This window comes from Perognathus longimembris, chromosome 3, assembly GCF_023159225.1.
Source record: "Perognathus longimembris pacificus isolate PPM17 chromosome 3, ASM2315922v1, whole genome shotgun sequence".
NCBI classification, from domain to species: domain Eukaryota; kingdom Metazoa; phylum Chordata; class Mammalia; order Rodentia; family Heteromyidae; genus Perognathus; species Perognathus longimembris.
The window spans coordinates 19,741,527-19,885,705 of record NC_063163.1 but is presented as its reverse complement, the minus strand read 5'-3'; the positions used below and the strand labels follow the sequence as shown (position 1 = coordinate 19,885,705).

The 144,179-nt window shown below is 36.7% G+C and overlaps 1 protein-coding gene and 1 long non-coding RNA gene across 12 annotated transcripts; one reads left to right on the top strand and one right to left on the bottom strand.

Annotated features, from left to right (window-relative positions):
- Positions 1-59,382: 59,382 nt before the first annotated feature.
- Rbm26 (RNA binding motif protein 26) lies at positions 59,383-129,428 on the bottom strand. 11 transcript variants are annotated; one of them, XM_048341188.1, is made up of 24 exons: positions 128,826-129,428; positions 112,292-112,410; positions 111,743-111,879; positions 108,183-108,271; positions 107,363-107,580; positions 104,939-105,199; positions 103,980-104,219; positions 103,416-103,586; positions 102,650-102,805; positions 100,208-100,319; positions 99,436-99,595; positions 98,024-98,188; positions 97,249-97,380; positions 95,520-95,591; positions 86,274-86,399; positions 85,960-86,034; positions 84,048-84,215; positions 82,178-82,282; positions 76,727-76,927; positions 72,638-72,724; positions 69,151-69,264; positions 66,653-67,785; positions 65,990-66,048; positions 59,383-62,169 (listed from the first exon to the last, which is right to left on the bottom strand). In XM_048341188.1, exons 1-22 carry the CDS (start codon positions 128,894-128,896, stop codon positions 67,696-67,698), a joined length of 3,069 nt encoding a protein of 1,022 aa, XP_048197145.1. In that variant the 5' UTR covers positions 128,897-129,428; the 3' UTR covers positions 59,383-62,169; positions 65,990-66,048; positions 66,653-67,695. The 11 variants fall into 11 exon arrangements, with proteins under 11 accessions (XP_048197145.1, XP_048197147.1, XP_048197146.1 ...); XM_048341190.1 differs by having other exon boundaries at positions 59,383-62,166; XM_048341189.1 differs by having other exon boundaries at positions 65,990-66,045.
- Positions 64,234-82,165, top strand: LOC125348182. The gene is made up of 3 exons (XR_007210316.1): positions 64,234-64,245; positions 69,492-69,494; positions 81,885-82,165. It is a non-coding gene; the product is annotated as an uncharacterized LOC125348182 (long non-coding RNA).
- Positions 129,429-144,179: the final 14,751 nt, after the last annotated feature.

Sequence of the window (144,179 nt, the reverse complement as noted above, 5' to 3'; positions counted from 1 at the left end):
CAGACCCCTACAACTCCATAGCCTCCTCCCTGCAGTTTGCACCAAGGCAAGAGTTCCTCTTCCTTATTCTTGTTCACTCGCATTGTCACAACTTTTTCAAATTTTCCTGAAAACAATGTATCACGGGTCCTGATAATAACCAGCATGGAGAATGCTCTGCTTCTGAGACACAAGTACTGAGATCTTCTCAAGCAATGTTTTGTGGAAGGAACAATGGAATCACTTAATGGAAATGAAGATTCTTTGACCTGCTTTGAGAAAAATAGATGTATCAGCATGTGATACACTCAGGGCTGGACATTTAAAATAGATACTAAATATTGTTTCGATAGACTGGACAGCTGGTCACTCCTTGAGATCACTCGCCTTTCATGTGCTCTTTACCATGTAAACCTAGGACTATAGCTAGCAGACAACAAATTTGAGAACCTGTTTCTCTGCGACTACTTCTAAGACTTTCATAATCACACTTATAAGAAACTCATTTCAACTTTGTGATATGACTTTCACTCTACTCAGGTTTACAACTTCAAAATGTTAATAAAACTTGATAAGTGCAGAAGTCAAAATCAAGTACAAGAAGTGTCATGTAAGCAATAGACTGCATTTTCTTCATTTAAATCATATATATCTACTCACTCACTCTATAACTGAATCCTAACCAAATGAATTTGTAATATATTCCAGTCTAGTTTTATTAGGATTTGTGTCGTATCTGCAAATGTGAAAACAAAGAAAATATACTACCACATCAACCTCTATTATTCATGTGTATAAAGTTCTGTGTATCTGCCTACATGACTAAGAAGATTCATTAGGAAGTCGATTGTAATAACAAGAAAAGGTTATTTGAGTCAAATCAAAACAATGAATGGGCTAGAGAAAAATTGTAAAGTGTTTGTTTTATGCTTTACTCCTGTGACACATAAAACATTATCTTCTTCTCTAAGCGATTATGAATATTTCTACTCTGTCATACAGCATAAAATAGAGATTTAGAATCATTTATGTCAGTGAAGTTATACAAGTCTCTTCGTACTTCAGAGAAGGAATATTTTGGGTCACCTCAATTACAGAAAACTCACAGGTTTTATTTGCAATTGTATTCAGATAGGTGAAAATATGAGAGTTGTTTTAACCATTTTCTCATCAAGCAATTTATGAGATTCATACTTTCGGTTATTAGCAGCAGCTGCTTACATCCTAAAGAACATTCTAGAAGGCTAGATTACTCTCTACACATTCATATCTTTCTTATCCAGTTGGGTGGTACAATCTGCAAGAGTCAGTTGTATACATACACAACCATGCCTGTGACTTGTTTTTATTACATTATTTAATTTGGTTAAGTATGACATAAACCTGGGAAATATGAGTCCTAAAACAAATAGATGTTTCTTTGAAAACTAAAATTCGTATATTGCAGAAACTTGCTAATGGAAAGTTGCTTTTAAAACTGTTCTCAAATTATAGAGAAGTATATAACAAAGAGACACATAGTAAAATTATAAGAGAATTTTGTCCTCTCCCAAATTGCTTTCCTGGGGTCTTTAACTTTTTGTTGTACTTTAAAGAGTCCCCAAGTGAAATCCTCAAGGCTCTGATATGATGCACACCATATAGTCAATCACCACACTGGCGGCTCCAGTGAGCGCCACACTCAAAAACCACAGTCCTCAGTCCCATATTATTATGGTCTAATGAGTTCCCATGTTTGCATATCTATGTACAGAGATTTTTAATTTTTTTAACAAAAGCAACCATTAAGGCCTTCAGTCGATTTTTAATAGTTTCCTATAATTTCTCAATTATAGCTGTTGAAAACAATGCAAAATAGCCTAGTACATTGTTCAAAAACACTTCTCCTTTAAAAATTACTGACATTAATTAATTGCATAGAAGGGCTTGCATACATGTGTATGATTTACTTTGATCAAAATCACCCCCTACACACACACTGCTTTTCCTTAGCTGCCTCTTTCTCTCCCCGCATCTTTTGAAGAGCTTTTAGCCGATTTCATTTTGCTATTTTCGTGTATACATGTAAGGTATATCTACAATATTCATTTCCACTCTCCTGCCAGTTTTTCCCACAAACAGTTCACTTATACACTCATACCATACTGGGAAAACATTAACGCAGAATTCCAAATTTCTCAGTCTTCCGCAATCATAAACTCAAAAGTAACAACTGGGGAAATGGATGTTTCCTAAATCCTTTGCCCACTCTGAGTGAGTCTTATCCACATGGAAATTTGGAGAAGACCACCCAGTAGGATGGAGAATAGAGTCCTGCAAGCCATTGCTGTGCCCAGCACGTGCCCAGCTGCCAGGGGACACAGTGTGTCTCAGCATTCTCCACAGGCAAACTGCAATTTACACGTTCACAAACCGGAAATGACCCTGATTTCCTCACATCTCTGTCACCATTTGTCATTGTCCAAGTTAGTTCTTCGCCACCCAGATGGATTGTGAAATCCTATTTGATTCTCCGTTTAATTTACCAGTTGCTTTCTAGGTAAACATACTTATAAAGTGGAGCCATAAATAATTGGCCATTTGAGTCGTTTACTTCTTTCCTAGTAAATTGTTTTCCCCATGTATCTATATGTATATACTATATGCTACAAAGTTTAATATCAAAAAGCTTAATGAAATAAAAATTAGGAATCCTTTACCCATCATCACACTCCTGAAGTTTTCTCCTGAAAAATCAATCATTTTATATACTTTTAGCTGGTTTTCATATTTATCTCCCTATTTCTAAATAATATGATATTATTATCATTGATTTCCTATGTTGAAAGTAAAAGTTTAGCATTCTTACACCATTATCTCATCCTCACAATAAAATTATAACACAATTTCTTCTTAAAAATATTATAATTCAGAATGTTATAATTATATAAATATCGATCACTGCTTAGATCATTTACTACTATTATTGTGCTTCTTTTTTTAACATTACTACTTTCATTTTTCCTGGAATAAATAATTGCCCCATTTCCTCTCATTGATTCTCCCTAGACTTCTCTCAGTAATGTTTTTGTATGTGACAATATCTAATTGTCTTCTTCTCCTTTGTGAACTCCTTTGTACTTCTGCTCTGAGTGGGACTATGCATTCTCTTAGCTGGGCCACAGTTTTCTCTCAGGAGCCTGCTGCAAACTGTCTCTACCCTGGAAAGGAACCCTAGGAGCTTTTGCTCACTGAAGATCTTGTTTCCTGGATTTCATCCTCCTTCTCAGTTTATTTTCTTACCATAGTGCAGTACACCCTGCACTACTTTCATTAGATGTTTTGGCACATACTAAGTCTGAAAATATTTATTATATTACCATACATGTTGGTATACAATCCCAAGTAGAAATTATTTTTTCTCATATTTTGATTCTTTTTATCTACCTTCCAATGTTGTTGAAGAGTTTAATGTAATTCTTCTTCACTGCCTTCCATATGTAGCATAGTTTTCCCCTCTCTAGAAACTTGGATTCTTCTCTATTCCCAGTGTTTCCATAATATTTTCCATAATAATATTTGTGTCCTTTTGCTTTTATATGGTCTCATTGTATACTCGTCTGGCCTCAAACTTGTAATCCTCAAGCCTCCATCTTCCCTGTGCTGAGATTACAAGTATGCCCCATGATGCTTCATTCTTTTTCTTTTGCTTTCTTTTCTGTTTTTATTTTTTGTAATTCATTTGTTCTTGATGTCTACCATTAGAAGGGTAGTACAGGGCCATTTCAGCCTAGATATTAAAAATTCCTTCATTCTGGAAAATTCTTTTCTGTTACTTGCTTTATCATTTTCTGCTCTGCATTAGCTTAATGCATGTGCACAGTGTTTGTGTGCTCTTGCTCTCTCACGTTCTGTCTCCCTCTTTCTCTAGAATTTCTGCTAATCTTATGCTTAAACTCAGAATGATCCAGTTTTCATAATCCTTTTATTTATTTGTATTTTCTTTCTTTACATATTAGTTTTGCTTCCCACAATTTTTTTCTTTTGTTTTCAATGTGACAAATGTTTTGTTTTATTTTTATTGTAAAGGTGTTACCGTTAATATATGTCAGGTAACGAGTATATTTCTTTTTGAACCGTGTTACCACTTCCCTCATTTTCTCCCAATTTTTTCCCTCCTGACCTCCTTTCCTCACACATTGTAAAGTTCACTTCCAATATAGTGTCTAGTATCACTGTTGTATTGGTTCACTCTTTGCCCTACCATTTCTATGATTCCCCTCCCCTTCCCCAAATCATATAGTCTTATATACAAGAGAAAGGGTACAGAAATCAAAAACTATGGCAACAAGGAGCAAAACAAAGGGGGAAAAAAGAAAGAAAAAAGAAATAACTGAAAATAGTACACTAAAAGAACCTCATTTCCATTTCTTGGAGTTTCATTTCAATAAACATTATTTTATATGGTCATGTGCACATAGGTATTGGGCCATTATGACCCTCTGCTAAGAACATCCTAGACATAGTCTACTTATTACAAATGAGGGAAGCTATGCAGCCTGTGTTTTGGGGGGTCTGGCTTACCTCACTTAATATAATTTTTTCCAAATCTTTCCACTGCTTTATGAATGGGACAATGTCATTCATTCTGATGGACACATAGAATTCCATTGTGAATATATACCACATTTTCTTGATCCATTCATCCACTAAGGAACATCTTGGTTGAACATGGTTGTGCTGGTAGCTTTAGTGTGTCCTTTGTGGTCATTTGGATACATGCCAGGAGTGGAATTGCCAGGTCATAGGGGAACTCTATGTTTGGTCTTATGAGTAGCATCCATACTGCTTTCTAGAGTGATTGAACAAGTTTACATTGTCACCAATCTCAGTGTTGTTTTGATTTCCATTTTCTTTATGGTCAGAGATGTTGGACATTTCTTTGTGTGTCTATTGGCCATTCTTATTTCTCCTTTGGCAAAGCCTCTCTTTAAATCTTTAGCCCAATTATTAATGGGATTGTTGTTTCTTTGACGATTTGTTTTAGGGGGATTTAATTTTTTGAGCTCTAAGTATATTTTAGACATGAGGCCCTTGTCTGATATATAGCTAGTAAAGATCTCTCAATCTGTGAGCTATTAATCTCGCTAGCTATTAATCTTGCTATCTATCTCCCTTGCCATGGAGAAACTCTGCAGTTTAACACAGTCCCATTTGTCCAGGCTTTCTTTGACTTGTTTCTGGATCTTTACTTAGGAAGTTTTGACCGGTGCCAAGAAGCCCTGGTGATTTCCCTATTCCTTCCTGTAATATTTTCAAGATATCTGTTCTTATACTGTGGTCTTTGACTCATTTGGAATTGATCACAGAATTTTTTCTACATGTTATTTTCCAAAGACTTTGACATATATATTCCAGACATATAAAGTGAATGCCAATGTCATTTCAGGATCCCAAGACAGAATATCATTGACTAGGTCACTTTAACAACAAAAATTTGTTTCTCATAATTCTAAGAAGTGGGAAATTCAAGATCAAAATGCTTCTATATCCAATATATATGGTGAGGATTCACTCTAGGTTTGTCATTGACTCTATTGTATTCTTGTATCCTCATATGGTGAAGGCAGAGGGAGGGAGGGAGGGGGGGAAGGAAGGAAGGGAATGATGATGAGAGAAATCAGAAGAAAGAAGTCTTGTACTTTTTCCTTCAAAGGCATTAATTCTACTCATGAAGGCCCCACCCTCACGACCTAATATCCACCTAAAGGCCCCAACTCTCAGTACTCACATTGTAAGCTAAGATTTCAACATACAAATATTTTGAACACACAAATATTTACCATACATTTGTGTATTTCTAAAAGATCTTCTCTATTCCTTGTTCTTTTTATAGCATCTTGCTCTTGTTTCATGAATATTACATAACTTTACTCATTTTTCTCATGCTTTTTTGCATACTACATTGCATCTGTCTTTGCAATATACACTGAGGCTTGATTTTGCATCACAATTAAAAATGGATTATTAAACAGGTGTTTTGAAGCTTTGTGAAGCAGGCTAAGACTCACTGTAGGGTTGTGTTGTAGAGTAGCTTTATTTTGAGGAAAGGTAAAAATTCATGTCTGTATTTTATTTGTTACTATTGTTCCTGTTCTACAAAGGTATAAACATCCACCTTCCTGGATTTTGGACACCAACCAAGAGGAGTGGGAAAATCTGTCTTTCAATTTAAAGGGTAACATTTAATTTTACTTTCCTGCTTCCAGTAAGGAGTCAGCACAATCCTCTGTTGTATATGAGACCAAATCCTCTCTGAACAGTGTTGGGGAAATAAACCTCATGTCTCCTGACAGGGTCTGAATAAGGGTCATGTGGGATCAAACTGGTCACCAGGAGTCCAAGTGGTCCTTGCTCCTTGTACGGACTTTAAACCAAATCTTCTGTTCCCCACTGCATTCCCTCAGCTCTCTCAGTCAGGTTCCCTCTCCTTACTTAGCTTTTCTGAGGTTTGTGGAAAGAATCACTGCCTTTCACTGGGCAGCCGCTTTTCAGTTTCATAGGATTTTGTTTTCTCCTCCCTCCTAAATTATGAGTCTCTCACCCACTGGCTTTTTATCTTCCAAATATGTGAGGTTATTTCTTGTCCTTAGCCATTTCCTCACTTTGTCTAAGGCTCTTACAGAAAAGAGCACAGATCAATACTAGGTTATACCTGTCACTTTCAAGGAGCAATTCAATGTAAGTATCTTCTTTCATTGTATAATTTTGTCTTCAGGGTTTATCTCCTCTCATAAAGTGAATATAAGAACAATAATAATAATCTTCTTTGTGGTGTTCTTGTGAGTCTGGCACTTGATAGACTAGAATGAATTCTGGTTGCTAATGCAAATACAAATTCTAAGATAGAGACAGAGAGGAAATCCATAAACAGCTGTGTTATGAGATGGTGAGAACAATGTTGTTCTCTATTATGGAGAACTGTGGCTAAGTATGTATCATGGAATGGGTGAATGAATATGCAAACCCAGATCACCAACAGATTCTTAAATGCAACAAGATGGATTGAATATTTAAATGCTTCAGAGAGTGCTATTTATGATGTCTTTTCCCAAAGGACTGAAAAGTCGTCATTTGAAGTGAAAAGTGCCAATGATCATCTAGATTTTTCTCTCTAAATGAAAGTATCTATCTACTTTGCCAGCTCACAAAGCTGCATTGTCTCAAAGAATTTAGGTTGGAGAGTATATGTAACACAAAGAAGGAAGTAAGGAGTAGCCATCGGAATGCTGATGGGGCATTATGTTAATAACATCAACATTATGTTGATAACATCAGGTTTGTCCTTTCCTGAGGGGTATTGTGATCATCTTCCTACCTTCAGAAAATGTCCAAGTACTTTCCAGGCATGTTCACAGAGACAATTCCACTGAATCCTTAAAATAATCTTTTCAAACATTAGACTCTACCGTATTTTTCAGATAAGGAATTATGAGAAGGCTGTTAATTGTTAGAGTCAGAACTTGAATCTAGATCCCCAATGCCAAGAGATACATCTGATTGACCACCCATGCAGACCCACCACTGACCATCTCTCATAATAAAACCTATTCAGGCCTACACTTGGGCAAGAGGCTAACATGAAGACCCCTCCCAGCCTAGAGGACTGTTGGCAGATGTCTTGTGACATATGCCTATACATTCTGTCAGCCCCTTGGGGCATCAGAACATTCTGTGACCAAAAAGACATGTTATACAAGGATTTATACTAACTACAAAGAACCGTTCTTTTCCTTTTGTTTTGTTCTTTACTGAACAGCTGGTATCTTTCAGCCAAGTGTCAGTATTACATTTAAGACATAGTACATCATTAAAATAAAGCTTAGGGCTAATAATTATGTCTTGTTCAGGTGTTTTATGACCGAAGACTCTGACTTTCCCTAAAGGTTTCCAACACACTCTTTTCAAAATTGCTTCTCTTGGGGCATTTGTTACATTGTGGATGTGTCCCACAACAATTAAATAGCAACTTAACCCTCCATGTCCAGATCTTTCTTTTTTTTTTTTTTTTTTTTAGATGAGATCCTGGAACTCAAGCTACTGCTGCCTTCAAGATGGTATTTATGAAGTCCTCTGTCAGCTGCATGCACAGAGATTCCTCAAAGTAGAAAGTCAGCTCCTGCCTTCACTTCCATATTGATTCCACCAGGAAGATAGCCATTCTTCCCCTCCTTGCTTCCACAATAGTTATTACTAAGCTATTATTAAGGCACATGAACATTAAACTAGACGACAGGGACAGAGCTGGGTTAGACTGATGTTTGACCCTATTCTCTCATTACTATAGTGTGGATGTTGAATTACCCTACCCCCCCCCCAAAAAAAAGATACCCATGTGTTAAAGGGTTGGTCCTTGGGTGTTGCTATCTGGAGAGAAAAGGGGGTCTTAAGAGAGGTCCTGAGTTAGTGAGGGAGGGATCCTAGGGGAGAATGTGAGATCCTGTTCTCTCTCCTTTTCTCTTGTCTGCTGTTAGCCTATGAGGCAGATAGATGCTTGCTCTGTCTCACACTCTCACCATAATGTGCCACTCTCCCCAAAAGGCCGGTGGTAATGGTACCCCTCAGTGTAGGAATGAATCTTCCAGAATCATGGGGCAAATAAATCCGCTCCCTTTATTAGTTAATTGCCTCCAGTATCTCACTACAATAATGGAAGGCTAATATATTAATGTACTTATAGCCAGGCACCAGTAACTCATGCCTACAATCCTAGCTACTCAGGAGGCTGAGATCTGAGGATCACAGTTCAAAGCCAGCCAGAGCAAAAAAGTACCCATGAGACTCTTATCTCCAATTAAGCACTCAAAAACTGGAAGTGATGCTGTGGCTCAAAGTGGTAGAACATTATCCTTGAGCACAAATCGCTCAGGGACAGAGCCCAGGCCCCGAGTTCAAGCTCCACAATATATATATAGTTATAGAGATAGATAGATAGATAGATAGATAGATAGATAGATAGATAGATAGATAATGATATAAATATATTAGGTGAAAATCAAACAAAAACCAACTATATAAAATTATTTGGTAACTTACAAAGAGGTAGTAACTTAGAGCTGACAAAAGCATTTTCAGATGGATTACTTCATTTAATACTCCCCTTGAGCTGGTGAATCCTAGCACTTGGTGTTGGTAGAGGCTCCTGCAAAACTGTCTTCAGCCATTTCCTCTCATGGGTTGGCATCCAATATGGTTATGTACAAAGCAAACAGACTATGGTGAGACCACTTCTCGAGGCAAAGGCTACAGAAGTGGTGGATTTATCTTATGGCAGTGAGAAACTCCAAATCAGCCTTCCTCATACATTTATTGAAAGCAGGTCTATGAAAGTATTCCTTCACAGATTATTAATTAGGTGCAACTTCTTAGCTTTCCTACTGTGTGGTTGTGACAGAAAACATTTTTGACCCAATCATTCAAATCATTGTCCCTTACAGATATTGCTCTGTTCTATTTACTCTAGCTAAATATTCCATCATAGGTAGCTGAACTACTCTGGTTTCGTGGTTTTTTATTAGAAATAAATGCCTTGGGGTAGACAGCTAAATCCCAGAATTGCATACAGTGAGTGACCCCTTCCTTTCTCAAATGATACTTTTGATGCATTTTTATGTAATTTAGGACTATTAAGGAATTTTGAACTTGGCATTTATTATTTTATCAAATATTGCCAGCCTCTTTTCAGGGCAGACATTTTCCTATGGGTTAAGAACCTGCAGTCTAGTACAAATTTCAGTCTCCAATGAACACACATTTCTCTCCACTCACGGCAGTAGTAGTGCATTCTTATAATCCCAGCTACTTGGGAGGGGAAGGAAGGAAGATTATGGCCTAGGCAAAAGCAAAACCCTACCTGAAACAAAAGGACCTGTGTAGCATGGCCCAGGTGGTAGAGCAGCTTTTCCTAGCAAGCAGTTGGTCCTGGTTTCATCACATTATCACCAAAAACAAAAAATAAATAAATCAGAAAATGAATTACATAGGATTGAATTTAAGTTTTTAGAAAAAAAGGGAACAGAATCCATTCATATTTGTTCAATACATAGTGTATAACTTAACAACCACACAATTCATATTTTTAGAAGGAAGATTGAAACAGGTAGGCAGAAAGAATGAGAGAGGAGAAAGGAGGTGAGACAAACTAACTTGGAGTTCCAGAGAACAGGAGAAGCAGGAAAAGGTAGGGATGTAGTTAGAAAGACCAGTTTAATGATAAGTTCCGTTCGGTTGTGGGCTAGGAGATAAATGTGAAAACTGAAGATGGAGTCAGACTCAGGGAGCACTGACCTTTACAATTTCTTTCCAAGGTCTGCCTGTGGATTATACTAGGGAGGGTACTTAAGTCCCAGGATTGTGAACTCCAAATTTCCAGCCTGCCTTGTATGTCTGGAGAGAACAAGGCCTGGAAGGATCCCAGGAAAAGAAGAATCCTTATGAGGAGAACCCAGGACATTTTTCTAGTGTCAAAGGGAGATAATCTAGGTAGCTGTACCCATTCACCTAAGAGGAAGGCCAGAGACCCAGAGTTCTGTGCCCTTCAGGAAATAGGGATTCATAAGGGGTCCTCATGGCCAATACTAATTTAAGAGCAAGAGAGCCACTATAAAAATGTTAAGCCAATCTAAAAGTAGTGCTTCCGAGGAATGCATTTGCAGTATGGGCACCAACATTTATGATGACAAGAGTGAAGAGTGTCTCCTGCCAAGACGCCCCTCTTCCCCTCAGTGGGCAGCAGCCACCATGGAGAAGCAGGGATATGTCTTCCACGCAAGCCTCCCTTTGTGGCTCTCTGCACCAGAAATGGCACTGTTGGTGAGAGACATGGACAGAATAGTGTATACAGGCACCTAGGAAAAAACATTATCACAGCAAGTCGAATCAGGAGAGAAGGAAAATACTGGACATGTCTGTGAGTGCAACTAGAAAACATGAGATACTCCCTGAGGAACTGCTAGAAAGAAATTGTTCATGGGCTGTAGGTCCCTCTAAATGCACCAAAACAGACTAACTTGAGACTTACTCTCATACATACATGTGTGTATATACATGTATACATATATATATACATGCATACATACATATATATAAACATAGACATAGAGACAGAGATAAATACTACCTTGTGGCTATTATCCTGAATTCTTTAGCTTCTGATCTGTAAAAAGTGGATTATACAAGCACAAGAAATAAATTTCTCCTAACAGGACCTATTACCTGAAATCTGAGCTCTCCCTGATACTGACACCAGCAGGCCTCAGAAAAAAAAAGATGTCCCCTGCTTGTTGCAGCTGGTATCAGATAGTATAAAGACATAGCCAGCCCCAAAGAGTAGGGGGGGGGGAAATGAGCTGCAATCAGTCAGGGGAATAGAGACATTTTCCTTGAGGCAAGTCACAAGATACTCTGCAAAGAATTCAGTTGTTTAAATAAACCCATCCTCATTTCAAAGTCTCCACTGGCAGAATTCTATCATTTGAACCAATGATGTGTTGGGTTTTTTTATAAATACAAACTAGAAAAAGGTATTTTTATGGTCTTAATTTTTTTTTTTTTTTGTCAGTTGTTCGGCTAGAACTCAGGGCCTGGGCATTGTCCTTGTGCTCTTACTCAAGGCTAGTGCTCTACCACATTGAGCCACAGCCCCACTTCTGGGTTTTGAGTGGTCAATTGGAGATAAGAGTCTCACAGGGACTTTTCTGCCCCAGCTGGCTTTGAACTGTGATTCTCAGATCTCTGTCTCCTGAGTTGCTAGGATTACAGGCATGAGCCAACAACACCTGGCTGTGTCTTGCTTTTTAAAACAACAACAAAAGATAAAAATATGAGCAATATGTAATTTGATTTCCAAGAGAAAGCTCAATTCTGTGGGATTTAGGCTTACCAGGGATATAAGTTAAATGCATGTAACTGGAAGACAATGGGAACAACCAACACACCTTAGGATATGGAATCAGAAAAGAAGGCTTTGTCCTAACGTGGCCTTAAGACTTTGCCATGGAATAAAAGAAATCTAGTTTGCTGAATGATATTTATAAATGTTTATATTTTTGAAACCCAGTGGTCATTTGATCCAAAATTATATCTACTATATGTTATTGCATTTGGTAGGTTTTAGTCTTATAAAACAATGATTTGCTTCGTTTGTTAAAAAAAAATAATATTAATTTGCTTCAAGGTATCTCAACAATTACTTAAGAAGTTCAAGATAGTAATACTGCATCTATTTTCTTTTTCAGAAACCTGACTCAATTTGAAACACTAATAGAACGAACTAGAAATTGATGATAATAGGACATCTGGACAGAAAGAAACAAGAATCTCTAGCTAAAGCTAGAGAAATTCTGTATGTGGAAAAACTTTATGATGTCCTCAAGAGCATCAGTCTCCTGGGATGAGCTGACCCCACAGAGGCTCTCCTGCTATTGGCCCGTCCTTCTGGCTGCAAATAAATGCTGTTTTCTGGAGACTGACTTTTCTGGCCACCATCCCAGAAGTATTGATCATTGCCCTGCTCCACCTCAGAGCGGCGCCAGAGTGAATCGAAAACCCAAAAGCTCTCATGCTGATTGTGCTCAAGTCCCTGTGGTCCTGCCTAGTCATCCCTAGCAAGAAATTCCAATGTCCTTAGAAGGGTTGAAAGAATGACCCCAATCCTAATCTGGGTGCTGTGTAGCTTCGCTTCCTCCAGAAGACAATGGAGCTACTCTGACAAAAGTCCTGTGAGATTGCCACTCACGAAGACATCCATGGGGCCAACCCTGGGCTGAGTTTCTACATTCCCTTCCATGAAAGTGGAAAGCTATCAGGTTTAGGTTAACTTAGAAAAATGTAAATAATAGGCCATTTCTTGTATATTAATTATTTGAAAACTTTAGTCAGAGTGGAAGGCAGAGAGAGAATGTTAAAATAAGTTACCTAACTTCATAGAAAATCGGTTGCTCTGCTCCTCTGTCTTCTTCTAACACAATTTAATACAGTATTTGTTTTGCTGAATCACAACCTGTGTAGTCTTTCAGAGGTTTTCTGGGGATTTTTTGATGCCATATTTTGTAGCTCAGGATGGTTAGCTTCACTGTCTTTCAAGGGCTCCATCTGTCACCCCGAGGAAATACACTTGTGCTTTTGACCAAACCACAATTTTAAAAAGAAAAATAACTCTCTGGGAATCCTTCTCTTGCCTTTTTCTTCCTCCATCTTTTTTTGTCAGTCCTGGGGCTTGAACTCAGGCTCTGGGCACTGTTCCATAAGACAGACAGACATTTGCTCATGGCTAGCACTCTACCACTTGAGCCACAGCACCACTTCTGGCTTTTTCTATACATGTGGTGCTGAGGAATCAAAACCAGGGCTTCATGTATACGAGGCAAGAACTCTACCACTAGGCCATATTCCAAGCCCAGACTTTGCAGTTTTTGATGGGATTGTCAAATAGTTCTATTCAACTTATTTCAAACTGAAATGCTTTGGGTAGAAAATAAAAGTGATAAAATGATATCTATCTGTCTGTCTGTCTGTCTTCTGGGACAGCGCCCAGAGCCTGAGTTCAAGCCCCAGGACTTGCAAAAAAAAAAAAAAAAAAAAAGAATTGCAAAGTCAAAGAATTGCAAAGTCAACATATGATCAATAAAAGCATATCTAAGACTACTATGTAACTGAAATTATTTTAGCACCTGTTTCAAGCTCATAGTTTCCCAAGATGGAATACTAAATCATCTAGTTGCACTATTGGATGATGTGTGATGGGAGAATGTCCTCTGTGTCACCTGGCCATTCCTTAAGGACAGTCTAGGCCCACCCAACACTCAGCCACAGAAATGAAATCATAGGATGCACAGCCAGAGGTGGTGAAACTGGTTTTTTGGCCTCTCTAAAGTCCTAAAAGGTATGAGGATAGGATCCCATAGTGAACCTTCGCCTTCTTCCTGGGGAGGCTTCAAAGGCATAAGAACTCAGAGTCTGACCAGGAGTTGCTATAGAAGCCCATAGAGAGACGAAGTCATATGTGCAGGTTTCCAGATCCTCACCAAGCAACTCCTTCCTCAGATAGCAGCAGACATTTGGTGAGACAACGCACAATGGATGCTGACTCCAAACAGAGCAGGCAAAGGCGAGGCCAAGGATACTGCAGGAAATTCCAGGCCTGTTTCCCTGTCAGAAAACACATTACAAACTGGGTACAGAAGGCAAAGGACAGCCAGTCCACCAAAAAGAGTTACTTAAACTGCATAAAACAGAGGTTTGAAATGAATTAGATCTTTAGTTTATTTTTCTTTTTCACTTCTAAATTTAATTTTTTCTAGGTTTATCTGAGTGCAAAACATGTAGATTTGGAATCCTCCTACACAAGTGAAGTGTGTGTGTGTGTGTGTGTGTGTGTGTGTGTGTGTGGTTTGTGTGTGTGTGCATGCATTTATAATCACTTCTGATTTCATCTTCTGGAGAGATTAATCAGCTAGTTCTTCTCTTTTCTGGAAGGTACTAGTTCAAATTAGACAATTTCTCACAGTTGTCACTCAGGGATTAGAGGCTGTAGGAGCTGGGGGGAGGCGAGGCGTCTTTGGACAGTACAATAGAGTGTAGATAAAAGGCGGAAAGAACTCCGTGATATTCAAAATGGGAGACAGGCATTAAGAGTTACTGTGTCTACATTTCCCAGTGTCAGGCTTGTTGAATATTAACAAAGCCTGTCTTTTTTACTTATCACTTGTTATAAGTGTGACACTGGGCAGCGAGGAAACAATTCAATAATGTTTGCAAACACTAAACAATAAAAGCTTTCAGGTGCAGCCTCCAGGCCCAGACACCTATAGGGATTACTCTATGTACTGTGTTGGTTTTTGCTAGAACACAAGAAGTACCTTACACCCAAGAGTCTTCCAGGAGTTTAGAAACTTCAGATCCTATACATCCCTGTCTCAAGTGTAATATTACATGCCCTCTGCCCAATCTCTCCCTTGTGCTCTTGTGCTCTGATGACAATGTGGGAAATATGAGAGACGTGTGCTAATCTGTTTGGGGAATAAGGGAAAGGTATTGGAGAAAAAAGAATGCATTCCCTAGGAAGCGATTTGAGTTCTGCTAAACAGAAAAATGTACAAACTAACTCCTAATTCACTCTGAAGTGGTGCATTTTCAATTCCCTTGTAAAACACAGAGGCACAAAATTGGAATGTGTATACCAGCCAGAGCTCTCTTCTGAGTGCTTAAGACAGAGTAAAACTTACCCAGCAACTACATACTCCAAATCATAGTTCACAAGACATATGGTTTCTGCCTGCTGCTGCTTCTTTTCAAAAGAAAACATATTATTGTGCTTTATTCACAAAAACTAAACTACTACTATAATGTATTTTCAGTAACCCATGTTCTATTCCACATGCCAATCCATCTCTATCTTCACCATCTTCACCATTAGCTATACTGAGAATCTCAAGACTATCTTTGCCTCCTTCTCCTTGACCCCACTACTTGGCAATTCTTCCTCCACTGTCTCCTCTTCTGTTTGTTTCTATTTTCAGACAATGGATCTATTAAGCTCTCACCCAGTTATTCCTAATCTTTAGTCACCTCCTCAGTCTTTGGCTTCACAACACATCCTATAGAGGGATTAAATAACTCCATGAACTGTCACTAATTTCTTTTTTTTGGCCAGTCCTAGGCCGTGAACTCAGGGCCTGAGCACTGTCCCTGGCTTCTTTTTTGCTCAAGGCTAGCACTCTGCCACTTGAGCCACAGTGCCCCTTCTGGCCGTTTTCTGTATATGTGGTGCTGAGGAATCGAACCCAGAGCCTCATGTATATGAAGCAAGCACTCTTGCCACTAGGCCATATTACCAGCCCGACTAATGTCTTATACTACATGTTTCTCACCCTATGACTTCAAGAACAAGTTCTGTACAGTGACATCAGATGAACAGTAGTTACTTAATCACTTTCCTACTTGCTGGTCTTTGCACATCATCTTTCTTTTTAGAATGTTCTTTGAGACTGAGATCAGTCAGTAAGATCATGGTTGCAGGGTAGCCGGGACAAAAGTTAGCAAGACATTATCTCAAACAATAATAGTCTAGGCATTACAGTGTGTGTCTATTATCTCAGCTACATAGGAACTATAAATGGAAAGATTGCTGTCAAGGCTGGCCTATGCCTAAGTTTAAGACTCTGTTCAAGAGATAACAAGAAGGCTTAGGGTTTGCAGGTCTTGTGGTAGAGCACTTATCTGGAAAAGGTCTTGAAGTCAAACCCTAATCCCACCAAAACTAAACAGTGTATTAACTGAAATGTGGTAGAATGAACTGTAATATATGATTCCTTAGAAAGAAAAAGTTGGAGCCCAACAAAATAAGAACCAGGAAATGGATACCTACAAGAGACAGGATGGGGCTAATGGGACAGAGATGGATGAATGAAGACGATAATTGGGGGGGGGGAATATAATAAAAAATATTCTTGTATAGACTACAAAACTTTAAAAAGGGAAGGAATGGGTTGGGCAGGATGGGTGAGAATGTTGTCAAGGGTAACACTAATCAAGATATATTATATTCATAAACTGCTTTGTTAAATGCCAATTCCTTTGTCCAACTACTTAAAGCTAATATGTTTTAAGGACAAAGAGAAAAAAGAAAAAGGAAATTTTGGAAAAATGTCTCTCTTCCCAACATTTTTATTACTTTCTGTAACTAATAATACTACCACGTTCTGCCCTATTCTGGCGATACTTTGGTTCTATAGCCATTATGCTCACATAGAAAGTCCAAATATTTTGCAGTAGTCATATCAGCATACTAAAAAAGAGATTAGAATAGGCAATAGAAATAAATGCCATGAATAAACACTTTGCTTTGGGGGCAGTTGTAAAGTAGAGAGCTAATATAGATTAACAAACAGGCTTGCAGATAATTAAGAATATAACTTTGGTGATGCCAAAATGCTTTCTAGTGGTCTAAATCATTTGCCAAACTTTCTTCCTGGGTGATCAGAGCATAGACTTGGGTCTTCATTTACCATGCTTCCTAACCCCTCCTACATCTGCATATGCTGGCCATCCCTTCTGTCTGGAATGATGTTATCCACTTTTGCCAGTTGCCAAACATCCAAGGCTCATTATCAACTCAAATGCTGTGTGATGTCATCTCTTATATGCACTAGAAAATTATTTATTCCTTCCTCTATGTTGCAAATATTTTTCCTATCATTATTTTAGCGGTTCCCACTTCCCTTGCCAAGTGATCTCTTTTTTTCTATACACATCAATCTTCTGCTTCAGAAAACTCTTTCTCAAGAAGCTACAAATGTCAACTTTATTGTTAGTTCCAGCAACTTCTTAAATATCCCACTTAAGAGAATATCAAGCTGTCCACCCATGTAATCAAATGACTGTCTACTTCCCCAGATCCTTAAAAACTCTTGACATCAATAATCATAAGTTCTTTTTATCTTTGTCCAATCTCAACAGTCATCTTGTTGCTACACCCACAACACCTGGAATCCTCCCACTCTTCCAATTCCCTTACTCCTGAACTGTGAGGCTGATGTTATAGACTTCCCAACCTTACCTCGGCCACCCAACACTAGGACACTGCCAAGTTCTTGTTTCTCCTCTGCAATGAAAACAAATTTAGTCCTTTTTCTTATCAACAAGTTGTTTCCATGATTTTATTTTTTTGAGTATCAGCTTGTCATCATCAGCAAAACAAGATGCACCACACCCTAGCTACATACCAGACATTTGCTAAGCTCTTTTAAATATCTAATAAGCTTAGTCCAACTCCTACATAAATAGAGTCTTTAAACAAGCAAATGAAATAGGACGTGATTTAACATACCTTCCAAAGAGGAGATTTTAGATGATCTTTCTTCACACAGATCGTGGGAACCAAATGAGCCTAAGTGAAAAGTTGCTCCTGGTGAGTCCCTTGGCAGCCATCTGCCTTCACTGTGGCATTGAACTCCTTGAAGATGCTCCCAACTATGAAATCAGTGTGCTGCTTCTTTTGATATTAAGGGGAGAGAACCACAGAGAAAGTATTAGCTGAGAAATAAGCAAGACAATGTTAGGTCTATGAACAAAATAAAGACAGGGAGTCTTTAAGGAAGAAAAATGCCTGCATTTTTGTCTTTCACCTGCAAATAAAGAACAAAAGATACTATCTTGGAGAACTGAAAGAAAGGAACGGGGTGGCTGAGCTTCCCAACTAAAATAACATAGGCTATATATTGAATTTTACTTTTGCAACACCACACTTTTGACTTTGTGGCACCACCAGTAAAAAATCATTTTCTAGCAGCACACCTGAACAACCTGTGCTTTGGCTTAATTCACTTTTCCTGCTAAGAGCCAAGAGCCAAGGTAGCCTTGTCTAAGGAGAATGAACGGCAGAGTGCTCCATTGGAGGAGGCCACATGCTAAATTAATCATGTTCCAGCTAGAATTTGCAATTCTTTGAAAGATGTTCAAGATGATATGAAAAATTTAGAGGTAAGAGGGAAAGGAGGAGAGAGGTTGTGAAGCAGAAAGCTTAAAGGGCACTTTAAATGTAAAAGATGCATTATAGTTTCTTACACATGAATAAGATAGCTTCGCTTACCCAGAATGCCACAAATAAAGACTGTGTTCTCAAAGATGGGATGGGAGCTGGTTTCTAGAACATAGGCATTTCAGATTTGATGGTTATTTTTCATGATTCATATAGATGTGAAACTCATTCATCTTAAATTAGCATAGTTCATCAAAATCACTTGCAGGTAGAGGATCAGTACAGGATGATAAACTCCAATTCAGGGGACCCAAGTCCTAACTTATAAATGAGTTTAGGCAGTATTTTGTTTTTTTTTTTTTTTACTCTTCTATGTTTCTGCTATTATCAAACTAGTCTTCTTTCTGGATTTCCAGGACCTTCATTTTGTGTGGTGGATATCACCCACTGATTTTCTGCATAGAGGTAGCCAGATATGATCTAGACTACAATTTTTTTCCTTCAAAAGCTAAAAAATTGTCTTAACCCATCTTAAAGCCATGAAAGGTTTTTCAGAACAGATTCTCTAGAGTTCCTTCTGGACTTACAGTTTGAAAACATAATTAAAAAATAAGTACCTTAAATAAAATAAAAGAAATTCATCATGAATGCAATGCAACTTAATATTACTGTCCCTGAAAGTTGTAAACTTAAAAAAAAAAAAAGTTGTCTGTGTTCTTCTCCTCGTGGTACTTAGGTAATATTCTTCCCAAACAATTCTGTCATATCTCATTTTCAATCCCAAGTATATTTGCTGCAATTTCCTTTTTTGTGGTAAGAAATACCATTTGTGACACTGTAGAAGAGGAGGCCACAGGAAATTCCATATTTAGTAAAGCATGAGGCCTCTACCTTCGGGTGCAGATGGGTTGTCAAGTGTGGCCCTGACTCATTTGAGATAATAACAGGTTGAATGAGCCCTGTAGGTAAAGCCTTCACCCGGAACCCCTACTATCCGAGTCTAGCCACTCAAGTCTTCTAGTACATTTTCTTTCTCCTACCTGACAGTTTAGTCTAATCTTTTTTCCCACTCTCCAAAGAAACATTCTTGCCCTAAATTCCATTGTTAATCCCCGGCCTTAAAGTGGGAATTAAAATCTCATTCCTGGTGAACTGTTAATAACAAGTGATAAGCAGCCTGCATACAATTCATGTCCACTTTCAGAAGCTCAATGAGTCCTTGCTTGTGGTAAAACATTTTCCTCTTATCATCAATTAATATTTGATAGGCTGTCAGTCTTCATATTACTTCCATCCCAGACGATTCCTGTTTTGAACTCTTTCTTTCCATCCCCCTCCTCTGCTTGGAGTAAGGGCTTCCCCACCCCTGTGGAGATGTGAATTGCACATGGTGAGCTACTCTTAATAAAGCTCATCTTCTCCTGCCATTCAAGACAGCCACAAGCAGTCACGTAGAAGTAGCTCTCCAAAATCACCATCTGAATGAGATGCCTTCATTGCAATAATGCTCCTCAGTCAACCCAACTTTTATACAAGTTGCTCTCCCATCTCTCTGCCCATTCCATGACACCCCAAGGTCTAACTTGGGCTCAGACTTCGAGTCTCACGTCAACTTTATTGCTTCAGGGAGACCTGGGCTCAGTTTGTGCCCTCCAGTTAATGTTCCCTTAGCACCTGGTACTTCTTTCATGACAGCCAGCACACTTAGCCTGGCCTGTTATACCCACCACCACTTATTGAATTAGACTTCTTCATCAGGGAAGTAAGACCCCTGGGCCATCTAGTTCCGTGTTATTTTACCAGTGGATAGCTGTGCTGCTTAGCACATGAATGGATAATGGCATGAATAGTATTTGATTTGTTCTTAATGTCTGTTACAATATCTATTGGAGTAACTGAAACATAATTAGCATTCAGTAAAATGCTCGTGGATTAAATGAAAGAATAAGAACCCTAATGATGTCAGCTGAATGTATCCCTACCCCAAATCAGCTGGGAAAATTTTTCCTTCCATGGTTTTCACATGATCTCTCAGTGGGCTTCTTGTTTGGCTCAGATGAAAGCTCAAAAAGAACAGAATACAGGAAAGAAAGGAAAAAAAAAAACAAAAGCAATATGCAATGGAGACTAAACTACCACACTCAAAAGTAATATTCTTTCTTTTTCCCTTTCAACTCTCCTTCTGTTGAACCCACCCATCCCCACAGGAAAAGATCACTGGAAGCATACTCGTAAAAAAGAGTCACCACTATACAATTTTACTTTCTTTTTCTTAGCAAGAAATATGCTATTTAAATTCTCACTCATGAATATGTAGCTAATATTTACTAATGGGAAACCTAAAAGGAAGAAAGCTAAAGCTTTTTGAGGCAAATCCATTGAAATTAAGGTCATATGTAAGAAATTTGTTTAATTTTTTTTTCTGAGCCACATCCAAAACTCCAGAGGGCATATTAAATAATGAAAGTGTAAACTATTGGGATTTGGTGCTGGTTAGTATGTTGGCAGAGTACATACTTCCCTGTGTGGTTTAAAAAAAAAAATAAAGAATTTTCTCTTCGTCTTTTATCTAGTAGTCTCCAAAATTAAAACAGTTTTTTTTTTCTTTGTGGAGTAATATAAGCTAACCAAATTATACTCTAATATTTTCATTCAACGACTTGGAAAGACATGAAAATGCTTGCTTGGGGAGTTGCCTATATAGAAAGAGAAAGAAAGGAAGATTTTTAAAAGAGAGAGAGATAAAACAAAGAATTCCAAGGATTGTCACAATCTGATCTGCATAAATAAAAGATAATGGCTTCAGTGAGCTGGCCTGCCTTTCCATGGAGTGATCGGTCTGTGGAGAGTCATGTCTGAGAGGCTGCAGGTCATTATGGCAGAATAAAGCCTATTTCTCATTTATATTAAAGAATCTTGCCTGTTAAGGGCTTGATTTGGATCTCAGACATAAATGCACACAGGGCTGCACACCTTGTTAAGTCAATTGCTACATATGCATTCTCTCCCTAATACACATACAGAGTTTATCATTCACAACTCAACCATTACCCCAAATGTTCTTTTCTTGATTTAGAAAAAAATAACGTTTAGGTAGATCAGAAGTACTCAAATTGAGAGGATTGAATCATAAAATTTTCTCTTGACATAAAAATATTTTTAATCAAATGTGACATCGAAGACACTAATTTCCCTTCTCTTAAGCAAGATTTGCTGCATCAAGAAAAGAAGGCAAAACTGTTTCCGTGCTGTCATGAATGTTTGATTCATTTTATTATCTGGTTCCAGGCAAGATGGATTAGTCCAAGATAGTATCCAAAAATAGAATGAATGTTTTCACATTAAAAAAAAAAAAGGTCACACAATGCAACAAAGGCTGATTAGGGGAAAAAAAAAAAGGGTTCAATATGGAACATAAAATCAGGGAACGTAAGCACCTTGGATCCAAAGAGCAATTAGAGGTGTGGTTGCAAAGCGTCCTTGGCTGGGGCCAGCCTCTGAAGAGGAATGTGGCTTTGGTGAACTCTCACTCACTGCAGGTTGAGAACTGCTGTGTCACTTCACACAAGCAAACTCAAGTCCTACTGAATTGATTTGCCTCAACAATTAACTAAAAACAAAATTCTTCAGACAGGGTTAACTTACAAGGTAATAAATCAAAAGAAAGCAAGTTCTGGATAAGAGATTGAGACGCTGGCCCTGTTCTACACAGCACCACCTCTGCATCTCTTTGTGGCTCTCTTACCTTCTTTGTTGTTGTTTAATTTATTTTATTTATATGGTACTAAGGAATTGAACCTAGGGATTCATGTATGCTAAGCAAGTACTCTACCGGTAAGTCTTGGCCTCTTTGATTCTTGACTTACCTTATATTTTCTAATCCAGAGGCAGAGATTTTTGCAAATCAATGAAAAGTAGTTCAATGATAAATGACAAGGACAGAGGAACAATTCAGGGAGAGGCTGGGACTGGGTGGTACAGTGTTTTGCGTTTTCTTTTCTTGGGGGTGGGGGGGGTTCAGTTGGTCATGGGGCTTGAACTCAGGGCCTGGGTGCTGTCCCTGAGGTCTTTTGCTTAAGGCTAGCACTCTACCACTTTGAGCCACAGCTCCACTTCCAGTTTTCTCGTAGTTAATTAGTGATAAGAGCTTCACCTGGACTTTCTTACCCCAGCTGGCTTTGAATCTCGATCCTCAGATCTCAGCCTCCTGAGAAGCTAGGATTGCAGGCATGAGCCACCAGCGCCCAGCTTGGTAAGGTGTTTTTTCAAACAAAATTCTAGGCAATATAGGACCACCCAAATGAGTAGATGCTGTAGTGACCTGTAACAAGAAGCTCCAAAAGTATATGAATAAAAGGCTCCTTTTGCAGAATGTTGATAAAGCTCTGACCTGCAGGCCTAGGAAAGATTTTTAAACTTACCTATGAGCAGGGACAATGTAGGACAGAGTTCTCAATTGGAATTCTATTGTCCCTTAGTAAGGGTTCCAGAAATTGGTTGGGTGTTGTTAGAATAATTGGGAACACTTTCTGGTACCTACAGGCAGATGTCAGGGTTCCTTCATGTCTCGCAATGCACAGCTAGCCCTGTACAAGGAACAATTATTTTATGTTCATAAAACTTTTGCACATCATCTCACTAATGAAGATATGTTTATAATTATATAGTTTTGTTTTACAAGTGTGCACACAGTATTATTTGTCTAGATTTAGTATGCATCACTTTCCATGATGGCGCTTGCAAAGCCCAGCAATGGACTATCTATCATATATGATATCCTGCCTTTTTTTTTTTTTTTTGTAACTGTGCTCAAAACTGGGTACAGGGCTGGGGATATAGCCTAGTGGCAAGAGTGCCTGCCTCGGATACACGAGGCCCTAGGTTCGATTCCCCAGCACCACATATACAGAAAACGGCCAGAAGCGGCGCTGTGGCTCAAGTGGCAGAGTGCTAGCCTTGAGCGGGAAGAAGCCAGGGACGGTGCTCGGGCCCTGAGTCCAAGGCCCAGGACTGGCCAAAAAAAAAAACAACTGGGTACAAGTGGCTTGTGTCTGTAAAACTATTTGCGAGGTTGACATTAAGAGGATTCAACTCTGAGATCCAATCAAGCAATGAGATTCCTTTTCAACTAGTAGCTGGGCGTCATGATGCATGCCTATGTGTGTAGGCTGAGATGATTTTCCTTCCAGTCCAAACCAGGTAGAAAAGTTTGTGAAATATAATCTCTAAGAAAGAAGTGGCCACACACACACCTGTCCCCATCTCCCCCCAAAAAGTTAGCAAAGCAGAATAGACAATAGGTAGTAGGCAAAGATGGTGGCCTTTCCTTCCAAAGAGAAGGTGTGGAAGGAAACCAGACATTCTCAGATAAAGTTGGTGAGGAAACTAGATGGCAAGGAATAGACCTAAGTCAGCCTCTACCTACCAAGTTTCAGTCTTTCCCTCAGGCCAAAAATTCCCACCTTACTCAACCATACATCAGCCAGCAAATTGAAAACCAAAGACACATTTGCTGCACTATGTCTGGCATTTATATTCTCTTGAGTATGCTTCTTTCCTTTACATCAGAATTTGGTCACCCTGAACTTGGAGTAAAGGAACTAGACCAGTATTACATTTATCATGAAACTATTAAAAACAAGAATAAGTATGCCATCTACTGGTGTGGAAAGCAGCAAGTCTCTAACACACCCACAGTTGGTTTACAAGGGGAAAGATTAAGCACAAACATGTTTTATTGTTTTGTTATGAAACACAGAAAATGGTTGAAAATGGAAAGTTAAATCTGAGTAGTAATAAGAGAATTAAGGTAAACAAGTTAAGTTCTTTTTTAACTAGTAAAGCATCTTCCTATCTTAATTTTATATTTCTTGCTATATGCTCCATCTGTAGTCCAAACATTGTTATCTGGAAATTTTCAAGTTAGAGATATTCAGTCTGAATTTGGTCACATTCCTGCTCCTCCAGAGTCTTTAAAAATATAAGGAGCATCGTGCCACTTTCCTCCACACAAACCTCAAAAGCTTTCATGTCTCCCTCAGAGTAAGTCAAGTTCTTGTATAGCTAGCAAGAACCCCAATGATCAGTCCCCTCCCATCCCCTTTATCCTGTGGTTCTTCTCCATCTTCATCTCCTACTTCTTTCTGCTCCTCCCCTGCTATACACACATGCTGCCTCCCTGCTTTCAGCCACAATGGTGTTCTTGTACATTTTAAGATGTACAGGATCGCGCTGCTGCTTCCTAGAACTCTCTACCTTTGGATTTTTTCCATGACTCTGCTCCCTTGCTGCTCTCATGGCTTTAGTCAAACAACCCTTTCTCCAACCTCTCTTTCCAAAAGCGTAAGCTATCCCTAAAGTTACCTTTCTTTTTGTCCATGCTATTTTCCTCCAAATCCTCAGTTAACCGAGGCAATGCATATTTTGGTTACCAGCCCTGTCTGTTGTTAGTGCCCCCACTTCGTAACCCGTTATTGTCTGCAATACACAGAATATTATACCAGGGGATTTGCATATATGTACTACTGTACACATTATTTTATATAATGACTCTCTAAAATAGCCATCCTTAGTCGTTTGTAATAGTAAGGAACCAGACCAAAGAAAGCTAAGCAACCTACCCAAGACCACTCGGATGGGGATGAACAGGAGTTAAAATTCAGTTTTGTCCATTTCCAAGATCCATTCTTTATTACCACTTGACACAAGACCTTCTATGATCAGACAGTCAGACCCTCCAGATAACACCCTAATCAAGGTCTCTATCACATTCATTCATTTTGTATATAAACACTTGTTTCTTCAAGTTGTCCTTATTGAAAATGACCTTGAAAGAGAAGAAATCTCAAGGTAGTAAATTAATGCTTTGTGAGAGGAATTCGATGATAGAGAATCCATGCCCCAAGGATGGCATGTAATGTACAATTCAGAGTACATACAGTAAAAATTAAGGATTTCAGAATCAATGGCCCAGAAAACACTTTTCACCAACTCTTCATCTTCCCTAGAGCAACTGAGAACTAATTCAGTGAAAAACTGTGCATGTCTTGCTACTTTTTCAATTACAGAATTTATCATATGACATAGTTAAAGCTTTACTGTTTTCACTAAACTGTAAACCTCTTGAGTCTGAGAGATATAGCTTATTCATTTTTAAATCCCTAATGCTTACCACAGTTTTTGATACATTGTAAGAGTGTCATAAATATTTGTTGACTTAGTTAATAAAGTGAATGGATGAATGAGTGAAGCTACAAGGCCTGGAGGAGGTGAGAAAGGTAACTCTACTAAGTATCATTAAAGAGCCTTTAATCTTTTCTCCTAACTTGAAACACAGACAGAACTACCTTAAATAACACTAATGCAATGAGATTTTAAAGTGATTACTGCATATCACAATAACTAATGTTCCAATTTAGAGCTGTGGGTGATTGGTTCAATATGAACAGCGGTGAATGCTGAGAAAAGTACTTGAAATCCAGTAGCTCATTGGTTAAATATTGGTTTAATTTAAATGTGAATCTTAATCCATGCATACCTCCCCTCCCTGTGAAACTCCTTTTTAGTTCTCTCTATTGTATGACAGTATTTGTATCCATGTCTGTGTACCATATTACACCATAAATTCTTGAGATCAGGAACATTGCTGCTTCTTACACTGAAAGAAGCGTAGTGGGTATTCTCACAGTATTTATAAAACCTAATTGTTCCATTTTCTGTCTCCCCATTCATCCTCCATCCACTCCCAGAGAGCATGGGCTTTTTCTAAGAAGAATCAGATGTAATTACTAGTTCAGGCACTATCAGATTAGAGGAAAACAGACTACCAGTCAGTCTATCATACATCCTACCACCCATGACAATCTCAGGGATATGAGAAAATAATATCATTACTAATTATAATAACGTCAGGCTAATTAATATTAACATGTGCTATTACTATACAATTCATCAGCACTAGTATTCGTGTATTTATACACAGGAGTATATAAATATGTATACATGGATATACATTATATATTAGCTCCCACATACAAACATCATTATGTGCAATGGTTGTGCTCCATTTTCTGGTGAGACAAACTGAAGTGCAGAGGCACCTAGCAAATCTCCTAGGGCCATCTCTTAATATAAAGCAAGGCCTGATTTCACTCAGCAGTTCTACAGATCTTTGATTTTTACCATTATTTTCATGGCTGTACTTTATTCCACATTTATCTTTTGGTTGTTATGTTTTTCCTGTGCTCTGTTTCTCTTTCATTCTTCCACTCAGTCCTCAACTACAGGATCTCATCTTTCTCTGGGGACCTGCACCACTTTGTAGGAGTTGAGGGGGTTGATTCCTTGATTGCTCTGCACTGTTCTATCACTTATAGTAATAATTACAGAAGTAAAAGTGTAATAAAGTGGAAGGTTTTAACCCATATTTTATGAGTCACAAATGGGCTCTAAAAAGCTACTATTTTACTATTTCCTTTAGAGATACTTAATAGGTAATGTCAGTAGTAAAGTTTAGTGCCCAACCAGCGCTTAATATTACCTGTCTTTTGAATTATCAACCCTCTAAAGGAAGAAAAATGAAAGGACCTTCGTATATGTGTGTCCATCCACTCTGATGTCATCCAGGTGAAAATCAAAAGGCAAAGGAGTAGGCATGACAATGCATCAACTACACCGATTGAGCAACAAGAAAAAGCAGTAAAAAGAACCCAAATGAGGATATTATCCAGAAGATTAAAATTGTATGTGGCTGTGCATATAGCATCTACCACCTGGAAGAAATGACCCTAAATCGTAGACACAGCATGAAACAGCTATTGCCGAGTTGGTTAGCTTCACAGTAGCTCATATAACCTGACCTCTTCTGACACAGTTCAACACTTACACATTTTTCATTCCTCTCTAATAAACTAACCATCTCTTCACCCTGCTTCAGCTACATTTCCAGTGACTCCTGTTATAAGAAGCGGAGTACCAAAAGCTGCTGCTGAATTCTTTCCTGCCTTCTTTGCATTTGCTACAAAAGAAAAGCCATCCATATCTAGGCATTCTTGGAAGCAGTGTGTCCACTCCTAAGTCTACTTTCAGCAAAACCTACTTCAGGTCTTTTGTTCTTTGTCTGTGTCTTCTGCCCTTTGCTGCTACAAAGGCAGGATCTACATGGGCTCCATGCAGTTGCTCGCAGATGGCAGCACCTCACCTCAACAATGCTGGTGCCAGCAAAGGATCACTATGGCCTGGTGGATTCTTGGTCTTGCTGAAGAAAGAAATTAAGGACAGACACACACAGGAGTTTCACAAAATAAGTTTTGGAAGTGCATCAATCGATGTTTATTAAAAGCAAATCTACACTCCCAGGAAGTAAGAGAGGGCACAGCCTGACTAGAGATCCAGTTCCCTGAACTGGCAAAGGTCAAGACTTGCGTAATCATTGCTTATGATTCTGCTAAGACAATATACTTCATTGTGGGGCTCTGCTGGAGCAGAGGATGGGCTTTCAGGTTCATTCAGAACCATAGCTTTAATGACATGTTAATGAGATCTTTCTTTCACCTTTATACAGACTTCCTGTAGACTTCCTGCAGAAAGAGAACAAAAAGCCACAGGAAAGAGGATTCACAGGACTAAGAGAATGGCAGGAAATATCATTAGGCCACAAAGTCAAGGTGTGATTAGGCCTTAGGGTCAGAATGGAACACCAAAAGCTCTCATCTGTTACTCCCTTGGCTGCTGTGGGGCCTGTGTCTCACTTCCTGCCCTACAGCTGGTCTTTAAATGACAGCTGGGGATGCCACCTACACAGGCATGATAGGAGAAAAGAGAAAACTCAACAAATCACACATACTTGCTTGTGCTTTCTTTGAAGACAGCCATGAAGACAGCCATTGCAGCCAGTTAGTCACATCTTTAATATGGGATTGAGTGCACACTCACCTGTAGCAGTGAAGTAAAGAGAACTTGTCTAAATTAGAAGAACCTAACAGTCCCCGAACCACTGACAGAAAGAAAGCACACATTAGTCTCTCCCGAGCCTCCATGACTTTATAAAAGAGGGATAATCATGTTGATTTGCCTCACTGGATACCTGTACAAATTAAAGGCATCATATGGACAAATCTTTATTTTAAAGTGTCTCTCTAATTTAAAAATGTTACATGATTACAAAAGTGTGTTATTTATTACTTTTATTATTGGAAAAATTTTGGGTGGAGATGATAAATGAGTTCCATGATTTTTTTGTTTGTTTGTTTGTTTTGGTTTTTTGCTAGTCCTGGGCCTTGAACTTGGGGCCTGAGCACTGTCCCTGGCTTCCTTTTTGCTCAAGGCTAGCACTGTGCCACTTGAGCCACAGTGCCACTTCTGGCCATTTTCTATCTGAGGAATCGAACCTAGGACTTCATGTATATGAGGCAAGCACTCTTGCCACTAGACCAAATTCCCAGCCCTCTTTGATGTTTTTCAAAAGATACTTCTCATACTAGGTAAAAGAAAAATATTTTGTACATAGTAACAATGGTTGATTTCCTTGACATCATTCCCCTTACTTGTCAATGTATTTCAAAAATAGCTTTTTAGCCTAATGTTGCCCTTCATGCTTCCATTTGAGAACCAGTTCATTCCCAGTTCTCCCACATTCTCCTGGCTCTCTTCTGCAACATAAACAAATGTTTCAGCTCTCTCAGCCTCCATTTTCTCTCCTTCCAAAGGAGCGTAATATGGATAATAACCACTCCAGCAACAGTACCTGCCTTGTATGTACCCTTGCAATGGAGATGAGGCCCGGCTGCTCTCTCCGTGGCTATGTTCAGTGTGCTCTTTGAGAAGAGACGCTGTGGAACTGGAAATGTTTGTTTCAGATCATCCTTGAGTACCTCACAACAGAAAGCCTGAGAAAGCACTGAATCATCCCAGGAAGGACTTTGGGATTAGGTTAGCTTGTCCCCTGCACTACTTCTTTCACCTGCTTTTGACCAAAAGGTACAAAGAGTAAGGGCTTCCAGGAGAAATTTACTACTTGAAGATCTCCTGAGTATTTCCCTCCACTATAGGGAAGACTCCACTGGGGTGGGTTGTGGGGTTGTAAGTGATTGCACAGACTCAAGTCCTAAGCCACTCTGGGGAGGAAGAGACATGACTTATAATTAGTGCCAAGACTAGACACCTGTCTGCTCCCAACGCATGAAAATCTGCAGGCTTTACCCCATCCTATCCGGCAGTTCAGGAAAGAGCAGTGAGCACCTCTGTGTTGAAAAGCTCAAGTCAATGACTCCCCAGTTGACCCCTGTCCAAGTTTTGAGTTGGTGCAAAAATTTCCATTTTTCTGGTTTTATCTCTTTTATAATGGCTGGGATATGTTATCTAGATCTTTGTACTGCACAGATTAATGTAGTCTCTAAACACAAGTCAAAACCATTCTCTGATCCCAAAAGGGGCTATACTACTTTAAAGAACTCCTCTTCACCAGTTCTGCCCCCTCCCCTCGCCCCCCAAGGGAATCCAGCTGACAGGCCTGAGTTATTTCCGATGGTTGAGATACAAAACCTGATGCACACGTTTGTTTGTTATATAGACTCACAGGTGTTCACACATATCTTTCGCCCCTTTCAAAATTTAGAAGGAATAAAAACACGAGCCTTGAGTAAATCGTACCAGATCTATTGTCTGTCTGCTGTGTTCTTTGTTGAGACAAGTCTCTTTCCCATGTCTCCTTCTTTTCCTAGTCTATTTTATTCTTTTTGAAGAGGCCAGTAGAAATCTCCTCAGTCTGTACTCCAAGGACCTTGTATGCTTGTTGTAGAACCTGAGAAAGGAATCTGAAAATGAGCCCTCTTTGGGGACCTTAGAAGCTCCAAACCATAGCAAACTCCACCGAGGGAAGCAAAATACAAGGAAGTTGACCGATATTTCACTTCTTCCCTCTGAGGAAGACTGCAAAAGAAACTTGTTTACACCTAAGTCAATACATCCAGGAAAGAAAAAAAAAAACACTCTTCAGCTTTCTAGGAAGGCTTCACATGGGGTTACAAAACAAAAGGATGCATGCAACAAATTATTTACCAAATAAAACAGCATTCAGCCAGAAAGTAAACCAACAACTCCAGTGGTATTGCAGTTTCTCTGGCAACTGTATTGTACAATATCAATCACATTCCTTTATAATTTTAATTTTTAAATGGGGTCATAAATTTACGTAGTATAAAAATATCACCATGTTTAACATCTCCTATTTGTCCTGACATTTTTATTATTCCAACATAAAGCAGTTTGTATGTAAATTGCCATATGCTCTTAAGTTAAACCAATAGAATTCAGTCTGTGAAAAACTCATCATCTTGTTGTAAATGTGGATAACAATCCATTGCACAAACAGGCCCAAGAAAAAGAAAAGCACCACATGGAAATATCAAGAAAACATTGCCCAATTCAACTAGGTCATGAGTTGTATTCTGTGCATAGCTTTGATTATGTACCAGTAATGAGCATGTTCTCTCTTTTAAATAAAGAACACTAAGTAATGAAGCATTGTTCTTTATTAGAAAATTTAGCAAACAAACATAAGCTATTTTTAGTCAGCTTTCCAGTTCCATAAAAAATACCTGAGATAAGCAAGTTATAGAGAGTAGAGGGGTTTCTGCTGCACACAGCTCTGAAGGGTTTGGTCTGTGGTTGATTGGTCCCATTGCTTAGAAACCTGGAGTGAGGCAAGACTTCACGGAAACAGCATATGACAAAACCTCAGACAGGCTGAAATCGCTCTGTTCCCTCAAGGGCACACCCCCAATGATGGAAGACTGCCACTAGGCCTCACCCCTTAAAGGATTCCTCATTTCTTAACAAGAATCACAGATTTGAGATCAAGCCATTAACATATGAGCCATTGGGACATACTTATCCATAGCTGGCTACCTGGATCTGGTAGCAGAAGTGACATAATTCATTGTGCTTCCTAGTTTCTAAAACACACTTATACACACACACACACACATATACATACATATGCACACAAACATGTGCATAAAGTTCAAGGCACCAGATAGGTCCTACGATATCTATCACAGTTCCTATTTTAAAAAGAAATTCTGTCAGATGAATTTAATTCTAATTTATTCACTATCCCTTTCACACACACAAATGACCACGACAGAGTTTAACTTCACAAAGACGTTTGTAGAAAAGATCATATTAGCTATATTTTAGGTCATTTAATTGTCTACTTATTATATACTTTATTCCATTATTCAGCATCCTAAACTACATTTAAATAAATTGAATAGGGCAGTAGAACAAATTGCATAACATTAAATTTTTATATATTTAAGAGATCTGTGGGAGAGTGGCTATTTAGGACGAGGCAAGAGGACAAAGGAAGCAGTGGTAGATAAAGAAACAATTACATAATCCCAGGAGAAAGCTACTTCGCAGAATACAGGGTCATTTATTCAAGGCTTACGAACATCTCCTAAGTACTAGGCCCTCTCATAGACAATTGTGATATAAAGATGAACGAGACACAATGTCTTTCCTCTTATGAAACATATATTCTGCCTGTAAAGAATGAAAATTTACCTATCAAATAGTTGTGCAGTGTCCAGGGGAGATACTGAAGAAAAGAAAGCAGAGCCATGTGGTCATGCGAACCATGATCTGATTCCCTGTCTTACAACTTCATTCTGGCTGCTGTGAGGAAGATCTCCTACAGGAAAGCAAGTATGGAGGCAAGACTAATTAAGATGCTTTTGTCTTCCACAAGACAAGACAAAAGAACAGCTCAAAGTAGAGTGTTAGTTATGAAAATGTTAAGAGGCTATTTATTTTGCTAAACCTAAGGTAAAGGAAACAAAATTTGTTAACTGCCTAGATGCAGAGTATAAAAGAAAGATGTCAAGGATGAGTTCAAGGTCTGGAGGTTAAGAAATACTGCATGGACTAGCATATAAGAGACTAAAACAGGAGGATGGAGAACTCAAAGCCATTTTCACGTACATAGTACAGCTGACATAGCTCAGTGGTTTAACATTTATTTAGCATGTAAAAAGTCCTTGATCTACAAAAGAGCAAGTAACAATAATGATAGTAACAATAATAATGATATTGGGTGATGGAGAAACAATCTTCATAAATGAGACAATGAGTGAGGAATAGTTAGGAAGAGGAAAAATCAGGTGTCCGATTGTATGTCCTATTTTAGGAACTTGTTAAGCAACTGAATGAAGATGTGGAGATAGATGGCTGTTAATATATAATGTTACGGCTGGGAACATGGCCTAGTAGCAAGAGTGCTTGACTTGTATACATGAAGCCCTGGGTTCGATTCGCCAGCACCACATATACAGAAAATGGCCAGAAGTGGCACTGTGGCTCAAGTGACAGAGTGCTAGCCTTGAGCAAAAAGAAGCCAGGGACAGTGCTCAGGCCCTGAGTCCAAGGCCCAGGACTGGAAAAAAAAATTATATATATATATATATATATATATATATATATATATACACATATATATACATATATAGTTGAGCAAAAAGTTCAAACTGAAAAGCCATGAGAAAACAAGATAATACATAAACATTAAAGCATCAAGAATGAATATATCAGCTGAGAAACCAAAATAGAGTATCCTGGGGCTGGGAATATGGCCTAGTGGCAAGAGTGCTTGCCTCCCATACATGAAGCCCTAGGTTCGATTCCCCAGCACCACATATTTAGAAAAGGCCAGAAGTGGTGCTGTGGCTCAAGTTGGCAGAGTGCTAGCCTTGAGCAAAAAGAAGCCAGGGACAGTGCTCAGGCCCTGAGTTCAAGCCCCAGGACTAGCAAAAAAAAAAAAAGAGTATCCCAAAACTGTTGGGCATTCTAATATACAGAGCGACGATGCTTAGTTTTGATTGCCAATTTGCTTGGATAAAGACATACACAGGAGATGCATAAAGTACACTTTTGGGTGCATCGCTAAGGGCTTTCATGAGATGTTTAGGTCCCAAGTACTCTGGCCTAATAAATAGATGAATCCTTTGATAGATTCCAGATATAATGGCATTATTGAGAAGCAGTAAAAAGTAGGAGAGGGAACCAGATTGAAGGAAGAGGGTCACTAAAGGTGTCTTTAGGGATGTAACTTTCCATGGTCTCTTCCTGTATTCCCATTTTCTCTGCCTCCTTGACACTAAGATGTGACCTGCTCTGCTCCTCAAGGCTGGGCCTTCCATGATGGGCCGACTTGTCTAAACTGTGAGCCAAAGAAATAAAACTACAGGTCCTTTGCATAGAATACCACTTCCTTAAATCTAAAAACAACAACCAAAATGCCTCTGTGTCTTAGAATTAATGAAAACAACCTACATTTAGATGGAAAACCCTTGACAGCTTATGTCAGAAAGATTAAAAACTCATCCTTCTATTGCATCCTCCTTGGATTATATGGAGGTTTTGTTTTGCTTTTTTGTTCAGGATGCTCAACAGCACTGAAAATTGATAACAAATGAAGTCAGCCTAATTTACAGGCTCAGAGTTAACTGACACCACATTAAACAGATGATCAACCATCAAAATTACTACAGCAGTGTTTATTTTCCACATCATATTTTGTAGTCTTTGAAATGTCAAAGATGCACTCCCACTGAGCAACAAATGTGGATATACATATGCAAGGCTGTCATCAGACCAGAGAAGACTGAAGGCATTTTTATAAAGACTCATTACAGCCTTTATCCTCCCTAAAATTCTGATTAAACAGGACTGACAGGCTGTTGGCTTTCAGGGAGCTGGAGTTATTGATTAGTGACCCAGGAATTGGAGCTTTTGAATATTTGACCCAATAGATTTGGGATTAGAAAATATGGGGCTTTCAAATGCAAGCCATTCGGCTGTACTATGTTCAAGTGAAGGGTGTAGGCTTGCTTCTGACTTTATACAGGTTGAGAAGTGTCCCTGAAAGCACTGTGCTCCTTTTTATTTCATTAAAGAGCTAAAAGCTGGCTAGACTTGTTGGTATGTGCCTGTAATTGCTGACAATCCCAATACTCAGAAGGCTGAGTCAGGAAGATCTTCCAACTTTGTGTTCTAGGCCACCTAAGAAAACCAGTGAAACTCTCAAACAAACAAGAAAAAATGAAACAAAGAAAAGCCACAAACATGCTTGTTTGTCTTTGCTTTCTAGCTTTGCCAGACTCAACCTCAGCCATGCCCAAGCCATCACATTCTTGTGTCAGGTGACTTGGCAACTGATCTCCTTCATCTACCATATCCTGCTTCCAGTAACAAAATGTTGAGAAATTGTGACCAATGACTCTCTTTCCTTCACACTGTTAGATCCTTTGTCCTTCCACCAACCGGTGTGAGAGCAGTAAAATCTCTTTAAGGGGCTCATGGTCTACCAGTGGCAACAAAGGCAGCACAGAGAAAGGTCAGATATAGAATGAAGACTGGAAAAGAAGGAAGCAGCAGAGAGAAGGGAGGAGCTTGCACAGGCTCTATCTGGCAGTATTGGAACAAAGCTTTGATGGTTAAGGGGCTGGGAGTACTGAGTGTGCAGACACCCAGAATAACATTCAGTTGACAACACAGCTTCTGAACAGCACAGATTGCCTAGAAAGGCCTGAGTTTTGAGACCCTTTAAGTGGGATTCATGTCATTCAGGCCGGAATTAAGATAGGAAATTATGTTCTATGCTAAGCTGAGGAGCTTGGGGTTTTATCTTGTCAGTTTAGAGAAAACCATTTCTATGAGTGGGAAAGCTTGCAATTGAATCCAGGGGTTTGCCCATGCTAGACACACAGCCTACCACTGAGTTACATATCCAGCCACTCAGAACTTTTAAGTAATGAAACAGAAGTTTCTAGGTTAATCTGTTTCTTCATGTTTCACCATCTATTCAACTAAAACACTGTCAAGGCACTTTTCTCTATTTTATAGGTTAGGGAAGAAGTTGCTAGCCAACACAAATTTCTCTACTGGCCTTGGATCTAGAGCCCATAAAAGGAGAGAACACTTCTATTCTATATATTTATACCCCCCTCAAATTCCTCCTGGGCCTAAACAAATGACCTTTAAGTGCAAGTTAAATCCATTCTTAGAATTTCCCAAAGTAATCTTTAGGCTCATATTTTCTACAAAAAGCATTCATCCAAGAAAATGCTCAGGAGCTTGTTTTATGGGATTTATTCCTTCATTTTTAAGTTCAGATGTGTACAATTTTTTTAAATTAAGTATATTTGGATTTTTTTCCTTGAGTTTATGCAGCAAGACAATGCTTCCATTTCTTTGCACTCTACATCTGCCACAGTTCCTCTACTCTGAGCTACCTCATAAAAATAAGTAAAAACCATTCCTATAAATGGACTGGGTCTATGGCCTAGTGGCAGAGTGCTTGCCTCGTATACATGAAGCCCTGGGTTCAATTCCTCAGCACCACATATATAGAAAAAACAGAAGTGGCGCTGTGGCTCAAGTGACAGAGTGCTAGCCTTGAGCAAAAAAGAAGCCATGGACAGTGCTCAGGCCCTGAGTTCAATCCCCAGGACTAGCCAAAAAAAAAAAAAAAAGATGATCCTTTTAAGAAACATAATAGGTCTTCAATAAAGTGGACAAGTCCCTAGGCATGAGCTAATTCGAATCCACAAAACCAACCAGCATGAGAGCGAGCCTTTGCGGAGCTGCAATCAGAGATAGCTCTTCTAATAAACACTATTTTTACCATTTTATCCATGGTAGAATGAGATTCTGAGAAGGTAAGGTATTTGTCTATTGCACGGCTTTTAAACCATGAAACCAGAGCTAGCTCCTAGATGGTTTTGTCTCTTTGGCTTCCCTCTTTATTAGATGGTCTCTAGGATCTGCTGAAACTAAGGAGTGGAGCTGGTAAGAACTCACAGATGAATAGAGACTTTTTCTTCCTGGAGACAGTAGGTGTGAGTGGAGACAGAGAAGACAAACTCTAGTTTAGGAAATAGGCAATAAAAAGTAAATTCCATGCTTTATCTCACCTCCCTTCCTATTGCCCTCCCTCCCTTCTTTCTTTCCTCTCTCTCTCCTTCCCTTCATTCCTTCCTTCCTCTTTTCCTTCCTTTATTTCTACCTTCCTTCTTTCCATCCTTCCTTCCATCTTTTTTTTCTTGCTGCATCCTAGTACTATCACCAGGGTACCACATCTTTTTTACCTAAATCACTGACTATGGAAAAATCCACTGTTCTTATGTATTCTGTCAGAACCCTTGCCTTCTCCCCATGTTGCATCCAGAAAGATTTTATAGGGATAATTTAGCTATATTTTATGAACTACAATGACTTAGAGAAGCCTAGCTCCTCCTTACATTAGGGAGCTTTCCCAGGGCCAATGTTAGAAGTATCAAATTATGAATTATAGACCTTTGATGGCTGAAGTATAATAATTAGATTACATAGAAATTTGCTTAACTGTGGACTGAACAGAACCAAATAGCTGGTAATAGCAACCAGAGTAAATAATATCCTTCTTATTATTTACATTTGGTTTTCCTATAAACTGCCTACTGGGTTGTATGGAAGTAAGAGGCTAGCAAAAATACTGAATCCCCATCCATCAGTATTAATCTCACACTTTACCATGGCTCCATCCATTTATCTTTCCGACACAAATTAGAAATTCAAGAGTTTTAACAAATGAGCCTGCAAATGTAAACTTATTAGGCCATATATTTTTACTACACACTGTGCAGTGCCCTCCACAAAGCTGTCCCTTCAGAGAGCATTTTCCTATTTTGTGTTATTGATGGCAGCTAACTAATCACATTTTTAATGTTGTCTTTGGGGAGGGCTGTTTGAGTGAATGTGCAAGCTAAACTACCCAGAATAAATCTACCTTATTAAATGCTTGAAATTATGTGTCTTTTACGATAAAGAAACTCCGGAGCATTGTTACATTTGCTAACCTTCTTTTTGCAGGAATCAAAAGACTGGGATTAATTAAAATAATACATCAAAACTGGGGTGTTGTACAGAATGTGTCTATGTGTGAGGAAAGGCCAAGAAAAATTGGTTAATTGGTCTCTTCATCCCTATTCACTCCTCTCCATCTAAATAGCTTTAAGTGCTGTTTTCTGAAACAGAACTACAATAACATGAGCTGGGAGAGGAATTGTTTTGTTGGTAGACAATGGCTGGTCCCCACTGGTACCCCTACCCTAGGAAATTCTTGCTGGTTTATGCAAGCACCTCCCTGATTAACAAAGGACTCCTACAAAAATGATATCTGCATCTAGATGCTCTAAAACACAACCAAAGTATAAATACACTTGGAACTCAGCATTGTCTTTCATCTTACAAAAAAGATGCACATTTGAGGCCTACACCTCGGAATACTGTCATCATTCATGAGTATCTAAAGAAAACATCTGGCAGGTAAATGCTTCCCTCAGCCCATTCCTCTTTTCCTTCTATGATGGAGCGTCTCCCTCAACATTGTGTACAATCATTTCATTATTCTGAGGTGGTTTAATTACTGACGGGTCTTTTATTATCAAGCTCAAGTGCTAATCTGAGCCCTGATTACAATCTGCTTTCTACTTCTTTGTAAGTTTCTTTCATACTCTCCTAAGCAAATGCGAACATGACCACAATTCTGCCTTGTCACATAAATTTCAAGGATGAGGAATGATATGTAAGCTTGAATAGAGGGAGATGGTGATCATTCTGGAACTTGAGTTCCCAATGGCACATGGGACACAGAATTTAGAATATGCATTAGGACATAATAAGATGCAATTGGAATTTACCTAAAGAAAAACAAGGGCCTGGAAAGTAGAATAATAAAGACAAAAATCAATTACTTGAAAATTATTTTCTTACTGCTTGTTTCTCTTGCTGGAGATGTGAAACTGACATTGAAACACAATAAGCCCACGCTTTTCATAGAAATTGAAGTAACAAGCATTTCAAATCTATGGAAGAGATGGCTTCAGTGTTCCCCTGAACTCAGAATTCTCCTCTTATTTAGATTGGAAGAGAAAAATAAACTTCATTAGTACTTAACTAAAGTGTAATGGCTGATAAATTGTCCTTAATGTTTTAAAACTAGGCAACTATGTGGAGTTTGCCTAGAATTTATTTCTTGACAGTACAGATAACTCTTATCTTTCTCAGTAAGACACAGGGTCCACCAATTAAAGGATGCACTGGCTCTCTTGAAGTGCATTTCCTCTTTATCTTGAATTAACTGTTAGATCTAGCAAAGGTACGTGAAGGAATGACAAATTAAAAGAAAGTCATGGACAGAAAAAGTAAAGCTCACTAGAAAAACCTTTTGCATCAGAATTCAGTCTGAAAAATGCAAGAAGGTGTTTATTTAGTCAGTCAGCAAACATTGATAAAGCACCTGCTAGAAGCTAGGTCCTGTGCAAGGTTCTAGAAAGACAAAGATAATAGTCCTACCTCCCTAAGAGTTATTGGAAAAGACATCCCTGCAGGCAGGTAATAAACAAGGTAGGCACTGATAGGGAAGCAGAGCAATAGTTTAAGAGCTTAACTAATCACTGTAGAAATTCACCTGCCTCTCAGTATTATACCTGCACTTAGAATCTAAGTTACACTTGCATTATGGAGAGGGTCAATTTACTGTTAGTGTTCATGGATCAGTAGTCACATTTTAAATAGTGACATTGTTGTCTTCATTGTAAGACAGACAAAATTCTGTATCACACAGAAATGTCTAAAAAGGTGGAAAGAGGACTATACGTGTGTGTGTGTATGTGTCTCAAATAGATTGCCTAACAAATTTGAAGCTCTGAGTTCAAACTCCATTACTACCAAAACTTAAAAAATAATTTAAAATTTGGAAACAAATAAATATTAATTTGAAATAGTCCACTCTAAGAGATATCCATCCTGAAAGAGAATCCTGCAATCAATCCTTGAAATTTAAAAATATATGTAATAGTAACAATCTTCTTATGTATTTACCACATAATCCTAGATTTTCAAAGACTAGGTTTGAATAACAAAGACGGTGATAGTCCAAAGGCAATAAACATTGTCATCTGAGGACTCGAGGTCCTGTGCTGGAGGGGAACAGAACAAAAACCATTAAAATCCTTAATCCCTTTTGCTTCAGGATAGGGTCCAAGCTCCTCCAACTCTCAAGGCTCTGGTCTCTAATTAATCTCCTAGTGCCTGGTTGAATAACATAAGATAGTAGAGACTCCCCCAGCCTGCCTCCTGAGTAGCTACATGGAACAGACACTGCATTCTCACAGCCCCGCCCAGCCATACTGGATGCACAATGTGAGTCACGTTGTTTTCCTTCAATTCCTAGATTCTGGGGCTATTTGTCCCAGGAGCACAGTCTCACCCTGACTCAACCCCTCAGTCAGGGTGTAGTGCCATCTTCAGTCAGGGTATAGTGCTGTCTAGAACAATATTTTCCATTCTTGAGCATTCAAATGCCATCTGCACTCATTTTTCCCTATCAGTCAATATAATTTTACCTACCTAAATACATGTATTTGAAAATAATACCACATATCAGTATTGTAAATGGAAAGCCAGCATCAGTTCCAATAAGCAGGAAAAAGTCATGCCTTTATATATGAATATGTATATATATGAATGTATGTGTATGTTGATATATACATAAATCAATAAATATATCAAATAAACATAAATCAATTTACATAGATATATAAATCAATCTGTTAACTGGTTGTTCATGTTCCTCTTTAAACACAATGTGGGCAGGTTGGATCTGCTTCCCACTCACCAACCAATCAAGAGGTGGCATCTTTGCAAACTGCCATTGCTCCCAACATCTCTATCATGTTTCTCAGTTAGAAATTTTACCATAGCTAAAGGATCTGAAGTTGGAAGGGTTGGTGAATCACACAAAGAAAAAGGCCGGTTTGACTCTCGGACACCACAGATCCAGACACCCTGCCTGTGTGTTACCTCTCATCGTTCCTGGCCTCACTGGGAATCCACTTTATAGGTTTTAAGCATGCAGTTTCTAAAGACAGACCAGTAGGGGCGAGAACCTTGGGCTGATGGTGAACGATGGACTCCCGAAATCTCTCACTCTTGCAGGTCTGCTCTGGGTCTGGACGTGAGGCCACACTCCATATCATGATTTGCCCTTCAGTCTTTAGGCACTTCCACAGTCACATGTCTATCCAAGACTCATCCCTGTGGAAAAAAAGAAAAGGTGTGTGGAGTCATGATAAACAAAGCCTCTTCACTTACTCACCTTGAATAGTAGTTACTTTTCACATTGCTGTGACAAAATATCTAACAGAAACATCTCAAGGGAGAAAGAATCTATTTTGGGCTGGTAGTTTCATAGAGTGTCGTCATAGTTGTAAGATTCTGTTGATCCTGGGCCTGGGGCGACACAGAATATCCATGGCATCAAGAGCATTAGGACCAGCTACTTCCCCCAGGGAAGACAGGAAACAGGATGGTAGGAAGGGTATAAGAATAAGGTCCCCAACCGAGCATTGGCGATATAGTGGTGAGCATAGCTACCTTCCAAGAATAAGGCCCCCAACCACCACCCCCCATGACCTACTCCTCCAGCTGAATCTTGTTTAAGATATGCTTAACAGCTGCTTTTGCTGGAACCATGAATTAACTAACATCAGGAGAAAAGTGTGGCATTTCTACCTTCATTTTTGTATTGTCTTTGTTCTAAGCCATTCTCTCTGCAGTCACTTTGCAATCTATAAAGAATTTCAATCACTTGTGGAATCAGAAAAGGACAGGAGTTATCACAAATCAATAGTATCTTTACGGACATGGAAACTACTCAGAAGGAGCAATAGAGCTTTCCCAGGACATACCAGCCACCAGGCAATGAAAGCTTGTTAACCTGACCGGTCAGTGGTTGGTCAGCAATGACAGAAATAACAGCCCTTCTCCAGAACTCATTCTACAATAAGGATGGAAAGAATGCTTAACCAGGCCATACTTTGATCAAGACTGTTGGATTGGGCTGGGAATATGGCCTAGTGGCAAGAGCGCTTGCCTCTTATACATGAAGCCCTTGGTTCGATTCCCCAGCACCACATATACAGAAAATGGCCAGAAGTGGCGCTGTGACTCAAGTGGCAGAGTGCTAGCCTTGAGCAAAAAGAAGCCAGGGACAGTGCTCAGGCCCTGAGTCCAAGGCCCAGGACTGGCAAAAAAAAGACTGTTGGATAGTTATGTATAATATTTCTTTCTATACACCCCTCATTTTTCCCCTGTACTCTCCACCCACCAAGACATACAAAGTAGGGAGGGAGGGGAGATGGTGCTGTCTTCCTATGGCATGTCCGTGCCATGTAATGAATCTCCTCTCTCTGCCCTTTACTGTCTGTCATAGAAAGGTGGGTGGCCAGACACAGTGTGAGGAACTCCAAGAGTTTGAGCTTAAGATCCCCAAACTCTCAATTTCAGGCTTACTTCCTCAAGTTGCCAGATCCTTCCAGAATAATACTACCAATAGGGAGATATTTCACGTTCAGACCATAATAACTTGGCCAAAGACCAATTACATAGTGTGTTCATCCTTAAGCTCAACAGGTGGGGAAAGATAGCCAACTCATCTTGCAAAAGACAAGAGAAGCAGACATTGAAGAAAAACGCTGTAATGTCTGTAACAATTGTATATAATCTAGTCACTGGGTCTTGGCAGTTATAATTTTCCAGGCTTCTTAATTTGTTTGTTTGTTTGTTTTTAAAAAGTAAAGCTATCATTGCATCACAAATCCCATAGAACACTTAACAATAGTTCACAAGTGCTGTCATAAAAGAAAAATCCAATAAAACAATTTGGAGATTTATGGTGACTTTTTAAACTCTGATACCATCCTATAAGGGCAAAAAAATATATATATATGGGTTTCCACATCACGCACGTCTGTATCTAAAGAAGTAAAAAGAAAAAAAATATTATCTCCGCTGATTAGTCTGTAAGCCCACATGACTTACAGAGGAAGGAATCAACAGGAAAACAGCTTTTGTGTAGGAAAGCCGTGTCTACATTTCACTGCCTCTTCTTGAAAAATCACACCTTTCTGGTTATCACGCTTGAGCAAGGTATCTTGGTAGCTTTCTTTCTCTTTCCGTATCAAACTATTGAAGAAAGTTCTGCTCTCTCACTCCTGTTCATCATTATCCAACTCCCTCTTCCATATGTCATTCCTAATCGGTGTCCAAATCTTTACCTCTAATCTCACTCCCCACAGCTACCACATCCCTGTACATCTTAATTCATATTTTAAAACTCACTCCCAAGCCAGTTATCTCTTTTATTTTAATTAATATTTTGCTTGTTTGAAGTAGTAGTGAACAGTGATATGTTCTTTTTTTTTTTTTTTTTTGGCCAGTCCTGGGCCTTGGACTCCGGGCCTGAGCACTGTCCCTGGCTTCTTCCCGCTCAAGGCTAGCACTCTGCCACTTGAGCCACAGCGCCGCTTCTGGCCGTTTTCTGTATATGTGGTGCTGGGGAATGGAACCTAGGGCCTCGTGTATCCGAGGCAGGCACTCTTGCCACTAGGCTATATCCCCAGCCCCAGATATGTTCATTTTTATACCCAAATTTTTTCTGTCCTCAAGGCCTACTAATTCTTTTAAGGACATGTTCTTTTGTGATTCCTTTTTTCAAATTACTCACCACCATTTCTTGGTGTGATGCTTAGAACCTCATATCCAGATCATCAAAATGATCTAACCCTTTTCCCAGGTGTTGTTGTTGTTTTTTCATTTTCCAGTTCCAGCCTGGCAATGATACCATAATCCTAAAATGTTGCTTTTATCATTTTATTATGCTAGCCATATTAGCCACTGCAAACAGAATTTTTGAGCCAAGTCTGATCTAATGTAGCACATAAATTAATTCCTTTAAAGGCCAATAATTACTACAAGAAGACTGTGTGTTTATCATGGCCATTATATAGAAGTCTAAAGAAAGTCACAAATATAACCACTATCACATAGCTTCTGCAGATATGATACAGGATTCACACCAGTGCAATTTAGTTCCAAAGCTCAAACTACCAGCCACTGTGCAAATGCTATCATATAATTATAAAATCATTAAACCAATGCAAAAGTAAAACATGAATAAGCAACACAAAGCTTTATTGATGAGAAATTATCATAGTTTGGAAATAGAATACAAGTAGGATAGACAATATATTGTATTTCTTAATAAGCTTTATAAGGCCATCTATGTTTTAATAAGTTTATATTGCAGTAATAATCTTATTCAATCTTGTGATTTTTGTGGGAAAAAAACTACCTCCTAAGTGATATTTACTATTATTGTCCATATGTAACTGATTGAGATTTACATATACAGACACATGGAGATAAAATAAGAAACTATAACAAAAATAATGAAGTATAAACACAATATGGTAGGAGCTAAATTACATCCTCAAAAAGAAAATTTTCAGCTCCTTACATGCATCATCTATGTTTAGAGTGAGCGATTCACTCTATGATTTAGCTGCTTCAAGCCAAAATAAGATAGTTTAAGGTATTTGTAAATAGTCCAATTCTCAAGTTAGATTGAATTTATTAGCATTGGAGAGTGGGTGTAGAAGAGGAAGACACTCTTTTTTTCTTAAGGATCTGGCTGTATAAAATAGTTATACACTATATATACATATATGTATACATCCAAATAATTTCCGTTAATTGACTTCAGATGATCAACTGAAAATAAATCCCGAAAGACTAGTGCAAGAAAGGATTCCAAAGCCAACATTTGCAAACCACAAACTGCCACTGTCTTGTTGCATTTCATTTTTCCCCACTTTCTGGATTTGCCAGTTCTCAAGGGTGATTTGAGACATACTCAGCTTTAAAAATGCTCCATATTTAATGTCATCTTCTTGAGGCTTGAACATTACATACCAAAAATATCAGGAATAAGTTAGTGCAGCAAAACAATCAGAGGTATTGTTTAAACCAAAGAGACATTTTCTCCTGTGATTTCTGAAAAATGAGTTTTAACTGTAGACATAGCACAGGTATTGTTGTAATAAGCATCAAAAAATTACCAACCTAGTGCCTGTGAAAAAGAAAACAGTTCAAGTGTCTTTGTAAGAAATGCTGACCTACATTGTTCATATTACACACATGAAATTTCAAAACATTCATATTACAGACCATTTAAACAGAGCTCCTGTGATTGAGTGTTTTAAGCAAAGGAATTTTCTCCATTGCTTCTAATACTATTTTAAATAGAATCATTTGAAACCTTGATTAAAAATGTATACCAGTATGTCAGGTCAGGTATTAAGGAATAGGAATATGCTTTTTAAAAACCCGTTATACAGTTTTTGTTATTTAAGGGGCAGAAAGCAAGAAACAAAATAGCACATAAGTTTTAAAATCACATAATGCTTATGACAATAATCATCCTTAATTTTCTCCTACCAAAAGGTTATACAAAGAAATGAAAGTATGAAATGGAAGAGCTCATGGAGGCAGGCACCAGCCTTAGGAACACCAATTTAAGAAGTGCAATTGTGGTTGTCTTTTCCTTGGTTTTTAATTATGTGTTTGTTTGCCATGGTGGCCTAATTTAGTCCAGAAGATGAGGCAACATTAAAAGCTGGTAGGAGAGGTAAGTAATCCCCAGGGTGGGCTGCTTGTGCTCAAGAGTTTAAAAGCTACACAGACCGAGGCAGGAGTCAAGGCACATTTGAGAAGGGGGTCCACATGACAAACTATGGAAGGTGAGCAAATCAAATTTTTCACAATTAGTTGAACAACAACTGTGACAGGTCTAGCGCTTAGCATTTTCATTTGTGTGCTCAAATTTGGTTATCTGTCCTCTTTTATGCAAATGCGATGTGACAGGAGAAGCTGGGAGCTCTGGAGTAGGCCAATCACTCACAACAGGGGCGAGGACTGCTGGGCTGGGAGGCCAGGATTAAATGGACTGAACACTGATGGATAAATGACATGAGCTGTGCTGAAAGCCTCATGAACTGATTTAAAACTTCTAAGGGAGGATGCTAAGAATATAATTATGCTTTATGACCCAGCCTAAACTGTCAAAGAATAAAAAGATAAAAGAAGAATATAAAATGTACCAAATGAATATTATCAGCATTCATAATTTAACTAAACCCAATATGTTTATCCTATATCAGAACATAGGTAAGATTGTAAGGCTGTGTCCTTCTACCATCAGCCTTACGGCTGAAAATAAAGAAAGCTTAAAAATTTACAAGTGAAGCAAATGGAAAGGAATTTAAGGCACTGAAGGCTTCTTGAGGGGGTTCTCTCTCCAGCAGGACAGGGGGCCCTTCTGCAAAGTTGGCACACGCCAGTGTATCTGCTGAACTTCGGTGACTTTGCTAAGAGGTTCAGGTACAGGTCACCAGCTCTTAGGACTCTCAAAATGATGTTTCTGATTTTATAAGACACTCATCCTCAGTTCACCACAATTTCTGTCTACAATTCTACAAAGTGCAAGGGACTAAAACACACCCGAACCAAATATCCTCTTAAGTAAATATAGGAATATTTATATGAAAAAGTAAAGTGTGGATCTGCCCAAAGAAAGAGTCTGGTACAGCCATTAATAAGGAAAATGTGTCTTTTGCTAGAAAACTGAAGATCATCATGTTAGGTACAGTAAGCCAGTCCCACAGAGATAAGAATTGCCCATTTTCTCTAATTTGTGGAAAATAAAACCTAAGCAAGACAAGACAAACAAATAGAACACTACTAGGGAAGTGAAAGGGAAAAGAAAGTGGAGAAGAATATAAAGGGTAAGAGAGAAAAACAGTATATTTTAAAAATATTATGTTCATGTATGGAAATGTCATGATGAGACCCCTTATAGTGTTCAACAAGAAATGTACTCACTACCTTATGTATGTCACTGTAACCCCTCTGTACAACACCTTGACAATGAAATGAAATTTTAAAAAGAAACCCCTTTACCATGCACAAGCTATTATATGCAAATCATAGAAATACCATTTTCCTGTGTAAGAGACTTGCCTCTAATCTGCCAACTTATAAGAAACAAACACCTTTTCAAGAACAAAATAATATTCTAAATAAAATCTTTATTACTTTAGTTTTGTGATATTGTTTCAAAGTACAATTAATAAGGTTAAACAAAATTATTTCATTGATTTCAGAATTACTACCTCCTTTTATTTTTTGCAGTACTGGGGCTTGATCTCACTATCTTATGCTTGCTAGACAAGTTCTTTCCCAGTTTCCCAGCCTTTCTTGCTCTGGTTGATTTTTCATATAAGGTCTTGCCTACATTTCCCCCCCCCCCAACCCCAGACTGGCCTCAGATGGTCATCTTCCTCCCTCTGCTTCTTGCATATCTGGGAAAATGCATATACCGTTACATGTGGCTTGTTTAGGAGATAGAATCCCAGCCTGGCCTTGAACAGTGATTTTCCTCTCTCCACCTCCCCTATAGCTGGTACTACAGGCATGTGCTATACAGTACCTTGATAAGCTAGGAGTTGGATCCACTACCATGCACACATATTCACATTAAGAATTGTACCGGCCTAATGTAATTAACACTTAATATTGGTTACTGTTTTTCTTTTCTTCTTCCTCTTCTTCAACTGCATGAGTCCATTTATCTGAAATTCTAGTGTAGACAAAACTGTTCTAAAACCAGAGCAGTGGTTGTTCCTGAACCTCAATAGTTTACAATGGCTCACTGGGAGGAGGAGGAGTGTGAATCTCATCCTTCCAACAAGGCCCCAGGTCTAGCCTTTTCCTTCTCCAGAGACCAACATAATCTACATAGTAAGAGTCACTTTTTTTTTCCTCACTTACAGTGTCTTCTGTTGCTTTTCACACATTGTAACTATGGCATTTCCAATCATTAGTACATCATCAGCCTGCCACTCCCTGGCTTCCTCATGACCTTTGTGCTGGTGACAGGCTCCTCTTACAGCTCTTGCACTCACTGGGCCCCCACATAAATTTAACACTTCATTTCTGTGCTCCAGCATGAGATTCTGTTTTCATTTCTATGTTCTGGAGAAGCTAGGTCTTCCCCTGAAAGGTCAGCCTTTCTAAACCCTCACACAATTTCAAGAAGAAGGCCCTTCTCAGCCAGAGTGCCCTCCTCCTTGCCCTCCCAGCCTGAGCCTCACATTTGGGTCATCTCCCTTCCCAAGTTTCCCCTGAGCTGATCATCCAGCCACGCTTCCATCTGAAATGGGCCATCTCCCATTTCTAGGCCCGCTTCATTTGGCCAGTTTCTTAGGTGGCAGAATAATCACTAACAATCAAGTTTCTATTTTAACCAAAATAACTCCCCCAAATGCAAATAATTTGTAGAAAGAAATTCTATTTTCAGTAGTGTCAAAATGCTTTAACTATCCTCTGAGGACATATTTTTATTCATTCTTGAACCCTCATCTCAGATGTTACCTCCTCTGAGGATCCAAAGAAAATTCTCAGAGAAAACTTAAGTCATTTCATTTTCTGCACTTCACAAGACCATTATAGTATTTAGTACGTTGTATTATAATTACCATCTGGATGTCTGGCTTCCCCACTGGGCCATGAACTCCACAAGAGCAAGGACTATGTCTTATTCACCTTTCAATCCCCCATTTCAATTTAATTCAGCAAATATTCAATGCCCTGCACTGTGTCAATTTCAAAGTTAGCACTTAATAAATATTTCATGAGATAATGAAAGAGTGAAGGAAGATAAATTTATATTATCTTCAAATACTTCTTTAAAAAAAGTTCTGGTAGAAACTCACTTTTGCATTCCTTCGAATAAAAAGTGTTTTCCAAAACTTTTGGATCAGAAAAGTTTAAAGTTTGCCTTTTTCAGTTTATGATTGTACATTTAAATTTAAGTGAGAACTAACTTGAGTTATATGGTATAGCACAAGTAATGTTGGAGACAATCAAGTCTACGGGGCCAGCTAACATAGCACAGGTAACTCATTTTCCTCTTCCTGTCCCTATAGCAGACAGTACTAAACTCTCCCCCCATGAAGCCCTGACTCAGCCTTGGAATGGCCAAGCCATGACTCAGTCTTAGAACTATCAACTTAGCACTGACATAGCTGCTTTCTGAAGTCCGTGATCAAGATTTAACCTTGCTTGTTGCCATTACTGAGAGGTTAAATAGCTTTGCTTAGGTCACAGAGTTCATTTCTTTTAGAGCCTGAACTAAAACCCAAGTTACCTAAGACTCTCCATTACAATACACTTTAATTTTATAGCTGGTTATTAATGTGTGTGTATATAACATTTCTATGAATATTCATTCCTTTTAATCTCTTCATTTCTTTTACACTAAAGAAAAACAATATGCACATATCTCTGTGTATCATATAAAATACATGTTATATATTATGTATTTTTAAAATAAACAATGAAGTACTTCTGAAAATGTGACATAAAAAATAATAAAAACATAAAAGAATGCAATGAAAACCAGACACAGATTACTTAACTTAGGTATCTTCCCTATACTTTTTTAGCATAACTGAAAAAAATGGAATATAAGACAAAACTGATGATTTACTTTTTTCAATGGGTTTTTGAGGTTGCAATTTTGACTTTCACTGTGTGAATTCAAATCAACCTTCTTCACTGAGGGGCACTGCCACCATGCAAAGGGGACTCAGGAAATCGCACAACTATCTTAGTGACCTTTTATTTCCTGTTCAAATGCCACAGATGTCTATGTTTATTGCACACCACTGTCATGTGTAAAGGAATATATGTAAAAGAAAACAAGAGATACATTAAGTAAGAGTAAGCTTGCTGTTTTCTTTCTCAAAGCATGAGCTTAAAATTCTCTGAAGGGATAGATTTGTTTCTTCCAACTGGGCCAGCAGGAGTAAAAGAAAGAAACAGAGAAAGTTGAAATAAAATCTTAGACTTCTTAGCCTCCTTTTCTTTGAGAAGAAACTGAAAGATACCCTCAAAGAATCAACACCCAGGATACCTCATTACCAGAAAGAGAGAGGCAAATGAGAACAGGAGTAAAGAAAAAGCAACTCACTGCCTGAGAACAGATAAAAGAACACAAGCAAAGGTCCTGGACACAGAAATACTCACAGGTTAGCCAGATGAGGCAAAGAAAGAAAGTAAACTATAAGAAACTAATGATAGCCTTTGGGGACATACATCTAAATTTTGCCACTTCTGGCTGTTTCTTGGGCTACATGTGTCCATTGTGTCCCTGTATGCTTTACATAGAAACTCTCAGGATTGTGGCCCCTGGATGTGTATCTCTTTAGAGGTTAAGGTTATCAGAGAAATGCATTAACAATCCTATTTTGCCAACAATCCTCAGGAGAAATAATGATCACAACTATGGCATTTATTTAAGCAGTGTATCTTATATCCAATCTTTGTAAACTTGATTCTATAATATCAGGACAAGGTTCTTAAAACCTAGTCTTGGCTTTTGCCATTTAGCATACTCTCATCACTGTTTTTAATTCCTTCCACAGCATGCCCTGAAACATTTATCAGCTAGAAACAAATTCCTTGACAAACTTAATATCTCTCCTACTGTTACTCTTCCTTCAGTCTCTATAATATACACATAAAATTTCCTCAATCTGTAAAATAGTCTCCACTATCTAAAAAAGAAACAATTTCCAATTTCCTTTGACCCAGCAGACTTTGAAACTAAATGATACCTTCACTTCACTGTCCACTGAGTTTTCTTCAGCCTGTCTTCCACATTATTCCATATTAGTCTGTGTTCCTCTACGAAAATATGTATGCCTTTATACATTGCTGGACCCATAGGTCCCTGATACTTGATTCTATTTGACTTCTTAATCAAGACCTCATTTGTGAAGTTCTCTTCTTCCTTGGATTTTTTTTTAACAGGACCTTACTTAGTTCTTCTCTTTTCTTTAACTCATCCATCTACTTCAGGGGTACCTCCTCCTTCACCTCTTTCAAATATTGGGACTGGTCAGGATTCTGTCCTTAGCACTGTATGTGATCCCTGAAGAATCCCAGCAATAGATAGAGTCCCCAGACCTGTGTCTGCAACCTAGCCTTTCTCCTTTGCTTCAAATACCAGATATCTGCTGCAGCACTTGTCCACCTGGATGTCTCACAGGGCTATAAAGATCAACATGTCCGAAATGAATTCAACTCATTCTCTTGCCCAACAAGCCTCCTCCCAACCCTACATGTCTGATCACAGGGCTCACACAACTATGAAACCATCAGTTTTGTTGCCCACCCCAGACACTTAAGCATTTCCTAGCCACCTTACATGCTCCCTGCCTCCAGTACAAACTCCTCTCCATTGCCACAACCATTTTTAATCATTTTTCCCAAGTGTCACAATATTTGATACAAATATATAAAATTAGGGCATGAACATGCCTTAACAAATCAGGTAGATTTAAATACTATAACAAAATTCAATTCAAGTTCTCACTACTTGCAACCTTGTTAAAAAAGCTATTTGCCGTGTTTTCAAAACCAAATGTTTCTTTTTGTGTTTTTAACCTTCAATACTTGGTGCAATAGAAGCTGCAAAGATGTGCCACTTTATCTATGAAATGGAGTTTTGTATATCAATAAATTCTAGTTGAAAAACAAACAAAAAACAGCTGCAAGTACAGTCTCCATGCCTCTCCACACTCAATCCATTCACCTTTCATTCTGTTCTTTTCCCTAAAATTTGAAGACCTTTCTAGGGCTGCTAGTGCCATAGGATGAAATTCAAAATTCCTACCATGCTTTGAACTTCATTTCTTTTCACACTCCTGTTTTAGTTTGTTCTATTATCCTTAAAACACTTTTTATTGTAATCACTTCATGTTCCTTGTCATTCCTGCGATATTTCCTTGTGCAAGTAAATATTTCTACTCCTAAATAAGAAATTAAGATAGTCGATAGAAAAGAGAGAAGAGCTTATGGAAGGAATGGCAAGATATTTATATATCTTGAGAAGTTTAGGCAGGAAATAGGAGCTGTGTTCATTTGGCTCCAGGAACAAAGGCTGATAGGATGAGTCAAATTTCCTCAGACCATAGTGTTGCTTTAGTGTTCAGAGTATAGGGTCTAGACAGGTGTACTGAACAAAGCAGTGTTCTTGTGAAGGCCACTATGATTGTCAGGAAAAACCAATAATAAAGGCTTCTGTTGAGTCTGGTATAGAAGAATGTGAGGATATAGTTTAGACTTTATAGGAGATGGTCAAAGTATAACCAGGGAAGATAGTGAAAGGGTGATCAGAGGTTATACAGGTGACAACTACTAAGTAAATTATACTCCAAACGGAAAACAGAATTGAAGTCATCTTACTTCCACTGTCAGATCTATAAACCAGAATAAAACTTCCCGCTCTTTGCTTCAGGTATGATGGATTTGGCTTTCTTCTCCTATCTAAAATCAGTTGAGTTGTGGATCCTTTCTCATCCTATTATTCCGTGCACCTTAAACTATCATTATTACCTACTGGCTTTTTTGTTGGGGGAGTGACTGAAATTCAGGATCTCAAACTCTTACTTGTTTTTTTTCACTCAAGGATGGCACTCTACCACCCGAGTGGTTAATTGGAGTTCAGAGTTTCACAGACTTTTTCTCCTTGTGCTGGCTTTGAACCATGATTCTCAGATCTAGACCTCTGGAGCAGCTAGAATTACAGGCATGAGCCATTGGAGTCTTGCTCTGAGGTTTTATGAACAGTATTTTCTGTAGATGTTTAAACATAACTAAGTCTCTCACCTCTCTTTATCCCATTTACCTTGCAAACTACTGTATCATCTCCTAAAAAAAAAAAATTCAAAGTAAGCCAGGTACATTAGTGCAAACCTGTAGTCTTGGCTACTTTAAAAGGTCTAGGAAAGCCAGGCACCTGTGGCTCATGCCAGTAATCCTAGCTACTCAGGAAGATGAGATCTGAAGATCGTGGCTCAAAGCCAGCCTGAGCAGGAAAGTCTGTGAGACTCTCATCTCCAATTTACTACCAGAAAACCGCAAGTGGTATTGTAGCTCAAGTGGTAGTATGCTAGCCTTGAGCTTAAGAGCTTAGGGACAGTACCGAGGCCCAGAGTCCAAGCTCCACAACTGGAGAACAAAAAAGGTCTTGGCAGGGGAATTTTCTGAGCCTTAGAGTTTCAAGATCATCCCTGGGCAATATAGTATGACTTCATCCAAAAGAAGTTGTATTCATCATTTTAAAAACAAACAGGGTGGATGCAATTGTATATACCTGTAGTCCAGGCTACCTAGGAGGCTGAGGCAGAAGGGTCCCTTGCACTTAGGAGCTTATAAAAAATAAAATAAAAACCTACCTTCAAAGTCATCAGTTGCTGTCACATGATGGGTAATTTTTTTTGCATTTGTTGCATTTTACATTTAATCTTACCTTGTGACATTTGATTTGCCATTTTTTATCATTCTCTTATTTTTAAACTTTTGTTTTTTGTTTTGGACTCCATAAACACTCTCCTGCTTATCTTGATACCTGTTTAACTGCCCCCTCCTAATAATCGACAAAGTTAAATGGAAAGTCCCTCATTCTACACTTGATATGTAGAAACTCATTCTTACCCAATTAAGACTTCCACATTAGTACTATTCAGGTTTTACATCTCTGAACTGCAGTCATACTGGCCAATTTCCAGTGCTACAAATAAATTATATTTGTTTCTCCATACACTTTTGCACACACTCAAGAATGTATTTCCCACCATCAAAATCTTGCTAAGCTTTCAAATCTTAGCTGAACATCCTATACTCTGCCTCCATAAAACTCTTTAGAGCTTAATTTGCTGGTACTAGTGATAGTGTAACAAATGAGAGAAATTAATCTGCAGTACCTCAACTAATTTATTCCTTTTAAATATTTCAAATTCTTTTTTAAAAAATTGTATTGTTTTATTAAGGTGTTGTACAGAGAAGCTACCATTGTTTTTTCTTTGCCGGTCCTGGGCCTTGAACTCAGGGCCTGACAACTGTCCCTGGCTTCCTTCCACTCAAGGCTAGCACTCTGCCACTTGAGCCACAGCATCACTTCTGGCCATTTTCTATATATGGTTTGCTGGGGAATCGAACCCAGGGCTTCATGTATATGAGGCAAGCTCTCTTGCCACCAGGCCATATTCCCAGCCCGTCAAGTTCTTTTTAAAAGGCTTCTTTCTAGTAAGCACATTTTATTCCCTACCATTTCTCCAAATCCTATAAGAATGCTACTAGTTTGATGTTATTCTTGACTTTTTTTCCTTCTAAATTAAACATGTTGAAGTAATTTTAAATTCACATGCAATCCTACAAAATGCAGCCCATGTACCTTTTTCCTCTAATGGTACTATCTTGAAAAATCATAGTATAAGACTACAAGTAGGATGCTGACAGTGATACAGTGAAGACACAGAACACTTCCATCATTATAAATTTCATTTTCTCCTTGTACAACACACCTATTTCCCTCCAACCTTTACCATTTCCATAAACCCTGGCAAGAACAAATCTGTTTATCACTTCCATAATCTGTATTTCAAGGATGCTATGTAAAGAGAATCACATGAAAATAGACTGCTATGTAAATAAAATAGGTATGTAAATAGAATTGCATGCTATGCAATTGACTTTTTAACTCAACATTATCTTTGAAGATTTATCCAGGTTATATGTTATTTATTTGTACTATAGAGTATTATTCCACAGAATGGGTAAGCATTCATCCATTGACAGATATGTGGGTTACTGCCAGACTTTCACTTTTATTAGTAAAGTTCCTAGAAATATTTGTATATAAGTATTTCATGAAAATAAGTCAAATACTTTGGAATAACTGTGGTTCATATAACTGTTGCATGTCTAAGCTTTTAAGAGCCCACTAAACTGTTTTCCAGAGTAAACAATATTACATTTATGTACATACATACAATGCATGATTTTTTTACTTCATTGTATTTGGTTTTCCTATTTTTTAAGGCATTATGGGCATGTAGTGATATCTTTATTATGGTTTCAGTTGCCACTTTCATGAACACAAATGATGCTGATAATCACATGTGTATATCTTGAGGAAAAGTTTTATATCTCTTGCCCATGTTTGACTTGGATTGTTTACTTTTTTACTGTTCCATATTCTAGACACTAGTGCTTTGACATTTACAAGGCATGTTATTTGCAGTCGCTTAACTCTTTTTCATCTCTTAAATGGGCTCTTTAATAAAGCAAAAGTCACTTAAATGTTAATGAAAGCTAATTTATCATGCATGTACAAATAGAGCTTTTAGCATCAAGTCTAAGAACTTGTCACCTAACTCCACATTCCAGTTTCTCTTTCCTTTTTCTCAAACTTTGCAGTATTCATTCTACAGTTAATCCTATGACCCACCTTAATGGTTGGAAAAGGTGTGGCTGGGTCTGAATTGTGTTTGCTTCCTTGCAGTCTAATTGTTGTAGTATCACTAGTTGGAAAGGCTTTATTTCTTTCATTTTAATATGGACAAGGAAAAAGAAATGGATGGAGAAAAATAAAAAAGGATAAGCAAGGAAGGAGAATTAACAGCAAAGGGCATTGAGAAATTATTTTTTTTAAGACATTACAAAAAAAAATCCTCTACCTCCAGAAAGAGAGGCCCTTCAGTGTCATTAATGTGACAGGCTTACAGAACGCCAAAGAGACAAGGTCAAAGAAGAAAAATCTTTAGCCACATAAAAGTAAAAACACTAAATGTAGTAAGATATATTGAGAGCCTAGGGACTTACAATGGGAAATCCATTAGATGTGTTACCACAGACACTAAATGCAAGGAAGACAGGGAAAGACATGTCAAGTTCTGAAAGAAGAAAATTGCCAACTTAGACTACTTTACCAGTAAAACTAAAATACTGATGAGAAAATCTTTTCAAGATAAGCAATAGAGAAAAAAAAAAAAAGATAAGCAATAATTACCTAGTTCAGGGACAGCACCCAGGCCCAGAGTTCAAGCCCAGAACTGGCACAAACAAAAACAAAAAACATTGCCAAGTATATATGAAGCACAAAGGATCTCAATGAAAGCTGTTGCTTGGTAGGGAGATGGGAGGGTGTGGCTGTTTCTTATGGGAGGATGTGGGCTAACAAGAATGAAAAAATTGAATTCAATCAAAATAGACTAAGTGAAACGGTTGAAATCGTCCCATGCATTATGAAGCTGTTGAGATTGTTCTAGAAAGGGTGCAGGAAGCTTGGCTGGAATGTTTATAAACATGTGGACATCTAACAATGAAATTTCCCATGTTATTGTTAGCTAACAAAAATATATAAAACAAGATACCTTGGAACCCCCTTGTCACCTCTGTTTTTAGTCCCTATAAGAAACAGAAGAGCTACCCTAAACAGATGTTCTTAAATGCCCTCTCCCCCACAAAGCCACGTTTTTAAGAATCAGTAAAGCCATTAGTTGGGAAAAAGAAAACAAGCTAACAATGAATGTTTTCAGGCAGCTTCATCTGAAATAGAATTGTCACAGATGCAGGACTAAGTTAAACCAAAACCCCTCTTCTCCTCCCTGACACCTTAGATATCTCTATTCTTTATTGAGTACACTCAAATTGGAGGTTATGCCCCCTTCAGTGAATAACTTTCTTGAAAATGGAAAAGGCCATCTTTAATATGTTTGTGTAGATTTCTATCAAATGTTTATTTTTCATCTATTTTAATATACATGTGACGATTGTCAAAACTAATCAGGACAACTATTAAACTTTTGATATGACAAGTTATTAAAATAACCTCTCAGTTTGCAAAGGTTAATTTCTGTTAACTCAACCTTGTAAAATATAATATGAAGATTATCCCATTTTCTTTTCCCTTGCATTGGGGTTTGAGTTTACATTTGCTAAGCAGTTTTACCATATGACCAATCCTCTAATAGACTACTGTTGACAGTTAACCACTTCTAACTCCAAAACTGCAAATACTATGTAACTTCTACGTATTCCTTACTGATACACACTATTTGAAGTTTTGATAAATATCTTTGAAAATACTAATATTCACCTGCATTCCCAAAATGAAAGACAACCTAAATGAGATATTTGGAGTTAAAAGTTTTATCAAAATATTTCAAGAATGTCAAAGACTTTAAAGATGTAATTTTTGCACAACTTCTACCTTATTCTAAAATCATAAGTATTGTATATGACACCTGTACTCTGTACGAATTCCAAATTCTCAAAACAAATACACTAAGAATGAAGAGTCTCAAAGCGCTATGTATAAAATGTAATATTGTGTGATGCTTCAATACACATCACAGGCTATATAAACAGTGAATCAGATTGGGAACTGAAGAAATACGCAACCCTCAACTACAAGAACCAATGTCATACCACTTTTCCATTGCCTAAAATGTACCCATTTCTATTTATATAAAAGCATTACCACACATGGATAGCTAAACTTAAAAAATTGTTTCCTAGGGCTGGGGATATAGCCTAGTGGCAAGAGTGCCTGCCTCGGATACACGAGGCCCTAGGTTCGATTCCCCAGCACCGCATATGGAGAAAACGGCCAGAAGCGGCGCTGTGGCTCAAGTGGCAGGGTGCTAGCCTTGAGCGGGAAGAAGCCAGGGACAGTGCTCAGGCCCTGAGTCCAAGGCCCAGGACTGGCCAAAAAAAAAAAAAAAAAATTGTTTCCTAGTAATTGTCTTCAAAAGGTTCTCTTATGGGGAAAAACCCAACATGGTGCCATCTTTCTAATTTCCTACTTTCAGCTTATTTCATACTTAATGTGTACCAGCATGAATTTCATAGAGAAACAAAAGCATGAATATTCTTCTGGAAAAAGGGGTTTGGAAATAAATTTGGAGATGTTTGGGTTATGAATTCATACATGACAGGTCAGTGTATTCTTGTAGTGAATACAGTATTGAAAAATTCAATCCTGAGTTTCATACTAATTTAATAAAAATAAGCATGTCATGGCTTTCAATAGATTAGTTCAAGAACTTATTGAAGTGTGTAAAATAACACAACGAAATTATTAAAAGCATGATTCCTAAGAAAAGAAACCCATTAGGATATACAAAACCTTGTCAGCCAGATGTAGTGGAACAAATCAACAAGTGTCAGTACTGCATCAGTTTTGTTTTGATTTTTACTTCTTAGGCAAAATTCCATTAGTGCTGTAGTATCAATGTGGAACTTAATGAGGCCTAACATGGATGAAAAGAGAACTGAACTTATGTCTGTTATTCACAAGTTAAATTATAAAATGACTTAGTTGTCCGAATTATCAGCTCTGTAAAAAAAAAATGCAAAATGTTTCACAATTGTCTAAGGACTTATCACTCTTACCAAATCATTGGGAACAATAACATTAATAATCCAAGGTACAAAGATATCTAAGGTCACAATTGTTTATATTAAAAAATGCAAAGGCCCAAAAGATATGACTCATGACATTTGATTCACTGATAAAAACAACTCTTTAAGATTTAACCCAGTGCCAATGGCCCATGTCTGTAATCCAAGAGGCTGACAGAGGTTCCAAGCCAATCAAAACAAATTCTAGACTCTTCTTATCTTCCAAGTAACCAGTAAAGAAGTTTGGAAGTGGAGGTGTGACTCAAATGGTGGAGCACCAGCTTCAATTAAAACTGTGAGGTCCTTTGTTCAAGCCTTATTACCCACGGCCAAACTTGTCCCAAGTAAAAAAAATAGTATATCTAACTTACAATGTCTACCAATCCTTTATAGATAAGCTTCATTGCTTTAAAATGATATGTAAATGCATGAGACTTAAAGGACTAAAATGAACCATTTCATTCTTTGTGGAGAAACTCTTGTGAAAGGCTTGGCAACACCAGCAAAGGATTGGCATTATATGTGTACACACACACACACGTTTAAGTATATGTAACTTAAGTTTCACAAAACTGTGTCATTATTTTGAGATGAGAATGTATGTCTAAATAGAATCTGTGACAGGCAGAAAACATGTCACCAACCTTTATAACCTATGTGACAGGTGAATTTGTAATAAAACACTGAATATATAACACTTGGCATTCAACAATATTGTTAAATGAACACGTTAAATGTTGGAAAAGTAGATCAAATCAGATCAAGATGATAGAAATAAAAATTGTGAAACTTCATTGAATTAAACACTGTGAACTGAATGAGCATTGTATATGTATCTTCACTTTTTAAGTTGTGGGACTTGAACTCTGGGCCTGGGGCCTGTCCCTGAGTGCTTCACCTCAAGATTAGCACTCTACCACATGAGCCACATCTCCGGTTTTCTGGTGGTTAATTGGAGACAAGAGTCTCATGGACTTTACTGCCAGGCTGACTTTGAAGATTGATCCTCATATGCTAGCCTCCTGAGTAGCTAGGATTATGGGCATAAGCCACCATACCCTGGCTGTACCTTCACTTTAAAATCTATGTCAGTCCTTTGATATCACGACAGTATTTTTACACTTATCATTCACAATAGGGAAAGCTCTGGGATCATCAAATGGAATGAAGAGCTAACTAGAACAGTAAAAACACAGGAACCAGGGGGAAAAGGTGAAATGGTTTGTACTTGAATGGCTGGAGTCCTTAGGCAAGTAACATACTAGAGCCAAAATTAACATAAAGCAACCTAAGTGAGAATGGAAGTGAAAGAAGAGAAATGTGGTGTCACTTCATATAAACAATCTTCAGAATTCTCAACTGAATATTGTCTGATGAATGCAAAAATTTCTTCCTAAGTTATATTTATTGATGCAAGATGTAGAACAATTTTAAACATTAACAACTGTTTTTAGTAAGACTATTTTATTTTAAAATTTTCAAAATATAAAAATAATAAATATTATGGAGATTTAACAAAAGAAACATAATTCAACTATAAATAAAAATGTTGACAACCCACATAAACATGTTATTATATACATTCTAAGCAGACAAGAGTAGTTTTCTAGTTCAAGTTTTGCTTTTTTCAGTTCAAGTTTTATTGTCACTTTAAAAAATAAACAGAAAAGCTGCTACAGCTTAACCAATTACTTGCGCTCCACTAAAAGAGCAGGGAATTTTCTTTCCCCATGCCAACACACATTCATGAAATGGGATACTTATGGGCACAGGTATTAAATACTGGAACAATCCAGTCTTCAGACAAGAAAAGACTCCTTTGGTGTTCTTAGATTTCTAACAGTCCACAATAACTGAGCTAAAATAAACCATGTATTAAAAGAAATCTTGGGCCAGACCATTTGTTCAGAAGTAGTACTACACTCAAAACAGGATTTTGAACATCTATGAAGGCTTTGCTGATTCTTAGTGACTGATAAGGTGCTAGAATTTGGAGATTAAAAATAACTGCATGTTAATGTAAAACTTGCATAATGCTTTTATCACAGCTTTTTATAACTCGTATGTTTTCGCTATTTAAGAAACATTCTAATTTTGTTGAAATGGGAACTTAAAGAACAGAAAATTTATGTATTTTAGGAGTAGGAAAGTTTTCCATTTGAAATAAAAACAGCCATGCCAAATGTATCATTAAAAAAATTCTACTCAAATTAATAACCTTTCTTGTACCAAAATTTTTTTTTTCCTTTGGGGGGGGCAACTGGGCACAAATAAGTGCACAATCATTATGTATTAATTCCTTAATGTATTAAGATGTTCCTAATGGCTGGGCTCTTAATCTGCTTCCCTACAGACCACTTTCATAATTACATTGCTAGATAGAATAAATCACAAGCAATCATAGATTAAAGCCTAGCAAAAACCAGACAACAGATTCAAAATTTAGACTGAAAGTTTCTGTAGCACCAATGACGTTTTCCTAAGACACTGAGGGGGTCTATATCACTTTAAAGTATTATCTCATAAACAAGACCAAAAAATATTCAATTGATCTGTATTTTGAGCATAAATATTTATAAACTCTTTGAAAAAACAAATATAGCATGACTAGTGTGGCTAATAGTGTAAAATCTAAGTATTGAAAAATATAAAGATATATAAAAGGTTTCCAGAATGTAATCATGCAGAAGTAAACTGCTTCGTTCAGTTACACAATAGCGACTCTGTACAGTTATCTATACATAGCTCCATGAGAATCTTATTCAAGAAATTTTTTAAAAATGAGAACCTTATCAATATATGAGGACTTAAACATATACTTGACCAACCGGATCTCATAGCAATTTTCAAAACACAATGACCTTAATGCGAATCAAATCACTGAAAGTTGTTCAATGGCATCTCAATCTATTTCATCTTTTTAATTTAAAAGCATTGGGGAAAAGATGACAAAGTAAAGTTGAAGGTTACAGTACGTGGTCCACATCCCTTAACTCATCGAAAGTGTTACCAGCCAGTACAGTCTCTTCTAACAATGTCCTTTGGGCTGTTAATACTAGCAGCTGAAACACTACAGGACGGGTAAAGAATCCTTGAAAAATTAAAAAATACCAAACACATCTGGGAAAATATTTATGAACTCTATACATCTCTGTTAAGTCTACAAATGTGAATTTAAAAAAACACCTAATTAAAAAAATAACACCTTGTAGGCTACTAAGTGATATATTAAATGACTTTCTAAAATGCATACTTTTTCTTTAACCAATGTGGATCAAATAGATAATTACATTATAACTGGTAGAATCATCCCATTCTTACTATTCATGAAAACAATCACAATGCATACTCAAGGGAAAAAGTGTTCGCAGAATAGTTTGGCAGAGAAAAAAAGCATGGCTGGATTGAACTTTAAAAAGTCAACAGATTAAATGTACTTTGTTCTTTTCTAATAAGGAATCGATACCAATTATAACTTCCAACTTAAGAATTTATGATACTCAGGAATTTTGTGAAAATCTTTCATGATGCCCTTTTTAAAAATGATACTGTAAATGATCAATATTTAGTTGTATACTTTATAATCCTAAATAATTACTGCTTATCATTTGTATGTACTTTTAAAATCACGACTCTTTACAATGTTAGACATGTAGGACTATTTCCCGTTGCTTTTACAATTGCCTTTGATGTCTTGATTACAAGTGAAAATAAGCATGAAAAAACTGTAAATTATACATTTAATTATATTTTCAGTATCAACAATCCCCAGATCATTTTTATTACTTGAAAAGAAAATGAATTCTCCTGTTGGTTTTGGACAGCTAAAAATACTTTTGAAAATTATTTGGGTCACTATCCTTAGCAATGACATCAATTAATTTAAGAAATAGTGCTTTAAAGGGATTTTCACCATCGGTTGTTTAAAATTATTTTAAGCAACTATCCTAATCCAAGAAATACATTCTAAAACCAAGAAAATAAATAAACCAAATTTAGGTTTGACATTTTAATTCATTTTCTTCATTCTAAATTGTTCACAGTAATAAACACACTATCATGGCTATACAGATTTCCCAGACACAATTCTTAGTTTGGCTAAGACTAACATATCTCATATTAGGAAACCAAGAAGCCTTATTCCTTCTTTTAAGGTGTTTAAAAAATAAAAGGCTATAGAGGGAAGAAAACATTTATGATCACACATTCAGAGCACACATTCAGATATACTTCTGGACTCAGATGTATTCTCAGACAACTGTAAAGATAGAATGCTAATTACAGTACATGTAAACATCTATTCAAATTGGTGACGAGCAAACAAAATGATAGAATGTTATTAACAGTCGTCTCCATATAGGACTGGTCTTGCTCTTGTAGTCACAAAGCTAAATTCAGGCAAAGATGATTTCTCTCTGCTGAAAAAAGAGAACACTATTAAAAAAAAAAACAAACTTTGAAAATAGCAAATAAATCTAATAATTGAATCACACCATTAACTGACCTTAAATTTTTCTAAACATTAAAAAAAAACTACAAGAATAATCAAAAGCAAAGGTAGACAAATTACACAATGATCAGTTTGGGGATAAAGGAATTTTAACAAAATCTCCCTGTTGTGCTTCCTTAAAACATTAAGCTACAAAAGTCACAGTATGGCAACATGACTATGACTGAAATTTTTCATTAAGAAATCTAGTAGCTAGATAGTATATTTTCATGTTATTGTACATAAGCAAAGAAATTTTAAGAAATTATGATTAAACTAAGATGCCATAAAGAAAAACAAATGCAAAAAGGATGATCTTAAAAGTTTCCCAAAGAGCCAGGTGTCACTGGCTCACACCTATAATCCTACCTCCTCAGGAGTCTGAAATCTGAGGATGGCAGTTCAAAGCCAGCATGGTCAGGAAATCCATGAGATTCTTATCTCCAATTAACCACCAAAAGGCTGGAAATGGCACTGTGGCTCCAAGTAGTAGAGTGCTAGCCTTTAGCACAAAAGCTCAGGGACAGTGCCCAAGCCCAGGACAGGCACAAAAACAAAACAAGTTTTCCAGAGACTTCAAAGTAACTGCAGAATACCTAATTCCCTTAACTTTATATTCTGATATTATTCTTGAATCATCCTTTATAAACTAGGCACTAGGACCATCTCTATCTATCTATCTATCTATCTATCTATCTATCTCAGAATAAGACCGTGCCTGGTATTAAAGGAAGACAGATGAACATATATGTTAAAAAAAAAAAAAAAACAGGCGTTAGAAGTGAGAATAAAAATTTAAGACAAAATAGGGAAATTTTTTAAAAGTCTTTTCCGTTATATTAGGTAAGGAGCGCAAAATACAAATTGCCAAAAAGTTGGTAAAAAGTTGTTTTTCTACTAAGCAAGTATGATGTTTTTCCTTAGAAATGACAGACAATGGCAGTCATACTCATGAAGACTTCTCTTTTTTCCCTCAGGAGTCTTAGGTAGCTGTTTAGAAGATTACTTGTTTCATATCAAGCACAACTGCTTGTATACGCACCTTAGGGCAATAAGATCCTGCTAGGTGGAAAAGGAAAATTCACTTTTTGCCTTACAGATAGTTTGTAAAGGTGATTTAGTTTTACATTAAATTTTCATTTTTAGCTTGTAGGATTTTAGAAGGAGAAATGTGTGGAGAGGAAGACTCAAAATAAGCTTTGTAATGTCGACATTCATGACAGGATACTTTAAAAGGCTAATAGACTTTTTATAAGGCTTTTGTGAGGCAATCTCACAAATATTTCCAGAAATTCCATAAAGGTTAAAACTAGTTTTCTACAACTAGTCTACGTTATATGTAAGGGGACAAGGAAAATATACTGATAAAACTTGTAAAACTTCTGATTTTAACAAACCAAATAAGCAACTGTTTTTACTTTCTTTTTGAGCCCCTATATCCAATGGTTAGTGTTCGAACTAAGAAATATAAAAGTCCCACAAAATAGTTCTATCAACAAGATATAGTTGTCACTTGAGCTCAGACATACTTGTTCCAAGTAATCAGCTAAAGCAGTTAAGTCTTGTCTTCACATAACACTTGATCAGATTATAATAAAACAAAAGCTATTGAAGTCTTCTATCCCTGCAACATTTTCATTTAAATGCTTGGGCATTAAATAGTTAACTTTTTAAAATATTACAATTATATAAATAACATTTAACAACATTGCTTAGACATAAAATGTTAAAATATGTAAAATGACAACATAACCATCCCTTGAGGTAATCCTAATCAATCTCTTAACCAATAATATATCATTCTCCTCAAATTTTGTGGTTTCCTACACTAACCTTTATAATTTTTCCACTTTCAACTCAGCCTGCACAGCCCAGATGTATACAGTAAGCAACTTGGTCTAATAACTAGTGTTTCTTTTGGCCACTATATTGTAAAGGGAATGAATAAATGGAGAAAGAAGACAGGACTTAAGTTCATATTTGTGGGAGCACTGACTGTATATGTGTATTGAAGAAAAATATTCTTATTTTTACTGTAAGTCTAGAAGCAAAAGAAAAGGCTACAACTGGGACAGGGAAGTGTTAGTAAATGTACATGTTTACAGAATTTTTGCTGGCAAATAAATGCAAGCCTTTGGGAACACTAAATAAAGCTTCATTGAGGCATTTAATCATAACCAAGTCTAAACTGTTTCTACTGATGATAGAAATGACAACAGATAGGGAGAGCTGGCTTAAATATATTAAACTGTTTAGAAACATTAAGGTATCACTAAGGAAACTGCTGACTTAAAAGGGATCTTAAAGGGTGAAAACGAACTATACAACTTGTGGATGGGAACAGAAAGGAAAACTGTTGAGTGAGGGAACAAGTGGCTTTGTCCAAAAAAAAAATGTACTCTTTACCTGACTATGTACATCTATGCCTGACTCTATGTCACCTTTATAATAACAATAAATGTTCTCTCATGTTGGACAAGGAAACAAGCCTGGACATGGTGAGAGATTTTTTTTTAAACCACAGTTACAGAAACTACACCAAAAGCAAAATCTCTTAACCCTTGTCCAGTTCTCTATACTAGGCTACCCTTGGACTTAAAATGAACAGGATGGACTAGATAGGTGGTTCTTGGCAGCTTTAATCACATTCTAATAGAAAACTAAAGATAATCTTATCAATATTTAGTACTCCAAAATATTAAAGCTTCATTCAACTAGAAAAGAAACTTAACCATACCAACTGTTTAACAAAACACTCTCAATGATCAAGACCATCAAGAGAGATTCTTTAAAAATTGATTAGAATTAGCAAGGGAGGTAATTTTCACCAATTACTGGATACTTAAAATATGCACTTATTCATTATTTAATCCAACAAACACCTAAGTGCCTACATGAGTCAGGCCGTATGATAAATACTAGAAATAAAAGGATGAATAAGACATGGTCCCCTTCCTAGAGGAGCTTGCAATCTAGTGGGAAAGACAGACATATAAACCAGATAAATTATTTTACAATGTTAAGATTCATAACAGAGATATGAACAAAGTGCTGTATCAAACAGGAGGGGAAACATGAGCTGCCTAACGACTAAGATATTTACTAATTTTGTGTATTATCTTTGAGGCAGAATTACCGTGTTTGTTATAAACATAATACCTTAATTAGTAGTTGGAAGAAGACAGCATTATATACGTTTGTATTTTTTAAAGTTGGCACTGAAATCAGAAAACCTAAATTTAATTCTAGTCTTGACAGTAGCTATGACTTTGAATAAGTCACTTCATTTCTAATAGCTAAGTCTCCTTAACTATAAAATGGGAATTTAATCTTTAAAAGAGAATATATGAAAGTATATGTGAGTATTATTAGTATATGCTAATAAACATTTTGATAGATTTGAAATTCAAATAGCAACATAAAATATACATAATTAAAATCATTAGTGCTGATAAATGTAAAATTGAACCTAATAAATGTTGGTATACTTCTCAATAGGGAAACCAAACTTAAACCTATTTGTCTTCTAACTAAATCAACATGACTTTAAATTCTAAGTTACTAGAGAATTCTAGGCAAGAGAAATTACTTATGCTGGACAGAGTAGTTAATTTCAGTTATATTATAAGTAAGTTTTACAATAATTTTTAAAATATCAGGATAAAAGCTCCAAGTCAAATTATAAAGCCAAGTATCAATCAGCATAGAGATTTAACTGGCCTTTGAAAGATTTACTTTCTTTATAATACCTGTTTGGTGTAAAGAGAAGAAACGTGAGCCTCTGCCAATTTGGCACCTTTCACGACTACTAAAAAGAAAAGAAAACAAACTTACCTAATGAATCAGAATAGCACACAGTCAACATACAAGAGACTACATAAAATTCTATCAGGTCTATGTAAAGTTTGAGTAAAGTTAGTATTTTGACAACTAAAATTTAAATTTTAAGTATAAATGTATGCTAATTTCAAGTCAAATGTTCCTACGAAATAGTATCAAGAACATAAAATTTTAAACCCAAGTGTAAGGGGACAAAAGAAAATTGAAAATGTTATTCACAAGTGACTCCATTCAGAAAAGGCTGGTAGTGGTAGAAATAGTTTTTGATTGTGATGTCCCCAGTATGGAAGAGGTGATTTTTTAAAAATGTGATTTAAATTATCACCAATCTCAATAGAGGCAGGAATAGTTGCAACCAAAATGATGAATTTTAAAGATCTAATCTAGTAATCTCCCACCCAATTAGTCTACAGAGAATTTATTTTCCCCCTGGAAACTACTATAGCAACTTTCAGTGATTATGCTCACTTGCCAGAGAAATTCACTTAAAAATCACAATTTTTGGAAATGTCAAAGATTTTTTATACAAGTATAGGAAATGCACACATAAAATATCAGACTGGAACACTTACCAAACAGTGTTTTCCTAAAGTAGTATCTATAGTACATTTCTTTATTCATACATCTTCAAATGGTCAAGTTTTCTTTCATACATCCAAAATGTAATATGATGTTTTCTTATTCACCAAATGTTAGCACTACTTGAAGTCTGGTTCCAAACTAATCAGCCTGCTTTTAAATTTTAAGACATCTGTTGAAAATTTATAGGATCAAATCAAACTGAAGTGGAATAATTTTAAACATTGGATTGTACATTATTGTAAAGGTATCAAGTAACCATTATTATTAAATTAGTGATTAAAGCTCTTTTCGTGAAAACTAAGGGAAAGGTAAATCACCACCTGGAATGGTCTATTTATTTTCATTTCTTTCTTCTTTTTTTAATCAAGGAACATTGTCTTAATTTTCTTTTTTTTCTCTCTCTCTTTTTTTCTTTTTAGAAGACCATTCCACTTTATTTTGAACATCCAGATGCATAGGGACTCATATGAAAAGCAGTCATACACCATCATCATTAAAACCCATGTGGTAAAATACATACACAAGTCTAACAAAAGGCTAATACATAGTAAAGCCTAAGCATACTACTATGTAATATTATGAATACATAACTTGGAGACTTTAGTTAGAGTACTATATTATCAATTCATTTTTGAAAACATTCATTAAGATTTTAAATGCAAATTCATTCCTTATTTGCAGTAAAACAAAATCCTCTAAGTTATAACAAGTATTGGGTCATAAATTTTCAAACCTATTCATTAAATTACAAAGAACCCAAAGAATTCTGTAATGTTCAGTAGAAGTATGTAATAAAAACATTGCATATGTTCTAGGTGATGTCTTTAGCAACTGTTTACTGAAATAAAATGCAAACATCAATCTTTCAAAATACAGGATCAGAAGGTAGTTTTCTTCTCTTTTGTCTATTTGTGAAATCCATCTTCATCACATTTTACCAAAAATTGTTTTTACAAATATGTAAAAGTACATTAGGTAATACTAATGAAACACAGGTACAGTTCTAGCATATGCAGATCAATGATCAGTCAAATCATCTTCTCCAAGAACGAGATTCATTGTCCTCTTCTTCTTCATCATCATCTTGAAGTAATGAGTCATCCACCAAAGACTCTTCCTGAAACTTTAGGTTAAAATGTATTTAGGAATTTACCAAAAAAAAAAGGAAAAAAAAATTTTAACGGTGACATTTTTTAACACTGTTCTGAGTCAAATTAAAAAAGCTTGTTCTATTTCTAGAGCATTCAAAAAGCAAAAGCAACCTTTTTATTCATTCAATGATTTCTCTCCAATTTTGACTGCTTCCATGAAACAAGCACTAAATACTCAAACTAAGATTTGGTGCATGCCACTTCTCCTGCCTCTAACACATTCTCATTATGACATCTTCTGTACCTTCATAGTACTGCTTGATATTAAAGAAAACATCTCAGTTTTCTCTAACTCTGAACACTGAATCAATGAGTTAGGTAAAAATCTGAGATCTCTATTTCTTTTATGCTACATTTAATGAACATTTTTTTACAACATTCCTTTCCTTTCCTCATTCCTTTCATAAAAGCTTCTTAGACTGCATTTCCAAACTTTTCAAATACCTAGTATCAGGAGCTCTCCTGGTCTACCCCCACCCCTTCAATTCAAACTCATAGGAGGATAAAGGTATATAATCTAAAATATAAAATGACAAATCATGTATATGAGTTTCAAAATATACATTTTTATTCTTGCATTTGACTATGGGTATTCATAACAGCCTTGCAATGCTCTTGAAACAAAATGAAGTGCGATAAAGGCAATACAATCGTTTCTTCACCCTACTTTTACTTCTTCCAACTAAGTGCTATACTCAAGAAAAATGCAGTCTTCCATACCTATCCTGAAGCTTATGTAGCTCTGGCTAAAATACCTCTCTCAGCTATATCCCCAGACCCAGCACTTCGTTATGAAAAGCTAATTTATCACCCAAGACCCATCTCTACTGTCGGTCCATTCTTAAAGAGTCTCCAGACAGAAAATTTTTCTTTAAAAATCACTTCCTCAGTGTTCCCCAGCATGTTGTTCAAATCCTTATTCGGCACATCAATCTGCCTATTATTATATAGTTTTATAAATATCTGCCACCACCCTCCTTTCCAAATTATAAGCTCCTTGATGATGGGGACCGTGTCTTATTCATTTTTGTGTCTAAAAATCTACAATATAGGAGGCATTCATTCTAATGAACTAAAACAATATGAATGAAAATAAAAGAAAGCTGAAATGTTAAAGACAGCAATCAAGTAGAACAGATACTCTAAAACTTGAGGTATTACAACATTTCCTGTGGATAAAAAGCTAATAAATATACATTATTTTCTAGAGTAAATGAAAACTCTGTGTGCGTGTACGTGCGTGTATTCATTTATTCCCTTAGGATTGGCAATCACAGTTCTCATTTGTATGTAAACTATGAACAATTAAAGGTAAAAATAAGTGGGAAAAGACATACTTCCTCTTCATCAGGTTCAACTTCTTCTGTTTCCACAGCTGAAATATTAGTTATTGGTTTATTCCATGCCAGTTTTAGATCCTGCCCTTTGAAACGAGCTCCATGAACTGCAGCCTAAAATAATTGAGAACATTGGAGTACAGACTATTAATAATGTGAGAAAAAACTAATTTTATAATGTCCAGTGTTTAACTTGAAATCGTTAAACTGACCTGAAAATCAACCATCCATTTGTTTTTTGGTTACTTCACAATTTGCTATTCATTACTATAATTTACAATTAACTTTTATTTATGTATTTATATAATCATACTAGTGATTCAAAATACTTTAAAAAAAAGAAAGTTTCTCACTAGGCACTGGTGCCTCACGCCTATAATCCTAGCCACTTAGGAGGCTGAGATCTGTGGATCAAGGTTCAAAGCCGGCCTGGCAAGAAAAGTTCATGGGACTGTTATCACCAGTTAACCACACACACACACACAAAGCCAAAAATGGAGCTGTGGCTCAAGTGGTAGGGTGCTAACCTTGAGCAGCAAAGCTCAGGGCTAGCACCCAAGCCCTCAGAAGGAGCATACACACAATGACCACACACACAAAATTTCTCATAGATGATTAAAATTATTTCACTACTACCCACTTGTTGACTAGGAGATGTATACATATTTTCAATACAATAATAATAATTCAACATCCTTCAACATATTAGCTAAGCTTGTAAATCATTGTCTAAATTAGCATGAATAGGCTAATTGCATTATAATAGGTATATAACCTAGTAACTCGTAACATACATAAAATATTTTGCATAAAAAGTACTACATCATCTTGAAATTACATCAAATGACTGCAGTTATGAAAATTTTTTATGTGTTACTAACGTAAAGCATAAACATTTCAAGGAAAGGGGTGTGGACAAGGGTTGTGTAGGGAACAGCCCTGAACTTTGTTACAGAATAGTATTTCCTATAAATCTTTACAACTGAATATGAAAAACTTGAGCAAATAGGTCTTAGACTTGCTACATTAAGTGGCTACTTTGGAAACAGTTAAAGTAACACGAATGAACATAAATCTAACATTACCAGCATACCAAATAACTCATATTCACAAAAGATTGATAGCACAATCTCAAAGTACAGAATAATATAAAATGTAGAGACAATTACATGTTCAAATGATATGTGAACATGAGCTGTGTGATTCAAGTTCCCAGGTATAAATTTTAAATCCGCACATATAAACTTATGACTATTAAAACACAGCTTGGAGTTTTCAGTTCATGGCTTCATCACGGTATTATTTACCTAGAATTTTTAAAAATAATTTCAAAAATAACTGCTAATGTTTTGAAGCTGAAACAATTATATGTATCATGTTGTAAGAAATCTCAGCTGTCTTATCCAAAATATCTACTCAAAATTCACTTCTTTATTCAGGTAAAAATAAGTAATCTAAAAATGAAGAAATTATCACTGTCATTTTCTTTCTTTTTTTTTGAGAGGGGGAGATGGTTTGGGTTTTTAGGTCTGTTTTGGTAACATAGTCTCACTATATGTAATAGTGATATTATATATATAAGAGAGAGAGAGAGAGAGAGAGAGAGAGAGTCAGAGTCTAAGCTAGTCTCAAACTTTCCATCCTCTTGACCCATTCAGCCTCCTGATGGCTGCAATTACAGGTATTAAGTGGTATACAAAGAAAAAACTGATCAATGAAAGAGTCAAAAATCAATCCAAATAAACTTATAAAAAATTTGTATAAGTTAACATTACACACATAAGTTTGAATAGACTAGATTTGTTTAATGAAATTAGCAAGTTACTAATTTCTTTTACCAAATGAATTTGATATAAATGAATGTTTAAAAGCAAGATGTGGTAGAGCTTGTTCTTAATGTCACCATGAATGTTATAGTGAATTTATACCCTTACATTCACCTTGAAATACTGAGTGTCTAACTTGGTCCTATAAAACTGAAGAAAAATCCATTCAATAAGATAGAACAATGCCCCAACAAATAAAAACAAGGTGCTATTTAGAAATAAACACTAGCGGGGCTGGGAATATGGCCTAGTGGCAAAAGTGCTTGCCTCCTACACATGAAGCTCTGGGTTCGATTCCCCAGCACCACATATATGGAAAACGGCCAGAAGGGGCGCTGTGGCTCAGGTGGCAGAGTGGGAAGAAGCCAGGGATGGTGCTCAGGCCCTGAGTCCAAGGCCCAGGACTGGCCCAAATAAATAAATAAATAAATAAATAAATAAACACTAGCAAACGCTGAAAATTTCTTTTCTTTGAAAGTCCTAATCCTTTTTTCTCAGTCTATATCCTCCTACATTTTTTTATCTTGATTTTATATAATGACGACAATACATGGCAATTTCAAATGTTAATCATAGCAGTGGTAGCTATTTTTTCAAAGCTATTTTACGCAGTAGCTCTCATTAGACTTAACCTCAGTTATTTTGTAATGTATTCAATCTTCATAAAATTAGTGTTGGGTCTTTTTTAATCCTTTCTCTTTTAAAATCTGGTATGCATTTTGGAAAATATATACAATGTATAAAAATGTATCCACTGCATTATATCCTACTAAGGTAGAAAAGGTAAAAACCCAAATAAGAGATATATCACTAAGTTTTACCAAGATACTTCCAAGAATTATTTTCAAAACTTCTTTAGACCATCAACTTCTGAATTACATCTAACTCCTGTTCACTTAAGGTGATTGTCTAGAAAACTATTTTGCCACTGGAATAATGTCAAAAACAAAAACACTATCTTCTCTACAGTGTTTCTTAAAAAGAACATACTGGGGCTAAAACAGCTTCTATAAATCCTTTACAACTCACTCTAATTTTCCTTTTTAAAATCTCTAAAACCCAGGTGACACAAAAATACTTCTAGTCAATCTTTAGAAAAATCTTTCAAGATACAATAACTATGATAAGAATATTGTAAAAGCTAAGCTATCATATCATATCGTGGGCAAAAACTAGTAACAGTATATAGAGGGTGTGCTGAGCTACCAACATTTCTTTAGAATCCAGCTTGAAGGGTCTGGAAATAAACAAGTGGCAGATAATTAAGAAAGGTGGCCATGATTATATTCTCCCTGCTTCTCCTAAATTAACCCTCTACACTTATTCTTCCAAAGCATGTTTTGTTTTAGGCCACAGAAACAAAAAGCAATGCAAAGCAGAATTGTCCTGTTTGAGGGGGCAAAAAAGACAGTAAACAGTACAATTTGCCATTAAACTTGATAACTAACTATCTGCACTCTAATTATAACACGACCACATTATATACAGAACTACATATATAGAACAGCATTAGGACATCATGGTCACAAGAGTGCTATTTTATATTTTTACCTATTGTCAAAACAGATATGCATTGAATTTAAAAATTCATTTATATTAAAAGTTAGAAGGATTACTAATCATTTAAATCTGAATTCTTGATTGTTATTTTTGATACTTACGGCTTCTGCTTCTACTCTTGTCTTGAATGTAATTACTGCATGAAGTGAAGAATCATCAATCTGACAATCTTCAATTTCACCATATTGCTTTAAATTGAAAAAGAAAAATATTTCCTCCAAATAAATATTTCAAAATATCTAAAACTCCCAATGACATTAAAAACATCAAAACACTTATGTATAACCCAGAAAAAAACAGATAATGCTCCTATTTAACAGAAGAGAATAGCAACTTATTTAAATAAATATTTTAAGATAGACTTGATCCTCTCTTCCAGTATGATTTCCAACACTGTACTTTCCAGCATCAGTGAACTACAGTTGCCTTCAAGAATTTTTTTTTTTTCCAGAGCTGAGAACCAAACTCAGGCCGGCCTTGCACTTGGTAGGCAAATGCTTTCCTACTGAGCTAAATCCTTAATACTGTTTACATGATTGAAATAGTCAAAGCCTGAGTTATTTACAGACCTTCCTTCTATTACTCCAATCCAGGACATGATAAATTCATTCTTAAGCAGCATATTTGAATACTCAGAATAATCTATAAATTTTTGGTATATTCCCAATAAATGGGGAGAAAAAGATTCAGAAATTTACGTAATGTTCCCAACATAATTAAGGGAATTCCAAGGTAAAAGTGCAGACCTTTCTATTTGAAACTTTAGTGCTTTAATTTGACCCTGCTTTCATTTATACTGTATATTGTTATGCTATAAACTTTTCAGGCCACTTAAATGCTAAATACATTATGCCTGTCTGGGGTTTGCCAAATTTTCCCCCAAGTGCAGTATTTTTCTACAACACCAAATTTTAGACTTTTATTACTAATATTTTTCACCACAAAATAAAATTACAGGTACTGGTAGCTCATATCTGTAATCCTAGGTACTCAGCAGGCTGAAATCTGAGGATAGTGGTTCTAGGCCTGGGCAGGAAAACCAGTGAGACCCTAATCTGTAGTTAATTATTAAAAAGCCACAAGTGGAGCTGTGGATCAAGAGTGCTAGTCTTGAGCAAAGAAGTTCAGGCCTTTGGTTCCAGCTCTGGGACTGGAATACACACACACACAAAAAACCCTACAACCCTAATCTCATTAAAAACATGCAGACACATACACTTATGTGCTTGCATGCAAGTACATACATACAGATCATAGAGAAAAGCTTATCATCTTTAAGCAACTGTACAAATCAGTTGTCATTTAACGAAGCAGTTTTTGAAGATAATACATCTTGATCAAGGTCACCCCATTTACCCACACAACATTTTCAGCCATTCCTCCCTTATCTACCCTTTCCATCACTCTTGTTAATTTTGTAGGATATACAGTGGATTCTTGTCTGCATTCTCTCCCTCTTTTCCTCTTCATTTATGTACCATTTTCCCCTTGACCTCACTTCATGCCTTTTGAGTACCTGCTTTCTGGTGTTTTACGTTGCCAAATTTTTGGCTAAGAAATTGCACTATCTGAGATCTTCCTTGAATCTACCAATTTCATTTGTATACACTTGCATATCACCCAACATGTTTACTATGAGTTTGTTAGCTAAATCTAGTTCCCACATATAAGAGGAAACATGGATCCTTTGTCTCCTTGGGCCTTACTTCACCTAATTTTTAAATTCTTTACTATTATTATAATATCTTTTTTTCTAAAGGATGATTTTCTTGATCCACTCATCCATTAAAGGGGCATCTGGGCTGATTCCATACCTTGACTATGGTGAATAGTGCTGCAATAAACATGGTTGTGCTGGTGGCTTTATGGTTTCCTGGTCTGTAATCTTTTGGGGTAAAAGCCCAAAAATGGAATTGCTAAATCATTAAAGCAGTTCTATGTTTAATTTTTTGAGGAACCTCCACACTGCTTTCCTGAGGGGTTGGACAAGTTTACATTCCCACCAACAGTGCATTAAGGTTCCCTTCTGACTGCATCTTTACCAACATTTGTTACTGTTTTCTTCATAGTGGCCTTTCTAACTGGGGCTACAGCTTAAAAAAAAAAAATTGCCAGTTACTAGTAAACTTGGTTGTATATATGTCTACCTGATCTAGGGAAGGGAAAGAAAAACAGGGTGTAAGATATCACAGGAAATGTACACACTGCCTTATTATGTAACTGTACCCCGTTTGCACAACACCTTGTCAAAAAAATTTAATTAATAAATAAAAATAAAAAAATACCTCCAATAAAACAAGTGCTCTCCATAAGTTTTAGCTACAATTTTGTTAATATTATTAGTCCCAGTGGATGAATTTTATTAATCAAGAATGTAAGGCATCCTTTAACAATACAAGATTTCTTTCCTCTGATTTCATGTGTTCAACTCATGTTGAAACAGATAAGCAACATTTTAAGCCTATGTTCTTAAGACTGTGAATTACCACTGCCAACTTTTGTGTAGAGATATCTCTAAGTATATGTAAGAATTGCTAGTTAGAAGCTTTACATATTTCTCTAAAGTAATCTGTCTCACCAAAACACAACCATAATAAACTCACCTTGTCTGTTTGGATTGTTTTAGCATCTTTATCGCTACTTTTCTGATTAGCTACATAACTTTTTCATGCTCAAGTTATCTGCATCTCCTTTCCTTTGTAGAAAGGTGTGGAAGTGGGGTGAAAAAGCAGGCAAGAATTGGACTAGATTCTCTCCAAGATCCTTTCTACTTCCTCTATTTTTTTATCCTTAATCCATAAAGCACAGGACACTCATCTCCATAAGTATTATTTTAATCATTTCTTAAATATATAATACCTTTTTGTGTCCATACCTTATCTACTAACTGCTTTAAGCACAATCTGAATTTCCAAAAGGTAAAGATTTGTGTACTATCTAAAAAGCTTGTCATCCTTGAAAATCTATGCTCCTATTTTCACTACTTCATTAAATGTTCCTTTATTGTTATTTCTCCTATCATATGCTAATACAAAGACATTTCCTTGTGGTACTAATGCATTTATAGTGGCTAATAAATGGAACTTGATTATAAATTACTTAGTTTACTATAACTCACCTATGTTAAACATACAAAATGAAGGAGTAACAAGTATGACAAGAAAGGTACTCAATACCTTATAAATGTAACTGCAATCCCTCTATATATCACTTTGACAATTTTTTTTTAAGCCCCTTTGGAAAGCAACTGGCCATCTCCTTATTTCCAGAGAAACTGCTACAATGCTGAGTGAAAAAATGGATGCTTGGTAACTGAACTTTGGGACATTAGTAAGAACGACAATATTTAAGATGAAGAGACATTTAAGGTGGGCATAATCTCCATTCCTCACATCCACCTAATGAATGCCTGCAAGCCCAAGTTAAATAATGTATTAGCAGTATAGAATCTTCTTTTCCTCTTTTATAAGGCAACCTACTACCACCAGATAGACTAATTATACCCTTTGCTAGTTATGAAGGTAACTATCAAATTATCAAAATTATGTCTTAAATTCTACTTAGCTAGATCAAGTAATAGTTTTAAAAATATACATGGTCCATGTAACATGTTAAATTTTTTCACAAATTATTAGGCTAAAGATGGCAGTCTCTGAAACAAAATTCAAATAATTCTTTTCACAGTATTTGAAGGCCTGAGTTTAAGAATTCTAACATTTCTTCCAGATAAACAGAAAGATCCTATAGTTCACAGGGCCTGGTGATTCACATCTATAATCTCAGCTACTTGGGAGGCAGACATCAGGAGGATAAAGGCCTGCTGAGACAAAAATTAATGCACCTCTCATAAGAGGACGGAGATCTGAGGCCCACCCAGGCAAAAAAATGCAAGAGCCTAACTGAAAAATTACTGAAACAAAGAGGGTTAGGGTGGCAGTAGAGGGAGTGGCTCAAGTGGTAGTGCACTTGCCTAGCAAGTGCAAGGCCTTGAGTTCAAATCCCAGTACCACCAAATTAAAAAAAACAAAACAAAACAAAACATAAATTGTATGGCTAATCAAACCTTCTGTTCAATGCAATGGGCTTAAGTTATTCATTCCAATTCCATAATTTCCCCTTTAATTATTGCATCTATTATCAGAACTATGATTATCAATTGGTAGTTGTCTTTCTGGGTAGAAAGAAAGTACCGCAAAATGAGGAAGAAGATCTTCTCTATCACTCTCTGTAAATGCAGAAATCTCCAATGCCCTGGGTCGGTGATCCACCACAGCATGTCCAGGCACACCTCGCCCTCGCCCTCGCCCCCTGCCTCGGCCATGAGCTGCACCACGACCTCTTGGATGAATTCCTCTACCTCGACCAGATGAAAGAATCCCTCGTTTTGCAGCCTAGAAGATATTAGGCAGATAGGTTAAACAATGTATAAGTACCTATTGAGTATCTTTTATCTGAAAATAACTGGAACCGCAGTTTCAGATTTTCGAAATTTTAGATTGTCTATTTGCACAGAAATTTGTGGTCAAACATCTTCTTAAAATCCAGTCCCAATTTTTGGATTGTGTAGTTCAGATTTTTAAACAATAACCTATCTTTTAAAAAATATTTTAATATCCTTAAACAGATGTAGAAAGGAGGTGCCATTTAACAAAGCTGTATATGAATACATCTTGGTGTCACACCCTTCAACATTCTTACTCCCCTTCAACCCACCCACCCCCTTCCCTTTATTTTCTTAATATTGTAGTATATACAATGAATCCTTAATTGCATTTTCCCCTTCTTGCCCCCTTTCTTAATCTACCCTTCTATCTTTGGCCCAATCTCCCTCCTGCATGTTACTATTTCTGGTGCTTATTCTATTGGATTTGATCTAACCTTCCTAAAAAATTATACTACATGAACTGTCAATAGAAGTCTATTATACTTCAGTTAATTCATTGTAACCACTAGCATACTACCTAATGTGTTTACTTACAAAGGTATAGGTATAGTCTATCAACCGCAAATGAAGGAAACCAAGCAACCTGTTTATCTAGTCTGGCTTACTTAACATAATTTTTTCCAGGACTTCCCATTTCCTTACAAATCGTACAATCTCAATCTTTCTATTGGATGAGAAAAATTCCATTGTGTATATATACCACATTTTCTTGATCCATTTATCCACTGAGGGGTCTATCTTGGCTATGGTGAGTACTGCTGTAATGAACATGCTTGTGCCAATAATGGCTTTACTATAATCTTGTTTGTTCTATTGCATAAATGATCAGGAATGGAACTGCTGGATCACAGGGTATTACTATGATGTTAATTCATGTCATTTGCTTTTATGGAATTTTAAAGTAAGATTTTATGTGGTACATATGCACAATTGAATTCTACGTCTCCTTCGGAAAGAACATGCAAGGAAGCCTTACTTGTAATGGCTATTTACCGCAGTTCTATTCAAATCTTTGAATTTTTTTCAGGGATGGAGAGCAGTGTACTAGAAACCCTTGCACTAGACCAGGCTCTCTTTCTGCCACTTGATCCATGCCTACCCTCTTGCATTGGAGTGCTTTGAGATAGTCTCTCTTCCTGCCTGTGTGTGCCTGAACCTTGAGTTTGGCTATAGGCGTCCCATTGTTACTGTGATCACAGGTATATATCACTGCCATGTCTAACTTCCCTCTGGGGAGAATGGAGTCTTAAGGACTTTTAGGCCTCAGCTGACCAGGAACCACAATCCTCTCAATCTCAGCCTCCCACATAGTTTAGGATAACAAATGCATGCTGCTTTGTCCAACTATGAATTAGAGAGAAGTTTTATAAACTGTTTTGTCTAGTTGGCTAAACTGTACCCTCCTAATCTCTGCTTCTAAGTAGCTAGAATGTCTTCACTTTCAGAGTCAATTTTCCTTAATATAACTTTAGTTGTTTAATGCTGTTTTTTCCAAGTCCTCCTATTTCCATACGAAAGCTTCCTTGAATGTTCTTTCCAGTTCTAACTCCCACTTTATCCCCATCATTTATAGCAATATTTAATAAATCAATCTTCAGTAAATAAAAAAAATGCAAGTATGAAATAGGAAGCAAGGACAAAAACATCAAAGCTGAAAGTTTTCCAAATAATGGATAAAATCCAATATAGGATAGATAAACTTGACACCTAACATGATAGTGCCCAAGTCCTGGGTGAAAGCACTAGGACTGGCATGTATTGCCCTCCCCTTCTACCCCCCCCCCCCCACAATTTGAAAATTTGAGAGTAATGCATAATACATTTAAAATCTGGTAATGGCTATGTACTGGTAGTTCCTGCCTGTAATCCTAGCCACTCCAAAGACATACAGTGATCCCTCACCTATTGCAGGAGCTACATTACAGAGGTCCCAGCAATAGGTGAAAATTCACAAAATAGCATTACGTAGTCGACCCTGGCAATACAGCAGCTCACTTATTGCTACTTCCAGCAGTTCTCTTATTGCTACTTCATGGATTCTCAGCTATCACTGGGGCCTCTGGAACATAACTCCCACAAAAGGTGAGGGATAGCTATTTATGTATTTTTTCAAAAACCTGCAATACAGTGAAGCTGCAGTAAGTGAACCAGAGATATAGCAAGGGTTGACTATAATTGAGAGAATAATGGTTTGGGTCCAACCTGGTCAAAAGGACTTGAAAGAATTCATTTCAGTCAGTAGCTAGATGTGGTAATATATGGCCAAATATTGCAAAACGTGTAAATAGGAGGATCACAGTCCAGGCCAGAAGAGGCAAAAAGCACAACACAATCACAAAAATAACCAGACCAAAAATGGATAAAGCATGACTCAAGTGTCAGAGCTACTGCCTAGCAAGCATAACATCCTGAATTCAAACCACTGTATTATTTTTTAAAGTAAATAAATATAACTTCATAAATCAACTGGATTTATAGGCACTGATGAAAAAGGAAGACTATTGTTGGTCTGGGAAACTATACACATGGACTTTCAGAACAAGATAAGCACTATTATTATACTGATGAGACAGGATGGCATCCAAATAGAAAAGCAGATACAACAGTCAAGTATCTATTAGTGTACACATTTTAGCAGCTTCATCTCAATACAGCTAACCTGAACATTATTTTAGCAGACCTAAAACATCAGTTAAAATAATCATCTAAAACCAACATTATTATGCTAAGTAAAATGTAATAGAGGCACATAAAGACCAATACTGTATTATTTCACTTGTATGTGAAATCTTCTGCCTGTGATCTTAGTGACTCAGGAGGCTGAAATCTGAAGGTCCCAGTTTAAAGCCAGTCTAGACAGCAAAGTATATGAGACTCTTATCTCCAATAAATTACCAAAAACATATGGAAGTGGAGCTGTGCCTAAAGAGGTAGGTAGACCACTAGCCTTGAGCAAAAGAAGATCAGGAACAGGCCACCCTGAGTTCAAACCTCAGGATCAGCATACACAGAAAAAAAATACCCCACAGAAACAAAGAATGGTGGTCACCAAGGGTTGTGGCATGACGAAGTCCAAGGGTACAAACATTCCATTAGACAGGAGTATAAGTTCTGGACATCAGAATTTATGACTATTCTTGATATAACAAAGTATATACTTTAAAATTATTCAAAAAAGTCTTACATATTCTATTTTCATTAAAAAATTAATAGGTGAAAAGATAAATGCATTAATTTGATGTAACTGCTTCACAATGTAGACATATGCTGTACACACACGCTTTCACTGGTCAATGTAAAAAGTAAGTACTTTACAAATAATTTAAAAGGCTAAAGGTTAATAGGCTGGATACACAAAAGTTTACTGAAGAATATTAATGTCTAAAAATGCCAAGTTTAGGCTGGGAATATGGCTTAGTGGCAGAATACGTGTGCTTGTCTAGCATGCATGAAGCCCTCAGCACTACATAGAAAAAGCCAGAAGTGCTGCTGTAGCTCAATTGGTAGAGTGCTAGCCTTGTGCAAAAGAAGCAAGGGACAGTGCTCAGGCCCTGAGTCCCAAGCCCCAGGACTGGCAATTTAAAAAAAAAAAAAAAAAAAAAAAGCCCAAGTTTAAGCAATCCTGAATATGTAATACTTAATTCAGGAGGCTCACAAATTAAATACTCCAAAAAACCCTACAGTCAAAAACTGTGTTTAACACAACTTTTTCCAAATTTATTTGACCACAGAACCCTTTTTCACTAATTTCTACTAGTGTCTAATGGAATTACTATGGTAAATATACAGACTATTTTGCAGTATTTCATATATTAGTATTTCCTGCAAAACAAAATGAATTCATCGTAAGAGGAAACTAGGAAAATGGACCTAGAACAAATCATGTTAAGTAAAGCCAGCCAAAGCTCAGAGTTGACAAATGGCATATGCAGAAGCTAGATACAAAGACATGACGGATTCTAGGTATTCACACACATTAAGACTAAAGGAGAATACTTTTAGGGGGGAGGAACCCAAAGGCACCATGCCTCTGTGCCTTTGAACATTAAAAAGAGTATCAAAAATGAATTCCAGGAAATGGAAACAAGGGTTTTTCTGTTAAAAAATAAAAATACAACATATCATTATATTTAGTTCATTTATAAAAAAGCAAAACATGGACTAATAAAGAATTCTGGTAATACCATTATTTATTTACTAAAGTTATAGGCCAGAATCTTGAAAATATTATGTTTTTCATTCTACCAACACTAGCATATAATCTCCAGAATAATAATTTCTGTATTAACATAAAAGAAATCTTAATCAAAACTTATATTCTGGATAGGACACATATATGATCAGATTAAGTTTCTAGAGAATGTAAATATATTCAAATTTAAGACAACATCTTATAGTCTCCCAAATCTCAGACTGGATAGGAACTTAAGGTAAATCCAGTAGCTGTGAAAATTAATACCTGAATGGCAGTACTCAATCAATATACTGCATTGCAGGGGGAAATACATATATGTTATATATATATGTACATATATATAACACCAAATTTATATATATAACAAAAACATTCAGATTAACCAATACAATCTAAAACAAAAAAATTAAGTTGTAATAGCAATGATGAATATGGACATGTACCTATTTTATTTACAATACTATTATCTTCAGGTTTTACAATGAAATTCGAATTTTTAAGTATTTTTGCTAAATATTAAAAATGTTCGTGTCTTATAATAGAAAACAACTTTGCTTCAAGTGTCTCATATAAATAACCTTTTATGAAGGTAGTTTATTTTCTTGTTAAAAATATTCACAGCACCATCTATAGGCAAAACTAGGGTAAGAAGGTTTTTCAGTGTAATTCTACAACTGAAAGTGATCTATATAGCAACTTAAAATGATAGGACTATCTCCATACGAATACATGGAATAGTTTTGGTCTTAGGGAAAAAGAGCTATCAAAACCAAAAAGGAAGTAAAATTCATTGAAGACACCTGAATACATAGGTAGAACATTAAATAGTACTTTCTGTAGTGGTTCTAAAAAAAATCTTTCAAACTCCACAATCCTATCAACATCCTGTGAGTATGGCAGTCAACAACTGCTGATGGGAACCATGACTATACATTTTTAAATTAGTTATTATAACTACATTTGGTTCTTCTAAAAATACTGTGTAACTTGGATGAAACGTACTTCCAGCTGTAATTCTGTATATTTTCTCCTAAGTTCAGTGACTTCTTCTCCAGCCTGCATCTTCTTATATAAATCCAGTTCTGTGTCAAGTAATTCTTTCTGCATCTTAAAAAGAAAAAGTTATATTTCATGTAACAATTAATATACTGAATTTATTTTTTAAAAATTTACAAGGAACTCATTCTCCCTTTCCATACATTTTCCTTCCCTGGCTTTTCTTCCTCCTCCCCGCCCCCCGCCCCCCCACCCCGTGAGACAAATATTCCTGTGTAGTCCAGACTGGCCTTAAATTTATGAATATTCTGCCTCAGTTTCCCAAGAGTTGATTACAATAAATACATGTGTCACCTTGCCTGGTTACATTTCTTCCCTATCTGCAAAGCTATTGTATTAGACTATCAATCATCTGTGACATTTCAAGGGTTTCTTAACTTGTTGCTTCTTGCACTGATTTCGCTATAATACATTTTCTGTAGAGCAGGTACACTGATATTTCTACAGACAGAAGCAGTAATTTCAAAAAACAATGGTAAAAAGAAAATTTAAAAACCAAGCTGCTAACAAGCAATATATAGGTATATTTGTGTGTAGAATATATTCATACACCTATATGTGTTTTAAGCGTGTTTTAAGTGTATATATACAGTAACACACAACTTTCTCTCTCCCTTTACACACACATGCTTACACACACACATACACAAACACACACACTAGAAGAGTAAACCAGAGACTAATGGTGCTTGTTACCTGAGGGAAGTGAGGAGGACCAGTGTCAGTAAGATCTCAAGAGAGACCTATGTATCCCTTTTTGTATCATTTGGCTATGAACCATGTTAATGTTTTAATTATTAAAAAATAAAGTAAATCAACAAGAACTAGAGTTAGAGGGAAAGGATTCAAATATGAATACAAAAAAAAGCAGAATTTTGAAAAGTTAAAACCATAGCATATCAAAGTTCTGATTACATTCTTTTAGTGTAATATAGTGAATTTGTAAATGTAAGTAACTTTTGATTTTTAAATTTAGCTGTTATAAGTAGCTATTATTTTGTAGCAATTTTGGTATTATTTTGAACAGATTATAGGTCTGTTCACCAACCACATGATGTTATAGGATCAAACTGTCCTTATGGAAAAACATACAATATTATGGAATAGGAAAAAAAAGAGAAACCATGTGATGTTGGAATGTAATGATATCATTTTCTGGATGTACATATATTAATATAAATTGGTATAACATAATTTTATGTTTTGCTAATTACTATCTAAAATTATCTTGCTTATTAAAGTATATCTTTTTAGACTAACGCCTTAGATTTAACCCTTTCTAATCAAACAATTCTGTACAGCAATGGTTTGGAATTTTACTTTCTGTTAAGCTTTTATATCATCAAGTGGTTGCAATAAAAAGCTCACATTTCGGGGGGCTGGTAATATGGCCTAGTGGCAAGAGTGCTTGCCTCCCATACATGAAGCCCTAGGTTCAATTCCCCAGCACCACGTATACAGAAAATGGCCAGAAGTGGCGCTGTGGCTCAAGTGGCAGAGTGCTAGTCTTGAGCAAAAAGAAGCCAGGGACAGTGCTCAGGCCCTGAGTCCAAGGCCCAGGACTGGCCAAAAAAAAAAAGCTCACATTTCTTGGCCAAATGATCAAGTACTGATATCAGATTGTTCTTAAGGTACATTACCAATTAGCCATAATTATTTTCCTAATTACTGACTTTCCAACTGTAGCTTCAAAGTAGAATTAAAATGGTAAGATTTTGGAAAAAGAATATAACCTCAATGTAAAACTGAATCTTGAAATCAGTGGTTAATGTTCATTAATAAGTGGTTCCATGTATGACAACACAAATAAAAGTACCTGAGTCTTAGTTTTTATACTTTTTGGAAGACAGCGTCCAGGAGAAGTAGATTTAACTTCATCTTTCAACTTGGTAATATTTTTAGTCAAAACTTCTAAAGTTTTCATTATTTCTGCTTTATCTTCAGATTTCATTGTTTTGTTTTTCTCTAGTTTTGAAATTAACATCTGTCAAATTTTTAAACAAAAAGTCAAGACACTTCCATTATTATTAACAAAGCAAATACAAGAAAATAAGCATACATAGTGCTATTTTTAGTTTAGACATTCACAACAAAACCAACTTATATGCTTAGTAGTATACAAGAATAGCTAATACCAGATTTGGTGCTATTAGTATATATGTTGGTCACACATAGGTATTGGGGTTGAACTCAGGTCCTCACACTTGTTAGGGTTTTTATGTTTAGTTATTTTTCAGATAGTTATTTTTCACACTTTTTACTGGCCTTGCATCACACTAAAATCCTCCTACATATACTTCACTACTATACTTATTAATTCTAGCTAGTTGTATGGTTCCAAAACAACCAAATACAAGTAAAGTTCTCTAAAACATAAACATATAAGAAGGCTTGAAATAAGATAAAGTGATAAAAGTTAAAAAGTTAAAAAGAAGTTAAGCTCAATCCCTGAAGTTTTCAAAAGAAAAATTGCTTTCCAATGCATTTTCTGGTATTTTTCATGACTCAAATATTTTTTTCTCTAATGAAGTAACAAGCCAAACAGGACTAAAGTTTTAGTAACAATGGTTACTTTCTTTGCCATAAAGAACAATCATTGGTCAGCCTGAGAATATTAGTTTGAACAGGAAAGATGATGATAAGGTAATAGTGAACTGAAGAAACGTCAGTATTACAGATTTCCTGAAATAAAGTAGCTTCTATTTTGGTGTAAGGCACTGCAATTTATCTTTATAAAGTATAAGCAAGTTTTTTAATTGGAATAAGCATTTCTTTTTTGTTGGTGGTGGTCATGGGGCTCGAACTCTGGGCATGCATGGGCTCTACCACTTGAGCCACAGCACCACTTCCAGTTTTCTGGTGGATAGAGAAAGTCTCATGGACTTTCTTGCCCCAGCTGGCTTTGAACGATGATCCTCAGATTTCAGCCTCCTGAGTACCTAGGATTACAGGCGTGAGCCACCAGTGCCCAGATGGAATAAATACTTTTAATACAAATGTTATAGTGTTTTGTTTCTCCTTCCCTCCCTTTCTTTTCTTTTTTTAAAGACAAAGCTGGCTTCAACTTTTCAATACAATTGATTTCATCTCCTAAGTGCTGGGATTATTGTTCATCACCACACCAACCAAATGTAGACATAATCAACATATGACTCCAATTAAATGTCATAAATCAGAGCAATATTGCCCCAAAAGAAGTTCTATCATTTGTTCAACATAATATATCCAAAATATTACATTCAATAAAATTATCACTTTTTCTCCCTTCATACCACATCTTTGAAATCTGGTATGTACTTTACACTTGTATCTCAATATGGACTGGGCACATTCCACATATTCAACAGACGTGCCTATAGAATTGGACAACACAGGAATAGGGAGTTCTAAGGCAATGAACAGATCAACAATGTGAAGAAAAGAATTCTATGTCCAAAAAGGGTGCACAGGCAACAAATGTGCATATGAACACAGAGAAAAGAATCCCACTTCATTATTAACTACTGGTGGCATCATAGTTGAGTGAATACTACCTCATTTTCATCTTATGGTGAAAACTATAGTTTCATTTAATATATGATCTTCATCCCTATCACAACATTGGTTTTATCTTTACCAATTACATACATTAAATCTGTTTCTAAGGACTGGCCAAATAAGATAGGGTGAATTTTACTAGAGCAAAAGCTAACAAATATATTTTTCCAAATCTAATTTTAATACTTTACCTTCTGTGTTTCAATGTGCTTTTCTAAAATTTCTTGCTTCCTTTTCCTTACATCCTGCTGAAGTTTCAGGGCCTCCTAAATCAAGATTCAAAAATGTCATTGTAGAATGATTACTAAGGATCAAAAATGTAATGTTTTCAAGTTTCCAAGATCAATCAAGGAAACTTTCCTTTCTAAGAAAAAAAGTAACACTGTTATAGTACAGAAGATAAAAGTTCAGTATCAATATATGCCATCTTTTGGTCTTATTTTGTGATAAAAGACAAGCTTTCCTATAATATGAACATTTTCTGCATGATCTTAGCTATACTTACCTGTTTTTTTTTCTGTGCTTCATTAGTATCAGCTGCAGGAGAGGTTACAAGTAAGGATTTTTGTGCAGCCTTCAAAGCAGCTGGATTATACACTGTTTTGGTTAGGCCAGTAGATGTAGACAACACCTACCAAAACAAATTCAATTTCTTTAAAAAATGCAACAACTATACATAATTTATTAAGTCCTACTTTCTATGAAATTTCAAGATACTTTTGTCAAAATCCAGCATGATGAATTAAATGCACTAAACATTAACTAAATAGTATTTCATAATTTGAAAGGAAGGGTTTAAAGGAAAAATATATTCTAAAATGAAATTTTTCCATTTAGCAAATATCTATAGGGAAAAAAGCAAAGTCAAACATACATAAATGCCAAGTCAATAAAACAAACAAAAAGAAAGAAGCCATTGCCATTTCCATACCATTCAGAAAATACTATTTTTTAAATACATTAACTGGGCTGGGAATATGGCCTAGTGGCAAGAGTGCTTGCCTTGTAAATACATTAACTACTTAAGATCTCTATTGACCAAAGCAAATGTTACACACAAGAGCATGGCACAGGAGAAAAATGAATGTTTTTTAAAGTAACTTAATATGATAGTTCTGAAATTTTACGTGTAGTTCTGAAAGAAAATGCAGAACGCTTTCTTTGCTAGCCATGTTTTTTTATGCTTGAAGTGACTTTGTTCTCTTCAACCCAGCTCAGTATTAATATAATCAAAACATCCATCATCCATTACTTCTATCTTCTATCCAGGTCCTTCAATAAAATTTTGTTCATATCAGTTGTGCATCTTTCTTTTTGTCTACATTGTCAAGGCCTTAGAAACAAGAATGTCTTTTTTTCCTTTCTGTGTTCCCTATACCTAAGTCTTGATAATCACATAACTATCAGACTACAGGACAAGCATCTGTTTACCTATAAAGTTAAGAGAATTGGCTTGTCTAATGTACAAACCCCAAATATTCTTTCCTTGAAAGCAAAGATTCCTTCTTTTACTGGGTTCACATATGTATCTTCACCATCTACATAAATGTCAGGTTACACAGCAGGTACTCTAAAGCATTTTTTGTACTAAAACCTGTTAATTCAAAGCAATAAATTGCTAGAGGCTGCTTCTAATTATCTTCTAAAACAAACCACTTCTAAGTTCCAGGGAATTCTAATTCTTAGGGAAATGTTAGGGAATCTCTTTATGGAGATCAATATACATTATAAACTAAGACATGACAGTAAACTATGTGTGTAAACTCTAATGATTCAGAGGAAAAAAATACTCCTTCTAAAGTCTTAACTACATGACCTACAACAGGTTAAATTCAACTACTAAGATGGACAAGTATCAGGAAGAAAGATACCCTAAGTTGTTGCTACTAAAATGTTAACAAGCTGAATACATCACAAGCAGCAATTTGCAGACCACTTTTTAGTCTTTCATCACAAAACTAGAGTATAACACAAAGAATAGCTCTTAAATGAAATAAAAATCTAGAACACTGTATTAGTTCCATACAACAATTAATGTTTTAAAAGAAGGAATAGTCATATGCATTTAAAAGTGGAGTAAAAGGGGCTGGGAAATGTGGCACAGTGGTAGAGTGTTTGCCTAGCATGCATGAAGCCCTGGGTTGTATTCTTCAGTACCATGTACAAAGAAAAAGCCAGAAGTGGCACTGTGACTCAAGTAGTAGAGTGCTAGCCTTAAGCAAAATAAGCTCAGGGACAGTGCCCATGTCCAGGCCCTGAGGTCAAGCCCAAGGACTGGCCAAAAAAAAAAAAAGGAGTAAAAACCAGGCACCTATCTCCAGTTAACCACACCCAAAAAAGTCGGAAATGGAGCTGTGATTCAAGTAGTAGATTACTAGGCTTTAGCAAACAAGCTCAGGGACAGTGCCCACACCCCATGTTTAAGACCCAAGATGGTAAAAAAAAAAAAAAGCAAACAGATTTATAGTCTAACCTCAGTCACTATTCTCAGTAATTCTGGAAGAGAAGTTTCTTCTATACTACCTTAACCTACAACAAAATACCAAACTATATGATTATACAAGAAAGTAACTTATTAAGAAAACTTAAATACAAGATGAGAATAATATAAATGAGTGTACTGTTTTACCTATGAGAATTCAACAAACTGAAAGTTGTAGACAACAAGATTTTTATGTTCAGTAAGTTGGAAGTAGTGAATATCAGAACTCTACTTTCCTTTTTTTTTTTTAATGTTTATTAAGAAGACAAATCAGTAAGGAAACCCAGGGAACAAAGAAACCTATATACTTTTAAGTACTGATTCTCTAACATCAGTGACCAGAAGTGCTTCTTTTCAAGAACCTTAATATCTAATATCAGATTTTAAAGAGTACTGGCTAAAAGTAAATCAAACTATCTGATAAGAATGAAAAGACTCCTTTATTCCTAGAGGCAGCTCCCTTATTTCATCCAGACACTTCCTTCTGTAGAAACAGGACACACAGTAATGTATTCCATAAAGTTTCAGTCTCAAGGACTCTCAAGATATTCTACTACTCTTTATATTTCCACTTTAACAAAGAAAGTTACCAATTATAACATAAACACCAGCATTATAAAATGTGACCAAATTTCAAAAATACTAAAGTGTAAAAATATTACACATTATTTGAATATTGTTTTGTTTAAAAGTTTAGATAATTATCAGTTTGGGCAGTAAACAATACCTGTATTTTCAAGAGATTAAAACTTATCCAGCCATGGTGACAAATGCTTATAACCACAGCACTCAGGAAGTAGAAACAGTAAAGTGATAATTTGAGGACAGACTGGGCTATATTAAGACATTATCTTAAAAAACAAAGGGTTGGTACAAAGGGTTGATCTGGGCACTGGTAGCTGACATCTGTAATCCTAGCTACCCATGGTTCAAAGCCAGCACAGGCAGGAAAAAAACATGAGATTCCTATCTCTAATTAACCACCTAAAACCAGAAGTGGGGCTGTGGCTCAAAGTGGTACAGCACTAGCCTTCAATCAGGCCCTAAATTCAAACCCCATGACCGACAAAACACACACACACATTGGGGGTATAGCTCTCATAAAGTGCTTCCCTAGCAAGTAAATAGCCCAGGGTTTGGTCCCCAATGCTGAAAGAAAAAGAAAAACAAAAAAAAAACACTACATTTCATTAAAAATAAAATCAGTGGAGGGAGCAATAGACTCTCAACAGAAAATGCAACAATTTCTAAAACTGTCAAAGTATTAGCAGCAATAGCTTTTCTAGAAAAGCAGCCTTTTTATTTTCAAAAGGGTTTCTGTACGGGCTGTAATTTTTACAACTTCTTCGGTTGACCTTACTCCGTTCACATCTAGAAATTTCAACTATCACTGCTTTGGAATTTTCTATAAAGAAAATCATATCATCTATGAATAAACAGTACTGTTCTCTCTTTTGTTGCATTTTTACCCTTTGAGTCAAAATCTCACTGAATAGCCAGATTAGTCTCAAAATGACAATCCTTTTCTCTCAGGCTCTCAAGTGAGCCACTCTGCTCAGTTTGGTTTTTTCCTTTCCAATCATTATATGATTTATTTTCTTACTTTACTGGTTAGACCTTTGAGTAAAAAACTGGAAAAATATGATGGTCGACATCTTTTCTCATTTCTTACCTTGACAGAAGCAAGGCATTCAGGATCTCAATATCTCAACACTGAATATATTATTAGCTCTAGTAGATCAGACATTGTAGATAATCAATCCCTAGCAAAAAACTTTCTATTTCTACTTTTCTTTTGGGAATTTTTTTCCTGGGGGGAGTGGGGACAGGGAGAGCACTACTGAGGATTGAACTCCGAGGGCCTCATGCTTGCTAGGCTGGCACACTACCACTATGAGATATGCCTCTAGGTCCTTTTTGCATTGCATATTTTCAAAGTAGGGTTCTGCTTTATGTCCAGGTCTGGGCTGAGATCCTCTCTTCTACTGCTTTCCCATGTGCTAGAGCTGACAGGCATGCATTCAGCAATTGTGCTTACCCTGGCAGCTGTGCTTTCCCAGCACACCACTGTGCTCAATCAACAATTGATTAAGATGGAGTCTCGTAAAGTTTTGCCCAGGCTAAAACTGTAATGGCCCCATTTCTGACTCCTAAGCAGCTAGAATTAAAAGTTCAAGACACTGTGCCCAGTTTTGAAGATTATTTAATATAACCAAGTAACGAATTTCATCAAATGTGCTTCATGTCACGGGAATATATTAATATTTTATTTTTCTGTCTGTGTTGTTGATAACAGATACTGGCCTGTAAATGTTCTTACAATATCCTTATCAGGTTTTAGTAAAAAATGTATGCTAAATTCAGAAGATGAACTGAAAAGTATTACAAAGTATCATTAGTACCTCCTGACAATTCAAAAATCAATCCCCGTTGTTTAGCACCTCTTTATTTCCTGTTGAAATATAACCAACTAGACTATTAATGTATAAGAAAAAACAGGGTGTTTTTTTTTTTCCCTCATGGCTAAGAACAGAAGGAAAACCAGTACTCTGTAAAAATGAGGAACTACTAAAGATTAAGTCATCTAAGCTTCACTTTTAAATACATAGTGTCCAGACTGGAATTCAATATGTAGGAAATGCAGTCATAGTCAGAAGTACCTCTAAATTTGCATTAAGCAACGAAGTTTATTTTTTGTAGGTTTCCTTAAGCAATAAAAAGTATCTGAACAGTCAAATGTAAAAAAACTCATTTATGGGCTGGGGATATGGCCTAGTGGCAAGAGTGCCTGCCTCATATACATGAGGCCCTGGGTTCGATTCCCCAGCACCACATATACAGAAAGTGGCCAGAAGTGGCACTGTGGCTCAAGTGGCAGAGTGCTAGCCTTGAGCAAAAAGAAGCCAGGGACAGTGCTCAGGCCCTGAGTCCAAGCCCAGGACTGGCCAAAAAAAAACTCATTTATATATAATTAGTTTATGCTAAATTTTGTTAAGTAAGCAATCATCTACTCAGGAAATCTGTTTATGATATTCTCTTTAAACAACACATGTACTCTACTTCAACCTTGCTTAGCCAAATAATCTGTTGAGAATAGGATTTAATAAGTATTTTAAGACATTCTTTCAAGAATATTAAGCACTATTTTTAAGATTCATTTAGTCAATCACACCTTTCATTAACTGACTTTTTTATTATTAGTTAACAAGTTATATACATCAATATGTAATAAGTCATATACTTGTTTACTATTATTAGTTAATGAAGGTCATACATTTTTATATGTAATATATACCTGTGGATTGACTAAAGTTTAGCTAATACTTTCATTCCTTGGTATTTTTACAGTATAAACACTCAAAATTACTCACAGCAGTTTTAAAAAATATAAACAAATCCTTATTAACAATAATCATCCGTTGTTCATATCTTTTGAACTTATTCCTTCTATTTAAGTGAAGTTTTATATATTTTAAAAAAGATCTCTCCAACTTCCTATCTACCCACCTCAAAAAGCACCATTTTACTCTGCTTCTATGACACTGTTTTTAGTTTCTACATATGAGTGAAACAAAGGAATTAAAATAAACAAAAGGATTAATGACTCTAGATAGAAATATCTTAACAAATTTTTTTTGCTACAGTAACTTAGTTCCCAGAAAGTTCAGCAAGTCTTCTAAACAAATTCTATTTTCCCATTAGAAAAAAAATCCATCTAACAATTATGACAGAGGGCAATATATTAAAAATATAGCAGAAAATGAAGTTCAAATTTCAAAATTAAAAGATTATTTGTTCAATTGTATTTTATAGTGAAAAAAAAAGTAAAATTTGCCATCATATACAAAGGCTATATCAATAGCATCTGTATGACATGCAATTAATCCTAATTACACCATACAATTTCCATTTAAAAAATTCCATGGTACAAATCTTGAAAAATGGACTAATAAATGTTTTAGGGTAAGAAAATACATACAGAAAAATAATTAACACTCTATACCAGATTTTTTCCTTTCTAGTGACACTGAGATTTGAACTCAGGACCTTGTGCTTCATAGGCTGACACCTACCCTGTTTGTGACTAGTTATCTTTAGGATAGGGTCTCACTTCCTGCCAAGTACATACCTAAGACAGATCTGCCTTAAGACTTTTCAGCATTGCTGAGGTCACAGTTGAATGCCCCTCAGTAAAAATAGTTCCATGGGCTTTCCTACCCCACATTGCTTGGAGGTGCAATCCACCCATTTTTAGCCTTCCACATAGCTTGGGATGACAGAAGTGTGCATCATTGTGCCTAGCCAGGGGCTGAAAAGTGGTCTTTCAAATTTTTCTGCTTGGGTAGCCTTGACCCACAATCATCTTGTTCTCTGCTGCCCAAGTAGCTAAGATTATAAACATGAGCCACTAATGCCCAGCTTTCTATCATAAATTTAATATTTGAAATTGATATGGTAAACGGTTAGGCAATAAGCAGTCAACTGGTTATTCAGTCGCCTTCTTAGAATTTAGAATAGCTTTAGCAAAATATTCATCTTAAAAAAAAAACAAAACCAAAAAAGACAAACAACTACAAAATCAATACTTGCAAAACTGTTTGGTGTAAATGAACTGAACAATTCATGGGGGGTAAGGGAAACGGGGGGGGCGGAATGAGGGATGAGGTAACAAACAGTACAAGAAATGTATCCAATGCCTAACGTATGAAACTATAACCTCTCTGTACATCAGTTTGATAATAAAAATTTTTAAAAAAACAACAAACAAACAATAGGCTAAATGTTGTGACACACACCCACAACCCCAGCTATTTGCAGAGATCAGGAAAATCAGTTAAGAGACCACAGATCAATAAACAAGCCAAACATGGCAGTGTGTACCTATAAATCTAACTATGCTAGAGGCACAGGCAGAGAGGATAGTAGACCAAAGTCAGTCGGCCATGGGCAAATCTGCAGGACCCTAATTGAAAAATAACCAATGTAAAAACTGGCTGTGTAAGTTTCAAGTGGAATAACAACTGCCTAACAAGTGCAAGAATTCCTTTAAGGTTTCAGCACCAAAACTCATGAAGTAGATGAAGAAAAACAACTAAGAACAAGAAAATTTAAAATGTTATCCTGTAAATAGGTTTTCTAAAGATGACTAAAAGTTACATGCTTATAAATGACTGTTTTCCTTTAGAGATTATTTGTCAAGAGATTATCTTCTACAAACAGCCTGCTATCATTAGTGACTTTTCACAAAATTCAGTAAATAGATTGATTGATATTAGTACATATTGTCAATTTCAAATTAGTGTACATTTTATTTTTTTCAAATTTTTATTATCAAATTGATGGACAGAGAGGTTACAGTTTCATACGTTAGGCATTGGATATATTTCTTGTACTGTTTGTTACCTCGTCCCTCATTCCCCCCTCCCTCCTTCCCCTTTCCCTTTTCCCCCATGAACATTTTAAAGCTAAACAAAAGACTTTTTAGAATAACGAAAATACTATCAAAATACAGTGGAAATTTTACAAAAGCTGTGTTGAGCACAGATTTCAAGTTTTAGATTCCAAATGTTGATGTAAAGAGACCCGAAACAAAACTGGGTATGGAGATATCTTCAAAATTGCTCAATAGTATGCTAAGTAGAGATTTTATCCTGCTTTTATTCCCATTACTTGTCAGTAAGACTAGGCTAATAAACCTAATCTGTTAGTGTAGTAGAACAGCCACATGAAAATTCAGAGAAAGTGGGTTTCTCATGGGGAAATGCAGTGGTTTCATGGGAGATGACAGAGGGATTTTTCTTTATTGACAGAGAGAAATGCACTCTAGGAAACCTGCCACCATTAAAATGGAAAAATAACGCAGGAAAAGCAGTAACAAATAGAAAAGTATTCCTTAAAAATGGAAATAAGGCAGGAAAGGGAATAACAATTGGAAAAGTACTCTCCAACATAGAAAGACTAGAGTAAAAGAATCATAATTAAGGTGTCCATAAAGCTATGAATATACAAAGTAATTTAGCTAACAAACTGCATGTTTAAAAGAACAAATTAACTTAAAATAGGTCTGGCAGTAAGATGATTGACAATATAAATGGAAGGGGTTCCTAAGATACTTTCTAAGATAAGGCCCAAGGAGGGCTAGGATCTGAAGGTGGTAGAAGAGAAAAAGCACACTACAAACAAAGGTACAGGCTTACACATTTATACTTCTTAGAAAATCACTTCCAGAACTGGGATTAGGAAAAATTATATGAAAAATAATTCATTTAAGGACTGCTGTGCCTAAAATAACAAGAGCCCAAGAAGAAGGTCTTGGGTGCCGAATGAGGTCCAGTTTCAAATTTCTGTAAGCGCCTAAGTTTAATGACATAAACAAAGGAAATAGTATATTGAAGGACTAATGAGAGCAGGTTAGCAATCTCACTGGATGTTTCTGTTTTACTTTCAATGTGGATTTCCTTTATAATCATATCAAAATGCAAAGAGTCATGGGCTAGGAACAGACTGTAGTCTGCTCTAGCAACTAGTTTGGGGGCCTTGGATTATCCAGCTCCAATAATCTGTGATCCACACACCTCATAGGAAACTAAAGAGCAGGGCATTCACTCACACCTAAACACAAAAAACAAAACACATTCACACGAGAGATAGAAACATAACTACTGTTAACATAATAGCACACTTATCCCCTCATTAAAAAGAGAATAATTAAATAGTAAGGCTACAAAAACAGTTGTTAGTAATAAATTTAAAACTTACTGTATCATCATTCCCATTGACAGAGTATTTTTAAATCAACGCTTCCATTTAATATTCACAAAACACCATGCACAAGACAAATATTACCACCACCACTTTATGGATGAGTAAAAAGACTTCAGAAAGGTTAACAGCATAGTGCAATATCATGCATGCAATTAGTAAGGTAAGAACCAGAGATCAAGCTCAGGCAAAATTCCTAGTTCATGGCTCTTTCTTTTAGAACTGCCAGAGATCCCAAACTAATAATGCACAATGTCCCTAAAGACAATAAGTACAAAGGAAAAATAAAATGGAGGGCATAGAAATAGAGGCAAGTATTAAAATGTTGACGCAAAAAATAAAACAAGGTAGTAATATTTTTCTTTTTCAGTGAATGTAAAAGCAAAAGGTAGGAGTAAGAGCTACAGATACAATTAAGAAGCAGAAATTTAGAGCTACGAAAAAAAAAAGATGCCACCTGAAAACATTTACAAAGCCAAGACAAACACATCATGCTATTCTTCTTACCTTTTCAGTTGCTGAAACAGATGGCTTTGATACAAAACCCAACCTGTCCTTCACAGATAACTTAGTTACATTCTAAAAAAATTAAAATGGACATATTCAGTGTCTTCCCAAACATATATATTTGTTGGGAATTTGAACATTCGGATCCCATCAATATATACTGAGTCTATGCATATACTGATGATTAGCACAGAAACTTAGATTTTTTTTTAAAAGAGGAAGAAGGAATAAGAGGGGGAGAAGGGTAAGAAAAAAATGTATTTGGAAAACAAATCAACAGAATTTAAGAAAAATTATTATGTAAAATAAGCAGTCCCCTAAAGTCCTTTCCTTGATACATAACTATAAATTCTTCGAATTCTATGTTAACATAGAATATGCATATTTTAAAAAGTATGCTTGCTTCTCAAGCTTAAAAACAAATGTCCTTCTTTCCTAAAATATGCTGCTTTATATCTAAATCTACCGTATTTGGTGGTGACTTTGATATAATGAAGGTATATTTTTCATTACTGATAATTTACCAATTTACATTCTATATTTTCATACAGAATTTCAGTATCTTACATTTTAGGAATTAGGAAGAACATTTTAATAAATGACATTTATTAACTAAGTGTGATACTACAGCCTATTATTCTGAAACATCTGTAGGAAAAAAAAAAAAAAAAAGGAAAGCTATGTTTCAGAAATAGAGTAGAGAGGGCTGGGGATGTAGCCTAGTGGCAAGAGTGCCTGCCTCGGATACATGAGGCCCTAGGTTCGATTCCCCAGCACCACATATACAGAAAACGGCCAGAAGTGGCGCTGTGGCTCAAGTGGCAGAGTGCTAGCCTTGAGCGGGAAGAGGCCAGGGACAGTGCTCGGGCCTGAGTCCAAGGCCCAGGACTGGCCAAAAAAAAAAAAAAAGAAAAGAAATAGAGAGTAGAGAAATGCCCCAAGAAACTGTCACTCAGTGTAGAAGAAGTGGAAAGGCTGTAACATAATGATCAGAGAATCCCAGAATCAAAATAAGCGATGCAGAATTCTGAGCAAGTTGTCCAAGTACTGGAAATAATAAAATTATCAAGTAGGCTTAACATGGTATTTTATGGTTTTGCCCAACTTTCCCCAAAGTTTCTTGTTTACTACACAATTACCTCTAAAATGAAATTCTAAGTAAAAAGACGGTAAAAAAATTTAGTGTACTGAACTTCATTCTTTAGGCAGTTTGCTGAAATATATCTCCTCTACCAAGTAAAAGACATTTCTCTTGTAAGTAGTAACTGAAGAAAATTGAAGATTCAAAAACTACAGAAAAAATGAAAGTTATAGTAAAATTTATAAGTGGGGTTCAAATATGTATATACCATATTTCTATGTAAATCATAATTATAGCTAGGTATCAGTGGCTCACGCCTGTAATCCTAGCTACTTAGGAGGCTGAGATCTGAAATCAGGCTTCAAAACCAACCTGGGTAGCAAAGTCTGTGAGACTCTTACCTCCAACTAACCAACAAGAAGGTGGAAGTTGAGCTGTGTGGCTAAAGTGGTAGAGCTCTAGACTTGAGCACAAAAGCTCAAGGACAGAGCCCAGGCCCTGAGTTCAAGCCCCAGGACTGGCATGAGAAAAAAAAACAAAACAGAAAAAACCCTAAACTAAAAATAAAAACATACTTAGAATTGAAAGATGCCAAGAGAAACTAATTTACCGGAACAATAAGGAACAATAAGATATTTTTCCATTTACCTGAGGAAGGTCTGAACTAGCACTCTGGGCTTCTGCTGGTTCAATAGTACTTGAAGGTACTGGACCCAACCGCTCTTTGACTGACTGCTTCACCACAGGTAAAATAGGCTGCTGGACTAAAGGCTGTATTACCTCAAAACAAGAAAAAAGAAAATGTGTTAAAAGCTGATTAATCCAGGAGCATGAAAAGCTTTGTTATATTGTAATAAATGGTCAAGCATTAGGAAGTTAAAATACAGCTTATAATCAAACCTTACTTCCTTTCAATTTTCTTAACACATACATATAGCTATTTCTTTTATAAAAAATTATTTATAAAGTATAAGAATAAAACTAAAGTCTGTTCTTCAATACCTTCGGTTTCAGTAAATGAAAAATTGGTATAACTTTCTAAACAATCTAACATTATATAGTACACTGAGTCACTAGTACAGGAAAGCAGAGAAAGGAAATTAAAAAGAGGAATAATGAATTATTTCTGATATAAACACACAATCTCAATTTATGAAATACATATTATCTACAAATTACTGAATGCTTATAATCTGCCAGGACTGTTCTAAATGCCTAAGATGTACCTTCATATACTTTCACAAAAAAGGCTTAACCTCACAATTAAATGAAAACGGAATAGAGAAGTAAAACAGCATAATCAAGCCTATAAAGTTAACAGCACTAAAAGCTAGGATCTAAACACAGTTCCCAGGATTCAAATGCCTCTGCTCTTAAACACTGTACTAAGAGCTCAATAGGAAATGAATCCTTTCATTCTTACCTTTGGGGAAGTAGTTTGTAACTGTTGGGTACTTCCTTCTCTGTGCCAATAAACCTTAATAAAACGATTGTTTAATACAGCTTCCGTACTTGAAATTGCTTTCTTTGCTTCTTCATATGTTGCAAATTGTATAAGGGCACCTTCAGGATCACCATTATAGGCAACCTAAGATCGAAAATATTAACAGTAAGTTTCTAGAGGAATTTGTAGCTTCATGAAATAAAATTTCTCAAGATATAAAAAACTGGTCCTTCCAAAACATATTTTTATTCTTCCTTATACCTCCACTGTCCCAATCTTATTTTTATTCTAAGAGAAATAGTAACTGAGGATTGTTAATTCTGTGAACAAATAAATCCTCTCCGATTTAACAATACCTAAGTTGCTCTTCCTTTAATAACAATGCTTGTTAAAACATGTTATATAAGCCACAGGAAGTTACAGAAATACAGAATAGTGAAAAATAAGCATAATTTGAATCAAATTTCATGGTTCAACCCTTGGATGATTCTCACATGAGCATGAGTTAAGTCACTTATTCTATCTCAGTGTCATCTTCTATAAATGGATTAATAGTACCACTCCTTCATGTAAAGAGTAACGATTCATGTGGAACAGAGATTTATACTATGTATTCAATAAACAGTAATTATAATTGTAAGGATAAAAATGACTTCAGGTAGTCTTTAAATAATAATCCATTTATTAGAATTTATAAACATCAAACTCTTAAAACACAATTTAAATTATTACAACTGTATTTAATATGTGAAAAGATACTGAGAACTTTATGACTAGAGATAAATGTGGTAAAGCAAACTGAATTGCCCCAAAGAGATACTCAAGATTAAGTATAATATGTATACTATGGGTCCATAATAACTTATAAATTTCAATTTCTTGTCTCTCATGGTTTGGCTACAATTAAGTATGTCTCCTTAAGGTTTTAGGTGTTAAGAGTTTATATCTTAGTTGGCCATCCTGGGAAGTGGAGTGAACCTTTAAGGAGTCAGGTCTAGAGGGAGGTAATTAGGAAAATGAGGGAAGGAACCAGTCCCTAGAAAGGATTAAGGGATTCAAATAGCTCCTGTGGACCCCCGAGCTTTCAGAAGAGTGACTGTTAGGAGAATAAAGTTAATCCCTGTATAGCTGACTTCCTGTTTTGGGATAATCTAATCCCTTCACATAACTTCAACTATTCCACCACCATCAATAGGCTTTCAAAGGACAAATCCAGAGCACCATCTTCTCTTAAACTTTCAGCCTTCAAAACCCATGAGCTAATAAATATGCCAGTTTTCTTTATTAAGTTAAGACTGTCTCAAGTACTTCATATTCCCAACCTTAAAATATTAACAAATTTTCTTCTCTAAACATTAAGTGTTGACAACCAGTCATTTCCTGGCTCTTACCTGTAAGTTTACCAAAGTTCCAAAACGACTAAAATGTTCATTAAGTTTGCTGATATTATTTAATTCTGGAGGAACTTTTCTAAGCTCAAGTTTGGTATTTTCATTTCCAAACTGAACCTTCTTCTGGAAGCCTGGGCTATTTGTCCTATTAAAATTCGGTCTATTAAAAAAAAAAAAAGAGTTGATCAATGCATTTATAAATCCTGACTCCTATTCCAAGTACAAAGGAATAAAGTTTGACATGTAAAATGAGTGTTTAACTGGTGCCAGTAACTCATACCTCAAATTCTACCTACTCAGGAGGCTGACCTGAGGATCGTGGTTCAAGCCAGCCTGGGCAGAAAAGTCCTTGTGAGACTCTTAGCTCTAATTAACCACTCAAAGACCAGAAGTGGCATTGTGGCTCAAGTGGAAGAGTGCCAGCTTTGAGCACAGGGTCTCAAGGATAGCTCTCAAGGATTGCTCCCAGGCACTGTGTTCAACCCCATAACAACAACAAAAACCCATATCTAAGAGTGTCTTATCTTGGAGAATGGGGAAGTAGAAAGAGTAAATATCATGCCCTTATCTACCACACCACTTTTATTTTTTTTAAGTCTTTATAGTACTAAACACTTAAAAATTTCTATAATATAGTGTAACTTTTAGCTGGAGATTGCCTATAGAAGAGTAACATTTTTTTTTAAAGAAAATACAGTGTGGTCACTGTAATACATCAAAAAAAACCTTTTTTTTTTTCAGTTTAAAATTCCTTATTTTCCTGCCAGCTTACTTATCAAACCAAGTCTTCTTTGTAGGAACTCCAGGTTCTCCAGAACCAATAGTTCTTTTCCTTGATTCTGAATCCACTACTATCCTCATGCTGCTTTTATTAGGAGGCTTTTCTGTATTAACAAAAGAAAATGAAAGAAAGCATACATTAACATTTTGTGTTGATCAGTTATTTTTTAAACTCATACTGGAAAAAGGTGTGGAAGGCATATGTACTCCTATGCAGCAAAATAAAAGACAATTTGAAGTGGAAGTTGTAAGGTTTGCCAGAAAGGAAACCCACCACATGGTTCAGGCAGAAAGGAGTTTATTGGGGGGAAAGCAAACTGCCAGCCCACACAAAATGGAGGCATGGGGAGACAGAGGGGAAGGAAGAAGGGAAAAAGAGAGAAAAGAACAAGAGAGTAAGAGAAAAGGAAAGAGAGCAGGGACCGTGTTCAGCTGGATTATGTATGAAAAGGTGGGAGATGTGGCCAGGTGGGTTGGATCTGACCTCACAGAAGGAGGAGGTAACTGCCTCCAGGTGTGCCAGTTACCTAGGTAACTCAGGTACTGGGGGCAGACTTAAGCAGGTGGGGGACAACTGCAGGAGCCCTTCCAGGTGTGGACCTTACAGAAGTCACCAGGAATATGTTAAAAAAAAAAAAAAAAAGCTTTAAAAAAACAACTAACAGTGACCATAGAAGAAGGGGTTAAAATCTGTAAACTAGCCAGGTAGCAGACAGAGAATAGGTAAACATTATAATCAACTACAATCTAAAGTAGCTACTTCTCAATTATCAGCTGTATAATATCCTTTTACAGAAACTATAAAAAAAAAAAAAACAACCTTCACACCCCTTTTTCCTACCATTGTGTAATTACTGGATTGCCTCAAGCATAATTTGAAAAGTGTATATGAGGAGCAGGCATACCCATTAAGTACCCTGTGGTCTCAGGGAATATAAACTTGAATCAAAATGCCATTATTTAATGTTCTACAAATACTAAAGGAAGATGTTCAGAGTCTGATAGTGCCCAATGAACAAATAAAAATGCAAAGTATAAGTAATATATAATAGGTACTGTTATTTAGGTTAGATTCTTACAATAGTAAGACACCTTTCATTTTCTTGTTTTTCTGACTAGGTAAGACAGTGATAAAAAAAAATTAGTATGCAAGTTAATTGAAGTTGGGTGCTAATTGCTCAAGGCTATAATCCTAGCTGCTCAAGAGGCTGAAATTTGAGAATCATAGAAACTAGCCCAGGTAGTAAAGTCCATGAGACCCTTATCTCCAATTAATCACCAAACTGCTGGAAGTGGAGCCTTGGCTCAAGTAGCACTAGCCTTAAGCAAAAAAAAACTCACAGACAGTGAGTGGCCTGGCAAGCTCGAGGACCAGCACAAAAAAACACATATAAAAATATACATATACATATATATACACACACATATATGTGTATGCACATATATATATGCATATATACAGAAGACAGAAAGAGAGAGAGAAAGAGAGAGGCTGATGGCTCACACCTCTAAACCCAGCTACTCAAGAGGCTGAGATCTAAGGGCACAGTTCAAAGCCAGACTGATTCTTTTCTCCAGTTAACCAGCAAAAAGCTGTAAGTGAATGTATAACTGAAATGTTAGAGCTCTGTCCTTGAATGAAAAAGCCAAGTGAAAGAGTGAAGCTCTAACTTCAACTCCAGTATCAACACATATACAAAAAAAGTTAACTGAAGAGGTTAAGAAAAAGACATTGTTACAAGAATATGTAATATTTTCTATTACCTTTGATAAACCCTTCTATCAAATGTTAATGTTGCAAATGCTACATCTTTCAATTACTGTCAACTCTACCCATCTTCTAAACCTTTCTACAGTTTAACTTCTAGTATTGTGCTTTTGCTGCCCTGACGTGTGTATGTTATCAGTCTCAGCTCTCAAATCAAAGTTAGTTTCCTCAAAAAAACTTTAAAAGATAGTGAGTCATTTCCTAATTTACATTTCTATGCTTAAAAATATTATAAGACAACTGATGTCAATTTTAATGTCAATGAATTAAAAAATCAAAATAAAATAAATATAAGTTATATATGTATACAAAAAACATGCACAAGTTTATAGAGCTAGATTATCTTAAGTAGGACTTTAAGTATTAAAGAATTACTTTCAAAAATTCAAATGAAATCTTCATTGTGCAAATGAAGAGAAGTACAAGAAACAGTAAAACTACCTGAGGAATACATATTTGGGGGAAATTTCTCTTTAAAGAATAAAGGTGCCTCTGTGCTCCAAATATGGAACCACACATTACTTTTCTCTATTGAAAAGTCAACGGTTCTAGAGAACAAACAAAACCACTCTTCCTAACTTAAAACCAATAAACACAAGACCAACTGTTCTTACACTTTCCCCCCCCAACATGACCAAAATAAAACATCAAGATTAATTACAGTACCTCTGGGTGGCAAATCCATATCCCCTGATGTTAGTCCTATCAAGTTAGGCCTTTGTGCATGCACTCTGTGTCTATACATAGGTCTGGAAGTGTTTGTTATGCTTGGGGCTTCAGGATTGTAGCCATCTGTGTCATATGTATCTGGTAATACAAAAACTGTAATTAAAAAACAATTATAAAACTCAACTTGGCAATTTTTAATGTTAGTATTAGAAAAACAAAACATTTAACATATTTACTAATACATAATATGAAACTAACATGTCTCAGATGCATTAAATACTTCTCTAAAAAATAAACATTAAAAATCAATTGTTCCGGGCTGGGGATATAGCCTAGCGGCAAGAGTGCCTGCCTCGGATACACGAGGCCCTAGGTTCGATTCCCCAGCACCACATATACAGAAAACGGCCAGAAGCGGCGCTGTGGCTCAAGTGGCAGAGTGCTAGCCTTGAGCGGGAAGAAGCCAGGGACAGTGCTCAGCCCCTGAGTCCAAGGCCCAGGACTGGCAAAAAAAAAAAAAAAAAATCAATTGTTCCAAAAAATCTTAATTAAGGGTTTATTATCAATTCACCAAGCTATTACATTTTTATACTAGTCAGAAAAATGGTCCTGAAACAACAAATCATTCAAGACACTTTTTACATCCACCTCTAAAACTTTACTTTCAACTCACTTCCTAAGGTGAAACTTCTTTTTACAACTAAAGACAATAAAAATAAACAAGTACATTGTACTATGAATATAGATAAGTCCAAAACTGCACCTGCAGTAAAGAGAGAAGGTGGAGCAGGAGGAGGCTGATGATGAATGCCAGTTGTTACTACAGTAGGAACAGAACTAGTTGCAGAGTTAGGGGGAGCATCCATGCCAGATGGCTGCAAAGGAGGAAGTGGAGGTGGTGGTCCTGTCAAAACCAAAGAATAAGAAATATCATCTGAAAGTAAACAAACAAAATAGATTATTATACATCCAAACATGATGTTATAGTTTATCAAACTATAGTTATCTTCTACAATCACAACTTCTTCAAACTAAGTTTGCTTTTCTATGGCAAATTTTCTTTTTATGTTTTTCAAAACACATTTGCCTTAAGTTCTAAAGAACTATAGGCAGCTGGGGAATATCAGTGACTATACACTCGTTCACAGTTGTTTGGCATAGGCTGAAGCATGGAGATATATTCCAAATGGGAATATACTGCTCTTGGTTTCTATCAGGCATCTATGGGCTTTAGGAACTTTCAACAGAGCACTCACCACACTATTAACTGTATAAAATCCAGGAACAGACAGATAGTAAATACGGGCAATAAAACCTATCTACTGACCTGTGACAGGTGGGAGACTGGGTGGTAATGGACCTGGTGGTGGCACTGGAGGTCGAAGATTCACTGGTGGGGGTGTAAGAATTGGTGGAGGTGGAGGGAGTCCAGGAGGAGGTGGTCCTTCAACAACAGGTGGCTGGGCTGGAAAAGGCAGCATACCAGGAAGATTCACATCTTCTACAACAACTGGGTCACTTCCATGATCAAAAGGGCACATGTCTCCTCTCATACAAAAACCCTTTTCTGTGAGAAAAGAATTGGACAAAAACTGAAATTAACGGAAATATAAATTATCCAACTGTGTTAATATAAGTTATTTTAAGTAAGAATATTGAATCAATAAGTAATAAAAATATTTCACAAAAGCCACCTGATCATCCCTGCTAACATATAATGTCAAATTAAATAATATATCCGCCATACTCATTTTTTAAAGTCATCAAATTAAAATATGTATGGATAGCCAGTAAGGTGATATAAACCTCATGTAAAACTTCTGGTGTACTTTTGTCCTTAAAAAATACCCTTTATTTAAATCTCTTACTTAAAACTACAGAATACTGAAATAATGACAGTACTACTTATAATCCTTTCATAACACAAATCTTTAAAAGTTTCTATTCACTTATAGAAGTGATACCTAGGTAATATTTATACTTTAGGTCCTATTTATACTCCAACAATCACTGACTTCTAAAGAGTGAGTTTTGTTATTGTTATAATAGTAACTTCCTTAAAAAATAACTTATTTAGCAAATGCTCACAATTTATTACTAATATTTGCATATATCCAATAAATAGGGGTGACCAATGAAAGTTGTAGTATTAAGAAATACATGAAGAAACTACTTTTTCACTATTTCTACTATCAGTATTATGTCTGACTGTATAGCCTAATCCAAGAGAATTTAAGCAAGTAGAAATATTAATTCAATACATTATGAAACAGTTCAAAGACTTACCATCATAGTCTCGACACCGTTTCTTTGGCATTGGTGGTCTTACATAAGAGTTATGGTCCACCTGGTCTTCATGAAATTCTGACCAACTTTCAGTGGTGTTATTACCATGATGAGTAGGAGCAATGACAGTAATGGTGCTGCTCAAAGTAGGGACAGGATAATGACCAGACGAAATATTAGGTACCGAAGAGACTGGAGTATAATTGTTTTCTAATGGATCTGTTCTATCCAGGTCATATTTAGGTTTTACCAGATCCCTTTCTGCAACAACAGAAAACAACTTATAAAACTATACTCATAAATATGTCCCAAATATAAGAAATACAAGTATTGCTGATGAACAGAGAAAACAGAGTAATTTTTCTCAAACCTTTTATTTTTTTTTTTTTTGGCCAGTCCTCGGACTTAGACTCAGGCATTGTCCCTGGCTTCTTTTTGCTCAAGGCTAGCACTCCACCCCTTAAGCCACAGCACCACTTCCAGCTTTTACTGTTTATGTGGTGGTGAGGAATTAAACCCAGGGCTTTGTGCATGCTGGGCAAGCACTCTACGGCTAAGCCACATTCCCAGCACTCTCAAACCTCTTTTAAGACAAAAATACCACTCAATGTTTTAAGATATGCTGTTTTGTTTCAATATGCCATAAACTATAAAATACACATAAAATTTTTCCTGAATAGTTTTGTTTACAGGAAAAAAAACTGTTAAATTTTCTTCTCACAAACTTAGTAGTGCATATTTATAACCTAAAAAAGAACATGTAAGAAACAGATTGCAATACACCTAAAAAAGATACAGTGATTGTTTTTGTAATCAATATTATTTTTAAGATACAAATGGAAACAAACCAACAAACTAGGATTCACATGGTTCCTAGGAAAAAGAAAAGATGTTAAGATGAGTTAAGTGAAGCAACATGCAAAGATGCCTACTAGAGCATTATTATACTGGAGGAAATACCAAACGAAATAAATACAATATGCGGTTTACACAAAAACCATACAGTATATTAAGAGTTTTACTTTGTTGTTTTTTTTTTGGCCAGTCCTGGGGCTTGGACTCAGGACCTAAGCACTGTCCCTGGCTTCTTTTTGCTCAAGGCTAGCACTCTGCCACTTGAGCCACAGTGCCACTTCTGGCCGTTTTCTATATGTGTGGTGCTGGGGAATCGAACCCAGGGCTTCATATAGACGAGGCAAGCACTCTTGCCACTAGGCCATATTCCCAGCCCCCAGAAATCTAAGTTTTAGTAAGTGTTTTACTCAAAATACTTGTTGCTTTACTGCAACTATATCTTCCATTCAATGGTATATAGTGGAAGGAAAATTATACAGACTGGATAGTAATGCTCTTGCAACTCTACAAATAGGAATTTTTTTTAACTACTGTAGTTTTGAAGTATAACAATACATCCATCTGGCTTCTTCTCCCTACCATGAGATTCATTTATCAATGGTTACAGGTATCAGTGGTTTGTTCCTTTTTTGTTGTTGTTGTGGTTTTTTTTTTTTGGGGGGGGGGGGTTGTTGGTTGTGGGGCTTGAACTCAGGTACTGCGTGCTGTCCCTGAGCTTTTGTACTCAAGGATGGTACTCTACCACTTTGATCCATAGCTCTATTTCTGGATTTCAAGTGGTTAAGTGAAGTCTCATGGACTTTCCTACCTAGGCTTGCTTTTAACTGTGATCCTTAGATCTCAGCCTCCTGAGTAGCCAGGATTTACTGGTATGAACCACTGGCACCCAACTGCTTTTTTCCCTTTGTTATAGGTATCAGTGTTTTCTTCCTTTCCATTCATGTTACCATGTGGTTACTCACATTTTCTGCAGATGGACACTTGCATGGTTTCCGGTTTGGGTTATTATAAATAAAACTGCCTTAAACATTTGTGTACAAGTCTTGGTGTAAAGATGTGCTTTCATCTAGGCATTCAGGAGTGGAATTAGTGGGTAGCAGGCTTAACATTTTACAATACTGCCTCAGAGTTTTCCAAAGAGTCACTTTTATCTATATTCTCACTAACACTTAATAAAGTCTTTTTGATAGTGGTCAGTCACTGGTAAGCTGCACTGGTAAGTGCAATGGTAACTGTGCTTTCAGCTTGAATGAATAAACTTTTGTTGTGTGTCAGTCTTGGAGCTTGAACTCAAGGACCAGGCATTGGCCTTCAGCCTAAGTAACTAGGATTATAGATGTGAGCAAATGGCACCCAGTAGGAGCTTTTTAAAAATTTCTTTTAAAAAATTTATACTGCCTAGGGCTTGAATTCAAGGTCCAGGCATTTATGAGACCACATAATACATGCAAATACAAAAAAATGAAGGCAATATTGGAAAAAATTTTAAATGTTTCTAAAAATCCTTTAAATATGTAACTTTTACAAAGTAAAGTATGCTAACCAAAAAAACATACAAGTATTATTTACCCCTGCTTCGTGTTCTGCTTCTGCTTCTAGTCCTGCTTCTATCTCTATCCCTGTCACGAAGCCTCTCTTTACTCCAACTTCGACTCCGACTCCTGCTGTAGCTGCGACTTCGTCCCCGTCTTCTATTGTACCGGTCTCTGTAGGAATCTCTTCGAGGAGGGTTTCGATCATAATCTCTTTTTCGAGAACGATCATCTTTTTTCCTCTCATCACGACTTCTAAAGAAATATATAAACACTGTTATATCAACAATGCTTAAGTAAAAATTGGAGAGGAAAAAAAGCCTCCAAATGCAAAAGTTGTATTAGATTGGTGTAGTATACTTTTTTATCCTACTATCCTACTATAAATATGGGAAATTCAATTGAAAAACAAATGACTGAGTATATATACTTACTACAAAACTTTCTAACAAAAAAATAAAATTTCTCTTATTGTCTTAACTCTTGCTCTTCTGTACATCAACATCTATGCAATTAGGTCTCTATACATAAAGGCTTCTATATATATTTTAAATTGCAATATACAGTATATATAAATTACAGTCTTATACATATAATCTAATAGGCATGTGTTAAATATACATTACCCATTTTTGAAAGCTTAATAGAAAAAAAGAATTTAATCACATTGAAGAAAAATACCTTAGCATTGAAATAAAAATAACAAAAGAAATTATGACATAAAATCTGACTTAAATGTCTTGGTAGAAAAGGACTTAGTTATAAACTTTACTGGACCAATAGAACACTACACATTAGTTACCTCTGACAGATATAATTTTAGTCAAACACTGAGAATGGTTCAGTATATCACTTACCTATTTTCTCTGTATCGGGAGCTTGACTGCGGAGGGCTGTGATTTAGCCTTCTAGAAAACTTCTTCTCTCGCTCATCCTCCTTTGTGACCTGATACACACACACACACACACACACACACACACACACACACACACACACACACACAGACACATACATATATACATGTTACCAAGTTATTTCTTGCCATATTCCTATTGCAGTGACTTAATATTAGCATTAACTTATGTAAATAGGAACAAAATGCCACCTACAAATGTACAAACAAAATTCATTTATCTAAGTAAAAACTCAATCGTAGTGTGTTGAAAGTTAGAGTAGTAAAGAAAATTCATAAATCCTTGCCTTAGAGAATAGTTGCAAGAAAAGTATTTTAAGGAAGTATCATCGTTTTAATAGAATTAATGGAAAGGAATATCATTCCTTCTTTAAAAACAATCTAACGTGCATCCATGCTTTGGCTCCTTGAATTTGTTTGGTCTCATTCCAAAAACATATCAAAGAAATAGAACACATTAGACCTAACCAGGATGCCAAAAAAAAAAAGAATATTTGAGAAAAACAATTTATATGGTGAAATAGTTTCCCATGTAACTCCAGTTTCTACTAGGAAGTAATCAAACTAAACATTTCCTTGATCAATGCTACCCTGTCTAGACGTACCGAACAAAAAACTGATTTCTATATGGTATTAGGGTATGATTAGGAAAAAGGAATTACAAGTTAAATTCAGAAGATATTGACAAGAGCTTCTGTAAAAATATTAGGGCTTGAGATTGTACTGGCAGGAGGTAGGGAGAGTAGTAGAATTTGGTCTCAGATCTCATTTGAGCCATGCCCCAGAATTGTTTGCTTTAGTCAATTTTTAAGTAGGGTCTTGCATTTTACCCAAGGCTGACCTAGACAGTCTATTGTATGTCTCCTGTGTAGGTGCATACTATCACTGACAGCTTTTCATAGGTTCCAAAGAGGAATTTAACTTTTTGCCAGGAGTAGTCTAAAACCGTGATGATCCTCCTAATGTCTACCCTTTGAGTAACTAGGATTAGAGGTATAAGCCACGATGAATAGACAATACAACCCTACTGAGGTCTTTTTTTTTTTTTTTTAGGTAGGGTCTTACTATTTAACCAAGGCTAGCCTAGAACTCACATTCCTCCTTTCTCAGCCTTCTAAGTGCTAAAAATATAGGCATACCCAACTCCCTTGATGCATTTTCCTCCCCCTTATTTTTCTCTGCAAGTAATTTTATGTGGCTACCCACATCTCATAGTATGGGTCCAATTGGTAAGTTTTCATACCCACAGCATTTTTAAACCCACACTGTCATCTGACATTTTAATAATTGCAAAAAATTAGACCTCCAAGAACATCAAGAAAATTGTGATGATATATTACTCTGACAAGAGATACAACACCAAAGCTTTATCACTAAGTTGCATTGAGAAAGGGCTGTTTCTTAAATCATGGGTCTGTTAACTCAAGATTTTCTGAGAACTAAAATATAACATAAAGCTAGACATTCTTACATGTCTGCATACACAGGTTGCATATCTCTATGTGGCACGATAAGCAACTGCCAACACATTATCTACTGTCTGTCTTACTAATGCATCTCCAATACTGCTAGATCTGAAACACTGTCATTAAGTTACATTTCTGGTCTCTTGTGAGAAATTAAATTGTATATGTATATTAAACGTGCATGTGTGTGTGTCTATGTTTACACGTGTGTCTGCACATACACATGGTTTGAAATCGGAGCCTCATACTTGCTAGTCAAGCAATTTACCACTTAAGACCTCCCTCCCGGGGCTGGGGATATGGCCTAGTGGCAAGAGCGCTTGCCTCGTATACATGAAGCCCTGGGTTCAATTCCCCAGCACCACATATACAGAAAATGGCCAGAAGTGGCGCTGCGGCTCAAGTGGCAGAGTGCTAGCCTTGAGCAAAAAGAAGCCAGGGACAGTGCTCAGGCCTTGAGTCCAAGGCCCAGGACTGGCAAAAAAAAAAAAAAAAAAAAAAAGACCTCCCTCCCCCCACCAAGTACTTTATATATACTATTTTATTTATTCCATACCACAACTCTAGTATTTCCACTTCACAGTGGAATAAACTGAGGCTAAGAGTAGCAATGTCTTCGACATCTCAGAATAGTGATTTATAAAGGCAAAATTTCAATCAAGATGTTTCACTGTAAAGCTAGGCTGACTGCAAAAAAATAGTTAAAATAATTGCCAACAATTATTTTTTTAAATATCAAATTGGGAAGGCTATATGACTACTAAATAAGGATATGTAAATAAGATTATAACATGCAGCAAAAAATTTCAAACTGTCTTAAAGAATGTAACCATATCCATTGCCATAAGAAGATCCTAGTGTTTGGCTACCTTAAAAGCAGCCAACTATTAAATCCATCAAAGAAAAATGCAAAAAAAAAAATTACTGAAATTCCAATTATTTTCCAAAACACAAATAGTTAATACTGTACATCTAAAAGAATATTCAGAAAGGAGTTGAAAGCAGACCTAAGACTATCCTTAGAAAAGCCTTGTTAACATTAGTTAGCTGGCTTCTGAAAACTTTGATTTCTGGAGGATTCCTACCATTTCATAAGAACTGCTTACTGTGTTTGAATTATAAAAATATAGTCTGTGCTAAATATGTGCTTTCCTCCTAGAAGGCTGGCAATGTTCATGTACACAACAGGGTGAGTACCTAAGCCAAACAAAAACATAGGGTAATGAGTCTCAAGCTTCCTCCATTCACGTGTACTGTCACAACTCATTGCTAAGGGAAGTAAACACTTCTTGAGTACCTCCAACAACTTTGGTAGTTTGTGTTTTGTTTCCAACTGATTTTTTTTAAATCTCTTAAACCTTTTCCCTTTGCTGACTGATTTTTTTTACTTTGCTTTAATAAGTCATAGCCGTGGGCTGGGAATATGGCCTAGTGGCAAGAGTGCTTGCCTCCTACACATGAGGCTCTCAGTTCGATTCCCCAGCACCACATATATGGAAAACGGCCAGAAGCGGCGCTGTGGCTCAGGCGGCAGAGTGCTAGCCTTGAGCAGGAAGAAGCCAGGGATAGTGCTCAGGCCCTGAGTCCAAGGCCCAGGACTGGCCAAAAAAAAAAGAAGTCATAGCCGTGAATATGACCACACAATGAATCCCATGGGTACTACCAGAGAAATCTTTAAACCTAATACTGAGGACTCTAAGTACAAAAAAAAGGAGGGGGATGGGGGGATAAAAAAGTTGGCTCACACCAGTGCCTAACCCATCTGCTCAAGAGGCTGAGATCTGAGGATCATGGTTCAAAGCCATCCTGGTCAGGAAAACCCAGGGAGACTCTTATCTCCAATAAACTCCTCAAAATGCTGAAGTGGAGCTGCAGCTCAAATGTTTCAATGTGAGCCTTGAGCAAAAAAATCTCAGGGACAGCACTCAGGCTCTGAGTTCAAGCCTTGGACCAGCAAAAAGAAAATAAAAAATCTCAACTTAATTAATTATTCCTTTAGTGTTGAAAGAACCTATTAAGTGTAACAAAAATTCATACCTCTTCTTTTTTTATCTCTTTTTCTTGGTGCTGAAAAAACTCTACCTTCAGGCTTCCTGATGATGGCTGCTCTGGAGGAGGCAGATAACTCTTTGTGTTCACAGCATCAAAAAGTTTTTCTACGAATATCTGTGTCTCTAAAAAAGAAGCAAACAAAAACTTCAATTAAATTTACGTAATTCCACATGTCTAATCACCAGGCTTCTAGGTCAATTGCTTCAAGTCATGAGTAGTCTTCACCATGTAGCCTATATAAACGAAATTACTATAATCTGCATTGAAAAGCAATATGCTAGACAAGACTCAAAGTAATTTTCTAAGGACTACTATCTTTTAGTATTTATTTATATTTAATATTTATTTTCTTATTCTTTTAACCCATTAAAAAACCTTTTAAATAAGTATCCATTTCAAATAATCTATAGATATAACAGTTATAATATTGTTGATCTTTGCTGTATTTTGAGACTGATTTCCTTTAATAGTCTGTGGATCTTATTTTAAATAACTTATTAAAAGAAAACAGTATTTCAAAACAAAAGATCTTACCTTTCTGAAGAAATACATCCAGCTGATCAATACATAATGCCTTCAGTTCTTTTTCACTTTTGTCTTTCTTTACCAAAGCCAAAACATATTTTGCTAGAGCTGAGGGATCTGCATCACAGCTATGAAAAAAGCAAGTTGAAGGAATTTTAGCCATGAGTATGTTGTTACATAAATCCCAGTCACAAACTGACTTGGAAAGTATAACACACAGTTAAGTGAGTATATATTACGAAGCACTTGGGTCATGGAAGTCACTAAAGAAATATGTCCTTCTTAAATATATGTAACACACTATATACAACCATCATTTCTTAAAAATATACAACATATTAAATAGCATAGACATTAATAAAAAGGTCCAGTGTACTAGGAATTCAGATTTTATTAAATGGCATTCAAGTCAACAAAAACAAGCTATACATAAGTGGTATTTAGACAACCTTGTTATTTTTAAAATCTGGCATTTTATTTTTTAATGTAATAAAACTATAAAAACACAAAAACATTTAATACTAGAAAACACACAGCTGAACACTGGTGGCTCAGGCCTGTAATCCTAGTTACTGAAAAGGCTGAGATCTGAGGATCACAGTTCAAAGCAAACCAGAGCAGAAAAGTCAGTTACTTTTATATCCAATTAACTACCAAAAATGCTGGAAGTGGAACCTCCAAGTGATTCAGGTGGTGGGGCTCTAGCCTTGAGGAAAACAGCTCAGGACAGTTCCTAGGTCCTGGGTTCAAACCCCAGGACTGCCCCCTCCAATTAATTAATTTATACCACAGAATTAATAAAAAACCTTTTGAATTATGACACGTATCCTATCTCAGGAGTAATATTAATTTATAACAATTAAAAACTTGAAAAGAAAAAGAAAAATATATACATGAAGAAAATCAACAGTTAACTCATCACAAAAGGCAAATTTCTCAGCAGTATCTACCAAGACCACCACTATAGCAAAAAAAAAAAAAAGACATGAACAATTGAAAAAGGAAAGAAAAGGAGATTCTTACATATGTAAATATTGATCTTCATCTATAAGAGGATTGAGAACATAACCTAATAACCTATAATGAAATACCATTTCTCAGTTACCAGATTAACAAAATTCCCAAATATCTGCAAACATATTCTGGTGGCCAACACAGAGGAAGCAAACAATTTACACACACTGAACTCGTACAAGACACTGATGGTCCCTAAGGAGAGTATTCTGGCAGTTACCATGTAATCTGACTCGACAATTCTACTTTTATGGATCTATTCTAAAAATACATACATGTTCAAATGACATGTTATTGTCATATAGATTGCAAAATCAAAAGTTGGGAGGATTGCCATTCCAGGTCAGCTCAGACAAAAATGTCCTCCTATTTCTACAAATACCTAGCGTTACAGATGCCAATTCCCATCTTTTAGATTACTCTTCTTTAAAGCCCTAGAATTTGACCATCATGTCTCATACCTGAAATCCTACTATCCAAGGGGAGACCAAGTTTTCTGGCCAGCCTGGGCAAACGAATTTAGTGAGACCCCCTCATCTCAATGAATTGGTTAGGTGGCTCAAACTTGTTGTCAAAGCTACAAGGGGATGTTATAGAGAGAAGGACCTCTTTGAAGTGGGACCTGGGAAATAATGTTAGCCTTTATCTGCAGAAATTACTAAAGCAAAAGTAGGCTGGAGGTAGGGTTCAAGTACTAGGATACCTGCCAGTAAGCAAGAGATCCTGAGTATCCCCCTAGTATTGACAAGGGGTGGAAAAAAAAATCTCCAAAACCCTACCTCTTTATATCAGCTGCTAACCAAAACAACTGTCCTAGATTGCCTCTCATATATTACCCTTGGTCCAGCTTCATGAACATTCTTAATAACATAGAGTAACTACTTAAATGGGTTAGGTTCTTCCATTTATATGTTGGAGGGAACCACAGATGCTAAAATGATTTCATGAAGCAAAACAAATGTAATAATAAAATCTCCCTAAATATTCTAAAATTTCTTAATAGCTGAAATAACTAGAATCAAATTACCCCTAGAAATAAAGACTATTATACTATTAGTGTGTTTTACCTCGTAGTTTAGGACTTTTAAAATGAAAAATTAGACAGCAAAGTAAAGCAAGTTGTAATGTTCCAGTACAATGTTTTCAAAAAGCTCTTTGCTCAAATTTCATGATGACTGTAAAATTTTGGTGGAAGATAATTAATGGAATTTAACTTAAGCTTCTATATACAGTGATTTTGAAAAGAAGCTGGAGGCAAGTAGAGGGAATTAAGAGAAATTTAAATACATTAACTCAGTAACTTTAGAACACGGATATCCACCCACATCTATTCTGACAAAATTTTCATTTCATACTCATGAAAAATGTAATCTGCATCAGTTATGATTCTATATTTTGTACTGAGGATTTCTATGGGGGGAGGGAGGAACGTGTGCACATGTGTGCCAGTACTGATGCTTGAATTCAGGGCCTCTTGCTCAGCTTTTCCACTCAAGGATGGCATTCCATTTTCTCTTTTTAAAAAATGTCATGGGGGATGGGAAAGGGGCTGGGAATATGGCCTAGTGGTAGAGTGCTTGTCTCACATACATGAAGCCCTGGGTTCGATTCCTCAGTACCACATAAACAGAAAAGACCAGAAGTGTCGTTGTGGCTCAAGTGGTAGAGTGTTAGCCTTGAGCACATAGAAGCCAGGGACAGTGCTCAGGACCTGAGTCCAAGCCCCAGGACCGGCAAAAAAAATTCACTAGGTGCTGGTGGGCTTATGCCTATAATTCTGGCTACTCAGGAAAACTGAGATCTAAGGATCACAGTTCCAAGCCAGCTCACTCAAGACAATCTTTGAGACTTTTTTTTTTTTTTTTTTTTGGCCAGTCCAGGGCCTTGGACTCAGGGCCTGAGCTCTATCCCTGGCTTCCTTCTGCTCAAGGATAGCACTCTGCCACTTGAGCCACATCGCCACTTCTGGCCATTTTCTGTATATGTGGTGCTGGGGAATCGAACCCAGGGCCTCATGTATACGAGGCAAGCTCTCTTGCCACTAGGCCATATCCCCGGCCCCTCTTTGAGACTCTTATCTCCATTAAACTACCAAAAAAGCCAGAAATGGAGCTGCACCCCAAGTGGTAGAGCACTAGCCTTAAGCAAAAGAAGCTCAGGGAAACCACCCAGGCCCTGAGTTCAAGCCCTAGGGCTGGCACAAAAAAAAATTAAAAATTCAACAAACAATACATGTACTTAGAAACTTCAAGTAGTGTATAAGAGGGTTTGATTTTAATATGTTCCTTTATGAATATAATGCTCTCCTCCATCTATCTTCCCAGGTATTAGTTCCTTGAGGAAAGCTCCATGCTGATTTCTATAGTGGTTGCATAATTTACATTCTCCTCTGACCACATTTGAGAGCCAATGCTTTAAAAATTATTAAGGAATTATCTACTAATTACTTTCAAAACTAGACAATCTTCACAGTACTAAAGATAGAATACTCAGATACAAAAATCAAATAAAAAGTTTTTTTTACTAATAAAAGCATTAACCAAGGCTGGGAATATGGCCTAGTGGTAAAGTGCTTGCCTCGTATACATGAAGCCCTGGGTTCGATTCCTCAGCTCCACGTACATAGAAAAAGCCAGAAGTGGGTTGGGAATACGGCCTAGTGGCCAGAGCGCTTGCCTCAGACACATGGAACCCTGGGTTCGATTCCTCAGCATCACATATATAGAAAACGTCCAGAAGTGGCACTGTGGCTCAAGTGGTAGAGCGCTAGCCTTGAGAAAAAAGAAGCCAGGGACAGTGCTCAGGCCCTGAGTTCAAGCCCCAGGACTGGCAAAAAAAAACAAAACAACAAGAAACAAGCAAACAAAAAAAAAAGCATTAACCCAAATTGCAGACTAAGCACAGATAATTGTGATTGTAGTAGCATACCACAAAACTCTCTTCTTAAAAGAAAACTGTACAGAAATATAGTAGTCCACAACAAAACCCTATGTTGAGGTATATTTTGTGTTTTCTATCCCAATTCATAGTTGGAAGAGTTGATGATTCTTTGAGGAAAATGCTCCGTTTCAAAGGCCACCACTTGTTTACTTTCTACCTAGTTACAAAACAGATGAGGTAAAACATTCCTTCAATTACTAGAAGGTGAGAAAAACGCCTAGGGAATACTTTTCACTGAAAAAGGTAAAATTATCTAAGAGAAATGGTACTATGGACTACAAATATGAAACACCTAATTCTTTTATAAAATTTGGCTAAGTCAATTCCTCAAGAAGTACTTCTGATCTATTTAAAAGCAAGAACTAAAAATATGAATAAGATTATAGCAACAATGATCTAGTTAACACTGTATGGTGGGGCTGGGAATATAGCCTAGTGGCAAGAGTACTTGCCTCCTATACAGGAAGCCCTGGGTTTGATTCCTCAGAACCACATATATAGAAAAGGCCAGAAGTGGCGCTGTGGCTCAAGTGGTAGAGTGTTGGCCTTGAGCAAAAAGAAGCTAAGGACAGTGCTCAGGCCCTGAGTTCAAGGCCCAGCACTGGCCAAAAATAATAATAATAAGCACTTTATGTGGGCTATACATAATATATATCTAATCTTAAAGACTAATACTGGCAGTAAATTTCCAAAATAATGCTGAAACTATTTTTATTAAAACACAGAAGTTGGCCAGGTGCCAGCGGCTCACACCTGTAATCTTAGCTACTTAGGATCTTAGGATCATGGTTTGACACCAGCACAGGCAGGAAAGTCCATGACACTCTTCAATTAACCACAAAAAAAAAAAAAAAAAAAAAAAAAAAAGGAAATGGAACTGTAGCTATAGTGGTAGAGCACTAGCCTAAGCACTAAAGTTTAGGACAGTGCCCAGGCCCAGAATTCAAGCTCCACGACCACCAACAACAACAAAATCAGAAGCTACTATAAATATTTTTCAGCTCACAAACATCAAGATTAAGTTAATAAAATCTTTAGTTACTTCTTCTGAGAAAAAAACATATCAAAGTAGAAATACAGATTACATGAGATGCAAAAAAGACACTTATTAATCTCCCAAACACATGTTACTTAATATGAACTATGATAAAAAGTTAGATGTCATGCTGAGCATCAGTGGCTCACACTTATAATCCTAGGTATTCGGGAGGCTGAGATCTGAGGATGGTGGGTGGAAGATAGCCAGGGAAGAAAGTCTGCTTGACTCTTTATCTCCAATTAATCAACAAAATTGAAAGTGGAGCTATGGTTCAAATACGGAGATCCAGCCTTGAGCTGGAAAAGCTAAGGGACAATGCCCCGCCCTAGAGTTCAAGCCCCAGTAAGCATTCAAGAATGTGTGTGTGTGTGTGTGTGTGTGTGTGTGTGTGTGTGTGTGTGTGTAAGAGAGAAAAGAGATGTTTTAATTAAAATTTGGTTGCTAAATTTTAAATACTACATCCTCTTTCTAGCTCATTTAGGCCTAAGTCATATTATTAGCATTTCCTTGAAACAGTCTGGTACTGTTTCTCAGTCTTGTTTTTTGTTGTTGTTGTTGTTTTGGCTTAAGAAAAACAACAACACTGTACTGAACTCCAAAATACCTGCAATTTTTAGGTGTGTAGTCTGGTGTTACTTCTACCTTATTCATAAGTTATGTAATCTTGGGTCTGCATTATTCTTTCCAGGCTTCTGTTCAATGATTTTTAAAACAAAGACACCAAACCATATCATCTGAAAAAGTAGTTCATTTTTAGGAACAAAATGCTGAGCTTTCACTGTCAACTTCCCCCTCTCCATTCTCACTCCTCATAACTTTTAGTTAATTGAACTTATATACACAAATTTACACCACTGCAAAAATGGTAACTACTGATACATTTGTTTTTCCCTGGAGAGGATTCTAAGTAACTATGCCTTTTTGAGAACCAACTACAATAAGCTAGAAGTACCTACTAATTACAAAATTTTATAAAAAGGCATACAAGATCAGGGACAGAACAACAGAACCAAGAAAAAGCAAGTTGCAATTTATGCGAAATCCAATTAGAACAAATACAAAAGTGTACTATCAAATTCTCAGATCTATTACAGATGCTAAAAAGGTCAAAAAAATGGATCCAGGATTTTGACGAACTCCTTTTCCTTTGGCAGCTGCCTTTTCTCTCCACAGCTTGAAGACTAAGATTAACTCACATGTATTTAGTAAGTACCTTTTCTATTGCTGCCTCCTAGATTAAGAAGCACCACATGGCAAAGTCTAAGTTTAAGCATTTCACAACTCACTCTTAAATTACAGTTTAAAAACTGCTCACTTCACCAAGAGAGAATCTTAGGAGAGAATCACAAAGGTGAAATATCCAAGCACCTCTTCATAGGTACATAAAATAATATACATACTGAAATGAACTCCAAAGATATGGAAACAAAGGACATTTTTCTTAATTTTTTTATTTTTGCGATGACTGTATTCATTACCTTATACATGGTATATTTACATGCACATCTGCGAGAAGAAAGGGCACAGAATCTGAGGTTAAAAGGGTAAAAAAGTGCAGCAGTAAAGCACACTGAACATTGATGAAAGTGAACCATGCAACTCCTGGGTGAAGATGGGAGGGATGCAATGGGAGACAATGAGGGAACAGATGACACTGTACAAAAAGGAAATGTACTTATTACCTCACTCATGTAAATGTGACCCTGCCGTATATCACCTCTAAAATAATAAAATAAATTTGTATAAACTGCTCACTTATCTTCAAAATACTACAAGTTAATCAAATCTCTAGACACCACAAGCAACATTTTAAGACTCCATTAAGCTGCTCTCCTGCTTTAATCTTCCTCAGTAGTAATAATACCCCAAAATGTCTATGGAAATAAAAACCCCACTTCATCAGAAATCAACAAAGACAAGTAGATTGAAAGTATCTTAATCATAAGGAATATTCATCATGGTGCCTCAAAACTTCAGTCTTATAGACTTGTTCCTCTGATTTAGAATTACCATTTTAAAACATCCAAATGTTAGCATGTTCAATCTGGAAAAATACATGTAAAACTTAAGACTGTTAACTGCAGTTTATGAAAGTTTTCAAAATGAGGTTTTATTCTTTTACAGTCTGCTCACTATAATAACTTTTTAAAGTGTAAAGTAAGTAAGCTATTATTAGGAAGAGTCACTGTGGTAATCAGCTCTCCATTACTGTTACAGAGAGCTGAGATAACCAATTTATAAAGAGGTTTACTTTAGCTCATAATTTTAGAGGTTTAAGTAGAGGTGAAGCAGCACATCATGGTAGAAACATGTGGCAGAACAAAAGTGCACATTTTATCCACGAAGTGAAAAAGAGTAAGAGGCTGGGTACCCAAACTCAAGAACATGCCTCAGTAACCTAAAAACCCCCTATTAGGTCCCTACTTCTTACCAGCCTAGGAAACAAGGATTTAAGCATTCCAGATCCAGACAACTACAATCACATTGAGAATTTCTTATAAAATATACCCCAAAAGGTAATACTTACAAGTACATTACTGAATTAAAAAATGCTTCAAGGAGCCAGCCACCCAGTGGCTCACGCCTTTAATCCCAGTGCCTCAGAAGGCTGAGATGTGAGGACTGTGGTTCAAAGCCAGCTTAGGCAGTAAAGTCCATGAGAGTCTTATTTCCAATTAACCACCAGAAAAAAAACACAACTGCTGCTTCAAGGAACAAATAAATGATCTGCTTAACTGTATAACACCTACATGCAATTCATAATTGGGCAACTGTTTTTCATTTATAATACTAACTTCATTGAAAATTTCATAAATGTTTTTCATATCAATTTTTAAACTGCCAACAGACAAAAATGGTGCAGCTGAAATGCATGAAGGCATAAAGGGATGGAGAACCTATCAAAAACTCAAGAAAAATTAAAAGACTAAAATCATGGCCACATGCTATCTCCTGACACTTTTTTTTTTTTGGGGGGGGGGGGGCAGTTCTGGGCCTTGGACTCAGGGCCTGAGCACTGTCCCTGGCTTCTTTATGCTCAAGGCTAGCACTCTGCCACTTGAGTCACAGTGCCACTTCTGGCCGTTTTCTATATATGTGGTGCTAGGAAATCGAACCCAGGGCTTCATGTATACAGAGGCAAGCATTCTTGCCACTAGGCCATATTCCCAGCCCCTGACACTTCTTTTTAAATGGTTAAGAAAACAAAAGTCCTGAACACATTTTAAAAAGTTGCTTGTATTTATAAAGTACTATTGTTTACAAATATCATATGTGTCAGCTTGACACACATATAATGCCATGTATCTATTACAATATTATATAAAACAATTTCACATTTAATCCCCATGACTACAAAATAGTTTCATAGTCTAAAAGTCTGAGCTCCATCTATTTTCCTCTCCTTGCCCAACCCCTGGTATTCATTGGAGCAATGGAATATGGTCAGGAGTGCCAACTTGCCAAAAGTTAAGGGGGATGATGAAAGCCAGAAAATAATTATAAAATATTAACTCTTCTACCATCTATAAGATTAATCATATCATTTTTTGGCATAATGGGAGGCAAAAATCTTGCACACACCACCATTCAACATATTTAAATACTATTAATATTCAAGTTTCCTCTACTCCTTAAAAAGTATTCAGTTACCGAACTAAATTCGAGCTTTAATTTTCTAATCTTGAAGGTGCTATGAAATAAAAACAAAAGAGAAACAGACGCAAACATCATTGAAACTTCAAGTTGTTCAAAAAAATCTGCTCTGAAATGAAAAGTCACGGTAAAGCAGGATAGATTTTATAGTTTTATCCAAGTAACTGCTTTTTCTTTTAGGTTTTGAGCACGGGAAGAAGAAATTTCAACTAAGGTACTTAGGTGTACTTAATACCACACACAAAGCATTGTGCTAGGTGTTGTAAAGAAAAGGAAGACAGGGGCTGGGTATATGGCCTAGTGGCAAGAGTGCTTGCCTCGTATACATGAGGCCCTGGGTTCGATTCCCCAGCACCACATATACAGAAAATGGCCAGAAGTGGCGCTGTGGCTCAAGTGGCAGAGTGCTAGCCTTGAGCAAAAAGAAGCCAGGGACAGTGCTCAGGCCCTGAGTCCAAGCCCCAGGACTGGCCAAAAAAAAAAAAAAGAAAAGGAAGACATCTGTTCTTAGAAAGTAAAGTTTTCTTCAAAGGGCCAGAAACTTTACTGAACAAATGTGCAAGTGATCAATGTCATAAATGACATAGGGCCAGCAGCAGTTGGTAGCTCAGATCGCTAATCCTAGCTACTCAGGTGGCTGAGATCTGAGGATCATGGTTCAAAGGCAACCGTCACAGGAAAATTCATAAACTCTTATCACCAACTAACCACCCAAAAAAGCTGGAAGTGAAGCTGTGTCTCAAGTGATGAGTGCTAGCCTTGAGGACAACAAGCTCAGGGACAGCACCCAGCCCCTAAGTTCCCCCCAAAAAAGTAAACTAGTGATGAGAGGGAAGTGTTATACAGGAAGAAGAGTACTGGGCTGGGAATATGGCCTAGTGGCAAGAGTGCTTGCCTCCTACACATGAAGCTCTCGGTTCGATTCCCCAGCACCACATATATGGAAAACGACCAGAAGGGGTGCTGTGGCTCAGGTGGCAGAGTGCTAGCCTTGAGCAGGAAGAAGCCAGGGATGGTGCTCAGGCCCTGAGTCCAAGGCCCAGGACTGGCAAAAAAAAAAAAAAAAAAAAGGAAGAAGAGTACTGCTTCCAGCTAGATAGATCATAGCTTTCTGGAATAGATCATACCTCATCTTTAAATATTTTTAAATATTTACATATGTATTTATAAAAGATATGAAGGAAGGCATCACATCATAATATACAAGGCTCTGAAACAAAGTACCTTGTTTCAGATGATGGCACCATAACTAGGAAGAGAGTATGTTACTAAATGTTATTGCCTTAAAAGAACTTAGCTCACATTCAATGAATGCACAATAATTAAATAATTGTAAGCAGTTACTGAATGTTTATTACTTAAAATTGGGAAAAGAATCAACAGAAACAATATGATAGATAAATCACCATTAAAGAACAGTCCTGCTGAAATTAAGACACAAAAAGGAAAATATAAATGGGAAGATCATTTGAATCAGATCTTAAAAGCATACATCTTATTGTTGAAAATGTGAATATTTTGGTCAAGAAATAGGCATAAATGTCAGAAGAATTGAAAAGAAGAAAGGATTAGAGATAGGAAGACTTTACAAAGAAACAAATACAATGATTTTGATAAAGAGTATGAGTTCTGCCACCATCAGTTGAGTATTGTTAAAAGAGAAAAAAAATAGAACATAGTGATTTAAGTGAATGAGGGGCAACTAGTGAAAGAGAGGATAACAAAATACAAAATTTCATATATGAATAATTTGAAGAAATTACCTGGCAATAAGTAAATTCAGAGAATATTTCATTTCAGATATGTAGTTTATAGATCACATGAACGATCCAGGTAGACAGACAAACCGCAAATGGAAATAAGAACCTACCTAACACTTCGAATGGTTGTCTAAACTTGCTCGTGTGAAAAATAAATGCAGATAATGTAAGTTCTACACAGATTCCATAAATAAGCTCTGAAAATCAATGTAAATGTGCAAGTAAATCTAACATTCTGGGGAAGAGAGACTTTAATTAGACTTTGAACAGATCTATTACACATACTAAAGTGTTTTTTTTTAAGTTTAGTCTTTGTCAATGATAAAAACTATAAAAGAAATTGTACACTGAAATTGCCTTAGCCAATTATGCTAACAAAACAAATTAGCCTAGGGTTGGTCATTACTGAACACAGATTTTTAAGCCCCTAGTTCTGGACCCTGGGATCTCTATTATTAAAGCACTGGAAGATTAACATCTCTCATCTCAAAATGCAGTCTTAATGTGGCACTTTTCACTGGAAAGAAATACTGTTCTTCATATGGTGGAAGACTGAAGGGCAAAGGTGGCAAAAAAGGGACTTTATTTACCCTCTTATAAAGGTGTTAATCTCATACATACAGGTATATATGGCCCTAATGGACTAGTAATCTCTTAAAGGGTCCATCTATAAGAAAGGCAATTAAATTTCAACATACATTTGCAAGACACAAAATATTTAAATCACTGGAGACATAGCTATCAGTAGGAAAAAACCCCAAGTCAAAAAATGACCTAAAGATATGAGATTAGATAAAAAGATGACTTCAGAGCAAATAAGTTAAAAATCAACATATCTGATGTTACACAATATGTCAAAGAATAAAAATCTTACATAAAGTCTTTACACTGAATAAATATAAATTCATTGGTAGCAATCTTGGTCAAAAACATGTAAAGAAAAACTATGCAGTATGGCATTAAGATGTAGTATGGCATTAAGACAATAAATGGTTGGAGCAAATGTGTAAAAAAAAGACTACCTCTAGGAAAATAAAGCAAGAGAGTGACTAAAAGTATAATTTTAGTTTCTGCTGCTATTGTTGCTGAATCTTTCTAAGGAAGAAAAATTAAGAAAACCTATTTACTATGCCAAAAGGAGCCGATAAAAAGTGAATTTTCAAGAGTTAAAGTGAGTCAAAAGTTCAAGAGTAAAAAATTCACTATGTAAAGCCAACAGAACAACTCTCACTGTAAACCAGGAACAACAATAAATATTAACATGGTAAGGAAGGGGTACTTGTTACTAACAACCTTATAAAAACTTTATAAAATAAAAACTCCAATGCTGTTTCTCACAAACACTGAAGTACCAATACTACACTGTTTTAGAAATTTATTTCCAACAAGGTTACCACTCAGAGTATAAAAGTTTAAAAAAGAAAAAAGAAAATACTATTGTGGAGTAGTAAGTTAGCAACATGCATTGTTCTAATTAGATCAAATTTAAAATTTAAATCACAAGAAGTCTTAACTTCATGCTTCAGTTACCTTAGTGTCATCACTTATTTGTAAAATAGTTAACAATGCTTAACGCTTATCTCATAAAAGTTGGAAGTGCTATAAAACACAACAAACAACAATTAGGTAGTAGTGTTAAAAATGGTGGTGACAGGGGCTGGGGATATAGCCTAGTGGCAAGAGTGCCTGCCTCGGATACACGAGGCCCTAGGTTTGATTCCCCAGCACCACATATACAGAAAAAATGGGCAGAAGCGGCGCTGTGGCTCAAGTGGCAGAGTGCTAGCCTTGCCGGAAGAAGCCAGGGACAGTGCTCAGGCCCTGAGTCCAAGGCCCAGGACTGGCCAAAAAAAAAAAAAAATGGTGGTGACAGTATTAACAGTACCAACAGTAATACAACCTACTATTGTTAAATCAGTATATTTAAGAAGAAAACAATGGCTCTTAAACATGTGTCTCATTCAATCCTTTCAAATGACGATGAGAACAAATATAATTTTCACTTTTACATCAATGAAGAAAGGGAGGTTCATTTGCCTATATAACTCAGCTAATAAATGGCAGAACTGATTTGAATATTGATCTATGTGGACAAAAAGCTTGTCTTCTTTCCATAATACACCATCTCCACAGAACTGCAGAGTAGCAGAAAGATTAAAAAAAAAAAAAAAAGTTGGGCTGGGGATATAGCCTAGTGGCAAGAGTGCTTGCCTCGTCTATATGAAGCCCTGGGTTCGATTCCCCAGCACCACACATATAGAAAACGGCCAGAAGTGGCACTGTGGCTCAAGTGGCAGAGTGCTAGCCTTGAGCAAAAAGAAGCCAGGGACAGTGCTCAGGCCCTGAGTCCAAGGCCCAGGACTGGCCAAAAAAAAAAAAAAAAAAAAAAAAGATAGGCTAGGCAACAGTGGCTCATGACTATAATTCTAGCTACTCAGAAGGCTGAGGTCTGAGGATCATGTTTCAAAGCTAGCCCAGGCAGCCAAGTCCATGACACTTATCTCCAAATAACCAAAAAGCTTGAAATGGAGCTGTGGCTCAAGTGCTAACTTGAGTAGAGTGCTAACTTTGAGCAAAAAAAGGTCAGTAAGTGCACAAGCCCTGATTTTAAATCCCAGACCTGGGCAGGGGGGGAGGGGGGCACAAACTTGCACCACAATAAATGTACCTATTGCTTTTCAAGACTTTCACATTATCATAAAACATGAATGTTAGAAGGAAAGTTCACCAGTGTTTACTTTCATATTATTAGCAAATGTGAATTGTTTGAGATAACAAAACAGTCTAAGAATTTTATGACAATTTAAATACTATTTTCAATACTTTATGGAAAAGTAAACTTTTTCCTGTGCTATTTATTACAAAACCCTGATAATACTACAGAATTTATCATCAAATAAAACTCAGACATAGGGCTGGGGATATGGCCTAGTGGCAAGAGTGCTTGCCTCTTATACATGAAGCCCTGGGTTCGATTCCCCAGCACCATATATACAGAAAATGGCCAGAAGTGGCACTGTGACTCAAGTGGCAGAGTGCTAGCCTTGAGCAAAAGGAAGCCAGGGACAGTGCTCAGGCCCTGAGTCCAAGGCCCAGGACTGGCAAAAAAAAAAAAAAAAAATTATCCTTGGTACTTCATATGTTCCTTCCTTGAACAGGTGCTACTTTGTTAATTCCAAGTTAATGTCAGTTACAAAGTTTAAAATGTAGCAAAACATCACTTAACAAAACCAAGATTATTAGAACCACATATTTTTAAGTAACTGGGGCTAGGTCTTATAAATTATCACCTAAAAGAAAATACATGAAATGAAATTAGAAGAATACATGAATCCATGCAACTTAAGGTCTGTATTTTACAAAAGCAATACATGTTAGAATCAGACCAATCACAATTCCCAGCACTGTTGTAGATTCTACTAGTAGTGCCTCATTTGTTACAACAGTATGGCATGCAATGCTACCCGCAGTCCTACAAAGTAAGCCAGTTGATGAATATGCCTTTTTTTTTTTTTTTTTTTTTGGTCAGTCATGGTGCTTGAACTCTGGGCCCGGGCTCTTCAGCTCAAGGCTAGTGGTTCTACCACTTGAGCCACAGCACCACTTCTGGTTTTCTGGTAGTTAATTTGAGATAAAAGTCTAGTGGACTTTTCTGGCTGGGCTGGCTTTGAACCTCGATCCTCAGATCTCAGCCTCCTGAGTAGCTAGTATTACAGGTGTGAACCACCAACGCCTGGCTAATATGCTTAAGTAGAAACATATACACTAAATAGCTGTAGATTTTTAGGCTAGCAAATTTTTTTAAATGGCATTACAGTGATTTGAAACTGAATATTCTTTTAATTAAAAATGAATACCTAAGAAAATAAAAACTATTTCAACATATATCACAAGCATTAATTAAAAACACAAGCATTAAATAATTGACACAATATTAAATAGCTTGTGACAGAGACAAGTAACAGAGACAAGTGTCAGGGACAACCCAAAGCCAGCCATTAAGCTCTGGACTCCTCTCTTTCAACTCTCATGTCCTATTGCCATTGTCTTTCCAATCTCGTTGTGTGTGTTGGTGTGTATTTTAAGTATTCGGTAGCACTAGGCACTGAATCCAAGGTTTTGCACATGTTAAGTAAATGCTCTATAGTTGAAATACATCCTCTAGCCCATCCACCCCTGGAAATAGAATTTCTACAATACTTCAGTGAACTAATTTGTTAAGATCACCAGTGACCTCAACCTTGCCAAATCTGAGAGCTATATAGCTGGCTTTATCTATATAGCTGGCTTTATCTGTAAAGTTAACTCCTCTCGTCATACTTTTTTTTTTTTTTAGCAACACATAACCCAGTTTTCTTCCCACCACAATCCTGATCTACACACAAGCACGCACGCGCACACACACACACACATTCTTTCTAGGAAATCTACAATTCCAAGGCTTCAAATACTACCTAGATGACTCTAATTTCTCTTGACTTGGATGGAGTTCTAAATTCATACATTCAACTTCCTACTTGGTATTTCACTTAAATATAAATACCACATACTTAATAATAAAAAAAAAATCCTTTCCTTCTCCTGTCAGTTACCCCACGACCAGTCTTCTCTCCCATGAGCCATCTACTTGCTTACAATAACTTCTAGATATGAACCTGGATTAACTTCTCCCTCATAGCCCACATCCAATGCATAAACAAGTTTCAACAGATCTATTCATGAAGTATAGTTGGTTCTGTCTCTATCATCTACTATAAACTACCCTACTTACATGTAGCTTCCATTTCATTCTTGCCCCCTTGGTCACAACAGAGGAGGAAAATTAAGATCAAATCAGTGGTTGTGTGCTTTAAGTCACGTAATATCTTCTCAGTATACATTAAAATCCTAATTGCTGACCATTCTATATGTTATGGCTCCTAACTACCCTCAACTTCATGTCTTTCCTCTTTCTAACCCATCACAAGGCTTACCCACACAGGCTTTCTCCTTGCGCCTCTCCACCCCCCAACCCCAATACACTACTCAGATCAACTACCAAGCCTTTGCATTTGCTCTTCCTTCTGCAAAGAACTTTCTGGAGACTTTTACACACACACACACAACTCCCCCCCCCTTCAGATTTTGCTCTAATGTCAGATCTTTCAGTCCTTTCCTATTGTGTGAAATAACCTCCATTCTAATCACTCTATTATTACAACGGCCAAAACGCTACTACTGATATCGGAAATGGTCTCATTACATCTTGCCAACTTTAATTTAGAAGTTCTATTCCCAAAGCCTCCCGCAGCACATAGTAAAAGCATAACAAATGCTTTCTGTGAGTTAAATTTTCCCCATTGCATTTTGTTACTGCAAATCAACCAACTGTTTGACAGCTGGTCCATGATTTGATTTCTTATTAATCCTTGAAACAATCTAAGACATTTTAACACACTCCCCAAACCTCCAGTCCATCTATAGCATCTCACTTAAAAGTATGTATGGAGTATGTATGGAGACTCAATTTTCTTCCTCCTCTCCCAGTGAACGAGCATGTACTGGACACCTTGGCACCTGTTACATCTTCAATCAGTTAAAGAGGTGCAGATAAGCCAAACAGCACATGGGAGACGTGGCCTTCCCTTTCGGGGATTATATTCAGGTGAAACGTGAAGCGCTTTAAAAACTCCACCTGCCCAATCTCTAACAAAGCCCAATTCACATCATTTAAGGAAAACGGGGTAAAATAACGTCTGCAGGGCAGGAAGGTATGCTCAGTGTAGCTGAGATGAAAGAAACCTATCTGGAGGCCCTAGGGCAAACACGGGTGTATGGAGGCGGCTGGGGGGAGGGGGGTGTCGGGTCGGTCTATATATAACGGGATAGCAAAAACAAGGGGACACCAGTTCAAAGCTCTCGTCGGGCTCTCTGCAGAAGGGTTGAGGGGGAATTATTTTGAACCTGAACGCAAAGGTGGATGAGGAAGGGAAGCCCTGGGAGTCTCTGATCACCGCTTCGGCCTGCACATCGGGCACGGTGGAGTGGATGCACCGATCTGGGTCCGCCAGTCCACCATCGCCATCCCCGCGAGATCTCTTCCCCTCCCCTCCCCTCCGCCGCTCCCCCCACCCCACACACACCCCAGAATACTCACATGGGCTCGAGGGTCTTGCTGAGCCAGGACTTGAGTGCCTCGAAGTTTTCAATGATCATTTTAGAAACCATCCACCGCGGCCCCGAGGCCCGTCACACACACGCACACACACACACCCGCCCGCCTCAGCCCGCCCAGGTCGCGGCCGCTACGGCCGCCGCTGCCCCCGCCCCCTCCTCCGCGCGCCGCCCGCCCGCGTGGGCCGCGGTGGGAGGCGCCGGTGGCAGGTTCCCGCGAGCCCCGGGCTACGTGCAGCTTCGCGGGGGGAGGCTGCTGCAGGCCTCGAGCCCACGGGGTGGCCTCGAACCTTCGGGGCGTCGGGAGCCTCTCCCTCCCTTAGACCCCGGCCCGGGCCCAGGCGGAGACAGCGACGGTTTACTCGGGCCCTCTCTCCCTTCCCCAACTCCCTCAGCGAATCTTCCCGAACCAGAAGCGCGAAACGCGCCGAGGCCGGGTTTTTCTTTCAGCGTCTGGATTATGTGCTTGTTGGCAACGCAGCAGAGGCAAAAGTAAAGAAAGAGAAGACCCCCAGTAGCGCGATAGGAACGACTCGGGGGGTCTTCCCAGCACCTGAGCACCCCCAAGAAAATGGCTGCCCGTAAACCTCGCGAGGATTGACAAAGTCTCGCGTTGACTCCTGGAGCCTTCTGGGAAGAGACGTAAAGACCCGGCGCCCGGCGCATCGCCGAGCGCGCCGACCGAACGAGCGCGGTCTAGCGTGTAGTGCTTGTGCGCTTAGTTGTGGGGCCTGCTGCCTTTTTACCCTCTGTATCCCGGCGTGAGTGACGACGGAGACTTTGTTCCTTTACCAAGATGGAGAGACCACTGACCTCAGAATCAGTGAGAACCCCCGGCTTCCCAGTTTGGCCTCCCTGAGAGGATAGTGGCCCGTCAGCCACCTCGACCACGGGATGGAGAGCCGTAGCGAGGCGCCAGTCTTCCTTCTCCGTGTACCTCAGTTTACCTTAGCCTCCAGCACGGTATTCCCTGTCTGCTGTAAGATTCACAGGCTATCCTAACTGTGCACCGTGGCCTCCAGAGTACTAATTGCCTGTCCGAAGTTATCCTGACTCGGCAAACCCCTAGTGACCTAAGGTGATAGGGATTCCCAACCCCCAAAACAAAGGTGAGAAAACCTGAATGAGCTCGGGACGCGTTTTCCTACCACCTGAAACTGGAATTTTCTCCTAGCTGGATATTTTTAAGTGAGAATTTAGATACTGTTCATTTACAGCCAGTTTCAGCTCTTACCTCATAATTGACTCCACTAAAAGAGGACATCCCAAATTCTCCTAAGTGATCGAGTACGTTTGATTTCTGCCCATTTATTATCATATACCACGTGAGGCACCCGGATGGAATTATGAAAAGGGCCTAAAATGCATGAAACGAAAATAATTTGTAATCTAATGACAGTAGCTAAGCTAATAAAAGTTCTTTCACGGGAAACATGGTAGAACAAAAGACCCTTACGAATTGGATGTTTATAATCTTCTGGAGTGAAGTATCCTTAAAACATTAAGTGAAAAGATTATCAGCTACAAAGCTAGGCACTTGTCCTAAAATAATTGCATCTAAAGTAGGATGTTAACTGGAATCCAGCAACTAAATAGCCAAGGTATTGATTAAAGCGATTTAGTAAAGTGAAGTAAACCACATAAAAGAAAAAAAATATTTATGATTACACTTCTGTGAGGTTTCTAGAGTCTTCCAAGTCTACCAAATACTGTAAACTCCAGGTAAATTTATTTGCTCATTATTTTCCACAGTGAATGTCTCTATATATCTTTCTCTGCTCAAATGTTGCCCATTCTTTTCCAGTACTGCTAATATTTTGTTTGTTCTCATTCTTTCTGAGCAAGAGCAACATCTTTTAAATCTCTGCTTTTTAGGCAACCCAAATAACAGTTTATCTTCACTTGCCTTTCATAGAATTCTAACACTTAAGTCTAATCATCACTTCCTTCCACAGTGTCTTCAGGATAAAGTAAATCTTTAGCTACTTATATTTCCCCAAAATTTGTTTTGAATATATATCCATCAGTATGCAAGCCATCCTGAACTACGTTGAGTAACCCTTTAAAGAAGTATACTCTCATGAAACTAGTCCATTGCAAAAAAAAAAAAAAATGGGTTTCTCTCTCTTACACTTGATGGATTCGTGCTTATCCTTGAAAACTCAGCACATAAAACATCACTGTTAAGAACCCCTCTCCTGGGAACTGGAAATATGGCTGTTGTAGTATAATGCCTGTCCAGCAAGTTTGAGGGTCTGAGTTCAACCCCCAGTGCCACCAAATAAAGAAAAGAAAGAAATCCATCCCTGACCTTCATTCCCTTAAAGTAAGAGTCCCTTTGAAGTTTTCTCATATTAGCCTGCTAGTATTATAGCATCCATGATTTTCTTTTTATTATCATCTGGTTATCTGCTTTTTACTAGACTGTAGTATATAACTAGCTTCAAAAGTAGCCCCAGATACATGCAATCAATTTTCCTTATTCATAGTAGTTATAGTCTATAAAACAGCCACAAATGTTGAATTAGCAAATAATGGGACCATTGCTCCTAAGGGAAATCAGTGTTGGTTCTTGCAAGCCTCTAGTCACATTTTTATCAATTGATCAATAAATAATCATGTTTATGTGTTTCTGTTTAAGGGCTCTTTATTTAATATATATTGTTGATTCATTAGTATTGAGCTCAGGGGCAGTGGTACCATAACTCATGCCTGAACAACGCTTAACTAATGCATGTATATTCTCTGTAAGATAGTCCACAGCCTGCTTACACATGGAAACCATAGAACGCACTTCAGCACTACATTTGGGAGCCACTTAAAACAGTGAAACCATAAACAAAATCACAAAAAAAATGCAAGGAAATAGTACTAAATAGATGAAAAGAACACTTTCTACCAATAGAGATTAAAAAAGATGTCAGAATATCCCAGTGTTCACTCTTATCTGGGAATATGCACATCAGATAACTTTAAAATTTCACCTCTCCATTCATGTCCACAAATGTCCACTGAAAAACCACTGCAGTCATTGATTTGGGAGTTACAATTTTTCTAAGTAGCAAACTCATAAATACAGAATTTGCTATACACAAGGTCTTGCTAGATAGCCTTGGCTGATGTTAAATTGCAATCATTCTTCTCTCTTGAATGTTGAGATAATACGCATGTATCACAATGCATGGACCAACTATGTGTGTGAATATGTGTATGTATTTTTGTGTGGCATCTTGGGTCTTGAACTCAGGGCCTGGGTGATATTGAGCTTTTTGTTTTGTCTTGCTCAAAGATAGCACTCTACAATTTGAGCCACAGCTCCGCTTCTGGCTTTTGGTAGTTTATAGACATGAGTCACTGATAAATGAAGCCCTGTCAACCTTCATGAAATTTTCTCTGACTGCTGAGAGTGATAGCAATACCTTCCTACTCTAAGTCAATGGACAGTTTTTATTACCATTCCACAGTTAGTCATTGTTCCTTCCCACCCTGTGTCTCTTCATTCCTTTTGGAAATTAATCATATAAAAGTATGTAGGGACTAGGTCACAAAACATTAGAGCAAAATCTGAAGGGGGGGAGTTGTGTGTGTGTGTGTGTGTGTGTGTGTGTGTAAAAGTCTCCAGAAAGTTCTTTGCATATAAGTGTGTAAGTGAAAAATTTAGATACTGTCCTCCTTCAACTTCTGTACAATCTTATTGTCAGGGAACTTAGATTACATACTTACTGCCCAATGGTTATATTACCTATTTAAAACTCTTCATTGGGAGGATAAAGTGGGATGAATATAGAAAGGTAGAGTATTTGAATATATAAAAATAAAATAATAAAATCTGTTGAAATTGTTTTACGAAGGGGAAAGGAAGGCATAGAGGAAGTAAGATTGATTGCTAAACATGTGTGAAAATGTCATGAACTCACTATATACTAATGTATACTCAAGAAAAATAAAACCTTCATTGGTTTCTCATTTTTCAGACTAATATACAAATTTATTAATAATGCCAAATGTAAATGGATGTGTCTTATGGTAATAAAGCACTGCACTTTGTGTTATTTATTCTGTTTATCCTTATAATTTAGGATTCCCGTTTTTCAGATAAAATGGCTGAAGGAATTTCATCACATCCTTAACAACATGCTTAGAGTAACTGACACCTGCCTGTCTAGCTTCTCTTCTCCCTGTGCATATTTCATGCTATAAAATGTTACCAAAACATATACACAAAGGAATTCTACACCTCTATCAGAAAGAATGGCATTGCCCCATTCGTAAGGAAATGGAAGGACATGGAAAAATCATACTAAGTGAAGTGAGCCAGATACAAAGAAACATAGACTCTTTGGTTTCCCTCATCAGGAATAATTAGTACATGGCTAGGATTATCCTAGCAAATATCTCAATAGCTATGTACATATGAACACATAAGATGATGCTAAGTGAAATGAACTCCAAGTTATGGAAACAAGTGGTTTAACACGTTATTTTCAACATATCATGTGAAATTATGCCCTTTTTCTTTTGTCTTTCCTGTGGTTTAACCCCTCATGTCACTGTAACTGACTTTCCACCCTGGATATTGTATATACGTGTATTGGAACTAGGGAAGGGAAAGGGAATATCAAAATTGAGAGAAAGGATGAAAAGAAAAACCAAGGCAACAGCAATTCTTACAAAACTATATGATGTAAACCAACTGCACTACTCAAGGGAAGGAGGGAAATGGGGAGGGGGGAAGGTGGTGGAAAAACAAGTAACAAGTTGGATAAGAAATGTACTCACTGCTCTACGTATGAAACTGTAACCCCTCTGTACATCACTGACAATAAAATGAAAAAAAAAATGTTACCAGACCAGAAAATTTGCACTACCAATGGTAGTGGTATACATTGAAGAAATCGGAACCTGAAAATATTTTTTACACAATCAAGGATTTGTTTTATTTATACTCTTTAAATTTTAGCAAGAATTTATTTTAATATAGCAGGATAAAGTAGGGAGAAATGGATGACAGAAACTTTTACTTATTACTCAAGAAATGGGAATTAAAGATTCCAGAAATAAAATTCTTTACAGACACTCAGAATTATATAACGTATTGCTTAACTATTCAATATTATTTATATTTGTCCTAGCCCACTATATACACACTGAATTTTTATCACTAAAATAGTAACATATGAATGCAACATTATAATTTTATAAATTTGAAAGATAATAAAGTTTAAAACTAAATTTTTGTGCATATTGTGGAGAATGCAGAAAAGTTTCTGTACAAAGCACTTACCTGATGCTATATTCAGAAATGTACCAAATGGTTCAGCTACATACTGAATAAAAAAACATTTAATTGAATTACCAGTTCTCATGTTAGTAGTGTCTTTATATGATTTAACACTTAACATTATGTAAAAGATACTTTTTATTTTTGTTTAATTTGAATTGTTATAAAGGTGACATATAAGGAGGTTACAGTTACATAAGTCAGGGGGAGTGTTCATTTGTTTTTGGACAATGAAAAAATTGTCTTTAATATTACGATATGCCAATTTCCAAATAAAAACAAAATACCTTTGGATATGCTACTACTGAACCAGCAGAGGGCGCTCAGACTTTTGTTAACCAAAATTTTTGTTGTCAAAGCCACTGGATTCCAAAATATGTTATTTAGATAATAAATGTATTCATAGACAAAGAATATACTGTAGGCTTAAAAAATAAATTAGAACATATAGAAAAGATATTGAGAATATTCCTTTAAAAGCCAAGCAATATGATAAAGTATGTGCTTAGCATGTACTAGGCCCTGAATCCCTTTATGCACACACACACACACACACACACACACACACACACACACGGCAACATTTAAAGTCTCAGGAGCCTATAACCAATTTCTTTATAGTTTTATTCTTCATTTTTTGCCATTCTGCAAGTGTTGACTTCTTTCCCACTGAGGCCTGATTCTAGTTACTGTTTATTAAGGTAGTTGTTATCTTAAGTGTGTAACAAATTATTTTTATAATGCAGTGTAAAGAATTGAATTTAGTGAATGAAAATTAGACACAGGACGCCCATATAATAGAATTAATGATAATGTCCTGAAATAGGGCAATGATAGTAAGAATGGAGAGAAGTCAAATACCTACAAGCTCATCTTGACAACATTTTACCACTCTGAAGAATTATGTGTTTACCAATCCAAACTATTCTTTATGAGGCTAGGAATGTGGCTTAGCAGTAGAGTGCTTGCCTGGCATTCATGACACCCTGGGTTCAATTTCTCAGTATCACATCCATAGAAAAAGCCAGAAGTGGCTCTGTGACTCAAGTGGTGTACATCAGTGCTCAGGGCCTGAATTCAAACCCCAGGACTGGTGCACACCCATGCACATGTACACACACACACACACACCTTTATTGTATTAACCAACATTATTGAATACTTCTCACTTAAGATGAGTGAATGAAGCAAAAATTAAAAGAATTATCCATTTTTTTTCATTTTGTTCTATTTTCATTTTAGGAAATAGGTCTTGGTATGATCATAGGTTTGCTGTCTTTCAAGCAACACATTTATATTTCATATATCCAAAATAACCCAAAGCATTCATAAGGTGTCACTGAGGTTTGATTGGGAAGGTGTATTATATCAACTAGGAATTTTGTTAGCTACTACCTATTGAGACCTTGCCAACAACTGCTGAAACACTTGAGGGTTTATATTTTTACATCAAAGGAATTCAGAAGTAGGTGGTCCACCATGGTATGGGGTTTCAAAAAGAATCCAAGTCTTTCTTTCATAGTTTTCTTAATACCTAGCTTCTCTTTTCAATATGGTCACAATATGGCTACTGGGGTTGCAAGCATATATTCATTCTAAGCAAGAATAATAAAATAGGCAGAAATAGACTCATCCAAGCTCTATGAATAAAAACTTTCTGGGGCTGGGAGTATGGCCTAGTGGCAAGAGTGCTTGCCTCCTACACATGAAGCTCACAGTTCGATTCCCCAGCACCACATATCTGGAAAAAGGCCAGAGGGGGCGCTGTGGCTCAAGTGGCAGAGTGCTAGCCTTGAGCAAGAAGAGGCCAGGGACAGTGCTCAGGCCCTGAGTCCAAGGCCCAGGACTGGCCAAAAAAAACTTTCTAATATACCTGATCCTATAACTTCTGCCTGTATCTCTTGATCCAGTACGTTATGTGTATACTAGAGTTACACATATACAAGAGGATGAGAAGTGCATTTTTAAAGCTTTGAACATTGGACTCTGAAACTGAGATCATGTCACTTAGGATGAAGATGAAAATGGATATAGAATAAGCAACCAGCTGTCTCTACCACATACACCAAATGAGTCAGAACTGTGAAATATGAAATATGAAAACAGACCAAAAGAACTTAAGGGAATAAATATATTAACCCACATTAATAAGTTGCAAGTATCTTTCTACAGGCATATCAAATTTCAGTGGTTAAATGATCATTGGAAATGGCTTCTTTTCCCTCTAAATGCTGATTTCATTTGAGTTGGAAGTGCTTAGCATGTTCTCTCCTCATCATAGCAAGATAGCGACTACAAAGCCTAAGCTACATTTCTCCTAGTGAATTAGTAATTTTACTATGAATCATGAGAGGGTCTTTGATAACACATGCCCATTTTTGAGCCAATCATTGTGGATAGACCACAGGCTGCTTCTATTGGTTAGATCTGCTTCATGGGCTCTGTCTAAATCTATTTCCAATTAAATCATGAACTTAGTTGTGAGAGGCAATTTGCTAAAGAAAACTCATCAGATGCTAGGCAAACAAAGGTAGTACGCTTGGTACAGATGCTAAAGTCTTGGAAGAGAAAAGCACTTCCAGTCTAGGAGTGAAGTAACAAAAATATATAAAATTGTAAATTTACGAAATGTTTTTCATGGCATTCCACTGTGTTCAATAATGTTCACCAATTCAGTATTCAGAGAAAACACACAAACCAATTATGATAATACTTTGAGCTTCATCAAAAGCATTTGTCATTCTTAAACACCAACAAAATATTGAGGAGGATTTGCATCCACATTCTATTTATAGAGATATTTATTTGTGGTAATTTAATGGAGACTCTGAGAGATGCATAATCATAAATTACTCCTTTCAACACTGTAATATAACCTCCATGGAAAAGATTATGAAGAGAATAGAGCACAAAACAGTGATGTGGGTTTTTCTCCCCCAAGGTCATGAATCAGCAGCCAACTAAAGCTTCTGACTCCCAAAATATATGACTCATTCTTTTACATATTCCTATAACTTATTTTTAGATTATCACAATGATTGTGGGGTTTTTTTTAGCATATTTTTGTAGGTGATTGGCAGAAAATGAAAATGGCCATATGTCTGAAACTCAGCATCATCTGCCCTAGAGAGATAACAAATAAAACAGAACAAGGCAAGTTCTCAAATGAAGAGGAAGTGGGGCATAGCAATGTATTTATGGAGGAAATTTACCAGCTAAAAATAACTAAAAATGGAGTGTAATTTGGGAGAGAGAACTTTGGGTGTTCAATATTATCATAAAAGTACACGTACAGCTAAGTAGGTTTTGTTTTCTTTTTACATAAAATTGTACATTCTCTTTCAAGGAAGGGCGACGTGCATATTATACCATCATTTAAGGACTGTTCAAAATTATAAATACATTCAGATGACTGAGGGAAGGCTACAGGAGCATATATGTCTGTTCCTTCATGTACCAAATCATTTTGAGGGCCTTACTCCATACTTCTTATTAGAGATAAATCTTATCAGGCTTCTTAACTTTCTTTTTGTATTGACAAAATCTATAGATTCTCAGTTTTTTAATATTTGGAAAATATTTAGATTCATAAATAAAGCCAATTATGTCAAAAGTAATAAAACTCAATAGAACAATATGTGTGCATATATGTGCTTTTATCTTCTCTTCTCATTTCTCTCCTCTCCAGCCCTGCCCTCCTTTCTGCTCTCCTCCCTCTTCTCTTGTTTCCCATCTGCCCTCTTTCCTTTCCTTCTCCCCTCTTCTTTTTCCCTTCTGTGTGTTTCTCTTTTTAAGGGGAGTGTACGAGGGATTGAACCTAGCGTTTGCACATACTGGACAAAAACTCTACCACTTGAGTCATGCCCCAGTCCTTTCTTTTTTTTTAATATTTTATTGTTACTATAAAGGTGATGTACAGAAGTATTAAGAGTTTCTTAAGTCAGGTGTGTACCACTGTGCCTTTGAGCCCCTAGGCAATGCTGGAACTATGAGTTCTCCTCAGCACCATAGCTGTGTCTAAGGGATGGCCACTAAACCCACCTCAGCAGTGTCCTGTGTCCAGGAATTAAGCTTCAAAGTCTGCATTAACTTACTTAATTAAGGTGGGATTGAAACAAACTCCCTCCTCCCATGGAACTTATCTACCTGAACAGACACCAGCTACCTACAAGGTCATGTGAAGGTCAAACAAACTAAGGTTTCAAGAACAATGGAAAGCATGTAAAGTGGCAGAAGATAAAGGGGAAAGGGAGCCAGATCTGGGACAACCTAACCAGCCAATCTCTTTTCTATGGCCTACTCCACCATCTGCTTCTGAGATAAGGATCAGAGTCCTCACATGACTTCATGAAAAGTATCACAGGAAACAATGACATACTACTCCTCCATCTTTGACCAACCTGGGAATAACAGTGCTTGTTGCTGCTTTGCAGGTACAGGAAGTACATCAGCTGGTAGCTAGAGATGAGAGTTAGTGGAGCCAGTCCTGCTCTTCTGACACATCCTAATCTCCTGTCTTCTCCAAGGTCCAGAGATTGTGACATGATGAGATCTGCAGAAGGCGACTGCAGTAGTGAGAGGAGGAGGATAGGGAAGGCAGTGTGAAGGTGGGGAGGCCACAGGAAGAGAGTGCTATGGGTTCAGGCTGGGACCTCAGGCCACTAGCTGGGGGATGAAGTCGGAGCAAAAACTGGAGAGATACTTGGAGGTGATAACATTTTAAGTCCTAGTGACAGAACGAGAGGGAAAAGGAGAGATGCAAAATAAAACAAGAGACTTAAAATATTGGCAATTCAAAGTAAAAGTTTGTCAGAAAAAATGGCAATGGATGTCTGGACAACACATTTTAATTTGTCAGTGTGAGCTGTTTTTGTTGTTGTTGTTGTTGTTTTGTTTTGTTTTGTTTTTAGTACGAAGAAGACCAGTAAATTGTGCTGGGACTGTGGTTTAGCGGTAGAGTGCTTGCTTGCCTAGCATGCACAAAGCCCTGGGTTTGGTTCTTGACACATAAACAGAAAAAGCCGGAAGTGGCGCTGTGGCTCGAGGCAGAGTGCTAACCTTGAGCAAAAAGAAGCCAGGGACAGTGGTCAGGCCCTGAGTCCTAGCCGTAGGACTGGCAAAAAAAGAACAGTATGGGCTGGGAATATGGCCTAGTGGCAGAGTGCTAGCCTTGAGCAAAAAAGAAGCCAGGGACAGTGCTCAGGCCCTGAGTTCAAGGTCCAGAACTAGCAAAAAAACAAAAAAAAAACAACAAAAAACTGAATTTTGACCTAGCAATGACATGTCATTAAGCTTAACAGGAACTGGATAGGTTCTTTGAAGGAAAATTGTTTTATCAAGGAAAACTATTTTAGGCTATTTGAGCTACTAAAACAAATGAGTATAGGCTGGATGACTTTAGTAATAAAAGAAAATGTATTGCCCACAGGTCTGGAGACTGGGAATAAAAACTTGTAGGGCCATAGGATCAGGTATGAGGTTATTCCATCCTTAATGTCAGCATGGCAGAGAGAGAAAAAGAGAGGGGGAGAGAGAGAGAGGCAGATGGACAAAATGACAGAGACAGAGAAACATAAAAGAAAACTCATGTATTTTTATAAAGGCACTAATTTCATTTGGGTTAGTTCTACCCTCGTGGCCTAATTACCTCTCAAATGCCTCATATCCTAATATTATCCTATTAGAGGTTAGGATTTCAGAATAATAATTTAGAAGGGGGCATAAATATGTTGTCTACTACGAATGGACTAAAATTCCAAGTATATGTTATTTTATTATGAGGTGATATAGTTTCATCATTTGGAGGCTCAGAATTGTACTCTATTGCCAGTTCTAGTGGGTGTCTGTGGTCAGGGTGGCTGAGGCATAATACAAAATATTCAGAGGAAGCGAAGAGCATGAATGGCACTTCCTTGTGATATCAAAATTATCTATAGCCTCAAAGTAATCTATGAGCATCAGAAATATTCCTATTGTTGGGGGGAGTAAAGCTGACTCTATCTTGATTAGGGAAACATGGTAGCAAATGATGGGGGGAGTAGAGCTGACTCTGTCTTGATTAGGGAAACATGGTAGCAATTGTTAAAATGAAGTTAAATATTAGGTCAACCTGACCGCAAAATTCTGCTTCTGTAAATAGCTTGCTTAACTTGTTTGTTTGCTCTACTGCTGTGCCAACCCCCTACATCTGTGCTATGCTTTTACCTTTATAAACTCCAGATTGAGGACTGTTAGGGGTCGCAGTTTCAGCTCCCAAGTCTGTGCTGCATCGCTGACCAGTCAGTTCGCTTTTTGCTTCCCCAATAAACCCATCTTTTTGCTTAAGACTGCCTCTGAGTGGTGGACTCTTGGAGGGACATGGAATTTCCTCCCTCAAACCCCACAACACTATCTGAAGGACTTTATAAGCTTCAGTTATATGTTATTGAAAATAAGGATGTAATTTTTTTTAATCCTTCAAGTTTAAGGACTCTGAACCTTTCATGTACCCAAGTTAAGAACTGCTTAAACTAAATTATGAGCTCACATTTTAGCTATTTGCAATAATTACAGAATCCTAAGGAGAGCATAAGTACACCTATAAGGCTAAACTGAAGTGAAAGATAAATATCTGGGCTAGGATTATGGCCTAGTGGCAAGAGTGCTTGCCTCATATACATGAAGCCCTGGGTTCGATTCCCCAGCACCACATATATAGAAAATGGCCAGAAGTGGAGCTGTGGCTCAAGTGGCAGAGTGCTAGCCTTGAGCAAAAAGAAGCCAGGGACAGTGCTCAGGCCCTGAGTCCAAGGCAAATAAATAAATAAAAGATAAATTTCTGCTTAGTCCATTCTAAAGACTTGAAAATAGAATCTTGATTCTGTTTCAAGATTCATCCTCATAAAATGTGTCTAAATACTTAGTGTTGTTTTGAAAAATAACAACAAGACATCTTTTCTCCACCATGTCTGGGCACTATTCCAGCCTGGAGTTTTCTGCCTCATCACTTGCACTAGGAAGAAATTGATCTCTTTATTATTTCTTTTGTTTTGTTTTGTTTTGTTCTTTTGGCCAGTCCTAGGCCGTGAACTCAGGGCCTGAGCACTGTCCCTGGCTTCTTTTTTGCTCAAGGCTAGCACTCTGCCACTTGAGCCACAGCGCCACTTCTGGCCATTTTCTGTATATGTGGTGCTGAGGGATCGAACCCAGGGCCTCATGTATACGAGACAAGCACTCTTGCCACTAGGCCATATCCCCAGCCCATCTCTTTATTCTTTCTTTCTTTTTTTTTGTGGCTTGCCCTGGGGCTTGGACTCAGGGCCTGAGCACTGTCCCTGGCTTCTTTTTGCTCAAGGCTAGCACTCTGCCACTTGAGCCACAGCGCCACTTCTGGCCATTTTCTGTATATGTGGTGCTGGGGAATTGAACCCAGGGCCTCATGAATATGAGGCAGGCACTCTAGCCACTAGGCCATATCCCCAGCCCTCTTTATTATTTCTTATGTCTATGGCTTTCTTTTTTTTTTTGTATTCTCATCTTTTTTTTAAATATCGATTTCTTTGCAATATAAATTTATCCCATTACCTGGTCTTCAGCAGTTAATATTTCCTATATTATAATATTTCCAAAATAATTTATCAGTTTTTTGCTTTCTCGGAAAACAGTGGTATTATAGAAAAGGTTTCTGGTATCTATATACTAATGAGAATAAACATTTTTGAAAGTAAATAGGAATTAATATCTAATGAAAGCTATACCGCCTGCAAGTCAGATTTATGATTTAATTCAAATAATATCAAACTCGATGGTTCTAGGATTGTATCTGTCAGTCTCATGTGGCAAATGAATGGTAATTTCTTACATGATTTTAAGGTACTTCTTCCCTCTAAACATTGAGTAAGTCATAACTTATCTAGTTAGTAGATGCTCCTACTATTCCACCCCTCAGACCTAGCTGGCTTGCCTATGCACTATTTCATTTGAGTGTTTGCTGTTAAAAATTCAAAGCTGTCCCCATCTCAGGAGAATTGCTCTCTTCTCTTTAGAAAAACAGAAATCTGGAGCAGCCAGACCCTTGAGGGTCACAGGTAGTATCCAATAATTGATTGACACAGGCCAGAAAAGTTGACCTCTTTTTCTCAAGGAAACCAGAGTTTTCCACTGAACTAGATTGAACATAGCAGGCTGGGAATATGGCCTAGTGGTAAACTGCTTACCTCGCTCATATAGATTGAACATAATATCTGAATGAGATTACAACGTTCCTAATGGTCCCCAGCCTCTTTCCCTTGCTTTTCTGGAAAACACATGCACTAAGGCTTTAGTTCTATACAATAGAATTTGATAAATACTATCTTATAGTAGCCATTCAATAAATCTTTGGGAACTGAGTGAATAAAATGATACAAAATATAAACATACCCTAAGAAGGATTCCTGTAGTTTTCAGCAATAACTTTGTACTGGGAATATTTCTTAGTAAATACTATAAATGTGTCTGTAAATCTGCCTTTATCCTTTTCTGATAAAATGTATTAATTTTTCCAAAAGGAGCCATTTCCAAATGCTTATTTAATGATTAGTAGAGGATAGTCTAATCCTAACCACTGGCCCAAGTGTTAAAGTAATAAAGTCAGTACTTAGGAAAGAAAAGAAAGCTGGCAGCTCATTTTCCAGAGCTCAATACTCTTGATTAATTATTTACTTCTAATATGAGGAGGTGTATTATAAACTTAATAGCAATAGTGTATTAAGATTTCATGAGAAGATGGTAGTAAGTACTCAAAAATGAGATTAACTTTCAATTATTGAGTGATAGAGATGAGTAATAAAGATGAGTACATTGAAACAGATTATACATTTTGTACCAACCCACAAAGTTCAGACCAAATTCGGATTTATGAACATTTCTTCCTTTAACTAATAGCTTAGTTTTTTTTTTTCAAATGGAAAAATCGTTGGGCAAATTTTAAAACTTTACTGGAAAGAAATTAGGAACATCCTAAATGAGTGAAACATTTTTTAAGATGTATATCTTCTTCATAATGTCAAACACTTAGATAGATTTCAACATGTGATGACAAAAAGGGTTGAAAAGTTGCCTTTGATTGTGATTGCTGTCATAATCAAGTAACACAGAACACTTCCTTGCTTTGATCCTATCGGGTCTTTCCTCAATGTCTACATGCTCTTCTCCCAATCTATTTTTCTAAGAACCTAAGCCATATTGGATTAGGAGTCTCCCATACGACTCTCTCTTATCTTAGTTGTATTTTAAAGGCAACATGGGTGCTGGTTCACCTATAATCCCAGCCTTGCCTTGCAGAGGCAGAAGGCCACATAAAAAAACAAAGGCCTTATCTCTGCAGTCACATTTTATTCTAACACTGAGGATTAGTGCTTCAGCATATGAACTCTAGAAGCAGACACACTTGACTGAATGATACTCTTTTATAATTTTGATTGTTACTGTTTATATTCTAAAGTAAAGTAAAGAATACTCAAGTGATTTTAGAATTGTATGTATAAATAATTCTTTTTCTGATCTTTTGTTTAGAAAACTGTGTACCCTAATAAAAATTAAGTAGATGTTAAAAGCTACATAACAGGCCATCTGGGTAGAAATAGACATTTATTAATGAGACTGATAAAATAAAATGAGCTTCCATTTTTCTAAAATTTTATATAAATAGAATATATAACTTCTGATGAAATAAATTTGGATGTTTTTACTGAGCTCTCTTTATAAAAGTGGACTCCTAGTGTCTGAACAAAGTATTTGCAATAGAAATATATCATGTGTTATGTTTCATAAATAATATTACCTTTTACATACAATCATTAAATTATAAAATTCAACATGACATAAATGAGGAAAATTCTGGGGTTGTTTTTCTCAAAACTACTTTTCTCCATTGAAACTATATTTAAAGTCACTTAATTTAAATGAGAAACTTTTGCTTTGTAACTAATGAAAAGATAAAAAGGTTAAACCAACTGCACTTTGTAGCTTTGGCATTATTTTTCTTTCTCCTTTATTGTCAAAGTGAAGTACAGTACTGTGATGAACATAGTTGTG

What these genes read in the sequence shown, in the direction of transcription:
- Rbm26 (XM_048341188.1), bottom strand. Translation starts at nt 128,896, where the DNA reads ATGGTTTCTAAAATGATCATTGAAAACTTCGAGGCACTCAAGTCCTGG. An exon ending in ACGGTGTCGAGACTATGATG is followed by an intron (nt 104,220 to 104,938) that starts GTAAGTCTTTGA and finishes CTTTTCTCACAG; the next exon opens with AAAAGGGTTTTTGTATGAGA. An exon ending in AAGCACAGAAAAAAAAACAG is followed by an intron (nt 86,035 to 86,273) that starts GTAAGTATAGCT and finishes ATCTTGATTTAG; the next exon opens with GAGGCCCTGAAACTTCAGCA.